Here is a 132,738-nt window from a genome sequence, read left to right as displayed (position 1 = left end):
TTCCACTTAAGCGAAACAACAGCCCCACATCTGGTTGAGCTCTTAGTTCCTGGGAACAGAATCCCGGGAATCGTGGTTCAGTCCCGCCAGGGGGAGCGACCCAATGGGGCTTATTGACTTGAATCGATAGGGGTAGACAACATCGCGGCGCTTTTAGGATTAATAAATATACAACGCCTTTGGTGTGTGGAACATCTTTGATGCCCCCCCCACCTCCCCCCGAGTGTTCCCGAGGGCCACAGTGCAATAATACCTGCGCTCCCCACTTCCCTCCCCGTCTTCTGTCTGCAACAGCTGGAGCCCTCCCCCCCCCACTTACTGCTTTGGGGGGAAGGCAAATCACAGCTGGAGACTGTTGAGTCTGTGCGGTTGTTTCAATTAAATAGTGACCCAATGACAAGGTTCAAGGGACTCGGCACATGCCCAGGGGCACACTTGTTTGCATTTGACCCGATGGGTATTTTCTGTGTCCTAGGAAGTGCCTCCCCCCACTCCCCACTTAAGAAAGTGAGCCAGATATGTATTTTTTTTTCTTTCTTTCTCTCAGCTTGGATCTTGTCCTTCGCTGGCCCCCGATACAAATGAGCAACTCAGGAATATTGAAAGTTTCCAGCGCTTTCGTTACAGAATCGCGCCAGCAAAGCCCCCAGGGTTTCCCCTCCTCCCGCCCACCCTCCCTCGGCCATTCATGGAGACGAGAGATCCAGATCATTCCAAGACTTTTTATTAAATCCCCCGTTGACGCAAGACGTACAGTTGCAACTTTGCGTTGTCGCGACAGAAAGGTGGGACTAGGAGTGACCTGGGAGGGTGCTAAAAGACCGCTGAGTTTCACTTCCCAAGCCACCAGCCACAGCCACGGGGCAAGGGAAGGTAGGGGAGGGCCGTGTCTCTCTGGTGGGGGGGGGTCCCTTAGTCCAATCTTCCGGGTCTTGGAAAGACGGTCCCTCCCGGTCTCCGCTGCCATTGTTCGTACTGTTGAGGGGGGCTTCTTGATCAAAAATGGAGGGGGAATGCACCACGGTGGCCACGCTCGGACCTCGCCAGTAGGGCTAATTCATACTGCTGGATACAAGGCTGCTTGCTGCACAAAGAGAAGTAGAAATAAAACAGAAGAGCCTCTTTAGAATAAGGCAGCAAAAGCCGGCTCCCAGGTGTTGTTTTTTTTGGGGGGGGGTTGGTTTTTTTTTTCTTCCCACGATCTCCACCCTACTCGGGGCAAAACGCGGCAGACGGGCTTGCAGTGAGGAACTGGAGAGGGCAGCTCTGATGAAATGAGTCGTTTTAGTTGAGCGTTAAGCGGTTTGTTGTTGTTAGCTGCGAAGTCGTGTCCGATCCATCGCGACCCCATGGACGACGTTCCTCCAGGCCTTCCTGTCCTCTACCATCTTCTGGAGTCCCTTTAAGCTCACGCCTACGGCTTCAGTGACTCCATCCAGCCACCTCATTCTCTGTCGTCCCCTTCTTCTCTTGCCCTCAACCTTTCCCAGGCTTTCCCAGCCTCTTCTCCAGTGAGTCCTTCCTTCTCATGAGGTGGCCGAAGTATTTGAGTTTTAGCATCAGGATCTGGCCTTCTGAAGAAGCGGTTTATTTAATCCAATAGGGAGTGAAAGCGACGGAATGCCGGGTCAGATCAGCTGCCGAATAAAGTGCACTGTGGCCTCTGGATTTATTTTGTGTTCTGTTATCTAGACAGCCTCAGGACTGCAATCTTAAAGGGTTTTTTTTTTTTTGCCTATTTGGATGGCGGTTCCATATTTAATACCTCCCGTGGAAAGAGCCCCACTCTTAAAAGGCATGCATTTCTGGAGCCGGGATGCCCTGGCGGCCGAGAAGACTTAAGAACCACCCCCCACTACCACCACTACAAGGCTTCCTCTGATTATGTTGCTGTTATAGAAGCACAGATGGTACAAGCATCACAGCACAGACTGCACCACAACACAAAGAGGGCCATCACGCCATACTACAGCAGCGCGGCTCGCTTGTTGTGAAGAGAGAGGCACAGATTTTGGCGGAGGGGGGCAGAGGGGAGGGCGCTAAGTCTCCCCGAGTTTCTCGGCTGGAAATCCGAACTTGCCAGAGTGTGTGTGTGTGTGTGAGATGCACAGCCACTCGTTCGTCTTCACCGCACAAGCTGGCGAGACCGTGGAAGCCTGTGTGGTGCTGGCTCTGGGGAAGGGGTCCATACCTGTCCCTCTTCTGCACCCTTCTCTTGACACTGGAGCAAAACACACAGACACACACAGCGTACACACACACACACACACGTGTTGTGCTTTGGGCCACTCTCGGTGGACTGACCTGGGGTGGGAGAAGTGTCGGGACTCACCGTCCTCAGCAGGACTTCCTGGTTATCAGCCAGAGCCTGCTTAGCCAAGTAACGTTCCCTTTTGATCTTGACTTGCAGGGACTCGGGGATGTCCGGCACCAGCCAGTCAATCAGGCGCAAGCAGGAGAAGACGACGTGCTGGAAAGAGAAAGAGGGAGAGAGAAGACACCCCCCCCCAATCCCAGGATCATCAGCCCTTATGACCACCTGGCCAGGTAAGCCAGCCCCACGCTCTCTTTTGGAAATGAAACTTTGACGGAAAGAGAAGGGCTGCCCCAAATCCCGATATCGGGGTCTTTTCGATTTCCAAGTCAGCTCCCCGGGTAGAGAAATCTTAGCAACTGTGTTCTTTCGCAAAAGAGCGGACAATCAGTATTTGCCCAGATTGACAGGAGGGTCTGACATTGGAACACGACCTTGCCTTGGCAAATGGTGGCTGAGATCCACCAAATTTCACCTCTACTTGGATAAAAACAATAACAACAACAACAACAGAGGGTTCTCAGAGATATTATTCAACCGAATAAATCCTGGTAAATAAAGGGGATAGTTTTCAGTTGCAGGAGGAGGGCATTCTGAGAGAAACGAACCTGGGCTGGAACTTTAGGCCAAACCCCGGTTATACGCTGAGAAACCTCAGGTGTTACATCGGGAACGGTCATGAGAATTCCCGTTCAACTAAATAAGCAGGATCGAAATCTACCTTAAACAGATCGTTGTACTCCATTCATGCCTTTTTATTTTTAAGCGGGCAGAAGGTTTGAGCCAAGGGATACGCTGATGCGATCCTTGGAAAATGAGGTGCTCTAAGTAATACCAAATGGTGAACATCACCGAAGAATTAACTTTTGGAAAGGCCTGCATTCCTTTGACCTAAGCTGGGCCTTGCTTGCTCCCAGTAGGCCACGGCTGCTGAGTGCCACGCGGTAGTTCTCTACTCAGACTCCGTCCATAAAAATGTCTGGCTCTCACCTCAAAGGCGATGATGAAGCCCAGGCGAATGGCCAGGAGCTTCCAGTAGAACAGGGTGTAGCTCCCGTGAGCATCGCGGAAGGCTTTGTACCTGTGGAGGGGCCACCATGGCAGATGAGCATCAAGGGGTGGGGGCAAGGCCTAGCCACGATCGCTGGCGACGGAGGCCCTCCGCTCACCTGCACATGGTATGGTTGCCGTGCACGTAAGCGGGTGGGGAGTAAGCCAGGGTGAAGTTCACGTAGCCACGGAGATGGCTGTCATACTCATATTGGTAGAGGATTCGTGGCAGGAAGTCCGAGGTGAAGGCAATGAGAAAGGCCTGGGGATATAAACAGGCAGGAGTGGCTGTCATTGGGAAGGGGGGGGCTTTCTGCTGTTTCACTCATAGCCCCAGAGAAGGTACGGACACCCACCCACCCCACATTCCCCCAGCAAAGGGATCTCGGAAGCTGCCGGTCGGTGGGGAAACAGCTTGAGGCTCTCTGCCGCTTCGTCTCGACTCACGTTGACCACGACGGAGATTTGCGCCAAGACCTCGAGGAGGAAGAACCATACGCCGATGTCCTGGGCCCGCTCAGCCACGGGTCGGCGGTACTCGCAGACAAATTTCTGGGCGTCCAGACGGATCTCGACCCAGTTATTGAGCAGGGCGAAGAGTGGGGCCAGTGGGAAAGCCGCCACAAAAATGGTGATGAAGCCAAACTGGAGCACTAAAAGAAAGAAGAGGCCACGTTCGCTGTCACTCTTTTGCAGAACCCCGAGCAATCCCCGGGGCGACGGGAGGAACAAGGCTCGTGGTCTGCAAGACTGACCCGATGATCCTTTGGGGGGCTGGGGGGGTGCTCTACCTTTCTTACCTCTGCATGTCATACTAGGCCGTTTGGGTGACCAAACGTTCAGGGTGAGGAAGAACTGGAAAGGATTCAGTTATCCGAAAAGATACGAAGTCTTAACGAAAGCGGAACATCCAATATAATTGGACTCCCTTTCCTGGAAACCTATCTTTTGGACGTGGGGAGGCTGGACAAGTCTGCTGCCCACCACTTCGTTAGCGTAGCTCTCGATCTCTGGAGAGCCACTTGTAGAAAGGATCTCCAAGTCTCACTGGATCAAGGGATGGCCTGAATCTAAACCCCGGGCTCCTTTTGCTCCTCTGTGTCCCAAAGGAGCTGACTCCTCTTCTCCCCGTCTGCTCACCCATCTCCAGGTACTCCTCAAAGAGGCCTTCACATTCAATCAGTTCATAGTCTTCCTCCCACCGCTTGGGCTCCTGGCAGATCTGACCCCCTCGCACCTTGGCCAGCTTCCTTTTCTGGTGCCAAGCCTTCAGCTTGCTGCAAGGAAAGAAACGGGACGCTTGGGTCCGGCTGTCCCCTCCGCTCGGGAAATGCCACTCAATTTACTGGCGCTCCTTTGACCAACCCCCACCCCCGGTTTCTCTGCCCTGTCCCAAGAAGGCAACTCACGGGACGAAGAACTCCTGGACGTTGCTGACCATCTGCTTCCCAACCATGATGACGAACAGCTGCTGGGCCAATTCAATGAGACACCCGCCAGGACCGCACTGCAGGAGGAGAGGTGTGTGTGTGTGTGTGTGGGGGAAACACGCCTGCACCTGCGGCATTTGCAAGTCACCTCTGTACAGCGGGGACAGCCGTGACGGGAGCCTCGGCGGTGGCGGTGCAGCAAAAGAGAATGCATAGGCGTGGCGTGGCTCGGCCCAATTCTTTGAGGAGTGGCTGTCGGTGCCTGGCGCGCGCAAGGACCCCGCTGCTGCCGCCTTATACTTACATCTTCGTTCCTCATGCCGAGAAGCTGTCCGTATTGACTAGGGTAGCCCACAAACCTGCTGGGAAAAAGGGGAAGGCGTTGAAAAGAATGGAAAGTCAGGTCCAGCTCGGAGGATAGGAAACCCGAGTCCTTGCCCGTAGGTGTGTGTTTTGCGTTAGGAGCCCAACTCTGGACCAGCGCAGGCTTTCGATGGGGAGAGAGTCACGATTTGGCTAATCAGGTGGGAGGCGAACGGGGGTCTCTGTCCAAGAGGAAGGCCCCAGCTGAACTCAGAGGCTCCTGGAGTCTGGCTTGGCCCCCTCTCGCGTTGTGTGAGAAGGGCTAGAAGATTGCGCGCGGACCTCCACCCCTTCCCGCCCCCAAGCGGAAACCTTTTCGCTGCGTCCCGTACCTGCCTTTGAAGAAAGCCACGTAGAAAGGAGACGAGTAGAAGTTCACAAACTGGAAGATGAAGACTTTGAAGGTGAAGGCGTCCTCGTGCTGCGTTTGAGTCCGGTGCATTTCTGCAAGGAGAAGCAGAGCGGGGTGGGTGGGGTTGGGGTGAAGGAGGCCAAGCCGGATCGAGAATAGACGCCAACGGAATCGGCCGGAGTTCTGATCGGTCTCTTTTCCAGCGACGGGAAGGCCCCCTCCCGATAACCAGCGGGAAAAGTTCCAATTCTGAGAAAGGCTGGTTTTGCTTTGTTTTCCACCCCTCTTCCCCACAATTTCCCAAATGACCTGGAAAGGAGGTTTTGAGTTTCTTTTAAAAAGGCGCGACGTCCTGGCCTCGTTGGCTACCTTCGGCAGAACGATGGGAGTCTCCCACTCACCCCATCTGGTAAGTTTCTCGGCCAAGGAGGTGTAGACCTGGCTCATGAGAAGGATGAGCACCAAGTTCACCATGGAGCTGCTGATGTTCGCAATGTTGCTTGCCTGCAGGAAGAGAGGGGAAGAGGCCCCATTTTGCCCCATTTTCTCTTCTCTCAACACTCTCCTCCCACCGGGGGTGTGTGTGCGCGTTTTGCCCTAGCCTTTTGAACTTTCGGGGTACCCCGGCTAGCATGGCAATAAAGATGCGTAAAAACAAACAGCTGAAGGCTTTCAAGGTAATATTTACACAGAAAGTAATTTCAGACCACCGTAACTTAGGTGTGTTGAGGACCACCAACGGCAAGGGCAGAAGGCAGGTGAAAGCTTCGCTTTCTACTACTGCTATGGTTGTCTTATGAGCCGTGTATTAGATCTGGGGTCTTCAAACCTGACCTTTTTACGACTCGTGGTCTTCAACTCCCAGAATTACTCAGCCTGAAGTCCACAAGTCCTAAAAGGGCCAAGTCTGAAGACCCCGGATCTAAGCCTGTGGTTTCATCAAAATGGCCAACTGAGGAATTCTGGGAGTTGAAGTCCACAAGTCCTAAAAGGGCCAAGCTTGAAGACCCCGGATCTAAGCCTGTGGTTTCATCAAAATGGCCAACTGAGGAATTCTGGGAGTTGAAGTCCACAAGTCCTAAAAGGGCCAAGTCTGAAGACCCCGGATCTAAGCCTGTGGTTTCATCAAAATGGCCAACTGAGGAATTCTGGGAGTTGAAATCCACAAGTCCTAAAAGGGCCAGGTTTGAAGACCCCTGGTCTGGATCTAAGCCTGTGGTTTCATCAAAATGGCCGACTGAGGAATTCTGGGAGTTGAAGTCCACAAGTCCTAAAAGGGCCAAGCTTGAAGACCCCGGATCTAAGCCTGTGGTTTCATCAAAATGGCCGACTGAGGAATTCTGGGAGTTGAAGTCCACAAGTCCTAAAAGGGCCAAGTCTGAAGACCCCGGATCTAAGCCTGTGGTTTCATCAAAATGGCCAACTGAGGAATTCTGGGAGTTGAAATCCACAAGTCCTAAAAGGGCCAGGTTTGAAGACCCCTGGTCTGGATCCAAGCCTGCGGGTTCATCAAAATGGCCGACTGAGGAATTCTGGGAGTTCAAGTCCTAAAAGGGCCAAGTTTGAAGACCCCTGGATTAGAGTGCTAGCGAACTGGACTGTGGACCATTTCAAACTCAGCTCTGTCTCCCCCGATGCTTTTTCTCTGTGCCGACAGAAAGAGGAACTGCCCACAGTTCTGTTCTCCGTGAAACCCTAGTTCTGGAGAAAGGGTATGGAATATCTCTGGGGAGGCCCAAAGGAATCTTGAGGGAGGAGGAGGAGGTCCAAGCAGGGCCAGCAGCGCAGCCCTCACCTGCGTCATCAGAACCCTGTTTCCAGTGTGGTACATTGCAGTGCTGACAATCCCACGATACATGATCACCGACACCAAGAAGATCATCACCACGCAGAGCTGAGGAGGAACCAAGAGACGAGAGAGAGGAGCAACAGGGCTTCAGGATGGGGATCTCTTTCTCTCCTCCCCCCCCTCTCCCCATGGCAATAGCCCCTCACCATGATGACAATAGCCATGGACCCGGTCAGGATTCGTGATAGCCGGTCACGCTCAGGGAAAGAGGGCTCCTTCAGGCCCGTGATGGGGTTCTGTTCCAGGCAAGGGGCCATAGCAGCAAACTCTGGGCGAGGACGCTCCTAGGGTCAGGCAAGAGAAAGTGGGAGAGGAAAGGGGTAAAAAAAAAATAAGGGTGGGAACGAACGAGGAAGTGACCTTGTTGAACTCAATGGGAGGTTTGGTGTTGGTTTGTATTTTGTGCCCGGCAAGTGCCTGGAAGGTTGCCTGCCGTTTTCTTGGCAAGATTTCGGAGGTGGCTTGCCCTTGCCTGCTTCTTCAGGCTGAGAGAGAGAGAGAGAGAGAGCGACTGGTCCAAGATTGCCAGTCGCGCCTAGGGCAGGACTAGAACTCCCGGTCTCGTAACGTGGTGCCTTAAGCACTACATCATACAGGCTCTCTCAGCGGGAGTTATTGCCCGTTAGGCGAGGGTGGTGACTTCCGCCTGGTCTTAACTAGGAGCTGATTTGTGATCGGTATCCCTCCCCGGCGTTATTCTGCTCTTCTACCGGCGTTATCGGTGACAGAATTGGATGCCTTTCGGCAAGGCCATGGTTCAGCTGGGCAGAATTACAGCTTCGTTGGTTGAGTCAACCTCTTACTGTCTTCGGTTAAACTGGCCCGGCAATGCCCGCTGGCCACCCAACGATGAAAGGCGAAACGTAATTCGTATGAATCGTCGCCTCGGTCTTGTGTTCGGTGTGACGGGTTCCATGTGGCAGAGCAGGAGAAGGAAAGAACAACGGCCGGCTGGCTTGGCCTCTCCGGTGGGCAGAGCGAGCGGGAAAGGGGTGGGGGGGAAGAACGCTTGCCTCCTCCTCTTGGAAGTCCATGCAGTCCCAGTGGTGGGCCAGAGTGGCGTTCCTCCGTTTCCAATACTCCAGGAACGTCACAGCCCAGAAGGACATGAAAATGCTGAAGAAAACCGTCCCCGGATGGTCAAAGAGGTACCCAAGCTGTGGAGAGGGAGAAACAGAATTGGGGGAAGGAAAAAAAACCTGGAGGATTGGCGAGCGGCTGAGGGACGAGCAGATTTGACCTGGGAGGATCCATTCTGCTTTTCACCGCAATCTCAGGATTCGCCCCAAAGCGTCTAATTTTAGGGGCTTGGGATCCTTTGGAAGGGGGTTTGCCTCCTTGTTGCAGTGGTTCCCTGTGGGATACCGAGCAAATGAACGAGGAATGGGGAGAAGAAAACAAGAAAGAAAGAAAAACGCCACCCCAAGCTGCTGATATAGCTGGGTAATTGTTCCCATTTTATACACACGGAGCAGCCGGATCGCCTGTGCCCTCTGGCATCTGCACCGAGGTGGGACTTAAAGTGGCTTCCGTGTGTCCGTCTCAGGAACCAGTGGATCTCAGATCTTCTCCCTTGCTCTCCTTAAGGAAAATCTCTCCCCCACACACACACACACCCAAATCGGTGAGGCGGCAAGGAAGCCATGCTCCCCCTCAGCTATGCCCCCTCCCCGGAAGGTAAGGGAATTCCCCCCTTGCCTTTGCCATGGGGCAGATCTCGGAGAGGTTCCAGTTGCCGCAAGTGTCACACAGAGGGCACATGAGGAATTCTCCCCCACTCTTGCAGACCTCTTTCCTGGAAAGGGGGGGGGAAGAGAAGAGGAGGAAACCTTTGGAGCCTCGTTCCCCCCTCTCAACTTAAAGGGGCCTGCCTAGTTCAGGATTCTGCTCTCAAGGGGATCTCTCCAGGAGGACTCTTAGCAGATGCTCTGGTGCTCAGAGGTAGACTGCCCTTCAAGCTGGAGGCTGCGTAATGGTAGATTGGGCCACGTCACTTAGAAAGTGCAGGAAGAGTTTTGCATTGGGCCCAGATCTTTCTTCTACCGGTTAAGTGTGCCCTGCTCCAACCTCGTGCCGTGCACAGGGGCAGGCTTCAGGCACAGGCCCTACGTCCTCTAGGAAGAGCCTCGCAAACAGCGATTTTCCATGAACAAAACGGTGCTCGATACATTTGGTAAACAAGTGCTCATTTTGGACAAGGAAGTAAACAACTTGCAGGAGAAAGATGTGACTCTCCCATGTCCACTCCTGGCAGCCTCGCTTTCCTTCCCCGCCCACCCAGTCTCACCGGCGTCCTTCCACACTCACGCTGGCAAGTTCCTGTCCAGGGCGAAGAAGCCAGCGAGGAACACAAAGCTGCCAGTGGCTGCGGCTGGGATCAGCCAGGCTGTGTAGAAGCCTGCAAATAAGAGAAGAGAAGAAGGTCATGAAGAGTTCCCCCCCCCCACTTTTCCCCACCTAGAGAAGGTAATCATGCTGCACAGGTTCTGGCCAGGCTGAAAACGCTTGGGGAAGAATCGATTCGCACATATGTTTAATTTGCTTTTGGGTGAAACCGCTTCAGGCGTGTCTCGCCGTAGACTAAACCATAATTTTAAGGATGAGCTGAGATCGCACAATGCCACGACGTGGCCCGCATAGTACGCTGAGCTTGTCGATCAGAAGGTTGGCAGTTTGGCGGGTCGAATCCCGAGTGCCGCGTAGCAGAGGGAGCGCCTGTTACTCGTCCCAGCTTCTGCCAACCTAGCAGTTCGAAAGCACGTAAAAATGCAAGTAGAAAAATAGGGACCGCTCTGGTGGGAAGGTAACAGCGTTCCATGCACCTTTGGCGTCTAGTCATGCCGGCCACATGACCACGGAGACGTCCTCGGACAAGCGCTGGCTCTTCGGCTTTGAAACGGAGATGAGCACCGGCCCCTAGAGTTGGAAATGACTAGCACGCATGTGCGGGGGAACCTTTACCTTTACCTAAAGTTAAAATGCATCGTGTGCCAATGAAATGCCAGTTGTGCTCTTGTACCCGACCTCGCTAAGGGTCCGTGCAACATACTCTGGGGTCTTAAAGCAGGGGTCTTCCAACATGGCCCTTTGATGACTTGTGGACTTCCAACTCCCAGAATTCACATGCCTGGCTGAGGAATTCTGGGAGCTGACGTCCACAAGTCATCAAAGGGCCAAGTTGGAAGACCCCTGCCTTAAAGGCAAGTTGTTCCCAGAGTTTGCTCAAAACCTGATCCATGTTTTATGCTCTGGAAGGGGAGGGGGGAGGTTTTACATTGGGCAAGGGAAGCAAGACTTCCCCCAGTCCTATGGATGTGTCTCACCTAGCCAGGCGAAGTAGATGGCCACCTTCTCTCCAAAGTACTCCCGGATGTGGTCAAGTGGTTGATACTTGTACCAGCAGGCCCAGCGGGCCCAAAAACGGTACAGGATCTGCCGTGGGTTCAGCTCTTCGCTCAGCACCTCAAAGTCCGGGAGCTCATAGGGGCCCTAGAGAGAGAGAGAGAGATTGAGGGGATACCCATCGTCCACAAGGCAAGGAGGTCAAATTCCCAAAGAGAGCTTGGCAGGGCTTTTAAAATGCTGGATCCGGAATACGAAACCCAGTAAAAAGACAGATGCCAAACAACTTCTCCCTAAAAAAAAAAAAGAACCAAATTTTGCCCGACGTTGGAAAAATGAAAACTTACCAGCTGAAGGAGTGCTAATTTAGAAAACTCTACAGAGTGTGCAGAAATGGATAGATTGGCTTTAAAGATTAAAGAGAAAGAAGACTCGGGGTACTTTAGAACAAGGGGATAGCCTCTATCAGTGGCTAGAAAAAACGAGTTGGAGAGAAAGGCAACAGAGATATATTTTGGAATGGAGAAGATGGATCGATTATATTCAGAATAAATATGGGACTAGAAAGTTTCATTTAGTACATGAATAAGTATTAGTATTATATGATGTGTTACTAATTAGGTTATTTAGTTATGTTAAGAGGAGTTAAAGTGCGATAGAATTTATTGTGTCTTTTTTTAGTTGGTTAGCATATTTTAGCTTAAGTTGGTTAAAGTTTATAACCCTGGGAAGCTCTGGGAAGTCAGGGTGGGGGGGAGGGGGAGGGAGGGAGTTTATGTTTTTAAAAATGTGTTTTAAAACTTTTCAATAAAAAAAGAAAAAAGAAAAATGAGTTGGAGAGAAAGGCGTGTGATCTGTAATTTTGACTATATATTAGCAAGAAGGAGGCTATTGAGTGATGCATTAACATAGAGTTTATGATAATGAACTAAATCTATTATTGTTTGTTAAACATATGAACCCAGACGTTAGGCTGTTTGCTAAATATTGAAAATGTTATTTGGAAAAATCCTAATCCTAACCCTGACCCCACCTTATTCCTAACCCTATAATATATATATATATATATATATATATATATATATATATATATATATATATATATATATATATATATATATATATATATATATATATATATATATATATATATATATATAAAAGGCAGGAAGGAGAGCCCTTCCTTGACCAATAACTGCGCTGGGGCCAAAGAGGCAGGACTTCTGGGTCGAGATGGAGCCGGCCCTTCTGGGCTCGACCTCTCTGTTTTACTGCTCTGCTGCCCGCCGGGAAGCCTCCGTGACACACTTACCTCGTGCAGTGGGAAAGCAGCAGAATAGACCCCTTCGTTCAGCAGACGGTCGATGCCTATTTCAGCGTGCTTCCGTTTCCCGTAAATCGTCCGTGCCAAGATTTCATACACCTGCAGGCGGTATTAACTGGTCATGCACCGGGACACAGAAAGCCAGAACAAGAACTGCACACGCACGCACGTGCACACACGCAGACGCGCGCGCACACAGAGGAAAGCGGGGTGGCTGTGGCAGTGTTTGGCCACCTCCGAAGAAAGCGTGCCAAGGTTGGCCTCATCTGCTTTTCCCCTAAGAGGGCTTACGATGCGATGCCTTTGCGTATTGGTGAAGTAGGAGTCGCGCAAATCGCTGCCCAGGAACCTGGAAAAGAGAGCGGCAGATTGAAGCCGACACCCAACATAAAATGTCCTTCAAAGGCCAAAGGGGCTTGGTGTAGGGGGGTGCAAGACACCGGCTTTGACGGAACCTGAGCTCTCTCCAGCAATCCTTCCCTCCTCATTTCGGGCGAAGGAAAACCCTAATGAAGGGAACGATCAACCTTCCCATTCGCCATCCAGGCACGCTTGCTCTCACTCACCTGTCGAGCTTGGACTTGCGGAAGGCACAGGTGAAGTAGTCCACAGGCTTGTTCGGCACCCTCTGATCCATGAGGTTGGGGATGCGCAGCTTCCGAAGCAGGTTGTCGGAACTATTTCTGTCTGGGTTGGGGTGAGCCTGGGAAACGAAGAGCAGGTCAGGAGGTCCCACGTGTCGGGACAGGGAGGAAGCCGAGCTCCTGTACCGCACTCCGAAACACCACACAAAAAAGAGCCCAGGACTTACTTGGAGAGGCGCTCGCATGCACAGCTCCTCGGCGTAATACACCAGCACCTCCCAGGGCGTGCTCAGCTTCAGGTAGTGGATGCTCTTGTGTTTGCTCTGGGTCTCCTCCTGTAAAAGCAACCCACTGGGTTGGGGGGGGGGCGGGTCGCGAAGAGAAGGAGGGTGCGGGGGACACCCCAAGCAAGAATTCCAGGAGCCCCAATTGCAACCCAGCACTTTTCTGCACGATGATGAGAGTGGACCTCTGCCAAGCACTTGGGTCAGTTTCACTTCAGTGCGAAGGAACGTCAGGACTGAGATGATATTTCTGCCAAATACCAACGGTGTCTAGACAGTCTCTGATGCCAGCGTGGCACTTCCCGTATTACTGCCACCCAGGGCGGCGGGGGTGGGGCGCCTTTCCAAGCCCAGAGACCTTTGCTGCAGAGACCGCACCTTCTCCATCAAGAGGCCGGCGTTCCGCAGATTTTTGAAGAATTTCCGCTTCCACCTCTCGTGCCGCCCGTAGCGTTGGTCCCAGCCACCTCTTGCACCTACTGCCGCCCCCGCCTCGCCCTGACGGTGCGGCTGTTTGCCACGTCTCCTCTTGGTATTGGGACAGGCTTTCTCCTCCCAAACCAGCACGAAGTCTGCAAGCCAACCGGACGGGCATTTTTGAACCTTTGTCCAAAAAAGCTTCCACGACGGGCTACGTTATTATCAAACGGAACCGCGAGCGTTCTGACTTCTCACGGGGCGATTTGCCACGCGTTTTTCCCAAGTGCCTGCCCCTTTGCCCCGGGGCAGTTTATCTCGGGCATTTGCAAAAGAGCTGCTGGGAAGGGGTCCCGTTTCATCAAGGATTTCTGCTTTGGCCAAATCATCCGGGTGAACTCGGGAACAAAAAAAAAAAACATACCCCACATTCCCTCTGCTGGACTCTCGCGTGCTTGCGCTGAGGAAGGGTTCATTCGGGACAGCGTCCGAGGTCTCTCCCACCCCACCCCCAGATCTGTCCATTTATGCCACCAAGTAGAAATACTCACCGATCTTCGTTTTGCCATCTCTGAAGTAATTTCCTCTGGGGCTTTTGGAAGGATCATAACCATCTCTGCCATCAATATAGACCGTATCGTCCTCTTCCGCATCCTGCCAATAAGAAGGTTGAGTGAGACCAGATGGGTATAGACAGAGGAGTTTGGGATGCCTCAGGGGCCAGCTGATGCTCTGGGTTGGAAAACATGACCGCCAGGCTGGAGAGTACCCCTGTCCCACATTAGAGGCTGTATTTTAAGAGATCTTAGCAGCGTGGACCACAATTTTGGTGCGTGTCTCCCCTCTCTTTGTCTGCTTGCTTATGAACCCAGTGCTGCGCCAGAGGCTCCTGTTTTGGGGTGATTGGTTGTGCCCACCCATCGCAAAGCCTGGTCTGGCATCACAGAATGCATCGCCATGGCAAGGAGGCAGTTACCAAGCCCTCCCTTTTCTCTACACGGCCTCCACAGAGACTCGGCACCTCAATCATTTCAGGGTCCTGAATGCCATCGCACGCTTGCCGTCCTACAGCTCTTGCCCTCTCAACTCCCCGTGCTCCTGGGGAATTGGGATCTGCCCCTTGTCCTCTTGTGGGAACTTTTCACGGGTCGCCTCCTGAGGGAGGGCTCACCCGAGCATGCACAGAGTGCTTTCGCCCGCCGACGCCACCGTGACCAGATCCCACAGCCATCCCTGAGCAAAACGATCCTGGCAAGACGGAAAGTCTTTTTTTTTTTTTTTTTAACAACAAAGGCCCAGTCGGATCCCATCATTTCTCTTCGAAATTCGCTCTGCCCGTCTACTTACGAAGCTACTGGCGGAGGTCCCGTTTCGAACGGCTCCGGCATCGCTGAAGTGGGGCCCGGAGGAGCCCTGGGACACGCTGAGCAGGAGGCTGGCATCGGGCGGACTCAGAGCAGACGCTTTCTTGCGGATCATGGTCTTTTGGCAAGAGAAGGAAGCTCCGAGACTGGCTTTCTTTTTCCCCCCCCGTCAGCTCTTGGCCATGCGTGGAGGGGGAGGCCAGGTGAGGAGCCCAACCAGGGAAGGTGCTGTTGTTGCAGTTGGGGGGGCTCTTCCACCCTGCTCTCAGCTCATCCCTGGGACCTGCTGTGGAGGTGCCTGTCCAGCATCTTCTGAGGGGGGAGCAAAGCGGTGGCGTTGTTGTCCGTGTACCAACAACAGTCCCCTTCCTTGGTGAAGGGGGGCAGCTGTGAGGCTCCCTCCTACCCGCCCGCCTGCCTTCCAGGGCAGGTCCCCGTGATGCCGCCTGCCTGCGTAGCTATGGAAATCAGCTTGCTTCCCAGCTTTTTTCCCAGGCTGGCTCTGCGGGGCTGGAGGAGGAGGAGGAGGAGGAGGAGGGAGGGGCTGCACAGCAGCAGCGGGCCGGAAGCCATCGCCAAGAAATTGGCCAGCCAGTTTCTCTGCCCAGGACACAGAATGCACTTCTGCTCTTCAGCAGTCAGAGGGACATTATGTGGCAACGCGCACGGCGAGCTTTCCTCCCCTTTGGATGTAAATGAGGTTGTTTGGTGGGCTGCTGAAGAGGAGAGGAGACTTGAAAACCAAACCCCGGATTCTCGCCTTTTTTCAGCCAAACGACTTCCCTTTAGACTTTTCCTCTTTGGGGGTTTGCGTGTGTGCGCGTGCGCCTATCCATTATTGTCCCGCTGGAGCATCATCGCAAGACGCACAGAATCCAGCCGTGAATCACTGCCAATAACTGCTTTGGCCTGACGCTTAGCTTCCACAGGACATTGGCACCTAGTTGAGGAGGAAGGGAGGCTGCACAAAAGGTTTGCTCTCAAATAGGGCTTGGGTAAGGAAGGGAAAAAAACAAACGCCCGGTTCTTAAGCGTTTCGCCAATCCTGAACCTCCTGCGAAACCCATCCGGGAGAACCTCAAGAGGATATTCTGTTCTGTTGTCTTTTTTTTTTTGCTTGTGCAAAGCCTCACCAGACGGCTCCGAAGATGGGCCGATAACCAGGAGGAGGACTGCAGCCTGCAATCCAGAAGCCCTGCTCTCAAATATTAACACCGCTGCTTTGAGAAGCAGGCCCGGCAGGCAAGTTGCTTTGCTTGCCGAGGCAGGAAGGCCGAGAAGCCCCCATCCATTTCAGATGCATCAGCCTCGCGCGAAGGGAAACCTGGCAGAGCGAAGGCTGTGACGGTGCTGCGCCGTTCTGGCTTGAAGGGAAGCGACTCCTTCCTGACCAGGCCTGGGGGCTCCGACTGTCTCTCTCTCTCTCCCGACTGCAAAGATGTGCATCTGGCACGCCGGGCTACGTTTTGGCCAGAGACCCAATTGGAATCGCCGCACCAAGAACAGTGCTTGCATTGCTGAGAGAAGAGCAGGTGGCTTTGGTCAGACTCAAGTGTCCCCCACCCTTGTCACCACGCCTGTGGCCCAAGAGTGAGCTGCAGGGACTTAAGAGTGCCTAAACATCAGGCCGAGCCTTAAGCAAACGCTTTTTTTAAAAAAAAACAAATTTATTCCACTTTCTTCCTGAACAGCGGAGCCTGCACTGAGAGGTCAGCAACAAACAGAACAGCAAGAGGGCAATCAGTAAGAAACCCAAGGTTCATGTGATTGTGCCACAAGCGAGTGCAAACATAATCAACCCTGTTGCAGAGGAAGACTACGTGGTTCCTACACAGGTAGTCCTCAGCTTAAAACCACAATTTATGTTGCTAACTGAAACATTTGCCCAGTGAGTTTCGCCCCCATTTTGCAACCTTTCTCGCTATAGTTGTCCAGCGAGCCACTTTTGCAACTGTTCAGTGGGTAACACGGCTCTTTTAAGCGAATTTGGCTTCCTCCACCGATTTGGCTTGTCGGAACGTGGGAAAAAGGGGATCCACGACTCCAGGACACTGCCAACCGTCGTAAACGCGAACCAGTTGCAAAGCGTCCGAATTTGGATCGTGCGACCAATGGGATGCTGCGACGGTTGGGGGTGTGAAAAATGGTCCAGAGTCATCTTTTTTTTTCAGCGACGTAACTTTGAGCAGTCGCTAAATGACCCGCTGTGTCTGTATACGTGCACATTTAGAGAGATGTACAGTGTCTAAATTCAAAATATTTATTAACCCCCTTGCATGAAGACAGTGGGAAAAAGGGATCAAATGCGGACAGCAAAAAGGTGCGTTGAATGTTGACTTGCTTATGACAACCTCCGGAAAAGAGGTGGAAGTTTTTCGGGGGCATTGTGGCCAGAGAGAATTCAGAGCTGAAAAGCCTCCCTTTTTTCCCCCAAGCAGATCGGACCCAATTCTGCTCTTGCCTGGCAAGAGAATCCAGCACGAATCCTGCAAAAACTCTTGGGAGCCTCACCACCCCACCCCCGTATTGTCCTTTCTGCCTCCTTTTGTGCACTTTTACCACTGAGGGAAGCCAGAATTCAGCCCAAGGGGTTTCCCTGCCAGCAGATGCAAAGATTGGGGTTTTACAGGCCGTTCAGAGAATGAGGATTTCACGGAGCCAGCGCTTCCGGGATGGCAGGGCTCGGCCCTCGGGGGACCAAGCCGGCAGCCACCTGGTCCTGCCTCCAGAGGTGCTCAGCGAGCCTGTTCAAGAGATGGGCCACCTCAGCCAGGCCAGCGTATCCGTCCGAGTGCCGCTCGCCGACACTCTTGGTCCGCAAGATCGGCAAACCCCAGGTGTGGGAGAAAGCCGCCAGGTCCGATTCCGTCACATCCGTGTGGGCAAACTGGTCGAACCTGGAGACATTTGGGTCAAGGAAGCTGAACGGCCAAGCACTAAGGAAGGAACAGTCCAAGCCGAACTCGGCCTAAGCCGATTCTTCGGCTCGGGATTGGGCTACGGGAACTACGGGTGTTCCGCCCGTTTTGGGCCTTGCAACGATTGCCAAGTGTTTTAACCTAGCGTGTTTGGAAGGGCTATTTCCGTTACTTTGCAAGATCCCTTCGATCGAGGAGAGGCTGCAGGAAGAAGAAAAAGACGGGCACTGTGAAAAAGCGTCACGTTTCTGGGGGGAAAAAAGGAACAAATCTTCAAAAAGAGGCAGAAGGATACTTGGTGCCCACCACCATCCGGACCACATCCTTGGTCCCGTCTGTCACGCGAGAGATTTGCTGAGGGAGGTCGAGGAAGGAGGCGCGATCCGTGAAGGAAAACAAGAAGAGGACGGCGTCCGCTTTCTCTCGGCAGGCCTGCAGGGAAGGGAAGAAAATAATGGGAGGGCTCCCAACTCGGAAAGGGAACAGGTGTGTCCGTGTGGCCTTGTCACACACACACACACGCACCCATCCATCCCTATCCTTCCAAGAATGCTGCTGGGCCCCGAAGCTCCCCCCCCCTCCCAGCCACCTCTCCGCGGACCGACTCACGGGTAAAATGTGGTCAAACTTCCTCAGCAATGCTTCGCCGCAGTCCCAGAAGGAGAATCTGAAGAAGAGCACCCGGTTGCTCTCGCGCAGTTTGCCTGGCCAATAGACCAGGCTGGTCTGGATCCCTGGGAAAGAGCCGTTTTAGCTGGAGCTGGCCGGGGGGGATGTGACTCCCAGGAAAGCCCCCCCCCCGCCTCCTGAGAGGGTCCGGGGCTGCCACCTCGCAGAAGGAAGGGTCCCCCACTCTCTGCCCAGCCCGGGGGTGTGTGTGTGTGTGTTCCTGTGAGATGGTCTCACGAGGTCGATGGATCGTTAAGGTGCTTCCAAGTGAAAAGGCATCATGCAGAGATGCAATCATATGAAGCTTTATTTAACGATAGATTAGATAAGAAAGCTAGCATAGCATAACTGGAACAGAAGCAGAAGCAGAAGCAGAAGCAGAAACAGAACAAAGAGCAGCCCCTCGTGCAGAGGTATTTATGGGGGGTCTCGGCCCCTCCCTAACCATAAAACTCTCTCGCCAATGGGGGCTGCAGGGGTCGGGGACCCCTGACTCATCAGTGGGAGCAAAGAAGCCTCTTTGCTCCCATCTGATGACCTTTTTGGGGAACTGCCAATGGCTGGCACAAAACATCTAACACAGCGTTTCCCAACCTTAGGAACTTGAAGATGCGTGGACTTCAACTCCCAGAATTCCCCAGCCAGCATAGCTGGCTGGGGAATTCTGGGAGTTGAAGTCCACGCATCTTCAAGTTCCTAAGGTTGGGGAACGCTGATCTAACAGGTCCTCAGCTTGGCCCCTTTAAGACTGGTGGACTTCAACTCCCAGAATTCCTGGCTGAGGAATTCTGGGAGTTGAAGTCCACCAGTCTTAAAGGGGCCGAGGCTGAAGACCCCTGCTTTAGGCCAGTGGCCCCCCAACCTTTTGGGTACCAGGCATCGCTTCCACGGGGGAGAAGTTTTTCCGCGGACCCCACGGGTTGGGGACCCCTCCCCTTTGCTTTTTTGGGGGTGGGGGGCGAGGAGGGGGAAGCGGGGGGGGGGGTCACCTGTGGTCTCGTGATGCATCGGGGGCGGCTCCAGCCCGGCCAGCTTGGCCACCAGCGCCGTCTTCCCCACGCCGCTCTTGCCGGAGACGAAGACCTTGTAGGCGGCTACGTCGGCGGCCGCGGAGGGAGCCAGCACCGGCCTCTCGATCAGCCCTGCCCAGGCAGGAGGAGCCCCTTCAGAAGACCGGCCGGCCGGGCTCCCTCCACCCCGAGCCCAGGCTGAGCTGCCCGACCGAGCGACCTCACCGAAAGTCCGGCGCTGGCTCCGGCGCAGCAGCGACCCCATGTACGCTCTGCCTTCCTCCGTGCCGGCCCAGTCCCCGTCGTCCAGCACGGAGCCCGGCCGGACCGTCGTCGCCATCCCCTTCCCCCGATCCAGACGCGCTTCTGCCCCGGGTGGGCGGAGAGGCGGTGCTAGGACCCAGCGCGGACGCTTCCTTTCTCCCGGCGCATGCCCGGATCGGCCGCTGGCTTCTTCCGCCAGGCCGGCGCGGCCCCGCCCCCTTCCCCGGCATTCCCGGAAGTATCCGAGGGAGCCCGGGCTGGCTTGGAGGGGGGTCAGCTTCCCCCGGCGCCCTCCTTGGGCGGGGCTGGGCTGTCCTGCCAGGAGTGCGCAGCGGCCAACTTTTTATTATTATTATTATTATTATTATTATTATTATTATTATTATTATTATTATTATTATTAATAATAATAATAATAATAATATTAAACTATTATTATTATTACATGGTGGCTCAGTGGGTTAGGAGCTGAGCTTGTCGATCAGAAGGTCGGCAGTTTGGCGGGTCGAATCCTGAGTGCCGCGTAACAGAGTGAGCGCCTGTTACGCGTCCCAGCTTCTGCCAACCTAGCAGTTCAAAAGCACGTAAAAAGTGCAAGTAGAAAAATAGGGACCGCTCTGGTGGGAAGGTAACAGCGTTCCGTGCGCCTTTGGCATCTAGTCATGCCGGCCACGTGACCATGGAGACGTCCTCGGACAAGCGCTGGCTCTTCGGCTTTGAAACGGAGATGAGCACCGGCCCCTAGAGTCGGACACAACTAGCACGCATGTGCAGGGGAACCTTTACCTTATTATTATTATTAATTATTATTATTATTAATTATTATTCCCATTTATATCCCGCCCTTCTTCGAAGACTCAGGGCGGCTTACAATCTAAGAAGCACAAATCAAATGTGCTTAGCAACAGCCTTCAACCTTGGTTAGCTTTGCCAGAGGGTCTTCAAACTCAGCCCTTTTATGACTCATGGACTTAAATTCCCAGCATTCCTCAGCCAGGCACACTGGTTGAGGAATTCTGGGAGCTGAAGTCCATGAGTCATAAAAGGGCCGAGTTTGAAGACCCCTGGCTTTGCTGTGGCTTAACTGAGCCTGCAAATTCAGAAACATGGATCAAACATTTTGAGTGAACAAGCCCTCGTGCGGCTTTCGAAATTATTTATTTATTTTATTTATTTATTTTAATCCCATTTATATCCCGCGCTTCTCCGAAGACTCAGGGCGGCTTGCAATCTAAGAAGCACAAATCAAATGTGCTTAGCAACAGCCTTCAACCTTGGTTAGCTTTGCTGTGGCTTAAGTGAGCCTGCAAATTCAGAAACATGGATTAAACATTTTGAGCGAACAAGCCCTCGCACGGCTTTTGAAATTATTTATTTATTTATTTATTTTAATCCCATTTATATCCTGCCCTTCTCCGAAGAGTCAGGGCGGCTTACAATCTAAGAAGCACAAATCAATGTGTGTGTGTGTGTGTGTGTGTATGGGGGGGGGACTTTCAGTGTCCTGCCAAACTGCTCCTACAAGGGCCTCAAAATAGCCCTGCAATCTTGGCAGCCGCCTGGGAAGCTTCCAAGTGAAGCCTTCTCTTTGCTGGGAGGAAAAAAAAAAAGGGTGGCTGCCAGGAGCTCACCCTCTCTCACCCCCACCTTGCTGTTCGTCATGAGGCATTCCCCCCACCCCACTCGACTGACCGGAAGCAAAAACCGAGAAATGGGCAGATATATGCCCCCCCCCTTTGTCTGAAATTGCAGGAACTCGCTGAAGCCTTGGCCCTTTCAAGTGGGATGCGTTGGGCGCTGCCAATCAAGCCAGGGGTCTGCCCAACAGCCTGGCCTCACCCGGCTGGCTTCTTTCGCAGAGTGGGTCAGGTAGCTGATAGCAAATGTGTGCAGCTGTTGCACCCCCCCCCCCAAATCCTCATTTGGGGCTGTCAACTAACCCAAAGCAACGCGAGCCCTCCTGGGTCTCTAACCTACGTGTGACTCTCCATCCTGTAAAGCAGACATGTCAAACACAAGGCCCGGGGCCCGGATCCGGCCCGCGAAGTGGTTTCATGTGGCCCGCGAAGCCACCCTGGCAACAGTGAGGGAACGGCCCCCGCTGCCTTGGCCCTGGGCCAGAGACCCTCCTCCTGCCAGAGACCCTCAGATCTGTCCCACTCCTGCCCAGGCCCCCATAGGCACCCTTGCCATACCCACCCAGCCCCCTGAGGGCAACCGCAATGCTGACGCGACCCTCCATGAAATTGAGTTTGACACCCCTGCTGTAAAGGAAGCCTTGGCTGGTAGGCTGCTCTGAGCGAGAGAAGACGCAGACCCCCAGGGTGTGGGGAGCTCCTGGCGGCTTCTGCTTCTCCTGGAGATCCCCTTCAAAAACCCAACTCCCACCCCAAGGGCTAGAAGGACGCGAGGGCAGGGGGCGGCCATCCCTAAACCAGGACTGGCTTTTGGACTCTTTTATTTCAAACCTCTTGACTAGCTGCGGTGTCCCTTCCCTTTGGAACTTGCCGCTTGCCCACTGGCATCGTAACTGACCAAGGGCCTGGCCTCTTGTCCCCGGACTGCTTCGGCACACAAGGGCGGCCACTGTGACTGCCCGCCTGCCCTCAGCTCAGAGGGCACCCAGCTACGGGCAGGTCCTGCTTGGACAGGAGGTGCCTTTGAGCCCGGCATGTTTTGCAACTGCCTTTCTCTTGCTAGCAAAGGGGTTTTGGTCCTCGCGCTTGCGCTGGGAATTGGAGGAGCCTCGGTGCCATTTGCTTAGATCTCTTTATTAGTGGGTGTAATGCCACATTCGCAACCTGCTCGACAGCGTGCCCAAGGCAGGGCTGACTGGTTGAGGGGAGCCTCCAGGCCAGGGCGGCGGAAGAAGGGGGAGGCCCGCAGCTGCATTATCTCTTTGCCCGCACAAAGTACAAGGCATTTGTTTTGGGGTAGTACTTGACATTCTGCTTCTTGTCCATCAAGCCGCCAAAGATGATCACCTCCCCCCGTCCCTGGACCACCGTGTGCAGGCTGGTCTCGGGGGGTCCCACCACGGAGCTGCCATGGAACACCTTCCACTGGACTCGCCCACGCCCCTTGACCTCCTTGATGTCCAGCACATACATCTGCATGGGCTTGCAGTTCACACTCTGGTAGAGAGGCTTGCCTACGTTCAGGGACTGAGGCGGATGATGGCCCAAGCGGCGAGCAATGGGTGGTAAGGCATGCCCGTCTCCCTGGGCAGAGCTGGGTCGAGGGGCGGCAGGAACGGCTGCTTCGGCAGGGTTGGCGCTGCTCTGGCTGCCCGGGGATCCCGGCGAGGACACCCTGGGCGGGCTTCTGACCGCCAAAGTGGGCAGGGCCTTTGAAGAGAGAGAATGGACTGCCTCCAGGCTCCGCCGCAGCGCACTAGGAGAGACCCCTCCCAGCAAGGAGCTGGAGACGTGAGGCGGGGTGTGAATGCCGTTGGTCTGATCCGGGGGATTCCTGAGGCCTATCGTGCCAACCGTCCTGCTTTCTGCACCCTCCGGCTGGCAAACCAGAGGAGGGGGTTTGGCCTCCCAGTTCAGGTCTACGGCTGCCAGTTGCAGGTCCTTTTGATCGGGGAGGGAGCCCCATCGTGGTGCCAAGGAAAGGCCCGCCTTCAGATTGTAGCCTTCGGCGACGGAAGCCGTGCTGGGCGAGAGCAGCTGGAGAGGGCTGTCGGGAGAGGCCCCGCCCACGGTGGCGGTAGTGCCGGGAGACAAGGCCTCGCCGCCATTCAGCACCGGTGAACTGTCGTCTCTGGCTGGCGACAGGCTTCCTTCCCGCGACCCACCGGGCGTCTGCCTCTGCCCCCGGGGCCTCAGGGTGCCCCAGCGGCCGTTCACGCAGGGAGCCTCGTCTGCAGTCCGAACGGGAGACTGAGAGCGGCATTCGCGTGTCTCGGGAAGCAGGGCGGGGGGCGTGGCGCTGATGGGAGAAGGGCGAGAGTTCAAGCTCGGGCTGAGCGGCGCCCTCCCGCTGGGGGCTTGGCTGAAGACGACCACGCACTGCCCCACCTGGAAGAGAAGAAGCAACTAGCCCCAGATGGATCCAGGACCCGTTCTGCAGAGCAGCCTCCCCAGAAACTCCTGCTATAAGAGGCAAGGTAGGGGCAGAGAAGAGGATCCCTCTGGGCCTTTGGCCCGCAAGAAAGCGCCACGCCGCTCAGTGAGATATCTGAACCCCCATCAGAGCTGCCCTCACCCCACTTTCTGGCTTATTACGAGGTGCTAAGGATGCCCTTCCCTCCCGTTCACCTTGCACGCCGGGTGGCACCACAGCTCGGGAGCTCCGTGGTCCTCGTTCTCCACCTTCAGGGGCTGCCAGGCCCAGGGACGGTCGGATCTCATGTGCAGCAGCCAGGCGTCCTTGAAGAGCTGCAAATCGGGCGAAAGCTCAAACACCCGCGGGATGGGACACACAGACACACACGCACACCCCGCCTGGCTTTCCTCTGCAGTTTTTTTTCTCTCGAGAACAGACTTTCCAGTCCTGAAAGGTTTTGTCACCTGTCCGGCACGCTCCATCTTTCCTCCTCCTAGGGAAGATGCGCACCTGGCGGTTTTCTGCTTCATCTCTCCGAGGAGGAGGAGGAGGAGGAGACCTCGGCTAGGGAGCAACTCGGACCTGGTGGGCTGGAGGACGCTAGCAAGCTGCGCGTCGCCCCATCTGTCGGCCGGAGCCTTTTCAAAGGGACACCAAAAGTCTTGGAAGAGCAGAAAGAGAGGGTCAATGGCCAGCTAACAAGCCTAGCTTGGTCTACTCACCGCGTTGGGACCCCCGCAGCCCCCAAGAACCAGAATGGTTTCATCGTCTATGACAATCTATGACACAAAAAAGGGAAAGAAAAGTCAAAAGACGTCGCCCCCAGAGCCCCAAGGCAGCGAGGCCATCCGCCGATGGAGTGGAGCGTGGGGTTACCCCCATCCCACCCCCATCGGCAAGCTGAGCTTAATCTCCAAAATCTACGGAGGGAAGCTGCTCCCTCTTCTGGGCCAACGCCATTTCCAGTGGGAATGGGAGATGGTCTGCCAGTCCCTGCTCCCACTGGGACCTTCTTGGTTCTGGGCAGGCCTGTCTCCGGGTGTAACTTTGCGCCCAATGGTCCCAGTTTCTATCCCCCGGCCAGGAAGGGCTGTGCCAGCACCGTCTGCTTGTCTTCCTCGGACTGGAAAGGCAAAGGCTTCCGGTGGGAGTTGGAAGACTTTCCGTTTCCTTGGGAGGAAAAGCGGGACGGAAAAGCCGCCCGCCCGGTTTCCGGCGAGAGCTGCCGGCACGTTACCTGGGACTGGCCTCCTCGCGGGTGAGGCCCAGGCCCGGAGAGGTTCGGCTTGGACCAGGTCCAGTGCTCCAGATCGAGGACCCAGACGTCGCTGCTCCTGCAGAGAAGAGCGAGACGGGAGGAAGTCGGCCGGCTTTTCGGGGAGCCTCCAACTTCGGAAGAAGAGCAGCGTCGGGAGACTTACATCTGCCGCGACCCCAGGGAGCCGCCAAAGACGATCATCCGGTCCTGGATCACGCAGGAGGAGTGGCCAGCCATGGGAGGAGGGCCGTGGGTGGTCACCACGCAGTTCCACCTGGAGGAGGAAGAGGAGGGTGGCGCTCAACAGGGAGGCCCGTGTGTGTGTGCGCTCACCCAGCTCTTGGCTCGGCAACAACCGGAGGCTGAGAAACGGCTCGACGGTCTTACCAATTTTTGGAAGGCGAGTAGGTGTGTATTTCGTCAAAGAATCTCTCCGGCTGATGCAGGGGGTAAGGGCTGGGCCGCGTCCAGCCGCCAAACAGCACCAGCAGGTCCTTATAGACGACCAGGGTTGCTCCGGCTTTCGGCGACGGGTAGGAACCTGCAACAGGAGAGTTGGGTTTGTTGTTGTTGGGGTTTGTTTGTTTGTTTTTGTTTTTTGGTAGGCAACGTCGCCAAAGGGATTCCGGACGCTCACCGGGTGCGAGTGCAGCTTCCTCCCTCACGAGTCACACACTGACTTGGAACAAACCGTCTTGTTCAAAACTATCTGAAAGGGCGACGGCTCTTTGCCACGATCCAGCGTTTGTCTCCAAAGGAGACACTTCATTGGGAGGCAGGGGTCCAATTCTGACCGGGAGGCAAACAGACCCCTCTCCCTTCTCTGGCCCTGCCTTTGACAGGGGTGACCGGCTTTCCTTGTAGGCGGTCAAAACAGACCGCAGCCTTGCTCAGCCTTCACAGCTATTGGCTTCCCGAGCGTGGCACACCCTGGCGTTTGCCAAAGAGCTTTAAATGAGGGCAGGGGCACTTAAAATGAGAAGAGCCGTGAGCGACAGAGGCAGAAGCCACTTCAGAGACCCTGATTTTTGGGGTGGGTGGGTGATATTGTGATGCCCAGGGCTGAGCAGACCCTCTGGGCCTGCTTTTGTTCAAACCAACCAACCAACCAACAAAAGCTGGGCTGGAGGGATTCGGCCATCATGTCCCTGAAGAGGTGGATGTTGTCCCCAGCCTGAAACCTCAAAGCCCCCCCCTCCTTTTTTCCTCCCCCCCCCTCTTCTCCAAAGGCAGAGCTGGCCAAAACCAGTGTTGGCTTGCGCTTAGGGAAGGAGACACGCCTTGGGGCCAGGATTTTCCCGAGCGCCTTAATTTTTAAACGTAAGCCACCCGAGCACGGCGAGCAAGAACGTAGTTTGTATTAACCTGCCAAGTCAACGGCTCGGGATTTGAATAGGCAAAAAAGAAAGAAAGAAAGAAAAAAAAAAGAGAGAGGCTTTTGTTTACAACAAAGGGCTGCCCCTCGCGGTGTGAACCCAAGGATGGTGAGAACCTGCCGGTTTCCCACACTCTTTCTGGCTGGTGGGTGCAGCTAGCAGAGACATGTCTGATCAGCTTGATCAAATACCTGTCCCGGCAACGCCCCGGAGCGAGTCCTCGGCCCTGGAGGAGACGGTGAGAACAGAGGCCGCCCCGCCCCTCCTGGAGGGGGAAGCAGGAGATGCCGCGTCCTAACCAGGCTCATCCATCCGGAGGGATGTCCCCAAGGAGGTGGGGAGGGGTGGGGTGGTTGTTCTTCCCTTTCCACCTGGCGTTTGTTTGCAAGGAGACCCCCTTCTTTTTTCCCTTGCACTGTCTCAGCTCGGCTCCCAACAGCGAGAGGGATGTGAAGGAGAGCAGGGAACGGGCAGCCAAAAGGCCCCCTGTGGACGGTATCAAAGGAGGCTGAGGCTTCACAGAGGCCCCGGAGTCAAGCCCGCTTCCACCTGGCTCGCAGGTGTCAGCTTTCTCCCAGCGTAAAGGCAGCCAGGGGTGCCTTGGCTGCTCTGCGGAGGGCAACAGCCCAGGGTGGTGTGTGTGTGTGTGTGTGTGTGACCTCCCCACAGCTCTTTTTTTTCTCTCCTGGGGAAGCTGCTGCAACCCCTGGGACCCCTTCCCCCAGCCACGCCCCTCACCTGAGGCCAGGGGCCGGATCCATTCCTTGCTGTTCAGGTCGAGTCGCCAGAGGTCGTTAAAAGCTGCGTTGCAACTGCTCTGGGTGCAACCCCCAAAGACGTACATGGACTGGTTGGCGTCGTAGTAACAAGCACCTAGAAAGCAGCAGAGCAAAAGCGAGCCGGCTTTAGAGCTTCTTCGGCCAACCCCCCCCCCCCACACACACACGCAAGGGAAAGCCACAATTTCTCTCTCCTTGAAAACCCGCAATGCGTGAGCTACTCCGGTGATTCTTTTCGTGTATTATTTAATGCTTCCCCCCCGCCGCTCCCCTTTGTGTCCTGAACACCATCCGTCCACCCCATCCTGCAGGATCAGCGGGGTTGGTTACGAGCAGTGGTTAGAATGCAGCGTTGTAGGCTAAACTCTGCCCACTGCCAGCAGTTCGATCCTGACCGGCTCAAGGTTGAATTCAGACTTCCATCCTTCCGAGGTCGGTAAAATGAGGATCCAGATGGTTGGGGGGATGCAATGGGCTGACTCTGTAAAACCGCTCAAGAGAGGGCTGTAACCTTGGCAACAACTCCCAGAATTCTGGGACTTGAAGTCCATAGGTCTTCAAGTTGCCATGGTTGGGGACCTCTGCTGTAAAGGCAGATTTTATGGTTGGCTCAACCGACCCCAACCCGTTGTGATCGTCTGGTTTGAAAAAAAAAAAGCCTGTTTCCTTTACACAGCTACCCAATCTTAGCATTCTGCTCACCAGGTCTCAGCTGGAAGAATTCGGGAGAGGTACAAACAACCTGGAATTAAGGAGAAACTTCCTAACAGTGAGGACAATTAACCAGTGGAACCACCTGCCTCCAGAAGCGGTGAACGCTCCAACACTGGAAGTTTTTAAGAAGAGACTGGACAGCCACTTGTCTGAAATGGTATAGGGTCTCCTGCTTGAGCAGAGGGTCAGACTAGATGACCTCCAAGGTACCTTCCATTATTATTATTATTATTATTATTATTATTATTATTATTATTATTATTATTATTATTATTATTAAAATGAAAAAACGGCTTTCTTCCTCTACGGCCTGAGCTGGCCCTTCCTCTTTCCCCTAGGACCAGTGTCCAAGCAGGGAGAAATTTCTTGCTGTAAGAAGCAGCTTCTAGAACCTTCCGCCTCCCAGCTAAGCGAGAGGCCTCGTCTCTCTCCTCAGCTGCAGCAGCCTCCACTCAGCCTGTGGTGCCCCATCCAGCCTCTCTGGGCAAAGTAAGAGCATGGGGCTTCCTCCTGTGTGTGTGTGTGTGTGTGTGTGTCGGGCCCCGAGCGTGGCGTCGTGGGTCAGTTGGTACTTACTGTGCGAAAAGCGCTGGGTGATGGGGGTCCCAGGATAGGGATAGGTGCGGCTCTCCCACTGAATGTTCCCTTCTTGGACCGACTTGATGAAGCCGTGGTAACACTGGTGGGCGACACCTGTGAGGAGGAGGGAGAGCAGCGAGAAAGAGGGACTGGAAACAAGCGGGCTGACCGGTCAGCGGATCCCGTTGGCTTCTGGCCAGCAAAGGGGCAAAGGCCGAGGCCAACACACCCCAAGGCTAGCAGAAGCCGGCAGCTCACGGGAAGTCCTCAAACTCTCCGAGGGAAACCCAAGAGCTGCCGAGTCTGCTTTGCTTTGAACGCAGGAGGCCTCACACCAATCGGATGGGCTTGGAGGGGAGCTGAGGTCTAAATGGTCCTTCTTCATCTCTCCTCCTTCTCCTCCTCCTCGGAGAGATCAGAGTGGACGCCAAGCAAGCAGGCGCCCAGTCGTGTGGCAGGGAGAAAGCGACTGGCCCAGTCCTCCCCCCCCACGCGCCTTCTCCTTCCAGCGGTTTGTTAAAAGTGCTGAAAGCAATTGACCCACGACATGGCGGCGCTCTTAAGGACAAGACAGCTCCTGCTTCCAAGAAAACCAAACCAGACATTGGAGGAAAGCAACCAGCCAGGCCGAAGGGAGGATGCTTAAATCCTACAGGGGAAGACAGCAAAGGCAGCCCCTGTCCAATGTTGCCACTTGTCTGAAATGGTATAGGGTCTCCTGCTTGAGCAGAGGGTCAGACTAGATGACCTCCAAGGTACCTTCCCTTATTATTATTATTATTATTATTATTATGATCTGCCTTCCTGCTGGTCAGAAGGGGATCTGGGGACAGGCAGTCAAAAATACGAACCAGCTGCCGAGCGTCTCAGTTTTGGATCACCTGATCGTGGGGATGCCGCAAAAGTAACTCTGGAAAAACGGTCCCAGGTCCACCCTTTTTATTTTTAGCGCCGTCGTAACTTTGAACCGTCACTCAACGAACTGTGGCAAGTCAAGGACGGACTGTACTTTCCGGAGTCGCTGAGAAGGGCTTAGCCTGTCTGCGGCCCAGTTCCCATCGCTGCCCCATTTTTTATTTTTATTTTTTGCTGAACCATCACAATCTTTCTCCCAACCTGTTCGGGCTAGAAACGCACGCAGGAACGCACCCTAACCCCCCCCGTACCTTTGATGAGTCGGTACCACTGCTTGCAAACGAGGGCGGCCGTCTTGTGCTCCTGATACGGGGAGAGGAAGGACAGTATATACTCCAGCACTTCTTCCGGCAGCTCCTGCATGGACCGGTGAGGCCGAGTCCCTCTCTCCTCCTCCTCCTCCTCCTCCGGACGAGCAGTACACACTCCATCCTCCGGATCCATGGTCCCCTCGGCCACGGTCTCCTCGGAATCCACAGCCATGAAGCTGTCATCGTCGCTCTCTGAGTTAGCCATGGCGTTCCAGTCCCCTGCTTCAAAAATGGGGGAAAAGTTACAGGTTACAGGCCGGTTTTGTGGCAGAGAGACCTTTTTCTTAAGCAGCCCACGCCAATAAGTTTAGCGGCAGCGGGAAAGCCTAGGAAATGGATTTGGGAGGCAGCCGCCTGCCGGCGCGCTTGTTCGTTTTCTTGCGGGGGTGCGTGAGAAAGGGGGGGACCCCCGCCTGCACTCTGCTCAGAACCCGCCTCGCACCCACTCCAATGCACCGGAGCATCTGGGCAACGAGGGGCCAACTGGGGTGGGGGTTGCTCTGCGGACACTCGGCCCTCCTGCCGATCCCGTCAGGTTCTTCCAGCCTAAGCCCGTCATTCCCTCGAGATGAGGTGGTACGAGTCCGGCCTTGCTCACCCCCCACTTTATGCAGTCAGCTCAAAGTCTATGGAGATTCTTTGAAGACGTTTTGCTTCTCATCCAAGGAGCTTCCTCGGTTCTGACCGGATGGTGGGGAGTGGAATGCAGACTGCTGGCATACAAAGATCAGCCCTTCCATCTGGTCAGAGCCAGAGAAACGTCTTGGATGAGAAGTGAAATGTCTTCAAAGAAAAACCAGAAAGTCTTGCCAATAATCCTTCCCACCTTTCCCCCCCACCCACCCACTTCCTTTGGGGAAATAAAAGAGGAATGCTGTTTGTAAGCCTTTCTCGCCAGCTTACAGCTGTTTACTAATTACATCCTCCAAGACTGCTCGCGGATCACGGAAAAGATCAAAGGGGCAACAGGGCCACCCACCTCCCCCAACCCCACCAGGATCAAGGTGTCAACCTGTTTCCGTCTTGTCACAAGGAAGATGTCAGTCACCACCTCTACACACACACAAACACACACACACACACACACACACACACACAGAGTCTCCTGAGAATCTTCCCAGACGTTGTGCAAGCGAATCGCCACTTTGCACAAGGCCGACTGCTCGTCCAAAGAAATATGGAAAGCTGCCCACTCTCCCTCGGAGACGGCTTAGGAACCTCTGGCGTGGTTTCTGAAGGGAAGAGCGGAGAAGCAACCCAACAGATTCTCCCTTAGCTACAAGTGGAGTTGGGAGAGAGGAGGGCTACCTCACACGGAAGCCTGGCTGTTTTCTTGGCTTCTAAGCAGAACCTTTTTTTTTTTTTTTAAGCTTCCAAGTGTGTGAATCCGATCTTTGGCTTCCCACCCAGCGGGCTCTGCACACAGGGATGTCCTGGCCCTTCCTTAATGGGGGGGGGCACTTCTTGTGCCCGTTCTGTGCCTGCAGTGAGTGTCATTCATGCTCCTCCGCCTGCAGGAAGTAGGGGCTATAAATGCAACTCGTTTGAAGCTCAATAGGAAGGGGGAGCGCGCAAAGCGGCCCGCGTTTCATGAAAGGAGACCAAAGCGGAGGCAGTTGTCCGGCCGTCTCCCAAAGGAGCTTCCATAGCTCCGTATGTGATGGAGAGACCCCCCTTTTCTTTCAAGACTCGGGGTCAGGAAACATCGGGCATCAGAGCCCAGGCCTCAAGAGAGAAGAGGAATGGAGGTCCCGTAATTGCCAGGCTGAGCCAGTGTTTCCAAGAGCTTAACTGGGAAGGAAGATGGAAGTCCTGAAAACTTTCTGTTGCAAGGTGACCGAAGCAAAGACAGGTATGGAGCAGGGGCTCCTCGGCTTTGGCAACTTTTTAAGACTTGTAGACTTTTCAGCTGCCTGCTGCCTGTCTTGTCTATTCTCCAAAGCGCCCGAAGGCCGGACAAGAAGCAACGGACGGAAACGAATCGAGGAGAGAAGCAACCCGGAACTAAGGAGAAACTTCCTGACAGTTAGAACAATTAACCAGTGGAACAACCTGCCACCAGAAGCGGCGGTCGCTCCCATCACTGGAGTCCCAAAGGTGCCTTTTCCAGGGGCAACTGGACTAAAGAAGCTTCTTGGGCTGTGAAGCCAAACGTCTTCAAAAGTCCCTTTTGAAAAAACACCTTTGGGACAACCATGACCGGGATGACGGAGAATCCCCGTAGACATCCACCGCTGGAGGCTTTTACAATAAGATAACTAACCTTTATTGTCATTTTGTTTCTTTACTGCGGGCACAACGGCGGCCACCCAAAATGAAATTGAGCTGCCTGCTCTCAAAAGTGAAACACACACACACACGAGACACGCCTAAAACACGCTATATACCACATACGCACAGACCCACCGCACCCCGACATTATTATTATTATTATTATTTATTTGATTTGTGTACCGCCCTTCTCCCTAAGGACTCAGTGACATATACGTTAAGAAAGGCCTAGCCAACGCTGTCCGTGTTGAATATATAACGGGAGGAGGAGGAGGAGGAAGAAGAGAGCGGACAGCCGTGTGTCTGAAAGGGGCTCTAGGCCGGCTCTTGCTGCTTGAGCAGGGGGCTGGACTAGAAGACCTCTGAGGTCCCCCCTCCCCGGCTCTATTCCGATTGATTCAGCTCCGTCTGGAGAGACCCAACCAGCGGGGAAACGCCCCGGCGGAGCCCCCCAACCCCTTTTTCCCCACTCCCCTCGCCGTTTCCTCGACGGAGCAAAGCGCCACCGTCCCAAACGGGGGCCGCTGGGGACGGGCGATCGCCCGCTTCCCTCGAGCCTCTCTCTCTCTCTCTCTCTCTCTCTCGGCGGGCTTGCACAGCCGCTCCCGGGGCCCCTGGAAGCCCGATCCGGACGGCAACGGCGGGCCGAAGGAGAAAGGCCGTCCCGGGCCTAGCAAGACCCCGCAGCCTCTCCGGGCGGCGGAGCAGGGCACGTGGGGTCCTCCGGCCTTCCAGGCTCCCCCGAGGCGGCCCGGGGTGCGGAAGGAGCCTCCCAGCCCGCCGACCCCCCCCCCCTCACCTGGGATCCTCCCGGCCGCTTCACAGCGCTTCCTGCCCCTTGGGCGGGCGCCCGCAAGCCCCGCGGCCGGCTTCGCGCCGAGCTTGGCCCTTCCCGGCCGCCGTGGCCGCCGCCATCTTGCCGCCGTCCCAACCGGGGAGAGAAGAGAGGAGCGGCCCCCGGGCCAGGCGCATGCGCGCGCCGCGCCTGGGAGGAGCCGAGGCGAGTTGTGGCCCTTTCCTCGCGGGAGCGGGGGGAGGGAAGCGCATGCGCGCCACCCCGAGAAGGTCGAAGCGGGGATGGGTGGGGAGGAAACGCCATGACAGGCGTGGCGGAAGGACGGTCTGGGCTACCAGGGTGGGCGTGGAGAGAGTTTGCCTGTCACGGATTCCTGCTTCGGTTTGCGGGCTAGGGGACTGCCCCCCTCAAGGCCGCACGTACCCAGTTTGGAGGGGAGGGGGGGGCGAAAATCCCGCTTCCCTCCCCCGCGAATTAATACTTGGGACCGCCGTCCCGCCCCCCCCCCCCGCTAGACGCCGCGCAAAGTGGTGCCGTCCTGCTTGCCGGGAAGGCAGGCGCGCATGCGTAAAGCCTTCCAAGGGCGTGTCCCGACGAGCTCTGCCCAGGTGGGGGGGCGGGCGAGGCGTAGACACGTCGCTCGGGCCCGGCAGAGGGCGCTCGCTTAGGCCAAGCGCTGCCGGGGAAAAGAAGTCCGGCGCAGGCGCGTCGGCGCGCGCTGACGCCGAAGGCGGCTCCGGCCGGCCGCTCTCGCCCAGGAGGAGAGGACGCTGGGCGGCCGCGCGCATGCGCGGTGGGCGGGCGGGCTGGCGGCGGAGGGGCATTACAATGGAAGATGAGGAGGTCGCGGAGAGTTGGGAGGAGGCGGCCGACAGCGGGGTGAGTCCCGGAGCGCCGCCGAGCCCGAGCTGGGCGCCGAGAGGAGACGGGCCGCCCTCGGGCGGGAGGGCGACGCCGGGACAGTGGCGGCCGGGCCTCGCCGGGGCTCTTAGGCCTCTTAAAGGGGCCGTGCCCCCTTTTCCCCCAACACGTGGTCTGCGCGCCCCCCACCGCCGCCCAGGGTCTCTCCGGGCGGGCCGGTTGGCGGCGGCTCCCGCCTTCCCGGCCCGGAGAAGCCCGGCCGGCTTAGGCGAGGAAGGGCAGCGCCCTGGGCCGGCTCCTGCATCCCGATCCGATCTGGATCCGTTTCCCCAGGGTGGCCGCCGCCGCCGGGCTGAGCCTCCGTGCCCCAGCAGATCTCCTCCGTGGCAGGCTCCGCGGGTTGGGCCAGGAGGGTCGCCTCTCCGCCGCCTTCGGAGCCGGGGAGGCCAGGCGTTGGGCGGCCGCCATCGAGCCCCAAGGGTCAGGTTGTCAAGGGAGACGCTTCTTTCGGGGAGTTGTGCCCCGTTTTACGACCTCCCTTGCCTCTTCTTGCCGAAGGGGATCCCTGCAGTTCTTGAATTAGGAGCAGGGATCCGGCTTCCCCCCTCTCTGACTTGGCTGCTTGGAAGGCTTCCAAGGGGGATGCCGTGACCCTGGGACGCTGCAGCCGTCGTAAATATGAGCCAGGTGTCAATCGTCCGAATGGATACCGCTGATGTGACTGTTGGGATGTTGCAATGGCGATGGGCAAGGGGGTCTTCCACCTGGGCCCTTTGATGACTTGTGGACTTCGACTCCCAGAATTCCTCGGTCCACAAGTCATCAAAGGGCCAAGGTGGAAGACCCTTGCTCGTAAGTGTGAAAAATGCTCATAAGTCGCTTTTTTCCCCCTGGTGCCCATGTAACTTTAAAGGTTCGCTAAGTGAACTGACGTAAGTCGAGGACTGCCTGTAAGGTTAAAAGGGGTAACTCCCCGAGAAGCCTTCATTCTGTTCTTTGCCGGTTTCCTCTGCTCTCCCCTTTGGGATTCCTCGCTCTGCGCCCTTTGCAAGCGATATGCCCGAGAAGATCCTTCTCCTGTTGTCTGGCATGACTTGGGCCGTTGTTTCATTCTTCCGGGACTGCAGAGCAGGGAAGCTTAGGAAGTGTCTGCCAGAAGCCCAAAGGCAGGTCGAGTGGGGCACACCCACCCCAGCCCATATTCCTACAACCCCCTATCTTTTAGGGAGGCAGAGAGTTCCTGCCTGCCACTTCCAATCTTTGCCCAGGATGACCCTTTGAGTGAAGGGAGGACTACGAAGGGCAGAGATGTCTCTAGCATAGGGTCTGACGTGAACTGAGGCTTGTGTGAGCGGGCTCATGCCTCAACGCACGCCGTCATTCACACTTCTGGAACCTCAACATCCACATTTGACCGTCGCTTCCCGTCCTCTGCGTCCCTTCCCTCTCGGCTAACGGGTTGGCGCCGGGTTTGTTCCCCACAACCCTCTGCTCTCACCTGGCCTTTTCCTTCCTCGCCCAAATATTCTCACTGAATTTCGCCATGCCCTTCTGCGTTTTTAGCGATTATATTTGTCGCGTTTATATACCGCCTCCATCCCGCAGAGTGAGTCTGGGGAGAGGCTACTTCTACCGGCTGCAGGTAATTTAATGGCCGGGGGGGGAGGGAGGCAGGGCGCCACTGACAATGGCGGTGTTCGGAGAGGTGAGCCAACCTGAGCCGAGAGCCCAACTCGGCCAGCAGCCCACGTAAAACGAACTATTTGGGCAAATGAAAATCTCCCGAGGATTTGGACACGTTTTGAGTTGAAGGAAACTCATTCCGCTAAGTGAGCTCGCCTTCGCTTTCAAAGATTAACTCGCCCTCCAGACTTTGGACTACAAAGCAAATGCAGCGACACCTCAGTGGGGAAGTTGTTCACGTGAAGGCCTTTCTCACTGCAAAACCAGCCGCTGCCGCCAGAAGGACGGCTCAAACGTGCTGGCACCCAGGCCAGGCCTCCCCTTCCATCAAGGAAGGACCACTGGAGCGACCATTTCCTAGACAGCCCCCAAGACAGCCCCAGGAAGTGCCTGTCTGGGAGGCCACCGCCCCTTCAGACGCTGTCCTGGCAGAGGGGGGAATTTAGCCGACTGGCCAGGCCGTTGGGCCGCCTTTAGCGGCCTTGGCTTGCTTGGAATGAGAGGAATGGTCTCCGAAGTCTCGGGGAGAAAAACAGATCCCCCTCTTTCTGGTTGCTGATCTTTAATGGTGACACACACACACACCCGACACACACACACACCCCTTCCCCCCCACCCCAGCTTTTCCAGTGGGAATGACCAGTCTTTCACTCTGCTCATGATGGTAAGCGTGTCAGACCAAGTTATCCAAGGCGCCGCTAGCCTGGCTCTCGGCTGCTGATCTGGACGACCTGCAAAGCGGGCGTCTAATTTTATCTTGCTGTTTGCTCAAATGCGAAGCGTCAGCAGCTGCAGCTGCCAGTGGATCTGATGTCTGGCATGAGCCCATTTTGATTCTGGTCTGGGGATAACATTCGCCCTGGGCTCCCTTCCCAGGCCTTGGCTTTCTTCCTCTGAAAAGCAAAGGGTTGAGAAGGCTTCTCTCCCTCTCTCCTTCCCTCTCTCTCTGTCTCTTTCTCCCCCTTTCTCTCTCCCTCTCTCCCTCCCTCCCTCTCTCCCTCTCTCTTTCTCTGTCTCTTTCTCCCCCCTCTTTCTCTCTCTCTCTCCCTCTCTCTCTTCCTCTCTCCTTCCCTCTCTCTCTGTCTCTCCCCCTTTCTCTCTCCCTCCCTCTCTCCCTCTCTCTTTCTCTTTCTCTGTCTCTTTCTCCCCCCTCTTTCTCTCTCTCTCTCCCTCTCTCTTCCTCTCTCCTTCCCTCTCTCTCTGTCTCTTTCTCCCCCTTTCTCTCTCTTTCTCTCCCTCCCTCCCTTTCTCGCTTTCTCCTTCCCTCTCTCTCTCTTTCTCCCTTTCTCTCTCTCTCTTTCTCCTTCTTTCTCTCTCTCTCTCCCTCTCTCTTCCTCTCTCCTTCCCTCTCTCTCTGTCTCTTTCTCCCCCTTTCTCTCTCTTTCTCTCCCTCCCTCCCTTTCTCGCTTTCTCCTTCCCTCTCTCTCTCTTTCTCCCCCTTTCTCTCTCTCTCTTTCTCCTTTCTCTCTCTCTCTCTCTCTCTCCTCTTTCTCCTGGCCTGCTCTGTTTCGTGGGGTCTCTTGATACTTCAGTTAGTAACCAACGGTGAAATGTGGCATTGTCTTGTCCGGGAAAGGAGGGCCAGGCTTATCCCTGGGTACTACAAGGTGCCTGACCCCAGAGGATGGGGGGGGGCAGAGCAAACAGATGGAACTTGACCAGCTGACTTTGCCTTGCAGGAAATAGACAGGCGACTGGAAAAGAAACTGAAAATCAGCCAAAAGGAAAGGTAAGAGCCATTTTTTTAATAATCATCCAGCAGCGTTCTTGCTGGGCTGGGGAAAAAGCGGGCGGCGTTCCGAGTTTTGGTTTTCAAAGGTTCTGTCTAAAGATGAACCCGGAGGCCTGGCTGTACCGATTCGGTCAGAGAATCAAGGGCACAAGCTTGCCCTTTTTTGCCTTTGCCTTTCGGCGAATAGGCAGAGGACCGGATGAGGGTTGTTTGGGCCGACACAACGGCACCGAAGAAATAAAATTGTGTCCCCTCTTCTTTCTCAGCAGCCGGAAATCCAAGTCCCCACCCAAAGTGCCGATCGTCATTCAGGACGACAGTCTTCCTTCGGGCCCGCCCCCGCAAATCCGGATCTTAAAGCGGCCCACCAGCAACGGGGTGCTGACCAACCCCAACTCTAGCAGCCGGCCTGCCTTCCCGGTGAAGTCCCTGGCCCAGAGGGAGGCCGAATACGCCGAGGCTAGGAAGCGGATTCTGGGCAGTGCCAGTCCCGAAGAGGAGCAAGAAAAACCCATCCTTGACAGGTGAGGGTGCCCTGGCAGCCAGTTCTCTGTGCCACTCCCCCGGCGGAGGGCACCCCCCCCCCTTTGCCTCTTTTCTGCCTGAGGCCGAGATCCTGTCCGTGCCCAGGAGACACGGATGTAGGGCCTGCCAGCTCAGGCTTTTGTCTCCTTGGGTTCAGCTGGGGGGGGGGAGGGGTGGGGGGGGAAAGAGTAGCATGTTCAGAAAGGCACTCTGAGGGCGTCAGGTCAGTCTGAGGGGGGGGTACAGCTCTGGGATGGGTTGGCCCAAAGGAGGATCTCCCACAAGCTGGATCACCTGTCCTCTTCCTGTTAGTCCAGGGGTGTCAAACTCAATTTCATTGAGGGTCGCATAAAATGAGGACCCAGATTGTTGGGGGCAATTAAGCTGACTTTGTAATAATGCCGCTTGGGGGTTGTGTGAAAGCCCTAATAAGCAGGCATAGACATAGAATGAAGGCTACTGCTAAGCTTGTAAGCCGCCCTGAGTCTTCGGAGAAGGGCGGGATATAAATGGAATTAAAATAAATAAAATAAAATATTACGGTTGCCCTCAGGGGACCGAGTGGGTGTGGCCTGGGTGGGTGTGGCCTACTGGGTGGGCGTGGCTAGAGTGGGTGTGACCTGGGTGGGCGTGGCCAGCTCTACATTGTTGGCATCAAGGGTGCCTATGGGGGCTTGGGCAAGAGTGGGACAGATCTGAGGGTCTCTGGCAGAAGGAGGGTCTCTGGGCCAGGGCCAAGGCAGTGGGGGCCGTTCCCTCACTGTGTCCAGGATGGCTTCGTGGGCCACATGAAACCACTTCGCGGGCCGGATCTGGCCCCCGGGCCTTGTGTTTGACATGTCTGTGTTAGTCTCTCCTTCCGACTGCCGGGGGTGGGTGGGTGGGTGGAAGGCGGCTTTTAGCTGGACTGAGTGTTCTTCCCCTCCTCCCTCAGGCCCACAAGGATCTCCCAGCCGGAAGAGTCCAGGCAGCCCAGTAATGTGATCAGGCAGCCGCTGGGCCCCGACGGATCGCAGGGCTTCAAGCAACGCAGATAGGCTTGGCTGGCTGACCGGCCAGTATGAAAGCAGGGCGCTCCCCCTCCTCAGCAGACCAATGGACCTGAGCCGGAGGGGCGGGACTTGCCCGAAGCGCCCCCTTGGCTCTTTGCCTCTTGTGACCCTCAGCCCAGGCACTGGGACTCCTGTGGCGCCTCCCCGTAGTCTCGACATGCCCAGGGGGGTGCACCGAGGGAGGAGCAGGCAGCGGGGCAGGCTTCTCTTCCAGGGGGCCGGGTTGCCACAACTTGCTGCCCGCTGAAGCGAGCCCCCTCCCTTCCACCCCCCACACCCCGCAAAGGAATGACTTCTCCCGTTGGCTCCCTCTGGGATTAGAAGCAGGAGTGGGGGACGGGGAGGGCCCTGCTTCTCGACATGTGCATGTTGGTGCGTGTTACGCTTGGAGCGAGGTGGTGCAAACGGGGGCGAGTGGGCGGCAGGCGTACGCACAAAAGGTTTGATCGTTTGCTTTGGGGGGGGGGAACGGGATGGCCCTGGAGCCTCGCGTGTGGGAAGAAGAAGAAGAAGAAAAAAAGGGGGGGGCGTTAGCTGTGTAACTTGTTTATCCGAGAAACGGTAGTTTGCTAGTGTTCTGAAAGGAGTGGGGGGAGTTGGGAGAAAGCGGCGGCGGTGGGGGCGGGGCGCCCTCTGTGCCTCTTCCTGCTTGCTGCCGCTTTGGAGTGGACGGACGGAGGGCGCTCCGGCCCGTCTTTGCACCAGGCCACTTCGTGAGCCGGCAGGGGCCCCGGCGTCTCTGCCTCCGTGGGACAAGCTGGGGCCCCTCCGCTGCCTTGGGGGCAGGAGGGATCGCCTTGCCCTCCCAGTCTTCACCAGCATTCCCTTCGCCTCCTGGGCGCTGCTTCCAGAAAAAAGGTGGGGGATCCCTGCTTTTTGGCCACTAGGACTCTTGAGCTAGGAATAGAGTAGTTCCTCTCGCCCCCATCTTGTCCTGCTGGCTTCTTGGGAGGACAACGGGTGGCGGGCCAAGCGTTGCTTGCGCTGGCCATGGACGTCAGGCCATCCCGGGGGGTGGGGGGCCGGGCGGTGAGTCGTGAGGCCCGTTTGTTCTTGATCAGTCTGCTATTTTGGAAGGCAAAGAAGTGTGAGTGGGGGGAAGCAAGGTTCGGACGTCAGAAAGTGCAGGAGATCAGATTCCCTCCCCTCAAAATGGGACGGGTCAGAAGCGGCTCAGAATAACGGGCCCGATGGCGCAGAAGCGTTTTTCGAGATGGCCCAGGAGAAGGGGTTGGCGGTGACGGAGGGCGACTTCGTGGCTTGCGGACCCCAAAGCAATACTCTTAGCTTTTTCCCAGGTGGTCAGGCGAAAGACACTGGAGGGGGCTGGTTAAGGAGACCTGCCAAGTGTCAGACCAGCTGGGGCTTTGCTCACTAGCAGCCATATTGAGGGAGGGGGGTCCTCCCTCCCTCCCACACCACTTCCAGGTGCCAGGGCTAGCTGGCTTCACTGTGTTTTCCCAAGTCTGCCTTTCGGTTTTGCTGCTCTGGTTTTGGAAGGACAGAGAGGGACACCTCCGTGGTCGGTCCAGGGAATCCCCACACACTTCAAATCCTCTCCTCTCCTGCTGGAAGGGACGGTTGGCAGTGGGCCGTTGCAGGAACGTGTAAGTGTCTCTGTCTGTGTGTGTGTGTGCGTGTGGGGAGGGTGTGTGCTGGAAGGGTGTCTCTCTGTACATCCACACAGGACGCGTACCAAAATACTGCAAAAGAAATAAAACTGGTCAAAAAGAGTAATAATAGAAATAAAGCTACCTGTGTACTAAAAGGGCGGAAAGCCTGGCTGGCCCGCGAGTGTCTTCTCCTGCCTTTGCACTCCTGCCTCCCCCATTTGCTCTTCCGGCTTGGCCTTTTACCCCGATTTTTTTTTTGCTCGAAACGGCCACTGCCGGGGGTGGGTGGGTGGGGTGCCTGCTTCTCCCCTTCTTCCCTTGGAACCGGCCTCCTTTGGGGGGGCGGTTCTCGCCCTCCGTTGCCCCAGCCTTGGGATGTTAGACGGAAAGAGCCCCTTTTCCCGCGGCAGAAGGACAAGGCGAGCGCCGGCCTTTCCCAGCGGCTGTTCCTGCTGACCCAGGATTTGGCCTATGGCAGGGGGTCTTCGAATGTGGCCCTTCGAGGACTTGTGGACTTCAACTCCCAGAATTCCTCAGCCAGGCATGCCCGGCTGAGGAATTCTGGGAGTTGAAGTCCACAAGTCCTCGAAGGGCCAACTTGACAGACCTTTCGGCTCCCCAGGCTGCATCCCTGGAGGGGGGGGACCCAAAGACGCCCCCGGTGACCTAATCGGGAGGGGGGTGGAAAGCGGAAGGAGTGGGAGGGGGTTGGCATGCAGGAACCGGCGCTAAAGCCCCTCGGGTAGCTGCTCTGCCAGTCAAGACCTTGCACGGGCTGCCCCTACGCGGGCGACAGATTTATACGCTGCATTTTAAATAAAACGCGTTAACTTTTTTCAAGCTGTTGCTCCTGCTTATTGGCCCGGGCGTCGCTGCAACCCGGGGGTGGGGGGGGGGGGCGGAGGGTTTCCCACGCCGACCCGCCAGGGGCCGCTAGAGTCGCTTTAAGACGATAAAGGCGCTCTAGGCGGTAACTGGCCTTTTCAGGCCAGGCGGCGCTCTAGCCCGCCTCGGGCTTCCGGTTTCTCCCGCGGGCAGGAAGTAACGATGCGAGAAAAAAAAGCTCCTGCGCATGCCCGGAAGCGCCCAGCTTTCCGGGAGGGCCAAGATGGCGGAAGGCGAAGACTACGAGTCCGTCTTGTGCGTCAAGCCGGAGGTCCACGTCTACCGGGTGCCTCCGCGCGCTTCCAACCGCGGCTACCGGTGAGTCTCCCCGGCAGCGGCGGAGGCCGAGCGTCGCTTTGCCCTGCTGGGCGCCACTCCCGTCATCCCCGGGCTGAGCTAACCGGCGAACAGAGCCGCTACCGGGTGCTGAGCATGCGCAGAGAGACCTGCTGCTGCCCCCGGATAGCGGGGAGTGGGGGGGGGGCGACTCGGCGGCGCTGGCGGGCCTGGCTTTACTTGGCTTTTCCTCCCGCCTTTAGTGCCGCCGAGTGGCAGCTGGACCAGCCGTCCTGGAGCGGCCGAATGCGCATCACAGCCCGGGGCAGCGTGGCCTTCATTAAGCTGGAGGACAAGACCTCGGGTAAGGGGCCGACGGAGCCTCCCGGGGAGGAGGAGAGGGGCTGCGGTTCTCTCCGAGGAGCCCTTGCAGAGCCAGCTGCCTACCTGGCCCTCCTGTCTCCCCCTCCCAGGAGAGCTTTTCGCCCAGGCCTCGGTGGACCAGTTTCCTAGCATTGCCGTGGAAAGTGTGACGGACTCGAGCCGCTACTTTGTGATCCGGGTGGAAGATGGGAATGGTACGGAGGGGATGGTTTGGGTCCTGCCCTCTTGCGGGAGGGGGGGCTGGGGGCAGGATATCCTGTCTTTGTGTTTTTAATTTTTATCGGGAAAATTGTCGGTGGCATCCAAGCTCTGTCCTTGGTGCTGATGGTGGAGACTTGCCCGCTTGCTGGGGAAAAGGGCAGACGCAATTCTAAGCGAACCTCGCGTGACGCTCTTTAACACTTTGTTTCCTTCCTTAAGTTGCGTGCAAGGCTGTGGGCCATCCGCTTCCCCTTTCCTCTATTTTGTCAGGCTGCTCCCCAACCTGGGCTCTTCTCCGAATGTTCTTGGTTCTCCAGTCCAAGCTTCCGCTTGGCTCTCCTTTCTCAAAGCCTCGTTTGAGATGTCAGATCTACTTAACTATCCACCGTAACCCTCTTGTTAACCGGCTACCTGGGCCCCTGCGTGGCTACGGCCCATCCTAGCAGATACGAACTGTGAGAATGGAGGTTGAACTCTCGGCATCCCGTCCTAGTGGGTTTGTGGCTTCTTGGCAGGTCACCAGCCTACGTGGAGAAGGGTGGCTCTGCGGCAATCTGGTGTGCGTGACTCGCCTTCCCGAGGTCTTTCTTTCAGGCTTCCCGCTGGGCTGACCCACAGCCAGTGACCTTCCACCACCTTCCTAAGCCTAATTTCCATTGCAGGGCGCCGTGCATTCATCGGAATTGGCTTTGTTGACCGAGGTGATGCTTTTGACTTCAATGTGGCCCTGCAAGATCATTTCAAGTGAGCACCCTTTCCTTGGTGCCAGGACCCTGCTGGAGGCTCTTTTCCCAGGAAGGGAAAGCGGGGCGGAGCGGTCTAGCCGTGACTAATCACCGCTGATCCTTCTTGACGTGCACCCGCCACTCAAAACCTGATGAAAATATGGCATCTGGGAACAATATGAGCAACCTTTATTTATATTGTGTATTACACTGATTCGCTGTCCATCTTGCTATCATGCAGCTCTGGGAGATTTGAAACCTGATCAAACAATGTAAAAGATCCAAGACAGTGAGAGAAAATATACATACATACATACAAACACACAAAGGGGAAATAGCTAAGGTACCAGGGACATGTACAATAGAATGGAGGCTTCTAATTACAGGGGTTGCCTGGCTGAGGAATTCTGGGAGTTGAAGTCCACAAGTCATAAAAGGGCCAAGTTTGAAGACCCCTGTTCTAATACAAGATGGCTCCCTTCCTGGCCAACCTGCAACCTTGGCAAAATGGCTCCATTTTAACAGCCTTGCCAGACATTGTTTGCAGGAGCGCAGGAGAAGGCTGTTCTAGAGGGATGGAGGAAACTAGAAATTTCCCCAGTTCTCGTCCTTGCCCTCAGGTGTTCCAGAAACATCTCAAGAGCCACATCTGGGCCAAATGGGCAAACAGGATCTAAAGCGCCAGTGGGGGGAGGGGTACAGATTCCATCACTGGTGGTTTCTCACCCTTCGTTTTCTGCTCTAGAGGAAAATGCAGATTTGGAAAGCCACCTTTGCTACATGGATTTTTAACAGGAATAGAAACGTCTTGTCCTAAGTAACTGGCCTCTCCAAGGGGGAAGACTTCCTTTACCACTTCTGCCCGCATCCTTTCCTCCTCTCCACCAGGAAATGCTTTTCTTTCTGTGTCTGTGTCTCTCTCTGCAGATGGGTCAAGCAACAGGTGGAGTTAGCCAAAGAAGCCCAAAACCCAACCCAGGCCCCCAAACTTGACCTGGGCTTCAAGGAAGGACAGACGATCAAACTCAGCATTGCGGTGAGGAAGGACTTGGGTGTTGTTGAAGCAAGACAGTTATAAGGCAGTGGCCCTTTGGTCAGCTCATCGGGTGGTTTCTGCCATGTTGGGAGTCAGGGGGAAGGGAAGCGGGCCGAGGACTGGATCCCTGATCCCAAGGCTGGAGGATGTTTGGGGAAGAAATGAGGGCGAATCCTCCCTCTTCGGGTTAACGTCTGTCCTCAAGGGGGAAGCTTCCAAGTGTGCAATGAAAGTTCCTTGGTCTTCCTACAGAATATGAAAAAAAAGGATGGCGCCCCGGGAAATAGGCCGCGCACTGGTGACTTCACAGGACTCCTTCTCCCCCCCCCTCCAGGGGGAAAGACCCCTGTCCTGCCCACACTTGGAGATCAGCTTCCCTTTCCTCTTCCGGGAACCTCGGCAGATGCAGTCCAAACAGGTCGGTGTAACTCTTTCAAGGGAGAAGGGATTCTTCTGCTTTAAGAGCACTTGAGCTGGTAGTTGGGATGAGCTGGGGCCTTCCACACCCACCCTGAGGACCACAGGCCTCATTTTTGCTCCTCCTCTAGCAGTCCCTTAGCAGGTGTATGCGTTATACAAAGGTCCTTTTAAGGAAACGGACTTCCCTTGCTAGCTCAGACAAAAGGGCTTTCTGCGAGGGATGCCTGGAAATGGGAAAGGCAACGCTAACCTCCTCTTCTTCTTCCTCACGCTTTGTGTGCCAGCAGAGGTTGGTGGGTCTCAGCCCTCACAGCCGCCAAGTTCTACAAGAGAAGCTCCTGCAGACATTTGGGGAGATTTCACCAAAGCTTCTGGGTGAGGAGATGTCCCTTTTGTCACGTTTCGGGAGGCGAAGGCCTGCTCCCCCGCATTACCCAGCACATTCTCTCTCTTCCAATAGGAAGCAAATGTGTTGTCTTCCATACCATGGAGAATTGTCTTGAAGTCCTGTACCATAACAATTTAGCATTTCTGTCCTGGTTTTGGTTTTTTTTTGGTAATATAGCCTAGATCAGGGGGGTCTTCAAACTTGGCCCTTTGATGACTTGTGGAGTTCAACTCCCAGAATTCCTTAGCCAGCAGAAGTTGCAAAGCTTTGCCTCCCAAAACGAACCTCCAGGTGTGGCTTCTGGTTCCAGCAGGTGCCGGGCAAAGTCTGCCACTCAAGGGCCGTGTCTGTCTTTGTCTTCTCTTAGGTCCGGCTCTCAATCTCAGCAGAACTCGGGCTGGGTCCAGTTCTGAAGCCGAGGTGGAAGCCCTGAGCCCCGAGGAGGGGCTCTTTGGTAGCCCAGAGACCGGGAGATGGGCCGTGCCCCGCTGGCTCTCCAACAGATCCTCCGCCTGGATGGGTTTGACTTTGTCTTCGGACCTTGTGGCAAAGCAAAGGAGGGCTCCTTGCAAATCATCTCGCTCTCTCGCTCTCTCTCTTCCACCAGCACTGGGACTTTTGCAGAGGTGTGTTTGTGTTGTTGTGTGCGCAGGGAGCTGCAGTGGTTCAAAGGCCACCCTGCTGCTTGTGAAGCGGAGATTTCGCCGCCTGATCTTCTGCCTCTCTTCCTTCCCAAGAGAAGCAATGTACTTTGGGGGGGGGCTGTGCCGACTCCTCCAGGGATTAGAGACCACCAACAATGTTGTGTTATAGGGACCAGAGCACAAAGTGATAGAACAGGGGTCTTCACACTCGGCTCTTTGATGACTTGTGGACTTCAACTCCCAGAATTCCTCGGAGTTGAAGTCCAGAAGTCATCAAAGGGCCGAGTTTGAAGATCCCCGCTGCCTTAGAAAGTGGCCCGGGGACGCCTCGCCTTCCCGCCGGCTGCCTCCGCGGGGCGTTTTTCTCTTCCCGGACCTCCTGTGGTTGGGTCCGACGCGCGTCTTTCTCTTCCCCGCTCCGTATCCGAAATAAAAACCATGTTTTTCCGCCACTCGGGTCTCGCAGTTCCTTGATTGACAGCCGGGGCGGTGGGTGGGTGGGTGGCGGGCAGCGCGGTTGAGCCGGAATGGCCTCGGGCGGCCGCCGTAGTCCAGCGCGCTCGCGTCCCTTCAGCACGCCCCGCCTCCTCCAACGGCGCCATAGCAACCGGCGGTGTCAGGGGAGGGAGGGGGGTGGAAAAAGGCCCTTCAGGCGGCGTCGGCGGCTTTCGCGCCTTTTTCCTCCGGCTCTGAGGCAGCCGCGGGGAAGGGCTTCGAGCCGCCCGGCAAAGCTCCCGCGGAGGCGTAACTCCCCGGACTCGGCTTCCCGGCAGTTTGAAGAAAGCGGGTGAACCTTCGGCGGGAGGCCCTCCCGCGACCGAGGGAGAGGAGCCGGAGCGCAAGGGACGCCGGGAGTTGTAGTGCTCGGGTGGCGCGCGCGCCCGTGTCTGTGTCTCCCCTCAGCCGGCCCGGGCGAGATGTCGTCGTCTCTGCTCTCCGTGCAGGAGGAGAACCGCCTCCTCCAGCAGGAGCTGTCCCGCGTGGAGGACCTGCTGGCCCAGAGCCGAGCCGAGCGCGATGAGCTGGCCATCAAATACAACGCCCTCAGCGAGAGGGTAGGGAGGGGGGCATAGGGGCAGGGGGGGAGACTCGGGGGTGAGGGGGAGGGGTTTCTCTCGCCACCCCCCCCCCCCACACCCCCTTCCTGGCCTGGAGGGTCCCTTGTATCAAATAACACAAGTAACACATCTGTATTGTGCACCACACACGCGCACACAAATATGCGTAGTGTTTCTATGTGTGTGTGTGTGTGTGTGTGTGTATATATACCAGGGGTAGGCAACCTCGGCTCTTTTCTGGCTCCTGGACTTCAACTCCCAGAATTCCTCAGTCAGCTGACTGAGGAATTCTGGGAGTTGAAGTCCTTGAGTCAGAAAAGAGCCGAGGTTGCCTACCCCTAGTACATACGGATATACACACTCACCTGCACGTGTAGGTATGCATACGTGAATAAGATAGAGTAGAATAGGGTATATAGAGTAGGCTACAATAAGAGTAGGAATAACAGCAGGAATAGAATAGGAATAGTAATACAATGGTAATAGAGTAGAGTAGGAATAGAATAGGAATAGAATAGAGTAGGAATAGTAATACTGATAGTAATGGAATAGTAATAGAATTAGAATAGAATAACAGGAGGAATAAAGAACGGAATAGAATAGTAATAAAACAGAGTAGGAATATTAATACTGATAGTAATGGAATAGCAATAGGATAGAATTAGAATAGAGTAACAGGAGGAATAAAGAACGGAATAGAATAGTAATAAAACAGAGTAGGAATATTAATACTGATAGTAATGGAATAGCAATAGTATAGAATTAGAATAGAGTAACAGGAGGAATAAAGAGTGTAATACAATAGAATAGAATAGAAAATGAATGGAATGGAGTGGAATTCAGAATTTAGAATAGAATAGAATAGAATAGAATAGAATAGAATAGAATAGAATAGAATAGAATAGAATAGAATAGAATAGAATAGAATATGAATGGAATGGAGTGGAATTCAGAATAGAATAGAATAGAATAGAATACATGGGATAGAATAGAATTGTGGGATGGAACAAGAATGAAAAGGGAATGGGAATTGATGCAACCGGTTCAGGCTTGTGCTTTGCCTCAGCTGGAGGATGCGTTGCGTCTGGAGACGGGAGAGCGAAACGGCCTGGAGAACAAGAGCCTGGCCAAGCAGAACATCGAGCTGCGCCGGCGGCTGGAGGAGGACCAGGGCTCCTACAAGCGCAAGCTGCAGGCCTACCAGGAGGGACAGCAGCGGCAGGCGCAGCTGGTGCAGAAGCTGCAAGCTAAGGTGGGTTGGACAACCGCCGGAAAAGCCTCCCGCGCGCCTCCACCTGCGCCAGGCTCATTGATAGTGGGGGTGTCACAGTAGCTCTTTTGATTGGCAGGCGCTTCCCTGCCTCTGGGCTGGACCAGGGCTCTGGATTCCAGTTCACCCGAGTCAGAGTAAAGTTTCAGTGGCCTGCAAAAAAATTTCCTCCTCTCAGGAATTTTTAAGTCTTCGTTTAGTCTCCTGGTAGGTGATACTTAGAAAGGCCTTATTTCTGGAGGAATTCTCCCACTGCAATCCCTCAGGTTCCTTCAGGTTTCTATTATGCCCTTCTGCCAGGGTGAAGGTAACGCTGGCATTGCCAAGACCGAGCTAGCTTCTCCTTCAAGAAGATCTTCAAGGTCATGGCCTGCTCTTCTCTCTGCGAAAAAGGATGGCACTCTTGGACCAAGAACTGCGGTTGTATCTGCTCGGCACACTTTTCTTTCCCTTCCCTTCTAGATTTTGCAGTATAAGAAAAAGTGTGGGGAACAAGAGCAACAGCTGCTGGAGAAATCCACAGAGCTGGAGCATCAGCAGCTTGCGGTGAGGGGCGTTTTTCTTCTGTGTAGCAGGCCAGGGCAAGCCCACTGGGCCTGGGAGGGGGGGAGGGCTGCTTAAGTTGCCCCGTTTTTGCAGCTGGCGCCAGCTGCCCAGTGCACAGAACTCCACGTGGACTTCGGGGCTGTGTGTAAATTTTGGAGGCAGTCCATCTCTCTGTCAGGATAATTTTTTTCACAATGTTGGAAGTCCTCCGCTCCTCGCTACCTTCCTTGGCCCACTTTCTCTGCCTTGGGGCTGGTTAACCTTGTAGGCCAACGGCACCGAGCTCTCACGGCAAAGACAAGTCTTTTGGAAGCAGCAGTGTGAACGGAGGGCCCAAGGATGGTTGCAAACCGATTTCCATGTCTTGAGCTTGAACCTGACCGAGATTTAAAGCTTTCCCAAAGGACCCTGGGACCTCCCAAGTCTCGGCCGTGCAGTGGCCGCCCAGAACGGAAGGAAAACCTCCATCCTCTTGGGCTCTGTGGCATCAAAAAGCCACTTTCCCCCAGGAATTGGGATCTCAGGGTGAGGGGAACTTTTTCCAACCTAATATGCCATCTGGTCACGGACTTTGTGGCCGGGCTTTAAGCCGATGTTCCAAAAAAAGTGGCTCCCTTCAGCTTGGAAGAACCTCAGCTGAACCCTGGCAAGTATGTCGGGACCTCATTCTTCCTTTTGCTCTCTGCCACCCGAATCCCTCAGGGCCATTTAGACGTTGCCACAGAGTTGCATCTGTGTCCCGACGAAGATCATAGCAACCACCTGGAAAACGCCCTGATCCGTTTAGAAGAAGAGCAGCAAAGGTGAGGCTGAAGAGAAGCCACGGATGCCCCCTTCTCCATCTGACCCCCCCCGGCCTGTGCCCGCTTTGTCTCAGACTGCCTCCAGCAGCCCCAGAAGTGGGGCGAACTTTTCCTCGTCCCGCTGGGCTTTGGCGACGACGCCCTTTCCTCTCTCGATGCCAGGAGTGCCAGTTTGGCCCAGGTCAATGCCATGCTGAGGGAACAGCTGGAGCAAGCCAACGTGGCCAACCAGGCCCTCAGCGAGGACATCCGAAAGCTGACGATGGACTGGACGAAAGCCCGAGAGGAGCTACAGCAGCGAGAGGCCGAGTGGAGGCGAGAGGAAGAGGTTTGGGGCAGGAAGTGTGTGTGTGTGTGTGTGTGTGTGTGTGTGTAGGAGAATTCATTCCAGATTGAACAAGATGGGCAACAGCTCGACCAAGTTGGGGATGCACCCAAGAGGTTCGTGTTGTTGGGGACTGAGGCAGAAGTCGGAGTCCCTACAGAAGTCAGTAGCAGCTGTCCTCTTCCTCCTCCCTCTCTCTCTCTCTCTCTCTCTCTCTCTCTCTCTCTCTCTCTCTCTCTCTCTCATCAGTCGTTCAACGATTATTTCAGCAGTGAGCACAGCCGGCTGCTCACCCTCTGGCGTCAAGTGGTCAGCCTCAGGAGGCACTTCAGCGAAATGAAGAGCATGGCGGAAAGGTTAGTGTTGGGATTAAAGGGTGGTCCGCAGCTGCGAGTTTTAAACTGGAATCAGCCAAGCGAGAGACCCTTCAGGAATCGAGGGTTCCGCAGGGCATCTGACTTCCCCAAACAAGCAAATTCAGGCGTGTTCAGTCTCCGTTTGCCCCTAAGAGACTTTTGTGCCACTTCTGGGCTGCACTGCACTGGCGTGCCTGTTTCGGCACGAGATTTCTTCCACTCTTGTTCTCCCCGTGCCACTGAGAAGGCCAGGCGGTTCTGCTGTGATTCCTCGCCAGCCAGTGGACCCGGCAGCTGAGTCTGAGGACTAGGAGGAGGGGCCTGGAGTGAGATCAGAGTCAGAGGAAGGCTCTGAGGAGCTCCAAGACTTACAGTCGGACGAGGAGCCTGGCCCCTCTACTCGCGCTCAGGCTGAGACACAGCTGTGCTGGGAGCCTGAGTTGGACAGTGATGAAGCACAGCTGGGAGTTAACCAGGATGCACGAAAGCGCCGGCAAGAAAAGAGAGTAGGGCAGAGGAATGCAATGGGGCGGCTCCAGAGGGAAAGGAGAAGGCATTAGGAAGCCATGCCTGGGCTGAATAATAAAAGGGGAGGTATGGGAGGTGCTGGTTGCTGAAGGCAACCGTTCGTGTTGAGGATCGAGTTTCTGCGGACTGTGTTTGTTTGCCTTGGACATTGACTCAGGTCAATGGGGTTGGTTTTTTCTTGCGGTTCCTGCCTGTTTCTTGGAAGAGGGGTTTCTCCTTGCGAGCATAACAAGGACTCATGTAGGCTGGGAAAGAACAGGTTCGGCTTCGTTCCCTGCTCCCCAAGTTCCGCTTTTCTGGCGCTTGCCTGGATCACAAAGCACCGTGAGCGACGGACGGGCCCAAGAGCGGTAGCCTCACGCTCGCTCCTGCGCCTGCCTCCAGGGGGCGCTTTTAACAGGAGCCCTTCTTCTGTCTCTGCCATGCAAAGGTTCCGCTTCCTCCTGTAGGGACCTCTCGGAGCTGAAGAGCGAGCTGTCCCAGACGAGCCGCGCAGTGCAGGCCACCTGCCTGAACCTCAGCGGCCGCCTTCACCTGTCGGAGAGCAGCGCCAGTGCAGCGGTGGAGAAGCAGGTGCTGCTGACAGCTCAGCTGGAGGACAAGGTCAGGGACGTGATCCAGCTGCAGGTCCGGTGTGACACAGAGAAGGTGGAGCTGAGCACCAGGTGGGCTGGGTGGAGGGGAGGAGGAGAGAGAGGGAGGATATGCTCTGAAATTGGTTCTGGTCTTTGGAGTTGGGGAGGGCCTGGTCCTGGTTTTGCAGCCGCTGCCGCAAGGCTGATGTGGGGCCTTTCTTCCGGCCTCAGGCTCAGTGAAGCCCTCTCAAGCCTGGAGCGCCTGAAAGGGCAAAACCTGGAGAAGGGCAGGACGATTGAAGGCTTGACCCACAAGCTGGAGACTTTGGTGAGAAGGGGAAACAGAGGGGCTGGCCCTGGGGGAGGACTCTGTGAGAAACGGACCCCAGCTGAGGGAAGGCCGTTTGGGACACGGGGAGGGAGAGGAGAGCCACACTGGGAACATTCGGGCAGGGCTGCCTCCCCAACTGTCCTTACTGCTGCAGGAAGCCTCCCGGGCGCAGGAGCAGGCTGGCGAGATGGAAGCCCTGAGGAGGGAAGCTGAGAAGCTGCGCCAGGCCCTGCGGGAGATTTCCCAGGTACCACCTTCCAGGCACAACCCCCCCCCCCAAGTTCTTGGAAATGGCTCACACCTGGTCTCTGCACGGGGCAGGCAAGTGAGGTGCTTTTCTGCATTCCAACGGGGGGGGGGTTCCTCTGGCCCACCCTTCAGGTAGCCATCCTGGATGCCGAAGGCGCCGGTCAACTCCCGCCACCCGACTCGCACGCTGATGTTTCGCCCAGCAACGGCAACGGCTTGCGGGCTTTGTCCTCTCCTCTGCGGGGGTCCTCGCCTCGACGCAGCCTCTCCCCTGTCTTTGTCACCTCCACCCTGGCTGCGGTGCAGTCTGCCTTGCAGAAACGCCAGCTGCAGCTGCAGGTGAGGGAGGGGCGGTCTACAAAAAAGGGGCCATTTTAAAGGAAGCTTTCGTTTTTGTGGCATGGGGAACGTGCGTGTGCCTAGCGGCGTTCAGTGTTTTTGTGCCGCGAGCCGGCCAGTGTCACTTCGAAACGAGATGGGTGGCAAAATAAATGCGGGATGTGGCCTGAGGCTGGGAGAGCTGAGGGGGGGGGGCTGCTCTCCTGGGAAGGCCCCCTCCTCCTGCCACAGAGTTTCTCTGGGTGGGCAGAAGACCAGGTTGGTTTTGGGTGGGGGGGTGGGACGGCAAGACCGTTCTTCTGGATCTCACACACACATTTCCCTCCCCCCGTTTCTGTTGTAATTTCTGACTCTTCCGCTTCCCCGAGACTTAATCTCTTTTCGGGGCAACCTCCAGCCGTGGGGATCAGAAAGCTTTTAAAAAAGAAACATACACAGGAAGAAGATGAATCCCAGCCTGGTGCTATTCTCCAGCCCCCCCTGGGACTGCACGGGTAGCTGCTTTCCTGCAGTTTTCCGCGTTGGCTGGAGTCTGCTTTCCCTGGCGTTGGGCGTGCACACGGGTGGGTGGGGGTGGGAGGGAACCCTTCCTCCCGGTCTGCCCCGACCCGTGACTTAGTTGATCATTGCACCCAGGAACTCCGGGGGAAACAGGAGGCCGCTCAAGAGCTGGCGTCTTCCCTGAAGAGGCAGCTGGCCGAGAATAACCACGAGCGGCAATCCCTGGAGCAGACAGTCTTGCAGCTACAGAGTGAGGTGGAGAGTCTGGCTCGGGCCAGGGAGGAGGCAGGCCGGGATGCCAGCCACTTCCGGTCAGCGGTAGAGTTGCTGGGCAGGTAAGAGGAGAAGCCTGGCGTCCTCGAACCGCGCTTTCCAAATTGCCCAATGGTTTGGCAGGAGGCCCGCTCTGTCTTTCTGGGTGAGCTGTGGGGAGCCTCGTTCGGGGCCGGCCTACGCGCTCGCCATTTGTTGCTTCGTCAGGCAAAGCAGAGGAATATGGACTGGGAAAATGGTCCCAAATTAACCCAGAATGCTACAGTTTGCCCTCAAGTGGGTCTAAGTTAAACTATGTTGCTTTCTTACTTTGGTAGCTAATTTCCTGTGAAGCCCATGTGGCACCCACTTCCCTAAATGCCTACTTGGGGCTGCAGCGGTTTCTGAGGCCGTAAAAGCCCCCCATGGGCTCTCTGCGATGCCCGTCGAGCAAAGGCGTCGGCAAGCGGCTCAGAAACAGGGCTGCTGGCCTTCCTCGGCTTTTGAGAGGCCTCAGGAAGGGCAGAGCCGCCTCTGGCTTTCTTCCCTGCTGCACCCCACAAGGCTGTGGTTGTCTCACCCCCTTCTCCCTCCCCCTCGCCCCCCATCAGCGAGAAGCTGTCCTTGGAGAAGAGCCTCCGGGCTGCGGAGCAGGAACTGGAAGAGGTGCGTCAAGAGAAGGAGAAACTGCAGCTCACCGGCAGCGACCTCCAGCGCCAGCGCGTCGCCTTGGAGGAGGAGAAAGAGGACCTGCTGAAAGACCGGGAGCACGCCTGGAAGGAAGTGGAACAGAGGTAGGGGGGGGCTGAGTTGGAGGGCCCCTGCCCAGCCACAGACAGAGAGGCCTTGTTCAGGGCTCAGCCCACTCCCCGGCTAAGCCGGTGGTGGGACACTGGGCAGGAGACCCTGGTTTGGGCAGGAGAAGCCCCGAAGGCCGGGGGACTCTGCCCTTCCCTCCTCTGGGCTTGTCTGCTTCTGGCATTCCGAGCCGGCTGCGTTCAGCCGGGGCCCCCTTTGGTCCTCCCCTCTTTGCCCTGCCAACAGCCAGAAGCAGCTGGAGCACCTAGAGGCCACCAAGTCCAGTCTGAAGAACGAGCTGGTGCTGACGAAGGAAGCCCTCAGCCAGGCCACCCTGGAGAAGGAGGTGTTGGAAGAGGAGAAGGCCAAAGCAGCCGAAGCTCTAGCCAAGGCAAGGCGCCCGCCGGAGGTTCAAGCCAGGGAGGGGGCAGCTGATGCCTTTGGGCCCACCTTGGCTGGAGCAAAGGGATGGCGTGCCAGCAGCCCCGGCCTCGAGCCCATGGAGCCCTTTGTGCTGACGCTGGTCGCGGCCTCCCCCCGCTTTGGAAAGGCTCCCATTGCCACCCTGGTGTTCTTTCTCTCCCCCCCCCCCCCCCAGAACGAGGGAAGCCGGGCTGAGCTGGAAGTCGCACTGAACCGGCTGAAGGCCGAGGAGGCCTCCACCCGCGATTCCCTCGCCAAAATGAGCGCCCTCAACGAAGGGCTGGCCCAAGACAAAACGGAGCTGAACCAGATTCTCATCCAGGTTAGGGCTGTGTGAGGGCTGGGTGGGTCTGGCCGGGGGTAAAGGGGATTGCCCTGTGTCCGCAGCGGCTGGCTGAGCGATGCCCGAGTCTCCCTCGCCTGTTTTGCCTGCGCGCCTGCAAGCGCAGAAGCCGGCACTCGGAGCCTGCAGCCTTTTGCCCTCCCGGCGGATTGTCCCCCGCACCTCAGTGGCCTAAAGGGGAACGGGGCAGATGGAGGAGCGGGGATGGGAAGAGGCAGCTGCATCCTAGTCAGCCTCTTTCCCTGGAAAAATGCCTCGGGCGGGAGGAGGAGCAGCAGCATCCCTGCCCTCCCTGACGGCGGCCTTGGGCACCTCCCTTGGGCAGCTGGAGGAGGAGAAGGCTTGTCTGCTGAGCAAGAAGCAGGAGGCGGAGCTGGAGAAGGCCTGCATCCAGGACGACCTGGCCCGCTTGGTGCAGGAGAAGCTGGAGCTGGACTCGGAGCGCCGAGGCCTGGGCCATTCCCTGCAGGCGGTGGAGCAGAGCCAGGAGGCCCTGGAGCAGGAGCTGCTGGCCCTGCAGGAGGAGAAAGGGCGGCTGCAGCAGCAGCTGGAGCAGGTAGAAGGCGGCTGCAGGGATCCCAGGTCCAGGGCCCTCCTGTTCAGAGCAGAACCCTGCTCCCCTCCACCCTTCTGGGTTGCCCTGCAGGCAGGACGTGGGTTCCTGGGGAAGCTTTGCACAGGTCCAGCAGGCGCTCTGTGCAGGATCCAAGCTGCTTTAAGGGAATCCTTAGCTTGGGGTCTTCAAACTTGGCCCTTTGATGACTTGCGGGCTTCAACTCCCAGGATTCCTCAGCCAGGCACACGTGCCTGGCTGAGGAATCCTGGGAGTTGAAGTCCGCAAGTCATCAAAGGGCCAAGTTTGAAGACCCCTGCCTTAGCTGGACCCGAGTCTCTCTGCGCTGAACAGCCCTCGCCTTCCCTCATTCCGTTCTCCGACCCCAGTTGCCCACGATCCACCGGGGGTGGTGTTGTTTCGCACGGGTGGGGAACTGACTTGGCTGAGCCTTTGCCAACGGCTCGGCGGCCTTTTCTCGCCCCGTCCTCAGTCGTCCCGCCAGAGGCACGCAGCCGGCAAGGAGCTGGGCCAGGCGTGCCAAGAGCTGGAACGCCAGAAGGAGTCGGCGCTCCGGCTGGCCCAGGAGAAGGAGGCGCTGATGAAGGAGACGGCCGGGCTGAGGGTGCAGGTGGCCGCCTTGGAGCGGGAGAACCACGGCCTGGCGGAGGAGCTCGCTGGCCTCAGGTGGGTGAGGCCGAGAGGCGCTCTCCGAGGGACGCCAGCATGCTTGCAACCCCACGGTGGCCTGGCAGCTCCGGTGCTCAGACTTGACTGAAGAGCCGGTCCCGTTCTTCTTTCTGCTTAAGGGTGACGGTTGCCAGAATTGGGTCTTTTGGGGAGGGCGGGGGGGGTCTTCCTCCAGCCACGCGGTAGCCGAAGCCTTTTTCTGTGCCGGGGAAGCAGACGGCCCTGGGCTCGGCGTGCATCACTGCCCTCATTCTCTGGTCCCGGGTGACTAGCGGCCCAACAAGTGCTGGTGGAGGCAGGTGAACCCTCCAGCCACAGCGGAAGGCCTGACTGCAAAGAGGATGAGGCTTAGCCTAAATCCCCCTCCACCCCCCCAAAAAAACACCCCCACTCCCCAGCCTGACCAGGGCGATCCTTCTCTTTGGCCAGGTCTGGAAAGGACTGCCTGGAGGCCTCTCTCTTTGAGAGCCAGCAGAGGCTGACACACCTGGACGCCCGGAGGGAGCAGCTGGAAGTGGGCAACCAGAGCTTGATGCTGGCCAAAGAGGCCTTGCAAGGTACCGGGAGACGGAGGGGGAGGCAGCACTTTCCTTCGGACCCTTGCTGGGGAGAGGCATGGTGGGCCCTGAACTTTTGTCTACCTTCAGCCCAGGGGAGGGAGCTGTGCCCAGGGACGGCTTGCCTGCCCCCCAGTTGCGCTGGGTACCAGGACCTCCCCTTCTCCTTTGCACGTAATTGGTGGCCCTCGGTCCTTGAGCGGAGGAAAAGCAGGGCAGCCCTCCTTCGCAGAAACCCCCCCCCAAATGCTTATCTATCTTACCTTGCTCTTGCCCCTCCCCACCCCCCAAAAGCGGAGCTTGCCAACCTATACAAACAGATGGAGACGGAGGTGAGCCGCCTGGAGAGAGACAAGCAGCTGGTGGCCCAGAACCGGGCCCTGGCGGAGCAGGAGGCCCAGGCTGCCCGGAGGAACATGCAAGCTACCCAGGCGGAGGTTGAGCGACTCCAGCGGGAAAAGGTAGGGTGGAATCCGGGCCTCGGGCTGGGGCGGAAGGCTGCCGGAGCGCCCAGCAGGAACACACCATCTTGCGACAGTGGCCTCCATAATTCACCCATTGGCTTTTTTTGTGTGTGGGGGGGGATGCTGGCCCTGCAGCCTCACGTGGGGAGAAACTGTGGCAGAGGCCAGGAGTCCCTGGCCAGTTTCGGGACAGAGCAGGTGATGCCTCTGATCTCTCTCCCTCTCCTCTCTCTCCTCTCTTTCTCTCTCTTTCTCTTGTCTCTCCTCTCTCCTTCTCTCTCTCTTCCTCTCTCTCTCTCTCTGTCCTCTCTCTTTCTCCTCTCTCTTCTCTCTGTCCTCTCTCCTCTCTCTGTCCTCTCTTCTCCTCTCTTCTCTCTCTTTCTCTCCCCTCTCCCTCTCCTCCCTTTCTCCTTTCTCTTTCTCTTTTCCTCTCTCTCTTCTCTGTCCTCTATTTCTCTTGTCTCCTCTCCTCTCTCTCTCTCCTTTCTCTCTCCTCTCTTCTCTCTCTTTCTCTCCCCTCTCCCTCTCCTCCCTTTCTCCTTTCTCTTTCTCTTTTCCTCTCTCTCTTCTCTGTCCTCTATTTCTCTTGTCTCCTCTCCTCTCTCTCTCTCCTTTCTCTCTCCTCTCTTCTCTCTCTTTCTCTCCCCTCTCCCTCTCCTCCCTTTCTCCTTTCTCTTTCTCTTTTCCTCTCTCTCTTCTCTGTCCTCTCTTTCTCCTGTCTCCTCTCCTCTCTCTCTCTCTCTCTCTCTCTCTCTCTCTCTCTCTGCACGGTCTGGGCAGGAGGCACTGCGGCAGGAGCAGGAGGCCGAACGGGGGCAGCTGAGACACCAAGAGAGGAGCGGGAGGAGCTGCTGGCCCAGCACGAGGCCGAGAAGGAGGAGCTGAGCGCGGAGGTGTCGGCTCTGCAGCGGGAGCGGGACGAGGGCCTCCTGCTGGCGGAGAGCGAGAAGCAGCAGGTGAGGAGGGGAGCCCCTCGGGCAGAGCGGGGGGGGGCCCTGGGGTAAGGGAGGTCGCCGAAGGGAAGATTTTCTGGGGAACGGAGATAATCCCTTCGTGCGGGGAGGAAGAGGGGAGAAATGCCAATCCTTCTCCCCCTTCACCTCGTGCTTTGCAGCAAGCAGTGACATAAATGAGGCTCCCAGCTTGCATAAAGGGGTCTGAATCTGCCCGATTATGAGCATCGCTGGCCGCTGGTCCTCCGCCGTTGGGAGGTGCGGTGGTGGTGAGCTGCTGACCCGTTCCTGCTCCCTCCCCAGGCACTCTCTGTGAAAGACTCGGAGAAGGCCGTCCTCCTGGAGAAGCTCCTGGCCACCCAGCAGAGCTTGGCCACCCTCAACCTGGACCTAGAAAGGCAGAAGCACGAGAGCCGCAGCCGCCAGGAGCAGGACCGGGTAGGGGGACTGGCGGGCCCTGGGGCATTTCCCCAGGATGGGGCAGAGCCCTTCTCTGCCAGCGGATGAACTTTTGTGACCAATGGCAGGCCCTCCCTCCCTCCCTCCCTCCCACCCTCCCACCCTCCCACCCTCTCATTGATCCCCTCCCTCCCTTCCTTCCCTCCTTTCCATTGATCCTCCCTTCCTTCCTTCCTTCCTTCCTTCCTTCCTTCCTTCCTTCCTTCCTTCCTTCCTTCCTTCCTTCCTTCCTTCCCCAACTGGTTTATTGAATTAGGAACGGCCTGCCTGCATGCCTCATGAACCAGATTAACAGAAGGTGGGTTTGTCCACGGGCGGGGGGGGGGTGTTTCTGCACGGCCTCTTCTGTCTTGCACTGGTTCTTTGTGTGTGTGGGGGGGCTGGTTTCTGGGCAGGCACGGAGCAGCCAATGGACTTTTCCACGTTTAACCAGAGCACCGTCAGCGCGTTGAATGCAGAGCTGCGAAATCTGCGTTCTCGCTTGGAAGAGGCCATCACAGGGCACAAGCGAGAGGCCAAGGGCCTGCAGGAGCAGGCCAGGGACCTGGCGAAGCAGCGGGAGTCTGCCGTCTGCGAGGTGAGGGGCCACAGCCAGCGGGCACTCTGAGCACCGCAGAGGGAAGGAGGGTTCTTTCTTACATGCTCAGCTGCAGCAGACCTTTGACGAGAGCCCGGCCTGCGGAGGTCGCATGCCGCAGAAACGAAAGAGACTCCCCCTCTCTAGGTGGAGGAGCTAAAGACGCGGCTACAGCTGCTGGAGGAGGCCCGGGAAGCGATCCGCCGAGAACTGGGGGAGGCCCATCGCAAGGTGCGCGAGGCCCAGGAGGCCCGTGACCTCCACCGTAAGGAGGCGGCAGAGCTGCGCCGTGGCCTGAGCGATGAGGGCAAGGAGAAGGAGGCCTTCCAGAGGTCCAACACGGAGCTGCGGCTTGCCCTGAAGCGGGCTGAGAGCGAGCGCATCAGGTGGGGCCTGAGCTGAGTCCCTCGGCCGCACTTTGCGTTCTCTTCTGCCATCGCGCCAGCCGCACATCCTGCCACGAGCAGACCGGTGCTAAAAGCGGCGTCGCGGCGTTTGGACCGGAGACTTCTTCCCACGCCTCCAAAACCTCCAGCGGTTCCACAGCACCCCAACCTAGTCTGGAGGCCCTCAGCCTCTTTGGAACAGGAGGGGCTCGTGGATTTTCCCACTGAAGACGGTTCCCCCTTTTGTTTTTGTTAACCTCTTTCCAGTTTGAAGCGCGCAACCGAGGAGAAGGAGCAGAAAATTTCAGTCTTGGAGGAGGCCCAAGCGGCTGCCGGCAAGGAGGCCACGGATATGCGCAGCAGCCTCCAGGAGGTGGAGCAGTCGCGGCTGGAGGCCCGCAGGGAGCTGCAGGAGCTGCGGAGACAGGTATGGACGCAGACAGGAGGAGCCTGGTTAGGCAGGGCCCGTAAGGCAGGGGTCTTCAAACTCGGTGCGTGCCTGGCTGAGGAATTCTGGGAGTTGAAGTCCACAAGTCATCGAAGGGCCAAGTTTGAAGACCCCTGCCGTAAGGGTTGGGTCTCTCTGGCAGGGAGGGAGGGGGATTTTCCCACGGCTACACCTCTGTGGGCGTTTTTTTCCTTCTCTCATCCCTGGAACGCTGCTGCCGCTCCTCCTCGCTTCTCTTTTGCCTTCCTTTCCATCGGTGTGTGTGTGTGTGTGTGTGTGTGTGTGTGTGTGTATGTGTGTGTGGTTGATAGGCTTTGTCCAGGCTGTGGCAAGCAAGCCCTCCCACTTTGCCTCCTATAAAACGCCTTTGGTGGACTCGCTTTCCTTCCTTCCTTCCTTCCCTGCCCCTTCCCCCCCCATCCCACCCCCCCATGCAAGCATTTTGGCCTTCTGTCTCTTCTCAGGTCAAGATGCTCGACGGCGAAAACAGCAAGAAGAGCAAAGAGGTAGCCGAGCTCCAGGCGCGGGTGGCCCTTGACGAACAGCGGGAGGAGGAGACCCGGCGGGAATCCTTTGGCCTCAAGCAGAAAATTGTGGAGAGCGAGGCTGGCCGAGAGTCAGCCCGGAAAGAGGTGAGGCCGGCTCTGAGTTCGGTTCCTGCCGGACGAAAGCTTCCCCCCCCCCCCCGAAGAGGGCTTCTCTTCCTCCGGCCCAGCCTTGCCAAGAGAGGTCTCGCGGCCCCGCGGTCCTTACGACGTTCCCCCTGCTGGATTCAGCCAGCCAGGCGGAAGCTCGGGGTTCGCTGCCTTTCCCCGTTGCCTCCGTGCCCAAAGGCTTCTTCTCCTTTCAGCTCCACAACCTGCAACGGAAACTCCTGGACCTGGAGCAGGAGTCGCGCCTGAGGGAGAAGGGGCTGCTGGCGAGCCTGGAGGAGGCCCGGGTGACTGAGAAGAAGCTGCTGGACGAGGCCCGCAACCTGGAGATCAAGCTGGAGAAGGCCCAGGCGGAAGGGGCCGAGCTGGGCCTGCGTCTGAGCGCGGCCGAGGGGCGTGCCCAGGGCTTGGAAGTGGAGCTGTCCCGCCTGGAGGGGCTGAAGCGAGAGGCGGAGTACAAGCTGGGCAGACTCCACTCGGCCCTCCGGCGGACCCTGGGGGTCGGCCGCAGGGGCCGTGGCCCTGTGGCGAGGGCCAGCGGCGGCTCCCCGAAGATACTCTTCTCTCCTCCCAGAGGTAGCGTCGCTTGGGCGCCTGCTTTAAGGTCTCCATCGGGCTCTGACGCTGGGCAGGCCACAGCCGTGTCCTCTTCCCTCTCTGCAGGAACCTCTACCGTTGAGGAGGCCGAGGGCAGCCCAGCCTCGTTGGCCAGTAGCCCGCTCTCCCTCCCGCTCTCGCCGGAGCGCCCCCCGTCTCCCAGCCAAGCCGGGCAACTGGGGGCAGATATCAACCCGGAAGTGGTTCAGAACGTGCTGCGAGACTTCCTGGAAGAGCTGAGGGAGGCACAGCAAGAGCGGGTACGAGGAGAGCGAGTCGCACTTCGGGCGGCTACTGCAGCAGATGTCCCCCTCTCCCACCCACCCCCAAAAAGGAACCCCCTTGGGTGCATTTTCTTCTGTCTTTCGGGATCCAGGACGAAGCCCGTTCCCAGCTGGGGGCCCTGAAGTGTCAGCTGGCCGAGACGGAGGCCCAGCGCGACCTGGCCAGCGTCCGCGTGCAGCAGCTGCAGAAGCAGTTGGCCGCCTGCGAGGAAGGTAACTTCCTCCTCTCTTCCCAGGAAATATAAGGGAGCTGGGGGGGGGCGAACGCTTCCTTTTTACGCTTTGCTTGTTCGCGGGAGACGGCATTTCTCGCTGGACGCTTCCGGAAAGGAGATGAGAACAAGCAGAGCCTTTTGAGACAGCACCGTGTGCCCCCCCCCCCGGCTACAGCATCCAGCGCCCACGTCAGAACGATGCTGCTCAGTGGGACAACTCCTCGGAGGGGTTCCTCCTTTGGGCCCTTCGGGAATGGGGGCTGGGCCCACTGGTCACCGGAGCTGCCCGCCTGCCCCCCCCCAGAAAGTGGGAGACACTTCCGGAGAGCCCTTCCCTCCCTGAGCACATGTGCTACTCCATCTGCAGAGAGGCGCAGTCTGGATGGGAAACTGACCGGGGCCCAGACGGCTTTGATGCTTCAGGAGGAGACCCTGCACTGGAGTGAGCGGGAGCGGAAGGCCCAGGCAGAGAAGCTGGCCGAGCTGGAGCACGATCTGCAGGCGGCCACAAGCGAGCGGAGGGCCACACAGGTGAGCGGGGGGGTGGGGCAGGTTCCTCCGTCCTTCTCCCCATCATCTGAGCAAAAGGTGGAGGCTGCTCCCATCCGGCTTCCTCTGCTGAGTCCCAGGAGGCCTTCCCCATCCCAGCTCGCTCTCCTGAACTCCCAAGATCAAGAGCCAGCCCACCGCGCCATTTGCTGAGCCGAGGGGTGGCGGCAGAGCCGGCTGCGTTCCCCCCCCCCCCCCAGAGCTCCCCGTTGTCCCAGCTGAGCCATCTCCGGATCAGCTCAGCCTGCCCCGGCCGGGTAGCCGGAAACATTTGGCGATCGCCCCTTTCCACCCTCCGGCTTGCTCCAGGAGAAACTCGGCAAGATGAAGGCCAACGAGGCCAAGCTGGAGGTGGAGAAACGACGGCTGAGGGACGCCTTGGGCAGTTCGGAGAGCCGCGGCACCAAGCTGGAGCTCCTGCGGCGGTCGCTGGAAGGGGAACTGCAGCGGGCCAAGGTGGTGCTAAGCGACCGCGAGGCTGAGCTCCAGCTTCTTCAGGAGCGCGTCACCCTCACGCAGAGGCAGGTGAGCTTCCGGGCGATCACAGGGGCCTCGGCATGACCGCCCCGGGCCCAACCCTACCCCCTTTGGCTGCCAGTCAGCCCCACTTGGCCTTCTTCCTGCCACACCAGGTGACGGAGAGCGAGACGAGAGCCGGGGCGCTGCAGCACTCCTTGGACCAACTCAAGCTCTCGCTGGCCAAGGCTGCCGACTCCGAGAGCTGCCTGAAGGAGAAGGTGCAGGGGCTGACGGCCACCCTGTCCGAGAGCCAGACCAGCAGCGCCTCGGCTCAGGAGAAGCTGCTGCAGCTGCAGAAGGCCCTGGTGGCTGGGGCGCACGAGCAGAGAGTCTTGCAGGTGGGTGCGTTTTGGGCACCGCTGCCGGCGCCCTCCTTCGTCAACGGTGGCCCTTCGCTTTGCCGAGAGAGAGATGGGCCCACGTCTTTCCTCCTGTGTCCCTCCAGGAGCGACTGGACGCGGCCCGCCAGGCCCTCTTAGAAGCAAAGAAGCAGAACGGGGCCTTTTCGGAGCGCCTCCAAGCCCTGAAGGGGCAGCGGGCCGAGCTGGAGCTGCAGAAGGAGGAGCTGGAGGGGTTGGGGAGACAGCAGGAAGAGGCGAGTGGCTTGACCCCCGCAGAGGTGCTCTGGTTTTGCTCTCCAGAAGAAAGGAGACCTGCGAGGCCGGCGTTTGAGGTCCGGGTGGCCCGAGAGTCTTCCCGGGCGTTCCTCAAGAGGGGGTTTTGCTCCCGGGGTCAGGAGGGGCCAGTCGTGCCTGGAAACTCGTCCTCACGTGCCCTCTTCCCCCTTTCCCTCCCCCCGCCCCACCCCGCCTGCAGCTGCTGCGCCAACGCCAGGAGGGGGAGGCGGTTGCCCTGCGGAAGCTCCAGAAGGCGCAAGAGGACCGGCGCCTGCTCCAGGAGCGCCTGGCCAGTCTGCAGAAAGCCCTGGCGCAGCTGGAGAGCGAGAAGCGGGAGGCCGAGCGCCTGTCCTTGCGCCTGGAGAAGGAGAAGAGCGCCCTGCGGAGGACTCTGGACAAGGTCGGGTGGGGGGTGGGGGGGAACCAAGAGCAGGTTCCCAGAGGGGAGGGGGCTCAGCTCACAAGCCGCACGTTAGCCGAGTGTTTTTTTCCCTCTAAATCCTCTCCCGCCGGTTGTGCGAGTCGCGGGTGGCGGCGGGGCGGTGTGTGTGTGTGTGTGTGTGTGTGTGTGTCCCTTTGTGCAGCCACTGATGTGTTTTGGGCTTGGCAGGTGGAGCGGGAGAAGCTGAAGACTCACGAGGACGCGGTGCGTCTGTCGGTGGAGAAGGGGCGCCTGGATCGCTCCCTGACGGGCGCAGAGCTAGAGCTGGTGGGAGCCCAACAGCAGATCCGGCAGCTGGAGGTAAGGGTGATCCCGGGCCCCGGCGGGTGGCCTGCCCCACGGATACCTCCTCCCTCCCTCCAGCTGGGGAAGGAAGGAAGGAGAGCGTGTCTCGGCCCCCGCCAGCTCCTTGGGTGGCAATGGGGCCCTCCACTCCCCGGCCTCTTGGAGGAAAACCCGGCTCCCTGGAGGTTGGTGCTGGCCGAGCGGAAGGGAGAGGTTGGAGAGTGAGGGAGCCAGATGGACATTAACCGTGACGTTCCCTCGGCCGGGTTAGGCGCAGGTGGCAGAGCTGGAACAGGTCCGGGGGAAGAAGCCTCTTGGCCCAGCAGCTGCCCCACAGCGGCAGGAGGGTGAACGCCGGAGCGATCCCCACCGTCACGGAGGCAGAGGGCTGGAAGAGCAGGTGAGGCCCCCTCCCTCCGGGAGACTCTGGCCCGGCTGCGGTGCTGCTTCCGCACCCCCTTGCCTGGACACTGAAGGGGCCTTTCTCCCCCCCCCCACCACCACAGATCTCGATTCTGAAGGAGCAGCGGCAGCAAGAGAGCCAGAAAGGGCAGCCTCATGGCCCGTTTTCCCCTCTTTTTTCCGGACACTGAACCGGGACGGCAGACGCGCGGAAGGAGCCGAGCCTCCACGTCTCTTAAAAGAGGGCCACCGCGGCAAGAGCGGGCCTAGATTCACAAGGTAGCGCAGACCGCAGCTTATTCCTTTCAAGAAGGCACGGGTCCTACGAAGACGTTTCGTTAACTTCTCGGATCCCAGCTGGATCAGAAGGAGCGTCCACACCCCACCCCACCCCGCACCCCACAAAGGTGACCCAAACGAAGCTGTAGGGGGACGCGAGTGGCCCCGGGGCCAGAGAATGGAGTCCTTTCAGCAGGTGCTAGCCTGCTCTCTGGCTGGGGAGGGAGACCCCCCCCTCCCCCTTCCATTGGCTGGAGCAGCGTTTATGTCCCGGGATGGGCCAAAAGGGCATTGGGGCTCCTTAACCGAGGTTTTATTTTTATTTTTTAAAATCTAACCGTAGATCCTAGTTTTATTTTTATTTTTTAAAATCTAACCATAGATCCTAATCAGGTCTTTATTTTGTCTCCGTTTGGACTCTTTTACGGAGCACCCAATCAGGGAAAGTAGGAAGACATTTTTATACCTGCGGAACCGTCGGTTTTGCAGGCTTTGCTCCCGGTCCTCGTAATAGTTTACAACGAACTTTTTTTTTTAATGAAAGACTTGAGCGTTTCCCACACACACACACACACACACACACACACACACACCCTCCACCCCCACTTCTATTTCAGAAGGGTGGTGAAAATGCAAGGAAGAGGGGCTTCTGTAGCGCCATTCTCTTCTGTCAGAAAAAAAACAAACAAACTTACAAATGGAACCGTAACACGTTTGGTCTGTTATACGTTTTTTTAATCGTTTTGTAGAAAGAAAAAAAAGGTGGGTGAGGGGGGAGAATGGTTCGTACAAAAAAAATATATAGGTTGCAATGACGAGACGGCGAACCCACCCAGTTAGCTGCGCGACGGTCGGCACGCCGGAGGGACGACGGCGGGTCCCCGCTGAGACACACACCAAGGTGTGCCGGGAATGAGCAGCCCTGCAGGTGTGTCACTGCTGTGGTGGGGGAGGGGGCCAAGGAGGGCCGCTGTTCCTCTGGGTGCGGGCCGGCGGCGCCGTCCGTGGTCCAGAAGCGCCTCCCCCCGCTGCCACGACCCCTCCCCCGCTCAGCAGCCGCCACAACTCCGAGCACAAGAGGAGGCCATAGTTTGGCAAAGGCCGCTGGTCGCCATGATGCCGCACTTGGAGAATCTGTCACGACAGAGGTCGGCTGGGGGGGCGCGGGGGGCAGGAGGAGAGCCACCATCAGGAGCAGAATCCCCACATCTCCTAACACGCCACCACCCACCCACCCACCCACCCAGGTTTTAGGCAAAGCTGTCCCAAGTGCTGCTGGGTAGGGGGTGTCCCAAAACAGCCTTTCCAGCCAGCGGCTGCCTCTGTAACCTTTGCGGCCGGAGGACACGCAAACACACACACACACACCACCTTTGTACGTACCTCTTAGGAGTTCTTCGTGAGCACAGACCGTACGGACGCAGATCTCCTTATTGATCACGTAAACCCTGCGGAGACTGAACGTGGGGAAGGCCAGAGAAGGTCTCCCTTTGCACACTTCACCGCCACCACCACGACCCACCGGGGAAGGAAGCCTGGGAGCTGCGTTAAAGCAGACGCCAACCCACAACCACAACCACACCCCACCGACACGCCCGCGTCGGCAGGCAGCCTTCCTTCCCCTCCCGCCTGTAAAGCTTTCCGCGGGATCGGCTGCAGGCCGACTGCAAGCACACCAGCTCCCTCGCAAGTTGGCTCAGGAGCCTAGCCTGCCCCGGGGGAGAAAGGTTGTGTGTGTGTGTGTGTGTGTGTGTGTGTGTGTGTGTGTGTGTGTGTCTGGTTTGGTCCCAATCCCATTGCAGCCACTCACCTGTAGAAGCAGATCTCATTCAGACACTGCTTGCAAGGCTTGTAAATGGAATACAGCCTGGTGCAGGGATACTGCTCCTCCTGGCAGTCTGGAGACCAAGAACAAGACGGGTGTGTGTGTGTGTGTGTGAAGCTACATTGAGTCCCAAGAGCCTTCAGCTTGCTTTGCGCCCCCCTCCCCTCCCCTCCCCAGCCACAGAGATCCCCCTCTCGGTGACACAGGAGGCATCCTGGGGGTGGGGGCCTTGAGACCAACTTGTCTGTTGCAGACCTCCAGAGGAGGGACTGATTTCAGAGCCGGCGACCTCTTACCAAGGGGCCCCGGTTCGGTGGGCTCCGTCTCAGAAATGTCTAGGGGGAAGAAAGAAAAAAAAAGGCCCACACGGGAGCAAGGTGTGAGTAACTGTCAGCCCTGGGAACGTTGAGGGGGTGGCAGTGCAGGAAGACACAAGGCAGGGAGGGTCTCTCTTCTGATGCCTCCCCCCCCCTCCCCACGTGCTGCTCACCTGGGGTCGGGGCAGGGATGACCTCTTGCTGGTTCTGCTGCTGGGATTGGAAGTGCTCCTCCGGAGTTTGGGGCGAGAGGTCTGCAGTGTAGAGGATGGGGGTGTGGGGGTGCTTGCTTTAGACCAGCCCTTCGTGACAAGAGGGTCCCCAAATCCCCGGGGCTGTGGCTCGCTACCGATCCGCGGCTTATTCAAGCCCGTGCCGCGCGCAGCTGGCGGGCCAGGGCTCGCCTGCGCTTGCACACAAAGCTCGTCTGTGCGCTTGCTCCCCCTGCACAAAGCGCCCCTCTACTACTCACAATGGCACTATCCCCCCAGTTTCCCCCCCCACCCTGCCCCTCTCCCCCACCCCCGGCCAGGCTGCCGAGCCAGAAAGATTGGGGGAACCGCTGCTTTACAAGGCAGGGTCGGCCCTCACCGTTCCCAGCGTAATCGTAGTAGTCTTGGCTCTCTGAAAAAGAAGGGAAGAAGGCCAAAGTGATTCGAGCTCCCGGAAGGGAGAGCGGGGTGTGTGTGTGTGTGTGTGTGTGTGTGTGTATCTTTGTGTGTGTGTGTGGTTCCACCCTCCGAGCAGGATCCGGGACGGTCCTGGACCCTGGCTGGTACTCACCAATTTCGTAAGGGGCATAGGGGGGCTCGGGGTAGGCGGGGTCATCGAGGTCATACTGCCCCTGGGCCAGAAGCGCTGCTGCGAAGGGAGAGGAGAGGGGGAAACTGAGGCCAGATGCTCCAGGGGTGGTGGCCCCGCATCTGCCCAGGCGTGGCCCTTCCCGGCGCTCTCGACTGGGGAGAGCCACTGCAGTGGGGCACCTTTTCACGCTTCTTGACCCGGGTCTGTGTCGGGGGGGGTTGTTAAGTGACCCAGACAGAAAGCCAGCCGTCCCATTCTGTGGGACCCTCACCCTGGGTCTGCGGGGAGCCCTTTTGCCCCTTCCTTCCCCCAGCATTTGGGAAAGAGGAGACCTAGTGTTTCATTGCGCGTGGCACCGTCTCCTGGGCACATCCATCCGGTCGTGGGATTTGGGTGGGGCAGGGGGGGCGGAGGCCCTGGGTCCCTTTGGGTAAGAGGGGGCAGGAGGAGGGGGTGGCGATGGAGGCCCAGCTTGGCCCTTACCTGGCAGGCGGAGGAGGAAGAGGAGGGCCAGGAGAGTCCTCATGCTAGTCTGGTGGGGTTGGGGGGCGGGGTAGCTGAATCGGAGCCGAGCTGAAAGACAAACGGGGGACGCTGCTCGTTAGTTCTGCCTTCCAAATCTCGTTTGGGTCGGAAGGCAGAAACGACCACCCCCGCCCGCCCCCTTTGAATAGCCTTCAACACAGAAGCAAACTTGGTGCGGGTCGCCAAGCTTTCGCTGCTAGTTGGGAGGCGGGCGGGCCTCCAAAAGTCAAAATTGCCCGGAGGATAGACCCCCCCCCCGTAAGGAGCCCAGTCTCCAGCACACAAGCCAGATGCTTCCGGCAAGGATGCTGGGGACTCTTTCCCCACCTTCACGGGTGTCTTGTCATGGGTGTCTGTCATCCCCCCACGGCCGACCCAGACTTCTCGGTCTGTCCAAGGAGGGGTGAGCTTCCAGAGATCAAAGCATCCTTACACACACACACACACACACACCTGCTGGGCTTTCTGCCTGCCCAGCCCTGCGGGAGGTGGCGAGGGAAGGTGGGCGGAGAAGCCTTGCCCTTGGCCAGCAGCTTTGGCCCAAGCCTCTCCGGACCATAACTCGCTTCTCACTGCAGAGTTTTTTTTTTGAAGAGAGTGATCCTGGATCGGGTCCTGCTCAGGGCTTGAGGAAAAGTTCCCGGGGGGCTTTTGCCCGCTCTTCTCTCCAGCTCCCCAGGAGAAAAGGCAGATCCCGCCTGATGAGCGAGCTTTCAGGGTTGAGAAAGCAGCCCGGAGAAGTCCAGGTTAACTCAGCTTCCCTGCCAGACCTGGTAAGCGTGGGAGGGGGCCTGGGCAGAGGCCGGGGGGGGGGGGTGGGCTGCCCCCCAAGACCCCCTCCAGAACTAACTTGAGCTCCCCTTTGCCTGAGCTGCCCTTGGCTTCTTTTCCTGTGCTGGGCAGCGGAGGTGCGAGGAGGAGGCCGATGAGTGGGTGGGAGAGGAAGGGGCTCGGAAGCTTTGGAGAAACCAGATGCTCCCGCCGGGCACATCTGGGAGCAATCAGCCAGCTCCCGCAAAGCCAAGAACGGCCCCCGGCCCCGGCAGCCCCTCCGCAATTCCCCCTCCCCTTCCCACCCTCCCCCACCCCCCACCCCCACCCCTTTGCACAAGTAGGAGAACAAAAGAGAGCCCTCCTTTCTCTCTCCCCCCCCCCCCGTCAAATTCGTGGGTGCGAAGCAAAGCCCCTTTAAAATAAGAGTGGGAAGGGGGCTTTCAAATAAAATAAAATAAAATAAAAGAAGTCACTTCCTAAGAAAAGTAAGCCACAGACCAGACCCTCAGGAAATGTGGGGGGTGGGGGGCTTTCTGCCAAGCCAACTTAAGTTTTGCCAGGCGAGGGAAAGCTCTACCTTTTGTCTCTTTTTTTTTTTGGGGGGGGGAGAATTTTGGCCTGGGATTGAGAACAGGGGTGGGGGTGGGGTGGCAGGAGGAGAGGGGGGAGGGGCGTTGGCTTTGGCACTCCTGTTGCTAAAGTTTCCTTTGAAAGGTAGGTAGCGGGTTGCATTGCCTGGGAGAGGGCATTCCCCAAAGAAGCCCCCTTTGCCAGTCCTGATTGTGAAGCTGACCCCCGATTGTGAAGCTGACCCACGGGCCCGTGGCGGCCCCCCTCCCCCCCCACAGCCACTTACCAGCCCGGTGGTCTTTCTCCCTCTCCGGCTGACTTTGCTCTCCTCCCTTGCTTGGGTCTTAACTTTCCAAAGGGGCTGCAGGAGCCAGGCTTCCACCCCGGCAAGCCACGCTCCTGGGTCCTAATGCCGACTCCTTCTCTCAAGGCGGCAGGGCTGAACTTTCTTCCCCAGGGGGAAGCTGCTCCCTTCAAGGGGACACTGGTGCACGGGTGTCATAAGTTCATCGGGGGGGGGGGTGTTATTTCAAATATCCACGGTGGAGGAGGGACTGGCCAGCGCCTTCTGTGAGGGTGGCGGCAGCCCTTGGGCAGAAGCTGATCCCCAAAGCCTCAAGGCCTAGAGGCAGTCTACCATCATCTGAGATAGACACAAAGGATGCCATCCTATCTCCTTGAGATAGGAGCGTCCTGTTAGAAGTGGCGTGGGCTTTTCGGTGGCTTGCCCTGCGGGGGAGGGTTCAAGCAAACTGCTGCTTCTTTCTCTGCCCAGTTTCTCCACCGCTACCGGCAATGCTGCCGCGGGGTGCCGGAGAACTACCCGTCGTCGGCTTCTGCTACGGGCCTGCTCTGCCGACGGGCCTTTCCAAGCCATTCCTCCACTGTTCCCCCTCTTAGGGCAGAGAGCAGCTCCGAAGAGGCCCGCAGCGGCTTTTTCAGGATCCCTTGGGGAACTGCCTGGGCTGGAAAACTGCCTGCCTGCCTGCCTGCCAGATCCGGGTCAGCCCTTTCCTCACGTGCCTCTTGGCCAGGCTTTGCCATGCCACCTTTTAAAGCCATGTTCCGCCTGTAGTTGGCACTTAATTTTCCTGGGTTTGTCCCAGACCCTCTTCGTGCAAAGCTACTCGTTTATTACATTATTGCTTCTGTGATCATTAAATGTTCCGTAGTAAGCCCTTTTGAATGTCCGACCATGGTTGCTAATATTAAGAACCTGGCATATATATACACATATACATATTATACACATGCGCGCGCGCCACGTGCAGATGAAAATCTTAACCTAAGCAAGATAGACCGAATGGCTCAGCTCTTTCTGGTCCTCTCTTGCGCAGGCTCCAGTTATTTCAGTTAGGGAGGTCGTGGAGCAGGTGCAAAAGTGGCCATCCAGAATGGGTGCCCGTCCCGTGGGAAGCTGGTGAAGAATCCTTAACAACTAGAAATGGTAGCCAGAGGGAAACCCAGGCAGAGAAGAGCAGGTCTCTTTGTGGTGGAAAGAAGACCTCCACTCGGTCCGTGGAATGGAGCCAATTCTCAGACTGGCCAGGGAGCAGCCCTTGGAGACAGCCTCCATCTTTCTTCAGCCTGAAGTTCTGACGGGGGAGACAAGCTGCACGTGCTGAAATTCCCCGAAGGTCCAAAGGTCATTGGGCAAAGGGAACAAACATCACGTCGTTCTCGCCTTTGACGAAGGGATCTCTCAGCCGGCTTTCTTTTAGCCAGCATGTGGTACACAACGGCTGCTACAGGCTTATCCCTTGAGGAGGAGGGAACTCAAGGAAGACACAACCCCCCCCCAGAGTGGCCCAAAATCTTGGGACTGCCAGGGGCTTCGACCGAGAGGCTGGCGGAAATGGCTCCTTTGCGGCACAGCAATTCCGCCGTCAGTTGTCTGGCTTGGAGAGAAATGCGAGTTCAAGAGGTTTTCTTTCTCCGATATCCTTAGAGGCTGAGAAACGCCACGGGGGAGAGGAGTCTCGGAGTTGCCTTTGTCAGTCGACCGAGGATCCCGGTGGATCGGGAAAGCTGCTGGGAGGAAGGGACTAGATCCCCAAAGGGACCGCAAGCAGAGACCCGACACAGAGATGGTCGCCGCCCAATGTCATCTCGTGGCTGGGGAGGTGGGGGCGGTGGGGGCAAAGAGAGGCACGTGGAGAGGGGGCCACGAGCTCTTCTCCTGGCTGAGCTCCCACTGCAGCTGCTTGTACAGCTTTTTGGATGCCTTCTTGCGTCGCAGCTTCCGAAAGCCATCCAGCAGGCCATGGTCCAGGCCCACCTGTGGAGGAAGCAGAGCAGGAAAGGGGTGATGCACGGATCCGACTGCCAGTACCGCGTCTGGCAACAGCGGCAGCCCGCCGCTCCAAGGAAGCCCGCCACCGCTGGCTTTCCTCCCCGGATGCTCAGCCGCTCAACAGTCCCCATTTCCTAAACCAAGCCTAGCCTAGCCTGGCCTGGCCCAGCCCCAGAAAAAAAGAAGGGTCTCGGCTTGGCTTTTGCCGAAGACTGCAATGAAGCGCTCCCGCTGCCTTGGACCACGTCTTAAAAAGTCTTGCTTCCCCAGCTCCGTTGCTCCTTTGTTACCTCCAGTACGAAAGCCACGAAGAAGTGGAGCGCGACCATCCCCAGCAAGATGACTTTGAAGCTCAGGTCACCGGGGCTCTTCAGACGCAGGAGCTTTTGCAGGAAGGCCAGCGGAAAGACGGTCAGCCAGATCATGAAGCCGGTGAGCAAGAGCAAGGCAATCAGAAACGGCACTGGGGAGAAAGAGACAGCCGAGACGAGGCTTTTGGCGCAGGGCCAGCAGGCAGAAGATGGGCTGCCCGAGAAAAAAACAACGGTCTGACTCGTCCCGGGCCTCCTCTTGACACAGCTGCCGTGGCAGAAGCACTTACCGTTGGTATAAAGCGGCTTGCGGAAAGGCCGGCCTTTGGACACCACCACCGCCAAGATGAGATACTGGAAGCCGGAGGTGCAGAAGACCACCGTGTTCTCGTAATTTGGGAGGTTGGCGGGGGCGGACAGCGTGCTGTTCAGAGGGGTGAACCTGAGCGGGAAAGTAGGCAGGTGGCTGAATCTGGGCTGGCGGTGACCTTGCCTGTCCCCACCCGACCTCAGAGGCCAGAAGAAGGGCCGACCCACAGCAGGCTGAGCTAGCGATGGAGCTAGCTGGGCTTCTTCCTCTTCCCCTCGCTCACCACTGCTGGGAGACGGTGATGAAGTAGACGATCACCAGGACAGCGACGATGAGAGCCATCTGGAGGCAAAGGCTGCCCAGGACGGTGAGGCTGATCAGAGCTCCTTGCGGGCGCCGGAGGCCCAAGTCCTCAGCCGGCTCCGTCTTGCCCATGAGAGCGACCATCGTGGTGGTGATGATGAGATCAGTGAACAGGAACTGCCCGTCGCTCAGGTTGGTGTTGATCTAGACAAGGGGGAGGGAGGGAGGGAGGGAAGAAATGGAGAGATGCAATGGCCCACCTTGCTGTGGAGGGCCGAGCCTCTGCGTCTCCGGTGCCGGGGCAGCCCGGCTCGTTGGCTGGTGTCCCCTCCCTCACCCTTGGGGCTGTCCCAAGAAACAGAGGCCTCCTCCGGTCTCGGGTCATCCCAGCCAGGTGGCCCTTCAGATCTTTGTCAGGGGTTCCAGTCAAGGTTCCTCCACTTCTAGCACATCAGGTGAAAGGTCTGTGTTTTCCTTCCGTCTTTTGAACGTGGCTATTTCTGTCCCCATTTAGAAGCTGCTACTTTAGGCCCCAAGTTATTTCTGATTTCTCTGCATGCATTTTTGTTCTACCCGGGTCGGGCTTTGTCGTTTTTTTTTTTGTTTGTTTTTTGATATGGAGTTCCCGGACCTGATTTGCCATCCCTTGGGCAAATCCGACCACGTGGGCGCTCAGCTTTCTAGACCTCACCGCTCAGGACCTTCCCCCTTGGACTCGGAAGAGGGTCCGTGAGCCGAAAGGGCCGGGAGGGAAAAGGCCGTCTTACCGTGTACAGCAGGAGCACGGAAACGAATTGCGTGAGGCTGTAGAAGGCCATGTATTTGAAGAGGCCGAAGGAGGTGACCAGAGAACATCTTCCTTCCCTAAAGAAGAGAGAGAGAGAACGGTCGCTCACCCTTCTGGCAGAGAAGGGATTGGGGTGAAAGAGCTCAAGGGGGAAAAAATGCTTTGCTCAGAAACGTCGTCTCGGGCAAGAAAGAACTCTTTCTTTGCGAACTGGTGTGTCTTTCGCTGAATGTCCCCAAGAAGCGACTCGACCCTGGACACTGCCCAGAGGCCTAGGGCAAAATTGGAGGGTGAGGCGGGGGTTGGGGGGGGGGACTGACAGCTGCAAGAAGAGCCGCGGGCTTCATTTCACCTAGGATCAAAACGGTTGAGAAACACCACCCCAAGCTCTCTGGGAATGGAAACCTGGACCGGTATGACCGAGGGAGAAGGATTCCCTTCTTCCTAATTCTGGGAGGTGGCCCAGAGGGAAACGTTAAGCCTGGATCCCTGACAGAGAGGACTCCCACTTGCTTAGCCGGGAAGGTGGTCAGTGCAGCTTACGGCAAAGGGGCAGGATTTGAATTTCTCCCTTCCAAAGAGGCCAGCAAGACACACACACACACACACACACACACACACACACACACACACACACAGACGTACCCTGGCCTCCAGGAAGAGCAGAACCTGGATGGGAGAAAGGGGGGCCATCAATTCTGCTCCTGGCCGTCCATGCCACCTACCTAATGGTGATGGGGACGCACTTGATGTTGGCCATCTGGGAAGTGAATGGTGCCGCCGCCGAGGCATCGGCTTCAGAGAGTGAGATGCCCACATCGGCTGCCTTCAGAGCCCCACAGTCGTTGGCCCCATCGCCGCACATCGCCACGCAGTAGCTGCGGGCAAGACAGGCAGTCGTTCCCTAAAATGGAAGACCCGATTCCCACCCACCTTGCTTTTTTTTTTCTTCCCCCCAAAAAGGGTGGTGGTGGGGGGAGAGCCGGTCTTTAGTAGTCTTAGTATCTTTCAGCTGCAACTTCTGCTGCTTTTCCTTTCTCTCCAAATGCTGGCTACTCTCGATCTCGCAGGCCGGATCCTCCCTCCCGACCTCTGAAGCTCCCAGGCTTTAGGTTTGCAAGAGGGAGGGGCTGTTCGGGACCAGATCCTTCCCTTGCTTCCACACCCCCTTTTTTTTGCTCTCTCCACCCGGCAGAGGGATGTGGGGAAATCTTGCCTCCAGCTGCCCCCCCCCACAATACTTACTTCAGCTGTTGCAAATGCTCGACCAAGCGAGTTTTCTGATCAGGTAACATCTGTGCGAAAATGGTAGTTTGGACTAATATCTGCAAAGGACAGCAAGGGTGTGTGAGCGGTGCCTTTGCTTTTCTGGAAATGGGGAACAACTCGGGACAATTGGGAGTCGTGGTTGTTGCCGCTGAGAAAGAGGAGCTGTGAGATAGAGAGGCTGGCTCTGCTTAGGTGCCCAGCGGAGGCACAGCGCAACTGTCCCCATCCGCCCAATGGCGTAAGGCAGGCTGGTCAGGAGAACCCCTGGCAGAAGGCCAGGAACAGGTGCATCCCGCTAAAAGGGACGGCTGGTCTGAGGAAACCACGGGCACAGGTGAACCAGCTCATCTCCCTCTTGGGGGTTACCTTGGGCAGGAGGGCTGGAAAGCACTCGCAAAGGACCGCAAAGGACTTCCCATTCAAGGCAAAGGAGGACGGCTGCTGTTCCTGCAAGTCGCCGTCTTGCTGGTGCGCGCCCTGCAACAGTCGGATTTTTCATCCGTGCTTGGCATCCCACGTCAGCAGGAGCCTGATTTTGGTAAGGCTTTCTCTTCGCCTGCCCTCCCTCCCTCCCTCGTGTTGCACTGACTGGACAATCTCCCCTTTCTGTCTGAAAGGAAACACTAGCTGGGGCTGGCCGACGGTCAATTCAAATGACCAGGCTTGCAAGGGAGAGACTGTTGTTCAACCATCCCACTCAGTCAGCTAGCAAAGAGAGACTCCTGGCCATTTGGTTTTTGCCAAGAGTATACTTTACTGAAGCCAGGAGTATGCTTTATACACCCCTCCCATCCGGCCATCCCTCCTGTTCTCTGTAAATGTCCGATTAGGTGCTTGTATATTGTTTAGGAAACAGGTTCTCAGTTCCCAGTTCTGCGTATTGTTACTTGACCTTTTGCTGGCTGTAGCTCCTCACACGGATCAGTTGGGCTTCCGTTCCCTCCCCCCCGTTTCTTCCTTAAAAGCCCCATCTTTCCCTCTCCCGCTCCTGCCTTTGCTAATGTCAGGCTGTCACCTCTTGAAGCTTGGGTAGGAGAGGTGCAACTAGGACAACCTGACTTTTCCCCCCTCCCGCCAAGACAATCATGGTCACGGAGGGTTCAGCCAGGAAGAGTTCTGACCTTGAGCTGCTCCGAAGTGACATCCGAAGTAGTGAAGGTGAGGGCAGCTAGCTTGCCGTGGCTGGGAGGCGCGGCGTTCACGAACACCACCCGCTCCTGCGCCTCCAACATTTGGCAGCTCCTCGCCACGTTCACTGCAGTGAGCATGTTGTCCCCTGGTGGCAAAAGGGAGATCTGAGCCCAGCCACCCGTCTCTGCTAGAAGCCGCCGACGTTCCTCCCCGCCACTCTCTCCCAGTCTTCCCAGCCCCTTCCCCCATTTTTTTTTCACCGGTGACCATGACGGTTTGGATCCCCGCACTGCGCAGCACACGGATGACAGGTGCCGTCTCGGGCTTGAGGACGTTCTTGAGGACCAGGAGCCCAAGGAAGATCATGTCCGCCTCCACCCGGTCTCTGCCCAAGGAGGAAGCTTCCGTCAGCAGGCCTTGCCGGGACCCAGAGGATCGTTGAGAGACTTCCCTGCCTTGTGCCAAAATCCAGCCCAAAGCCTGTCTGCCCAGCCTCTGCCTGGGTGCACCCTTCGTCAATCGATTGCAAAGTTTTTCCTCGGATTAAGCTAGCTCATGTTCTGCTTGCAGTGAACGCCCCTTCGCCGTCCTTTTCACGTTTTCCCAGGTGTCCCACATCCCACCTTTGCATTTTCTCTCTCCCGTCTCACCCCCGTGGAGAACTTGACCTTTCTCCCCGTTCGTCGGTGAATTTTCTCTAGCAAAAACCTGGTTGGATTCTGCTGCCGTTTCCCAACCCATCCAGGGGAGTCGTGGACGCAGTACGCGTCCCCTCTTATCAACTTTTCATCGTGTAATAACGTTAACGAGGGCGCCTCGGTACGTTTTGGCCAGGAACTAACAAGGAGCAATCGATGTGGCTTCCCGTGCCATCCCACGCTCAGTGACCTCGGACATTAAACGGCTATCGGCATTTTGAATGTGTTGCTGAAGTCAAGAGTGCTTTATCTGAGTATTCTCACAGTCTCCAAAGAGTGGAAATAACGAGTCTGCCAGGAGAAGCCTGGAAGACAGGCTGGTAGGAAAGAAGCGCAAGGACCTGTATGTCCACCACCCACCTGGTCACCTCCTGGGCTTCTTCAAAGGTCCCCACGGCCACCGAGGGCTTATATGCGAGCCCCAGCACACGGAACCCGCTGCTTGTGAACTGGTGCAGCTGCTGGGAAAAATCCTGCGGGACTGCAAGGCAAGAGGGGAGAGCGGCCTTTAGAATAGGAAGACACTTACAAAGCATGAGAAAGACCCTCCCCCTGCCCTCCCCTCATATGCCGGATCCCTCGCCCTCTGAGGGAAAGTGATGCCGAGCCTCCCAGGGACTCTGTAGCCAAACATCCAATGTCAGAACAAGACAAACCGTACGGTGGCGAGGGCTAAGTGGGGAGCAAGCTGGGGGCAAGGGCAGAGACCTGATTCACTCTTGCAGAGGCTGGCCACCGTCTCCGGAGCTCCTTTCATGAAAGCCTCCACGGGGCTGTTGCCAGGAGCCTTCCCCAGAACACACATCCTTCGCAGAGCGGATGAAAACGGGAAACGGCGGAGGACGGCCACGGGGACGAGGGGCTTCTGCGGAGAAGAGGCCACAGCTTGAGCCCCCGAAAGCAGCCAGGGTGGCTTCCTCTGCCAGGCCACAGCTGAAGCGGGCGAGAGGAAGTGGGTTTTCCCTTCGTTGCACAGGGTGCCGTCTGCATTGCGCTCAGCCGCCGCCGAGGAAGGCTGCGAATCAGTCCCTCTCCCCTGCCGCGAGGAAGGATAGAGCCTCACCGTGCTGGGGAGCTGCTCTCTCAGCAGCGGAGGAGTCATGACCAGCAAAGCGTGGGTCCCAAAATCCTGGTCTACGCAGGCCTCCACCTCTGGCCCTTTGGTTTCCACCAGAGACTGCAAGAAGCCAAGAGGGGGCTGTGAAGAGCAGCGGCTCTACCCATTGAAGGGGTTACCCCTTAAGCAGAGCCCAGTTTAAACCTCAGCCATGGGGAAAAGGGCTTAGCTTGGCAAAGATGACCAGAAAAGACAAGTAAAACTGTGGGTCACTGGGTCTTTAGTTGCATATGATGCTAGTTTTGGGATTCTGGGGGACTCTGGTTCTTCTCCCTTCTGGAAAGGGAACCACCCTCTCCCCTTTCCACCCATTTCTGACCATGTAGAAGGACGTGGCCAAAGAGAACCCTGGAAATGGCATCCGTGTTCCCTAAAACAGAAGCAGGTTCCTGTCTCACCCATCCAGTAGACTCCAACATCCGGAGATCCACCGGGTCACCTATGGGCAGATCTCCAAGCAGAGAGAGGGTGTGGCAGGTGGCCAGGCAGCGAAGCAGCGGCCCGTCAGCCAGGCAGCGAAGGTCATGAACGATGGGGAGGAAAGAGCTGCTGGCCTGGGGGACGACCCCCCAGATGTCCATGCCGTCAGCGGTAAGGGTCCCTGTCTGGGAGGAAACTCCAACCGAGTAAGAGTTGGCTAAGATCGTTGGATGGGCAGCCCAGGACCCCAGCACTCTTCCCGGGGTCTCACCTTGTCGAAGCAAACTAGCCGCACCTTCCCACAGAGGCTAATGCGTTGCGGACTGACGCAGAAAATGCCCTGGCGTTTCAGCCGACTTTGAGCGTACATGGTGCCCATGGTCATCGCAGCCGGCAAGGCTGGGGGAACCACCACTGTCACGATGTCCAGAGCACGGATGACGATCAGCCACTGGGAAACCTCATGAGAAAACAGACGAGCACAAGGGCTTCCCAACTAACCAGAAGGCCAACGGAACGAGATTACGTGAAGATCCTTGGCGACATTCAGCGGCAAAGCTTCCAGATGGGGAAGGTCAGCTGGCTCCAATCTCTTTGAGCCGGCCTCGCAGCCAGACCTGCTGCCATCCAAGGCTGTCTCCATGCGCCCCCCCCCCCGAAGCAGAGACCCGATGAGTGGCTGGCCAAAGAGGCCACCAGTTGGAGGCATTTTGTCACCCTGCATGTTCCAGGGCAGAGAAACCTAGGAGTAGTTCTCAGCTGGAGACCTGGGGGGCGGAGGAGGTGGTGAGAGAGACTCTGAGCCCCCGGGCGCTTACCTGGTTCCTCCTTAAGATGATGATGCTGTAGACGGTTCCAGCAACGGCTGGAGGAAAGAGAAATAAAAGTCTTGGGACCCTGGCAAACAAGGCTGAGCGAGTATCAGAGGAGTCCGCAGAAACCCACAAGGGGAGAGCGGCACTCTTGGGAGAGGCCTTGCAGAAGGAGTTGAGCCAAAGAGCTTCCAATCGGAGATGGACCCACAGGTAGGATATATTGCACACAGGTGGCCAGAGGTGGCAGGGCCCAGCTGAGCTCCTCAACTGCGTAGAGGCAGGAGATGTTTGGGGGCCACATGGGATCTGCTATGGACCAAGGATGGTTTCTATTCCAGCTCCTGCTGATTCAACAAGGCCACCCCAGCGGAACGAATCAACCAAAAATGTCCAAGGGCCAGCAAAGCGCCCAACGTGCTGCTGGGGAAGGAGATAACGGCAGCTTTCTGCTGTTCCCAAGTACCGTCTGTAATGATCCCTGTCCAAAACAGGCTCCACTTGCACATCCCTGAACTTTTTGGCTCAAAGCAGGGATAGCGGTTAAGCACCCTCAGCCGGTCCTGACTCGGGATGGAAGCACTTTGAATCCACGGCAGATGGTCTCTTTCCCCGTGACCAAAACTTTCACCCTACAAGCGACAGTCGGTACCTTTTCCACTTTGGGTTGTCGCGTGTGAACTTACCCAGGATTGCAAGGAAGGTGACAAATTTCCAAGCATCGTTATGGAACCTGAGCTTCAACGGCTTGGAGTGAAGGATGGAGCTGATGAGATCCCCTTTGGCTGTGTAGAAGCCTGGAGGAAGAAGAGGGAGGGAGGCAGCAAGGCTGGCGTGAGACCAGGGAGATGCTGCAAGAGACCGGACAGCCTCCACACTGGATGGGGAGAGAAGCAGCATCCCGAAATGGCCTCACCGGTGTGGGTCACAACTGCCAGGATATCAGCGTCTCCGTAGGACCGCGCCTGGATGACTTGTGTCCCACAGAACAGGGTGTGTCGTTTGTGATCTTCGCGGGAATAGGTGGCACTGGCTTCTTCCGGGCCTTTAGGCAAAGGGGTCTTCAGGACCGGCGTGCTCTCCCCTGGGAAAAAAAAAGACGGCTTGGTGGGGAGCGTCAAGAAAAACTTGAAAGCAGCCAAGTCACTTGAAAGCAGCCAGGTCAGGCTGCCGTTGAAGTCTGCGCAAGCAGGAACATGCCGAGCATTTGATGGGGGTCCAGGCAGGCAGGTGCCGATGGGGGCTTTAAAATGAGCGAGCAGCCTAGGCTTGCCCATGTTCCCCCGGCTGGCTCACCAGTCAGAAGGCTTTCGTTGACCACACACTCGCCGTTGAGCAGCGCGGCGTCGCAGGGAACCAGCATCCCCTCGGGGGAGACCACGAGGACGTCTCCTGGCACGAGATCCACAGAACTCACCACCACTCTCTCTGGTAGCCAAGAAAGGAAGGAGCTCAGAACGTGCCCCATCCCCCTACCCTTCCAAACTGGAAGACCCTTCCAACCTGGAAGACCAGGCCCTCCTTGGCCACGGAAAGGCGTCTCCCTTCTCCAGCTTTTCCTGGCAGGGAGGAAGTTGGCTTCTTGAGGGCAGTGGAGTCTTGACTGCCCTGTTTGGGTTCCATAATCTAGAGGGAGCAGGTGCTTAAAAAGGGTGCCCGAGTTCCTAGCTGTGGCTGCATGTGGCTGTCAGCAGCAAGAGACACCCCGCCCCCCCAGAAGGAACTGACAAAGATTGCATGCAGCCAAGGTGCAAGAGAGAAGCCCAGTCTAGCAGAAAGATGTCATGACGTGCAGAACGAGGGAAACTGCTCTGGTGGGTGACCCAGTTGAGGAGGAGAGTCCGTCCGTGAGTCCAGCCTTCAGGCTGGAGCTGCTCTCAAGATCCACCGGGGTGCTGCCCGAGAGGTCACCACGCGTCTGCTCACCTCCAGAAGGTCGGCAAATCTGCACGCTGGTCACCACCTTGGCCATGTTGTGGAGAGTCCTGTTTTGCTGAAGGAAGCCAGGCCTTGTGTCAACGCAGCCCCCCAAGGGCAAAGCAGTAGCGCCTCTGGGGCACCGCCAGCCCCTCGTTCCCGCCGCCGCACTGGGCTTCAGGGGGCAGGGGTGGATGCACAGGTTAAGCGGGGAGGAGGAAGTCGTGGCCATGGCCCACCTTTTTGGTGACGTAGAGAGAGAGTCCGATCGAGACGGTGGAAATGATAAAGATGCAGACTGCGTATGAGTAATATTCTTCACAGATCCATAAAGTGATGCTGAACACTTGGAAGATGTAGAACAAATTCAGGATCTGCAAAGGAGAACAAGGGCCCGCTTAGCGCTTCTTTGGTACTTCCGCCTTCACTGATTGGGTCTCTGCAGAGACAACTCCCCCCCCCCAGCCAATGAGCTCCCAGGGGGCCTATGATTCAGAAGAGGAGAATCTGGGAAGCCCCCTCCCTCCCTGCCTTGAAGGATATGCAGAGGGGCTTCAGAGTGACAGAACCCCTTCCGAAGGGACCAGAAAAGCACTTATATGCCGTTTCACGGTGCTTTACAGCCCTCTCTAAGCGGTTTAGATTCAGCCTCTTTGCCCCCCAACAATCTGACTCCTCATTTTACCGACCTCGGAAAGATGGAAGGCCGAGTCAAACCTTGAGCCGGTCAAGACCGAACCGCTGGCAGTCGGCAGGGTTTAGCCTACAATGCTGCCTCCTAACTTGCTCTTGCGCCCAAAGAGTTCTCAGGCGCCCCTTTTATTCTTCATCTTCCCTCTTTGCAGCTTCTTAATTTAACTGACGTGGACCGAGCAGATTTGCTGAGAGTCAGGTGGCGCACACGTTTAATCCCTTAGTATTGTTCCTGTTCTCCCTGTTTCAGAGGCAGACGGAGGCAGGAGCCGCTCTGCACTGTTCAGGCCAAGGAGAAGAGCCCTTCCTTGCTCGCTCGCTCGTGTTGATGAAGACGGGCCAGGCTGCTGCTGGCTCCACCGCAGGCAGAACTGGAACTCACCTCATCCATCAGCAACCGGAAGTAGGACTTCACCGGCACGTCAATCAGGTTTGGGCCGTAAATCATCTTTCTGTCAAAAGACGGGGCAGGGTACAAGGGGCGCACAGTTTTAGGAAAGCTGTCGTCATCCTAAAGGCCCACTTCAGCTAGTCAGGGACTTCAGGAATCCGAGTGTAGAAAAGGCAGACACCCCATTGGCCTCCCACTAAAAAGAGTTCATTGTGGAACTAAGAGCTGTTGCTTCTCTGTCTCGTAAAATACGGGTGGGCGTGGGCACAATTCTGTATTTATTTTTGTCATATTTACGCAGCGTACATCGGAGGGGGGGTGTTGGCCCTTTGAGGGCCGCGTGCAGCAAAATTTCCTTTCAACGTATGCCGATGAGTGTACATTCAAAGGGACGGCAAAGTTGTTATTCTATTTGATTCTCTGGCGGAGGAGAATTTGCTAGTCCACAGCCAGCTCTGACGGAGCACGGTGTGAAGAGTTGGCTGGCTTGGCTTCCCTATAACGCTTCCCTGAGGCAGGGAAGGAGACCCCGCCAGCCCCCTCCAAGCCCGTTCCCCATAGGGCCGCCATCAGGAGGGGACTGCTGGATTTTGTGCACCTTGACTGTTTTAGTGAGGCCCGGCATGGCGCTCCTTTTAAACTGGGTAGCAAGCAAAAAGGGAATGAGGGGAGGTGGTCTTGCAAGATCTGTTTTTTTATTCCCAAACAATTCCCTGCTCCCCCTCCCTCCTCAAATTGGGATACTGCAGGGAAAGGGAGGGACATGCCTGGCGGACTGCTCCTGGACGCTCAGACCACGGCAGGACCGGTGGAGGTCGGAACACGTCCAGTCTTCATTCAACGTGCTGCAAAACAGAGGAAGAAAAGGGGTGGGTTGCCTGTCTCCCGGGATGGGTCAAAATCTGAAGGCCCAGAGGCCGGTTAGGTTAGCCAGGACTGTCCAGCTCCACCGCTACAGCCCAGGGGAGCGTTCTGCAGAGGGGCGTTCTGGCGTGAAGGGCCCCTTTTGGCCATGGGAGAGGACTTCACCTGGCCTTGCAGTAGGCCTTTCGCCTTTCCACCCAGAGGTAGCGCACACCTTCGAAGGAGTAATAGCGAAGGATGTTTTTCTGAAGAGGAGAAGAGACAGGGGCGGGTTATCGGCACCTGCAAGGTGGCAGCGGCATCCTCTGACTAGCCTGTTCGTGCCATGGCGGGGATGGCATCCATGCCACGAGAGGGCTGGGCGACGTGCCCCTTTGCAGTGAGGCCTAGTCAGGGGACCCCCGTGGGTGAGCCGCCCAGAACGGACAGCAGGGACATCCGTCCCAGGGTGCTGACCTCTTCTTTCTGGTGCAGCCATATTGTGTCCCGGCTTTTTGTCTGGTCATCTGAAATGCCCACGGCGATAGCGCTTCTCCCCTCGTCTGTGCCGGATTCCGGGCTTCCCAGGAAGAGAGAGAGAGAGGAGAAGACGTTTCGGGAATCAGGACGGTGGCCCCCTGTCCTTGAAGAGGAGGCTCCAGAGCTGGTGAGGGAGGTCAGGAGCAAGCGCCAGGGGTGGGGGACTTGCTAGGGCTTGCGTCCCCATCCTTCCTCTTACCTGCGCGGTCAGCCTCCTTCTTGACGGAAGACACCTCTCTCTCCCAGCCGACTCAGGATGCAGCCACTGACGTTCCCCCAGGCCCCCCCCCAACACCTTTTGCCAATCACCGCTTACCTGCCATCCTCTATCTGCTCTGTTTGGACCCTGGATGCGAAACACCGTCCCAGCTGATCCTGAAAGAAGAGGGCAGGCACAGCTGATGGGGCAGAAGAGCCAGTGGCTTTGGGCAGAGGAGGAGATGGGTCTGCCGGGGCTACCCGGCTGCCCACTGCAGTGCCCTAGCCAGCTGGGGCCCTCCTGCCGCGGCACTTACTTGGATGAGCACCCAGTCCGCCTGGTGCAAGGGGCAGGCCGTGCATTTGGCGTAGATTTCCAGGTGCGGCTTCCAGTGGAAGATGGCCAGGGGCAGCCCCAGCGTGAGCACGGAGACCGAGTGGCAGACCAGCGTCTTCCATGTTTTTCTCTGGTAACCCTTCACTTCCTGGGGAAGGAAGAAGCGCCATTGGGAGGAGAAGCCGGACAGGAGTTCCCTCGCCCGCGGCCTCCCCTTAAAGGACAGGCCCCGCGGTTGGACTAATCCTGAACGTAAAGAGAACGGAGGACTTTGGCCACCTCGCTACGGGAGAGCGCAAGGGCGCTTCCTGGTAAGACCTCCACGCCCAGCCATCGTGACCTGAGGTTTTATCCCTCCTGGATTCCTTAAACCTCCAGAGTACAAGAGACTTAAAGAGGAGAGCAAATAGATCTCATTTCCTCATGAGCCAACGTTCCCTTCATTCACCACCCCCAGGTCCTCCCTTTCGGCAAAGCAGAGGAGTGTCGGCAGAAGCATTGAAAGACCGGCCTTAGCTGCCCCTCCCGCTTTGGAAAATCCCTCTTCCAGCTCCTGGTACTGACTACCCAATGCAGCACTGACCTTCCCCCCCCCCACCTTGCATCCCCCTCCCTCTGGAAACTCCCTTCTTACTGGAGAGGATTTACACGGGCTCTGCTCCAGAGAACGGTAATTCAGCTGCTGCTCTGCCAACAGGCCGTTATTACCTAACGAAGGAGAAGAAGGAAAAATCTCACCCGCGGGCAAGAGCGAGCTCTTTGCGGGAAACTGGGACTTCGGATGGGAGAGTCCTGCCTAAAACACCTCTGCTTCCTCAGGGTTGGTTGAACTTCAGCTCCGAGGGAGCAAAGCGGGCCTCAACGGCCGAGGGAGAAGGCCAACGGGTTTGAAAGCAACGAGCTACAGAGGAGCTTCCTTGCGTCAGTCGCAAGCGCAAGGGGGGGTACAGAAGAGTTCATTTCCCCTTCAGCTTTCGGGGGGCCGGGATCCAGCCCTGCTTTCCCACCGCCGGGCTGTTCCCGTGGGGCGCCTCGTCTGTGCCTGGGCTCATGTGAGGAAGCGCCATCTCGCGGTCTGGGCACAGAGCTGTCTATGTCAGGGGTCCCCAATCCCTGGGCCATGGATCAGCACCGGTCTGCAGCGTGCCGGCAAGCGGTCCGCACAAACAAGCAAAACTCCGTCCTTGGGATGCAGGCGGCATTCAAAACCACGCCCCCTCTGGTCCACGGAAAAAACGTTTCGACGTGGCACCGGTCCCCGGTGCTCAAAAGGTTGGGGACCTCTGGGCTATATGTTGTCATGTTTAAAGGGCCAGGTGAGCTGAAGCTGCCAGGTGGAAGATAATTTCAAGTGTATTTGGAAGAACAGTCGCAGAGGGGACAAGAGGCAATAATAGAGGAGGAGGAGGAAGATGAAGGAAGGGAGAGAGGGACCCAGAGTGCTCCCCAAATCAAACAGGGGCATATTTTCATGCCCAAGAGAAAGGAAGAGTGTTCTCCAACCCATCAAATTACCATTTGAGGGCTGGCTGGATCATGGGACTGATCCTGCATCTTGCAGGAGACGGAGAGAGGGGGCTGCCTTGAACACCGAGCAGCCACTGGATTTTGGCTCCCCCTCCCCTTCTCTCTTGAAGCCCTTCCGCCTCTTTACCCGGCAAGATCCTGGCGTGCTCGGCAGCCTCCATTGGACCCTCCAGTTTTTCCAAACATCCTCAGGTGAATTCGGATCTCGTAGCCGCCATGGATAGCGGCCGGGATGGGAGTGGCCGGTGGTCACGTTGACTCAGCAGCCCTCTCTTGAGCCTGCGCCCTGCAGTGGAGCCTGTGTCAGGGGCGTGAGGGAGAGGGAAAACGAGAGCAGGGAGCTGCAGGATGATAATAGTAATAATAATAATTAATAATAATAATAACAACAACAACAATAATAATATGATGATGATGCTGGCAGCAACCCATGTCAACCATTATTGCCAGTCAGTTTGAGTGTTCAGTTGACCGAGTTTCATGTTTTATGAATAAAAGTTTGATATAATAGTAGTAGTACTAGTAAAGTTGGAAGGGACCTTGGAGGTCATCTAGTCCAACCCCCTGCCGGGAGAGGAGGGCAAGGCTTTGGCTGGATTACCATGGGGGGCATCCTGTGGCTGAGACCCTGCCCCCAATGGGAAAAGCCTTGGTGGAGCAGTGGGCTAATGCCTCCTTAAGTAACACCAGCTGCCTGCAGTTAGTGCAGGTTCGAGTCCCACCAGGCTCAAGGTTGACTCAGCCTTCCATCCTTCCCAGGTAGGTAAAATGAGGACCCAGATTGTTGGGGGCAATTAAGCTGACTTTGTAATAATGCCACCTGGGGGGGAGGTGAAAGCCCTAATAAGCAGGCATATACATAGAATGAAGGCTACTGCTAAGCACATTGTGCTTTAGATTGTAAGCCGCCCTGGCTCTTTGAGCTATCTGGTCTGGACTGAGGGGTTTAATGTTTTTAAATTGTGATTTAATTTTTGTGGCCAGACTTAATTTAATTTATTTTAATTTTATATTGGATTGTTTTTAAATTTTGCCTTGTAAACCGCCCTGAGTCCTTTGGGAATAGGGCGGTATATAAACCAGATAGATAGATAGATAGATAGGGAGAGAGAGAGAGAGAGAGAAATAAAGTTGGCTACTGCTAAGTTTGTAAGCCGCCCTGAGTCTTCGGAGAAGGGCGGGATATAAATGGAATTAAAATTTTAAAAAAAAAAGAGGGGAAGGGGATCTTGGAGGTCATCTAGTCCAACCCCCTGCCGGGAGAGGAGGGCAAGGCTTTGGCTGGATCACCACGGAGGGGGGGGCATCCTGTGGCTGAGACCCTCCCCCCCCCAATGGGAAAAGCCTTGGTGGAGCAGTGGGGATAAACATTTAATTAAATAAATAAAATCAATCCCGTCCACACAGGTAGAGCAGCATTTGGGGCACACGAAGGCAAAGTTCTCTCGGAGAAGGGTGGGACTCTTGGGACTGATCCAGTGTTTTGGGGGGGGGAAGGTGGCAAGCTGGCACGGTGCCTCCAGCCAAAGAAGGGGGGACGGGGGGTGGGTCACCCTGGGGCCAGAGCACCTGCTTCCTTTGGGTCACCCCCTGCCCGAACAACCCCCATCCCACCCCTCTTTGTCCCTGCCAAGAAGCCTCTTCCTCACCTGCTTTGCCTACCTTCCGACGACACCCAGGACGCCCGCAGGGCTACGTGGCACTTCGCACCCAAGAGCCCGGCCCGGCGGAGGGTACAGGGCGACCCAAGGCGGCAAGGCTGCCTTCGCCAACCCGGGGATTTCTCCGGAGGGGGGGAAAAAAGAAGGGGAGCCGGTCGCAGCCCCCTCCCGTCCCCCAGAGGCGACCCCCGGCCTGGGCTGCGCGTCCCCCTTCTCCCCCAGCAGCAGCAGCCGCTCTCCGTCCGCCGACCGCGGCTCCAGCAGGTGGACAGCTCCGCTCGCTCGCCCGGGTCTGCCGGCCGAGTGGAGGCGAGCCCGGGAGCCCCTGCAGCAGCTGATCCTTGAAGGGGGCGGGGCTGGCGCTCGCGGAGGCTGCCGGGAGACGTAGTCCTAGCTCAGCCGATTTAAACCCCCCCCCCCAGGACTCGCCTCGCCGGGCTTGCGTTGTCCCCGCAGGAGTCCCGCGTCCCGCTGGTGGGAGTTTTACGCTTCTCTTTCCCTTTAAGGCTGGAGAGCCCGTTCGCCTAGCCAGGGGTCTTCAAACTTGGCCCTTTTATGACTTGTGGACTTCAACTCCCAGAATTCCTCAGCCAGCTTTGCTGGCTGAGGAATTCTGGGAGTTGAAGTCCACAAGTCATAAAAGGGCCAAGTTTGAAGACCCCTGGTCTAAGCCTTGGGGTGTCCTGCCTGAGCGGGGGGGGGGGTCGGTCTAGATGACCTCCGAGGTCCCTCCCGACTCCCTAAAGACATACCTTGTCCAACAGGCCCAACCTGGACCGAAGACGGGCGCTGGGGGTGGGTGGGGTGGGGTTTAATATTGTTTTCATTTTTGATTGGTTTTAGTAATTAGCTAGGGGGGGCTTTGTAATTTAATTCTTTTTTAATATTTGTATCGGGTTTTTTAATAGTTGTTTTATTGTTGCGAGCCGCCCCGAGTCCTTCAGGAGATAGAGCGGCATATAAGTCCGATAGATAGATAGATAGATAGATAGATAGATAGATAGATAGATAGATAGATAGATAGATAGATAGATAGATAGATAGATAGATAGATAATCGGATTTATATGCTGCTCTATCTCCCAAAGGACTCGGGGCGGCTCACAACAATAAAACAACTACAAAAAAACGATACAAATATTAAAAAAAAGAATTAGATAGATAGATAGATAGATAGATAGGTAGATAGATAGATAGATAATTCTAGTCTATTCTACATTCTCTTCTCTTCTGCTCTCTTCTATTCGTCATTCCTCCTATTATTCTCTTCTCTTCTGCATTCTCTTCTCTTCTCTTTATTTTATTCTCTTCTAATTTTTATTCTAATTCCAAGGCAAATGGTGTCCCAAATCAGAAAACAACCAAGCCGGTATCCTGCGTGGCTCCAGCGCCCTCGTTTAACTTTTGCAACCACGAGTGGTCCTTATCAACACAGGGGAAACGGCTCTGTTGAATTAATGCCATCCTAATGCCCTAAGCAACTCCCAATTTGCTGGCTGGCTTGTGTCGTTGCGACTTTTGCTCCCTCGTTCTTGCAAAGGACTACTAGAGCTTCCCTCGTTTGAACGCCTCTTCCCCTCTGGATGGGGGGGGGGGAAATGCCTCTCTTTACTTGTGTGCCTAAATAAAGAGATGTTAAATCTACCTTTCCAGATTTGGGCCAGGCGTGCTTTTACGCCAACATTTATGGCTTATCCGCTGCGCGTCCCAGAACGTTTTGCTGAAGAAATGCAGGCTGTTTGTGAACTGAAGGGAGGGCCCAGCCCAAGGCAAAGGGCTCGTCTTAGACACACACACACACACACACACACACACACACACACACACACACACACCTCCCACCACTCGGGGTCTCCTGAGCTCTGTGCAGAGGAGCATTTGAAAGAGCAGCCTGAACCGAAGACAGAGAGAGAAGGTAGAAAACTGCTTTTTTTTTTAATTATTTGTCTTTACAGATTTCACTGTACACATCCACACAAGCAAAGCGGAGTCTACAACCCCACTGAAAAACCCAGCTAGAAGTTAAAGGCCCTCCAGCGGGAAGGTAAGCCGTGCACACGAGGTGGGCTGGCCTAAGCGTGGGCCGCCTTCTCTTTGTACGTGGCCATCATCTTCTTGATTTCGGCGATCGCTTTCCCGGGATTCAGGCCCTGGGGAAGAAAAGCCACGGGGGAAGGGAAGGGCTGTGTTAACTGGCTCAGCTCGCCCTCATCCCAGCCGGCTGGGGAAAACCTGGTCCCAGCACCCACCTTGGGGCAGGTCTGAGTGCAATTCATGATGGTGTGGCAGCGGTAAAGGGAGAAGGGGTCTTCAAGCTGGGCCAAGCGCTCCTCCGTGTAATCGTCCCGGGAGTCGATCATCCAGCGGTAGGCCTGAGGGAGCAGCCACTCGTGGGAAGAACTGCTTTTCCTCCCCCCACCCCCTGCTCCCTAGAGCAGAGGCCCACCTCCCATTCCAGCACCGGCCGAGACAGCGGCCAGCCAAAGGGCAGGCGGAGAGCCGTCTCCCTGGGGGCCCCGTTACCTGCATGAGCACGGCTGGGCCGAGGTACTTGTCCGCGTTCCACCAGTAACTGGGACAGCTGGTGCTGCAGCAGGCGCAAAGGATGCACTCGTACAGCCCATCCTGGGGGAGCCAAAGAGAGGCCCCGTGAGGCAGAAGGTGGCCAAGAGAAGGCGGAGGGTCCCTTGGCCTCTCTTTCCCTGCTGGAGGGAAAGCAGAGCCCCCTCCCCTCACACCCTGCTTTTCGTTATGCAGCCCCTGTCGTGGTTCGGACGGAAGCGTTTCAGGGGGGACCAAGAGGCACTTCGAAAGCCAGCGCTCTCAAAAAAAAACCCCCAAAACAGCAGCGGCTGTCAGCTAAGAGAGGCAGGAAAGAAACAAGCAATGACCAGCTTATCCCGATCTTCTATGGACTGGAAATACTGCTCTTTTCCCTCCTTCGATTCGTCCTTCTTCTTCAGGTAAGGATGGATAGCTTTGTATTGGGCGTAGAAGTTGCTCAGGTCCTGAAAGGAGGGGGAACACACACAGGGCGGGTTTACACGTCGCCACCAAGCTCTGATTGAAGGGAAACGTTTTTTGGAAATAATAGCAAGAGCACTTAGACTTATATACCGCTTCAGACTGCTTCACAGCCCTCTCAAGCTGTTTATAGAGTCAAGACTATGGCCCCCCCTCCCCCTAACAATCCGGCTCCTCATTTTACCGACCTGGGAAGGATGGAAGGCTGAGTCAAGCTTGAACCGGTCAGAATCAAACTGCTGGCCGTCGGCAGAATTAGCCTGCAATCCTGTATTCTAACCACTGCGCCACCACGGCTCTTATGAATAAGCCACGATTGATGATTCACGTAAAAGGTAGCTTACGAGTACAGCAGCTCATACATGCCACGCTAAGCCCAAACCACTCAACCCGTTCAGGCCGAACAAGATGAGTGACAGCGGGTATAATTGTGTAGTAGATGGCGAAGATGGCCAGGCACAAAACACAACACCCACACCTTTCTGCCAGTGCCCTTCTCCCAGCTCCAGGCCCCACCCCAGATCTAGAATCCATTGGGGGGGGGGGGAAACGGGACCCAACCACAGAATTCCCTGGACTTACAGGCACGAGGTCTTTCACCACATACATGTGAGGGAGAGGATAGATCTTGGTGACCTTGTTGAGATTGGTGTCGATCCTCTTGGTACAAGCCAGAGTATTCTCTCCGTTTATGTTCATGGCGCACGAGCCACAAATGCCTGCAGGGACAAAGACGGAGCTTTCCAAAGATGAAAAGCAGGATTTTGGGGGGAGGGCGACAGCCTCCTCCTCCTCCTCCTCCGTATTGCACGGAGCGTCTGCCCTCCGGAGCCGGACAGCAAAGGAGGGCAAGCCTCACCTTCTCGGCAGGACCTGCGGAAAGTCAGGGTGGAATCCATTTCGTTCTTGATCTTGATCAGGGCATCCAGGACCATGGGGCCACACCTGGAACGAGAGCCCGCCAGCTGCTAGAAAGAGGAGGGGGGGCCCGCCAGCCCTCCTTTTCTCTTCTTGCCCCTGGACGGGATCTCTTGACTCTCCTACCCTCCGGTAGGAGATACAGGAATATAGCCAGCCGTACCAACAGGCTGAAAAATAGCTTTTATCCGTGGGCTGTTAGGCTTTTGAATGGGACACAATCTTATGCAGAATTGACTTGGGAGGCCGGTGTGTGGTGTAGTTGATTCACATGGTGTGGTGGGGTGGAGGGTTTGTTGTCACTGTGTGTTGGGGGGAGGGAGCACGGGGGGGGGAGGCTCAGCTAATCTCAATGTACACATGTTGTACTTTGACAATAAAAAGTTTATTATTAGAGGGTCGCTTGGCTGAGTTTGCAGATTTGCTAACCTACCCCGTTGCGGCTGCCCGGGCGTTGGGGAGCCAGGAGGGCCCAGCCTGCCCTGCCCTGCCCTGCCCTGGTTGGGGAAAAGGGCCACTCACTTCTTCAGGTCCAGCTCGTACGTCTGCATGCGGGGCTTCTCTCCCTGGTTATCCGGGTTCCAGCGGTACACGGCGAACCTCTTCGGGCAGGCGGACGCCTCCCCGGCCGGCGCCGCTGCTGCTGCTGCTGCTCCGGCGTGAGCTCGGCGGCGGATCTGCAAGCCGGAGAGGGGAGCCAGGCGGTGCCGCTCATTGAGGACTAGAAGCGTGAGAAGCTCAGCCCGCACCGAGAGAGCGTTCAGCGCACGCGCGCACCCCCCCCCCCCCCGCAAACCGCCACCCTTCGTCCCTCGCTCACCTGAAGCAGCGCCGCGCCGCTTCTTCCCCTCGCCGCCACCCAGCCAGCCGTCGCCATCAGCGCCATCCCGGCGTCCTTCCGGCGTCCTTCCGGGGACTGGGACGGGAGCACCGGAAGCGGAGGGCGCCTGTTTCCTGTTCTCCTTCGCGTCCGGCGTCCCCCACTTCCGGTTCAGGTCCCTTCCCAAAATGGCCGAACCTCGCTTCCTGTCCCGTCGCGAAAGCGTTCCCCCCTCCGCTTCCGGTCCAACCCTGAGCCTTTTTTTTCTTTCCTCCCCACCCACAAAATGGCCGAGGCTTAATTTTCTCGACTCGGCTTCAGTTGGCTGGCTGAGGAATTCTGGGAGTTGAAGTCCACAAGTCACAAAAGGGCCAAGTTTGAAGACCCCCTGAGTTAAAGTGCCTCTCTTCGTGGCGCTCCGTCCGTCCTCCAGCGCTCTGTCCGTCTGGCTTCTGTTTTTGCTTCAGCCTTTCATCTCATCTCCCCCCTCCCCGCTTGTTTGCTTCCGCCTTTGCTGCTCTTCTTCCGTTTCTGTCTTCTATCCCGAAGGTGTCTTTTTTTTTGGTCCCCCACGAGGCAACTGGGCTCCCTTTGTTTCTTTCTTTGAAGACGTTTCCCTCCTTCCATCCAAGAAGCTTCCCCGGTTCTGACCGGGCGGTGGGGGAAAGGAAGGATTTATACTCCTTGCAGACAGCCGGTCATTTGCCTTCTTTTTTTAGGGAGCCGTTGAGGCCACTTGGGAGGTTGGCCTGTGTCCTCAGGGCCACCTGAGGGGTGCAAATGGGTGCAGAGCCTTCTGGGAACCGCTGAAAGGACCGGTGTTGTAGACTGGATTTAGGGCTGTTTTCAGTTTTGACCTGGGTGGCCTCTTTGACCCCTCTTTCAAACCAGCCGTCCTCTCTGTCCAAAATGTCAAAAAAGGTTTTTTGTTTAATTCCTAGGTGGGTTCCACTTCTATTAGACTTAAGAAAATGACAGAACGGTGGGAAAGGCTGGACGAAAGATCAAAAAGTAGGCTCTGTGAAATAATTATAATGCTTTTTTCCCCCATCCCCTGTAGGAGGGGAGTGGCAAAGGCAGATAATCAATAATCTAGGATAGACTCCTCCAGATATTATAAAAGAAACAGGCTTATTGGATTTAATCCATCGGCTTGTGTGACAAGGGATTGGCTTTCATAACACCCAGGAAAAAATACCTACTAGAAGCTGTTCATTAAAAGAGGATCCCTTTGATTTTTGGGGTGGCCAAGAACATGAAGATTAAAAAACCTCACCCCAACTCACTAATAATGATGATGATGATGTTGTTGGAAGGGACCTTGAAGGTCATCAAAGAAAGTCACAGCATCCAGCTGACATTCACTCGTCTCAAAAAGCTCATCCAATCTGCTTTGAACCCTGATTATTGTGCTCTTTCTGAATCCTTCCCTTTTTCTTGCAGTCTCCCTACCTTGAATTGCATTTATCAAGTTTAGGATGACTGTGTGAAGGTCAAACCCCAGAATTCAAAGTTATCAGCAAACTTGCTGAGAATTCTGAGAGTTAAAAGTTCCCGCACCTAAAGGATGGCCAAGTTGTGGGAAACATTGACAAAACAAGTAGGGTGAGAAAGAATCAGATGGAGTATTTGTGTTCTGAGAAAGTTTCACAGGAGCCTTAAATGGGGCAGAAGGGGGCCTAGTGAAAGCTGCCCCTCAAAGAAAGTGCTGGAGATGGGCAGGTGGGGTCAGGGGGGTCAAGGAGAAGCAGAACTGAGGGACAGAGCCAATGGAGGCATCCCCTAGAATTGCAGTATTCATCTCCTGTTGAGAAGACTGTGTTGGGAGGAACTGCCCCATTTTGGACTCTTCCAGCTGGGATTTCTGGAATCGGTACTCAAAGAACAAATGGAACCAGAAGCCAGCTACCGGAAGGAGAGGTGTAATCACGGAGATTAAAGTCGAGTGACAATTCAGCACCAATCCCCGGCTAGCTAGGAAGAGTGGTCTCCAAGCGTGAGTTTTTATACCTTTTCTTGGCTTTCAAAACTTGTCATTTCTGATTCGTGTTTTCAAAACTCTTCGTTTCTGATTTGTGGAGCAGTGTCTATGGATGGGCTAATTTCTTTATTCGATCTTGCTCAGAAAAAGGTTAATCCTTCAGGAAAGGATCTGGTGTGTTTCTATGTGTTTTATTGTTATTGTTATTGTTATGTATTTGTCCGAGGACGTCTCCATGGTCACGTAAGGCGCACGGAACACTGTTACCTTCCCACCGGAGCGGTCCCTATTTTTCTACTTGCATTTTGTCGCGCTTTTGAACTGCTAGGTTGGCAGAAGCTGGGACGAGTAACAGGCGCTCCACTCTGTTATGCGGCACTCGGGATTCGACCTGCCAAACTGCCGACCTTCTGATCGACAAGCTCAGCGTCCTAACCCACTGAGCCACCGCGTCCCTAGGAGACAGCATAGGAAGTATCAGTTGTGAATACATGTAGACAGTCCCGCTGCCTTTGGGCACTTGCAGAGTCCTGGATGCTGGGTCATGAAAGGACAGCAAGGAAAACACTCCGGGTCCTAACCCACCCGGGAACTTACTATGTCTTTAGGGAAACCCCCCACAAAAGGAAACGTTTCTAGCTACTTCTGCTTTCTCACTTCTTATCCACAGTGTAAGAGACGCTGAGTGGCTCAGTGGGTTAGGACGCTGAGCTTGTCGATCAGATCATTGTATCTTTTGCTTGTTCACCCTCCATTTTCAAATTTAATAGAAAGTTTTACAGTTTCTTAATCAGGTTTTCATCAGACGTCAACAATATCTGATCCAACATTCTTTCCTTTATGAAAGCCATATATATATATATATTTTGCATCTTTATCACATCTCGACTGCATTTGCGATCGAGGCCACTATGATAATTCAATCCCCTGGCTTAAAAGCTCTTGTTTAGATTTTAGTTTCCAAAATGTCCTTCTGTGTTCAGGTTTTTTTTTCTTTTCATATTGCACTAGGTTCGTGTGAACAAACCCTTCCCATCGTCGAAAGCCACACCTGGGGTTTTCAATTAGATTTTAGCTTTTAAACTTTTCCCACCCAAAAAGCAGTGAATTTTCTTACAGTGTGTTTTTGAAGGATAGGCAGGGGAGGAGATCAGATAATAAGATAAGAATCTTTATTGTGACTTTTTTTACTGCTCTCAAAAGTGAAACATATGCATAACACCTGAAACAAACTATATACAAGATATGTACAGACCCACCCACCCCTACATATATACATAAGAATAAAATACTTGAATATCTTAAATATATACAACGGGGAGGGGACGAGGGCAAGGGGAAGAGGGAGGAGGGGAGGGGGCGATGCCAGAGGAGCCAGCTGTAGCGCTCTCAGAGGTTTGAATCCATTTTGGGTCTCTTGTTCTCCATCCTCAGGATCTTTTCCAAGTTCTTTATGCAGCACTCAAGCCACTTTTCCAGAGGTGCTGGAGGATCTTCTGTGAACGAGAGGCCCTTTAGGAAGTCCTGGAGCCAGTCTAGGATCTCCCCCACAGGTCCCGCGTCGGACTGCCGCTTCAGCTGCTGGATCGATCTTTCCAAGGACATCTGCCTCTGCAGCCCTTGCATGCCTCGGATTGAGGCCTCCAGCCAGGCCCGGGTCCCTAGCTGGGGGGCTTCGGCTGCTTCCTCCTCCAGGCTGTCCTTAGAAATTTCAAGCCAGGTGACAAAAAGCGGCTTGCCGCCTGGGTGTGCTTCTTGCAGCTGGCATAGGAAGCACTGCCTCAGCCATTTCTCAATGGCCGGCCTGGGCTCCTCCGAAAGGGCGAAGGCGTTTAGGTACATCCGAAGGGGCTTCAGAATATTCTCCGGAGATGTTTCGCCGCAGCCTTCCTTCAGGGTCCCTATTGCCCTTTCAAGCCATCCCTTCCTGGGGCCGCCTGGACTCTTAGCGTCAGCTGGCTCGACCTTGGCAAGGCCCGCTATGGAAGCCTGCAGCCAGTCCTCCACCGTCAGGGCCGATGCTTCCGGCCCTTCTGCCCGCAGGTGGGTGATGGAGACCTCCAGCCAAGCTCTCACGTCCTCCCTGGCGGCTTCTGGGCATCCCCTGTGGATGTTGATGAGGGATGCCAGCAGCCATTCGGCCAGGGAGTGTCTGGATGCCTCCGAAGGATCTCCGTCCCGGCCTTCCAGAGATCCCCGGAGCCATCCCAGGACGTTTTGGCTGGCTTCTCCGGAGGACTTATCCTTGACCCGCTCCAACGACGCTTCCAGCCATTCCCCCTTCAGCTGGTATTGGAGGAACGACGGCTTCCTGGGTTGGCGGGTCTCGTCTCTGCCAACGTTTTTTCCCCCCGCTGACTCTGGCGCAGGCTGGACTCCGGCCTTCATGGACTTACACAAGTCCAGCCTCATTTGTTTCTCTCTAGAAGAACCAGAAAGTTAGAGGTGAATCCCAACCAACAAGCAAGACACTCTTCGGTTAGCCGCAGCGGCCACAGCTTTGAGGTCAGGAAACTCTCCCTCTGAAAGTATACAAATGCCCAAGCTTCTCACCTGCTCAGTTGTTGCCTGAACTCGGCGAGGAGGGCCGCTCTGCCATCTATCAAGTCCAGGTTCTTGTTCCTGACCTTCTCTATTTTACACCTGAGCTGTTCGTGCTCCGTTACCATGGTGGCGATGACGGCTGCCTTCCTGCAAATTTTAAGGCCAGAGAGAAATTAGCCGCCTGATTTTTTTTTACTTCGATCACCCAGCATAATCAATTTCTTTTTTTTACACTGCTTTTGCTTTTCTCTTGTAAACATCTACGTATGCGTACACCCACCCCCACCCGTGTACCAAACGTGCAGACAGAATGCTAGATAGGTATAGATAGATATCGATAGATGAAAAAAAGTCAGATTTCTTTTATTCTGGGCGTCATTTCTAATCTGGCCTCAGGGCTCTAGTAAACGAATCTGAATTGGAAAGAAGGAGTCAAGATAAGCCATCCAAATATTTCCCACCTCTCCAGTTGTCCCTTTAACTCCAGGTTTTCGCTGAGGAGCTCCTGGTTCTCCCCAGCTCGTTGAAGATCTCTGCAGCGGAGGTCTTTGTTCTCCTCCTGCAGCTTCAGGAGACTTTCTTCTAGATGTTTAATTCTGTAAAATGTGAAGACAAGAGTGAAATTAGCCCCCTAAGGTTTTTACCCGAATCATCAAACTGGTTTAAAATTAAAAGTAACTAAAAATGCTTGGCCCTTGGGTTTGTTTTACCCAGCCTTACTTTTTAATTAATTTAGTTTTGCCATTCCTGTTGCCACAGCTAGCCAGCTCTTCTCCCGGGAACCAGTGCAGGAATGACACATTTCATTCCCTGGCTACTTGAGAAATGCACAGTAAAATGGACACATCCGTAGATCTTATCTATCTCTCCCCTGCGTTCTCAAGGGATTTGTTTCTCTTCTTCAGTCTTAAGGTCAACAACGCTGGAGTGTGATTATTTCAGTACAGGTTAATTAGTGAATGTTTACTTTCAGTATTTAGCATTGCACAATCCATTAGTGCCGCAAAGGAATCTTCAGATCTTAAACACGTTTTCCCCACTTTTTTCTCTTACACACCAGAACAGGCACAAACCAAATTCCCAAAGCTTCTAGCGGGGACAGAAGGGCGGAGAAGGCCGAACTGGTGAGAACAAAGGGGGAGGCCCAGAACTGAGGCCAATGAACAGCAGAGATAAAACCAAGGATCTCACTTGCTGCGTTTCTCCTCCAGCTCTCTGCAGAGTTCTTGATTTTGCTGCACAAGCTGGGTGTGTTCTGCCAGGAGCACCTCATTTGCTGAAAACCTGGCCTTGCTGTAAATATGCAGAGCAGAGAGAAATTAGCCCCTTCGTTGTTGTTTTTTTTAACTTGAACCATCAAACTTTTTCTTCAATGGGAAAAGATTAAAAAAAAAACACCTTTACGTTTGCGTGTGCGTAAATTCAGTGTTGCTATTACAACACTGTACAACAGTCGGAAACCCCTCCTTGCAGGAGACAAGGCTTTAACCATTAATTGGGGCTTTTAGAAATAATGCTCGGTAAAAGTGACAAATCTGTACAATTTCATGGACTTTCTACTTAAATATTAAGCTTAGCCTCGCTATGCTTATAAGAGTTGGGTTACTTAAGTAATTTTTTTTTATTAAGCTTAGCCTCGCTATGCTTATAAGATTTGGGTGACTTAAGTAATGTTTTTTTTATTAAGCTTAGCCTCGCTATGCTTGTAAGATTTGGGTGACTTAAGTAATGTTGTTTTTTTATTAAGCTTAGCCTCGCTATGCTTATAAGAGTTGGGTGACTTAAGTAATGTTTTTTTTTTACTTCAGCGTTTAGCAAAGAACCCCTATTAAAATGCCAGGCTTTGGAAATGTAAAAATAATCAGACCAAGTTAAATCACCTCAGAATGCTTTCCTCCTTTAATATAACGTATAAGATGTACGAGTCAAGTGGAAAAGGAAATTGAAATCTTTGAAGGGGGAAAATGAATTTTTTTTAAAAAAAATGGAATGATTTGGCTGTATAAGTGTTCACAGCCTCTTAGAAAGAGGGATCTGGCTGTCTTCAGAATTGGTCGATCACATTGAAAGGGATGTTAAAAACCAACTAAGGGGCCTCTGCTCAAGCCTCTGAAAAGTTCAAGCTGTTCAGTGGGGGTTTTCTGACGTTTATTCAGTTGCCTCTTACAGCAAAAGCCTTGGCCTCCACATCTTGCAAAGCACCAAAATCGCCACGTTCCCAAGCGCAAGCACGGTGGTGGCAGCCTCTGGCTTTTCTTCAACTGGAACTGGGGCTCTAGCCAAGGTGGAGGGAATTACGAGCAGTTCCAAGTAGCGGTCAATTTCCAAGTATCAGTCAATTTCGGCACAAAGTAGCAGTCAATTTCCAAGTATTGGGTTCAATTTTGGCACAAAACCTTCAGGCTTCTGCTAAAATGCTGACGACGAAGGGGAATTTCCCCTTCCAGTGCCGCAAGGTCCCAAACCATGCCTCCAGATCAACACCACAATGGCTTCACTAGAAGACGACCAAAGTTTTGGCATGGCCCAGGCAGATCCGGGAGCTGAATCCAAGTGGAAATCTGGGGAGTGGGGGGGGGAGAGACAGGAAGAGGGCTTTGCACAGAACTCCCCCCCCAAAAAAATCTGACAATTTTGGACTGCTTTTGCAAGGAAGAATGGTCAAAAATGCCCAAGGCCAGGTGTGCCATGCTGACAGGCTCTTAAATGCCACAAGACTGGATGCTATCCTAAAATCCAAAAGTGCTTCGACAAGGAATTCGTTTGAAGGTGGCATCTTTATGCGGCCATGTTACCGTAAGTTTTGTATTGTCATTTTCCCTCCTAAAAGCTTTCGTGATTTTTTCCGATTGAATTGTATATTAAAAGGGGTGTGTGTGTGGGGTGGGGGGGAAATGAAGTGATTTATCTTGGCCTGGCCTTCTTTGCATGTCTTCTCCTCCATGGCCAGTTTGCATTGTACGAAATGCTAAACTCTCTTGAACTTCAGTGCTAATCTTCATTTGACATATTTTTTATCCAATGCCCAGCCCCATTGTCAGCGTAGACTTACGCCGCGCTCTCGGCCCTGGCGCTGCTCAGCCTTCCCGATGTTGCAGAGGTCTGGAAAAGTCAAAATACACAGCAGGTGAGGAATATACTCAAATATCAGCTCATTCCTTCTCCACTGCCCCTACACTCACATCGGGCTTCTTCACCTCTTATTATGACATGAAAATCTTTCAGGCTATATATATATATAAAAACTTTCCCGATTAAAAGAAAAATGGTTTTTTCTTTTATCCACCAAGAGTGGAACGTGTTCCTTCTAAAATCTCACCAGCCCTGCATGAAACCCCCCCCCCTGTGTTCCTTGGTGATGGACACTCAAAACCTTCCTCAGAAGATTTAGATTGCTTACCTGAGGGGGATGATGGGTGCTAGACGGCTGACGCCCTAGCTGTATTGGAGGCAGGGACACCTGGACCTCCGGTGCCACTGGGGGGAAAAATGACACTTCTTTAAAACGACTAACTTAACTGACTGCAATTAAAGACACCTAATTTTTATAACGGCTTCATGAACGGCTGGTCGGTGAGAGCACTGAACAGCCTGCTGTTTTGTGGCATTTTATTTAGTCCTCTCCATAAAGCTATTCACACCCTAAATACTTCTTGTTTTCCATTACAGCCCCTTTCCCCCCCTCCCAGAACACAGAAGTAGAGGGGAGAAACGTTATCCCTGGCAAGTTTGCAATATTAAGATGCACCAGTTTGGACTTGCAGACTGGACTAATTATTAAATGAAACGTCCATTTTTTTAAAAAAAAAATTGAACCATGCCTAACGAACAATATAAAGCACACTGCGTTTGGTTTGAAATATAAATTATCACAGGCTTTGCCCTGCTTTCTTCTTGTGATAACTCAGGAGCGTAAACATCTGACAGTGGTTTGTTAAAAGAACTGTGGTTTAATATACAATGTGAAACCGACATCCATGGAGCATGCAGAATACAGTTATAGTCAGTTATATTTAAACAGAGTCAGTTATATTTAAACAGTTCAAACGATTCCAACTGCCATTCTCTTAAAGGGATAATACCCACCCGCCCACCCTCACAATACCCTGCTCTCTCATATATCACTTCTGGCCATCAGCTACTAAATTATAATTACCTCGACACGCTAGTATATACAAGCATATAAATAGCATACGTCCATGATGGCTAGGCAATCAAGATGCAATAAAAAGTCAATAAAGAGGTGGGGATTGCACTCATACATTTATTTATCATACATCTAGAATACTGCCGTCTCGTGGTCCACCGCTATTGAAATAAACTATTAAAATCTACCCAAATTTCTCATAATTTTCTCTCCCGCCCCTTGATGATTTTTTTTTCATTTTTTGAGCATCCAAAAGAGGCCTCGTTAACCCACTTCTCAACTGTTTTATTATCCAGGCTGGAGCAATTGCTGTTCTACTATTTTGCCTCCTAAAGTGAAGCATTCAAATCTCTTTCTTTTTTTATTTATTTTATCTTACCACGACAGGAGGGCTTCATCTTCATCCTGTAGATGAAATTCCCTGCCATCCTGTCAGAAGACTTGGGTCTAAGTGCCTTTACCCCGCTGCGACTCACTGGGAATGACCCAGTAGAAGCCAGTCCATAAAAGGACACCTCTTATGACATGTGCTATGATGTCATAATCTTTGATCCAGCTGTGGATAGATGCTAGGTGTGCATTGTACAGCAACTGTGGACTCTTCAGTTGCAAGCTGAAACGAGAGATCCTGAGAGGTCTCTCTCAGGCAAAGTCTGTTGAATAAAAAGAAAAAATGTGTGTGTGGGGGGTGAAAGACGTAGGGAAGCCCCTCCACCCTCCCCCAGGCCCCCCACAGAATGTTCTTGAAGTGCTAAATGTCTTGGGGAGGGGGGTAAGAAAGAAGAGGGGAGTTGGAAGAAGGGAGGGAGCGAGGGAAGGAGGAAAAGGAGGAGAAAACAAATGGAAGGGATGCTCAACTGGCTCCCTATCTGAAAATCGTGAAGACTGCATTAGTTTCTTGCAGGCACTAGAGGTGACCTTTGAATATCTCTCTCTCCAAGGTTAAAGGGATCAAGTGGATCACCCAGCTCCCGATCCACCACCTCCCCTCCCTCTCTTCTCTATCCTGGATCCTCTCTAGCCCACCCCTTTCTTAGAACTGGCTGGCTTCCCTTAGCTTCCTTTGAGGTGTATTTGCCAGGCCGAAGGGGCACCTGGCAAGGAGAGATGCTGTCCAGGATACAATTGAAGGAAAGATCAGATGCCAAAGTCTTTTTGGTCCAGAGGTGGACAACCTTTGCGAGGTGCACAATACCCCTCACGTGTCATAATTTTTCCTTTCTGCTAAAGGAATAGATATATAGAGGCACTTAGCAGCTTTTGCAAAAGGTTTGATTTTCCCCACCCAGGTCAGTTACAGGCTGTCCTCGACTTACGGCCGCCTGTTTTAATAACGCTTCAAAGTTACAGCGGCCTTGGATAAAGCAACTTACAACCTGTACTCGCACTTACGACCTGTGGTCCCGTGATCACAAGTTGGGCTCTTGGTAACCAGCTCACACTATGACTGGTCCAGCATTCTGCAGTCACCTGATCACAATCTCTGACCCCTTTTTTGCCAATTTCGGGAAAGCCGGAGTTGCTTAATCACAGCCTGATTCACTTCATGATTCACCAAAAAAAACCCAACAATCCCTAACTAACCCACTTCCGGCTTCTCCTATCCAAGCCACGTGGCTGCAGAGGCCTGTTTTTGGTCACCGTTTTACATAATTACCCTTTCTGAATTAATTCATTTTTGAGAACACTAGCTAAACAAACGTTCATACCTGGGGGAATTACCTGTCTATAGCCATTGTTGTTAAAATTAATAAGTCCCTTTCATTTTGGAAACATGTTGCTGCATTTAAATGTGGAGGCCTTGTTGAAGAGCCACTGATAGACTCGGTGGCTCCCTTTTTTTTTTCAGGCGCAGTGGAAAGGTTTTTTTAAAAAATAAAATAAACTCCTAGGGTTTTCTCCTCCGATCAGCCGGGCGAGGCAGTGACATGCCAAACCTGCCTGTGCGGGCGCAGAGGCAGAGGAGAGCGCATTGAGATTGGCTCTTAGAGCATCTTCAAAGCCTGGTATTTTCTCTCCCTTCCGTTTATGCCAAGGGTAGCCTAGTTAAATTTCATTCTGACGTGGTCTTGTTTCTTGAGCTGACCTCCCATTTTGCGAACAATCTCTTCTCTTCTCCAAGGTCAATCTTATGTTGGTCTGTTGCCATTTCTCTTTCAAATGGCTGGCATTTTATACTTGATTGGGTATATCCTTGGGTGTAACCTTAAAAAAAACTATTGGATTTTTTGGCTTGTTTAAAACAATATTTTTATTAGTTCAATAAAACATGCAAACATAATTATTGTGTTGTTGCAATGTTTAATTTTGTTCACAAAGTCACTTCTTGAGACGGGAGCCATAGAATTTGAATTAATACATAATAAATAAAAAGGTAAGGAAAGAAAAAGATACCTACACATACTTAAAGGATTTAGATTAAAAAGAAAAAAAAAGATTTTAAAACTATTATGAGACGGGAAGTCTGGTAGTTCCTTCTCTTTCTATACTCCTCCCTTTTTCCTCCATCCATTCAACAGATTATTAGTTAAATAGTTTTATACTTTGAACATTTCTGTTTGCATCATTTTTTATTATTATACACAGTGTTCAAGTCTGTCCAGATCCTCCTGTATCTTAAGCCTATCTTCTGGAGAGTTGGCTTGATGTCGTTTGCAAATTTGATGAGTTCCCCATCTACCCCTTTGTCCAAATCATTTTTGGGCCCAGTGAAGTTTGGGGTGTCATTTTACATGAGGCAAAATTGGTGAGGAAGAAGCCGCAATGACCCAAACCACCCCCACCCCCCTTTCAGCATCGGCCTACCTCCGACTAGCACTCGGTCGGAGCAACAGGAGGGTGCATGCGGTGCAGAGATCCCCAAAGCCACTTCCCATCGCACAGTGCACCCTGATGCAGGGAAACAAACCAGCTACGCACAAAGGGCCAGGAGTTGTGCGTGCAATCTTGTGGGAAAAGGCGGAAGAGGAAATCCAGTTGGTTTTGCAGCCCTGGGCTGCTCCTGCTGAAGCCCTGCCTTCAGTCTGCATCTGTTCACCCCAACAGTTTGGCCGCCTATCGAGTGCAGGAATGAATCCGAAAAGGAGATAAAGGGATCTGCGGGCTCAGATAACCCAAAATGCATCTTGAATGCTGGGACTGTGTTTGTTCTAGGGCTGTGGTTGAGTAAAGATCCCAAATTTCTGCTCCATACAAGAGCATTGTGGTAACCTTAGCCTTATAAACCTTAATTAATGGGGCTAGGGACCCTGGGTAACTACGGTTCTTTAGTTTGAGCAGTAAATTCAAACAGGCTTTTGCTCTAAATGTACTCTGTTGATGATGACAGACCAAGATCCAGTCTTGGAAAAAGTTACACCCAATTATACAAAGGTGTTAACCTGTTCAATTGGTTCACCATCTAACTGCCACTTATGTCTCTGATGGTGCCTTCCAAACACCATTGTTTTTGATTTAGATTTGCTAATGATTATGGAGTAATCTTGGCAATGAGCTGATTCTTCTTAATAGCCTACATAAATCGTGCTTGTGAGTATGATAATAAAATAAAAATAAATAAAATCATATCAGCATAAAGCAAGCAATATTCATTAATATTAGGCTATTTAATTCTGCGCCTTTGTTTCAGCAAAATAGCTGTCTGTCACCCTATTAATATTTAATAATAAGGCGTTAAGAAAAAAGATGGAGAACAATAATCTTAAAATCCAATTTAAAAAGTTTTTCTTTTTAGCGGCCGCAATACCCGGTTTGACCACAGGAGGGCACGCTTTTCCTTCCCATCGCATTAGTATTGATGCCCCCATAGGCCTTTTGCCTAGGATGGGACACCGAGAAGCGAAGTCCGAAAGCGCAGAGCGTCCGCTGAAGCGTCAGCAATCTAGACTTCTCCGAAAGGGCCGACCCGCTTCCGTCGGCCTTCTGCGCATGTCCGCTATCTAGTTCCTCACGTGTATTCTCCCAGACACCTCCTCGGCCCGGCGAACTTCCTGTCCGTAGATATACGCCGTCCCCTAAGAATTTTGAACTACGACCTTTCCATCATAACTGTCTTCCGGTTTCTTCTTTTTGATCGTTCCCCTAACTTCCTTTCACAGAGGCCTCTCTGGCCACGACCTTTTCGATGGCCTCAAGGCGGTTATCGCTAAGGGACGGATAACTGTGCCCTCGTGTGGTCCAAGCCGGTGTAGCACCCAACAAAAGAAAAACATTTTAAATGGCGTTTAAAGATTATTATTCTTTATTAATAAAACCTTATTAATATTAGGGCATCTTATCCTGCGCATGTGTCGCCACTAGCCGCCCTATTAATATTAATAAGGTGCTAATAATAAAGATAAAGATTAATAACTTTAAAATGCGGTGGCCGCAATACCCGGTTTGGCCACAGGATGGCAGGGTTCTCCTCCCCATAGCATTAACATTGGGGCGGTCGTAGGCCTTTTGCCTAGGAAAGGGACACCGAGAAGCGAAGCAACAAAGCGCAGAGCGTCCAATTTCACAAAGACCTTCTCCATATGGCGGACTTCCTGTCCGAACAAATACGCCGTCCGTCAGGGCGTTTAAAAAAAGGAAGACCTTTCCATCATGGCCGACGTCCGGTCCTTTACTCTTACTAATCCTCCAACTTCCTTTCACAGAGACCTCTCTGGGCACGGCGGACTTTGGGCCCGATCAACAAGTTAGAGTCCGTAGATTTAAAACTCTATTTAAAAGGTTTATTTCTCTCGGCGGCCGCAATTCCCGGTTTGACCACAGGATGGCATTTTTCCGTGCCATAGCATTAACATTGGAGCCGTCATAGGCCTCAATGCGGCCATCGCTAAGGGACCGAAAACAGTGCCCTCCTGTGGTCCAAGCCGGTGTAGCAGCCAGCAAAAGAAAAACCTTTTAAATGGCGTTTTAAAGTTATTATTCCTCATTAATAAAAACTTATTAATATTAGGGCATCTTATCCTGCGCCCGTGTCGCCACCCTTCGCTCTAGTAATATTAATAAGGCGCTAATAATAAAGATAGAGAATAATAAGATTAAAATACGGCGGCCGCAATTCTCAGTTTGGCCACAGGATGGCAGATTTCCCGTCCCATAGCATTAACATTGAGGCGGTCGTAGACCTTTTGCCAAGGACCGGGACACCGAGAAGCGAAGCGCCAAAGCGCAGAGCGTCCCCTTTCACAGAGACCTTCTCGATATGGCCGACTTCCTGTCCGATAAAATTGGCCATCCCCCAGTTTATTTCGAATGGACACTCCTATAATGGCCGACTTCCTGTCCGTCCGTTTTAGTCTTCCCTGCCAACTTCCTTTCGCAACGACCTTCTCGCCATGGCGGACTTCCTGTCAGTCCGCTACGCTACGGTGGTCCGCCAGTGCATTCGACGAAGTCCTTCCCAGTATGGCCGTCATCAGCTTCCTGTCCATTGGCAGCACGCTTCCCTGCTTTTTCCCGTCCTCTTTTCCGCTCTATGATACCGCGCTGCGCGTCCACCGGCAAGGCCGCAAGAAGGAAAAAGGGAAGCCTGGCAGAGCCGCAGGTAACCCGAGTTATTCCAGAAGAAACCCGGGTTTGTCTATTACCTCGTTAGCGGGGGATCCCCCCGTCCCCCCCTCCCGCCACCCTGGCCCTCATTTGGTCCTCTCCCCTCAGCTGACCGCCCGCCCTGCTATTTCTTTAAGGAGATTGCACGTATGTACGTTTGTATTTAATAATAACTGCAACAACCACAACAATAATCATGTTAGAAGGGACCTTGGAGGTCATCTAGTCCAACCCCCTGTCCAGTCTCTTCTTAAGAACTTCCAGTGTTGGAGCATTCACAACTTCTGGAGGCAGGTGGTTCCACTGGTTAATTGTCCTCACTGTTAGGAAGTTTCTCCTTAGTTCTAGGTTGCTTCTTGTCCTGCCTTTGGGCACTTTGGAGAATAGCTTGACTCCCTCTTCTTTGGGGCAGCCCCTGAGATATTGGAAGTCTGCTATCATGTCACCCTTACTCCTTCTTTTCATTAAACTAGACATACCCAATTCCAGCAATCGTTTCTTGTATGTTTTAGCCTCCAGTCCCCCGATCATCTTTGTTGCTCTTCTCTGTACTCTTTCTAGAGTCTCAACATCCTTTTTACATCGTGGTGACCAAAACTGGATGCAGTATTCCAAGTGTGGCCTTACCAAGGCATCAACACTTCACGTGATCTTGATTCTATCCCTCTGTTAACGCAGCCTACCACTGAAATTCACCATTGAATTTCATTTGGTTAGATAGCGCCCAGTGTTCAAGTCTATCTAGATGCTCCTGTATCTTAAGCCTGTCTTCTGGAGTGTTGGCTATTACTGCCAGGTTAGTGTCGTCTGCAAATTTGATGAGTTCCCAATCTATCGCCTCGTCCAAATCGTTGATGAAGATGTTGAAGAGCACTGGGGCATGTAGATGCGGTTCCATTGAGGACCATACGCTGAGTATGGCCGATAGGCCAGCTACAAATCCATCTGGTGGTGATGCTGTCTAACCCACATTTTTCTACCTTATCGAGTAGTAGGTTGTGATCTACTTTATCAAATACTTTGCTGAAGTCCAAGTAAATTATATCCGCAGCATTCCTCTGGTCCACTAATTTTGTCACTTGGTCAAAGAACACAATAAGATTTGTCTGGCATGATCTGTTTTTGATAAAACCCATGTTGGCTTTTAGTAATGACTTTGTTAGCATCTAGGTGTTTATGTTTGATGTTTCTAAAAGATATTCCTTAGAGATGTCTATATATTAATATACATTGAATATTAAATATCTAATTGAAATAAATTGTGTATACTTCATTAAGAAACAATAAATATAAATTGATATAAAAATAAATATAATTTATTTTGAAAATATATATAACATATCGGTGCCTTATAAGTTTATCATTGAAAGTATGGATAAAACAGGGGAGACGAGAGTAGTTGGAACTCACGGAATTTATTAATTTGTTTTCCGTCCGTTTAACTTTGTAGAAATTTGTCCAAAGGCGGTGCATGCTCAGTTCAGCCCACCTAGCCCAGTTTAGGAGGAGTGGGGCTGCAGCGTAAGGGGGCTTCTCCCTGCCTATCTGCTTGTCAACGGAGGCAACGCCCGAGGCTGGGTGAGAGTTTTGGAGTTGCAGGGCCATCAGGTATAGCCAGGATGGGGGGGGGGAGATTTCCAAGTCACGGCAACCAGAGGTGGGCCCTACAGTCCTAAAGACACTTTGTTGGGTCTCTCCTGAAGCATGGCCACCGCTGTTCAAGGTGGCTTTGCCAGCCCCCAAAGGACAGCCTCGTCGATTCTTGGGCCTCACACCCTATTCGGTGGCTACCCCGTAAATCAAGAGTAGGTCTTCCAGGAGGGATCCGACAGTCTGCATCCATTCACCCCAACAGTTTGGCTGCCTATCGAGTGCAGGAATAAATCCTACAAAGGAGAAAGAGATCTGCGGGATTTGATGCTAAACAAAGTGGCTGTTTTTTGGCAGTTGTCTCTAGGGAAGGAAACTGCAATTTTCAACAAATATAACATAAACCCAAATAACTTGAATAAAACCTATGTATATCCCTGCTCGTAAGAGGCCACAGCGTCTGCGGCCCAGATGTCTCGTCTTTAGGGTCAGGGCAAGGCCAGGGCAATAGGCCTGCAAATTTAGCCAATATGGAATTATAATTACAGCCTAATACAACCGAGGGGATTCTAAGAGGCACAAAACACCTCCGCACAATTTCCGCAAGCAACTTGAACAGCCACAACCCAGTGGAAGAGCTTTGGAATATTCTACGGCACTTTGCCTATTGCGGGTGAGTTTACAGACTTAATATACAGTTGTGATTGATTTGTGAAGGAATCCAGTATGTTCCTTGCCGTCTTTCCGTCCCAACTCTTCTCCAAGCAGCCAAACACCTTGTCCTTTTCTAGCGATATAGGAAGGTAGGTCACCTTTTGTGGCAAGCAGTCCTAGAGTGAGAGTCCTGAGGTTAAAGAAGGAATAGCAGCCACAAAAGGAAATAAAACCTTTTAATATGATATTAAGATTATTCTTCTGTATCTATTGAAGCTATTGAATGCTATTTAAGGGTCAGAAAACCGTGCCATCCTGTGGGTCCACGCAGGTACGGCAGCCACCAAAAGAAAAATCTCTTCAATGGCATTTTAAGATCATTATTCTTTATTAATAAAACCTTATTAATACTAGGCCATTTAATTCTGCGCCTGTGTCTCAGCAAAATGGCCATCTGTCACCCTATTAATAATAATGCGTTAATATTAACGAAATAATATTTAAAAATAAGGCGTTAAGAATAAAGGTGGAGAATAATAACCTTAAAATCCTAGTTTCTTTCTTTTTGGCGGCCGCAATATCAGGTTTGACCACAGGAGGGCACGCTTTTCCGTCCCATCGCATTAGTATTGATGCCCCCATAGGCTTTTTGCCTAGGATGGAACATCGAGAAGGGAAGCACGAAAGCGCAGAGCGTCCGTTGAAGCGTCGCCATTCTAGGCTTCTCCGAAAGGAGCGAGCCGCTTCCGTCGGACTTCTGCGCATGTCCGCTGTCTCGTTCCTCACGTGTAATCTCTGAGAGACCTTCACGGCCCGGCGAACTTCCTGTCCGTAGATATTGTAGGCCGTCGCCCAAGAATTTTGAACTAGGACCTTTCCAACATGGCTCTCTTCCGGTCCTTTCTCTTTGATCGTTCCCCTAACTTCCTTCCACAGAGGCCTCTCTGGGCACGACCTTTTCGATGGCCTCAATACGGCTATGGCTAAGGGACGGAAAACAGTGCCCTCCTGTGGTCCAGGCCGGCGTAGCAATCAACAAAAGAAAAACCTTTTAAATGGCGTTTTAAGATTATTATTCTTCATTAATAAAACCTTATTAATATTAGGGCATCTTATTCTGCGCCTGTGTCGCCACTCGTCGCCATATTAATATTAATAAGGCGCTAATAATAAAAATAAAGAATAATAAGCTTAAAATGCGGCTGCCGCAATTCCCGCTTTGGCCACAGGATGGCACTTTCCCGTGCCATAGCATTAACATTGGAGCCGTCATAGGCCTCAATGCTACTATGGCTAAGGGACGGAAAACAGTGCCCTCCAGTGGTCCAGGCCGGTGTAGCAATCAACAAAAGAAAAACCTTTTAAATGGCGTTTTAAGATTATTATTCTTCATTAATAAAACCTTATTAATATTAGGGCATCTTATTCTGCGCCTGTGTCGCCACTAGCCGCCCTATTAATATTAATAAGGAGCTAATAATAAAGATAAAGAATAATAACTTTAAAATGCGGCGGCCGCAATACCCGGTTTGGCCACAGGATGGCAGGGTTCTCCTTCCCATAGCATTAACATTGGGGCGGTCGTAGGCCTTTTGCCTAGGAAAGGGACACCGAAGCGAAGCAACAAAGCGCAGAGCGTCCAATTTCACAAAGACCTTCTCCGTGTGGCGGACTTCCTGTCCGAACAAATACGCCGTCCGTCAAAGCCTTTAAAAAAAGAAGACCTTTCCATCATGGCCGACGTCCGGTCCTTTCCTCTTAGTCATCCTCCAACTTCCTTTCACAGAGACCTCTCTGGGCAAGGCGGACTTTGGGCCCGATCAACAAGTTAGAGTCCGTAGATTTAAAACTCTATTTAAAAGGTTTATTTCTCTCGGCGGCCGCAATTCCCGGTTTGACCACAGGATGGCATTTTTCCGTGCCATAGCATTAGCATTTGGGCCGTCATAGGCCTCAATGCCGCTATCGCTAAAGGAACGAAAACAGTGCCCTCCTGTGGTCCAAGCCGGTGTAGCAGCCAGCAAAAGAAAAACCTTTTAAATGGCGTTTAAAGTTTATTATTCCTCATTAATAAAACCTTATTAATATTAGGGCATCTTATCCTTCGCCCGTGTCGCCACCCGTCACCCTATTAATATTAATAAGGCGCTAATAATAAAGTTAGAGATTAATAAGCTTAAAATGCGGCGGCCGCAATACCCGCTTGCGCCACAGGATGGCAGGGTTCTCCTTCCCATAGCATTAACATTGGGGCGGTCTTAGGCTTATTGCCCAGGATCGGGACAGCGAGAAGCGAAGCACCAAAGCGCAGAGCGTCCCCTTCCTCGTGCATGACGCCCAAACATGCGTCTCGGGCACCGTTTCAGCAAGGCCTCTCTTTCCTTCCTTTTTAGGGGAGAAGAATAGCAAGGATTCGTTCTTTATTCATAGTGCGTCACGGGTTGGGCGTCGCTCTATCCCGCCCTCTGCGGAGCTCTATGGTAGCTCGTCTAAGTTTTCCCTTGCTGGCCTCCCGGAAGTGCCCCTCTCTTCCTCCCTCCTCAACCGGAAGTGAGCAGCCGTCCTCCAGTCGGGCCTGGTCTGGGCAGCCGTTTTGCAGCGTCGCCATGGCCGCAGTTGGGGAGCCGCGTCGGGGGGAGATGAAGCGCCGCCGCCGGGTGGAGAAGCTGCTCCCCGGACCCGAGCCCGGCAAAGGAGGTGAGGTCCGGCCGCCGGGAGGCCCTTTGTCACTGAGTGCCGGACTACCGGCCCCATGGTGCTGGTCCTCCTGAGCTGCCCTAGCAAGGCCGGGAAGGGAGGGGGGAATCTTTCCCTCTTCCTCGCTCCTCTCCGGCGGGGGAGGGTCGTTGGAGCCGAGCTAAAAGGGGTGAATCCCGCACCCGGGTCGGGCAGGTTGTGCGAATGCAGCCGGGCGGGGCTCCTGATAGGGGCAGCCGGACACGTGTAGCCGAAGCGGCTCCGGGCCCCAGCCTCCGCTTCGGTTTTGCTAGCTGGGCTTTCCATCAAACTCTCATACTAGGTAGATAACGTGGCCAACTGTTTCTGCTTGGAAACAGGCCAACCACGGTTGCTCCCTGGTTTGTTTATCAGCCGTGGTTTAGAGGTCCGCCCGGGCTTAAATCATGGCTTGTGTCCTTTCACCTTGGCACAGGCAGAGTTGCCGAGGGGGAAAGACGCTGGTTTGCTGTCCGTGTGCTAAGCCGTAGCATATAACAAGTCATATAACAAGTCATCCCAAATTAAATTTATCTAACGTTTAAAACAGACTTTTAGCTTTTTAAATTAGAGGAATGCTATAGAGATATTATATCTTCATTCTATTAAGGCTGTCTTGTAGATTGCCATAATAAGTTGTTAAGAGACAAGTTTGTCAGTTTACAGTTATATAGATTTGTGACTACTTAATGCACTATTCACAAAGTCCAGTGCTATGTATTGATTACAATATCAGATCTGGACCACAGTCATCATTGTAAAGAACCTGTCCTGTCATTCCATGATGAACTGTTTCTTTATATTGAGCCCCGTAGTTCAATCCAATTTAACTCTTTGGGTTTCTTTATTATTTTATTTCTAAAGTGGCCTTTAGCCAAAGTGCGCTAGCGAATGAAACCCAACAGAATGCAAAAACTAGGAAGCAGCCAGACAGTCTTCCAAAAATTAGAACGGTGCCCAGAGAAAGTGCAGCTTAAAACCCCGGGTAGCATTGTGGAGGAGACTTAACCCGGTTTATGAGGGAATCTCTTCCCCAAGTTTGCAAGAGCCTTAAGGCTGGGAAACCTGGCTTCCGGGCTTTTAGCTGGCCTGGCAAAGTGGGAGAAATCACATTTTTCAGTGCTGCTCTAAAAAAGAAAAGTCAGGTCCATGAACATAGTAACATAGCTGATGGAACAGGCTAGGTAGGATACAAGCTTTCCTTACGGTAAACAGATAGCTCTCAACATTTGTGATAGTTCTCAACATTTGTTGTGACACATTTGTTAAGGGAATTTTGACCCATTTTATAGCTGTTCTTGCCACAGTTCTTAAGTGAATCTGACTTCTTGGCCGTGCATTTTGCTTGTCAAAATCGAAACCACCCATTTTTTAATGCCTCTTGCTGCTGCTGTGTGCAGGTGCCTTATTTCCCCTTTTCTTGCTGTTTTTTCTCCAGGTAGCCAAGAGGGTGGGCCGGGTGTTGTAGATGGCCAGCTTCCCGGTGGATTTCCCACTCCAACCGCCCGGCCTGCGGCCCACGGATTGAAAATCGCCTCCCACGGAGCTTCGCCCACCCTCCACCGGAAGGCAGCTTTTGAAGTAATACCAAAGACGAAGCGATCCAGCGTCTGAACTCTACGTCATGTTTATTTTTTGCATGATACGGCACAGCCAGTCCTGTGGACTACCTTCTTCCTTTTTCTTTGACTTTCTGTTTCTATCTTTGGTGTGCATCGTGTTGCTTTTATTGCTTGTCCCCATCCTGCCCGTTCTAGGCATTTGCTCCTTAGAAGTCCATCAGCAGCAGATTACCTGCCCTGGCAGTTGTTAGGAAAAAGAAAGAAACAGGTAGGATATTGTACTTGGGGGAATCCCAGTGCTTCCCTTCTGGAAGTGTGTGTGTGTGTGTGTGTGTTAGATTGTCTTGCTGCCTTCTGAGGTTGCTGCCTTGCAGACGTTTCATTACCCAACTAGGTAACCTCATTACTGCATGGTTGACGTTACCTAATTGGATAACGAAACGTCTGCAAGAAAACCAAACTCGGAGAGCACCAGGGACTTGAGTTCAACCCTGAGCTACATTCTCTGTGTGTGCATGGCATACAACACAGAGCTATGCTCCATTTTAATTGGCTTTTGTGCACAAAGAATGCTGGGTTTTGCTTTGTTTTTTTTCAAAAAGGCAGGGCAGCCTGGGTGAGGATATGCAATTGCACATTTTCCCTGGTATCCACACCCAGGAGTTAATATGGAGCCCTTGCCAGCTTTCAACCGTGTGTCTGCCTGTGTTTCTGTGTGTGTGAGAGAGAGAGAGAGAGAGAGAGAGAGAGAGAGAGAGAGAGAGAGAGAGAGAGAGAGAGAGAGAGAGAGAGAGAGAGAGAGAGAGAGAGAGAGAGAGAGAGAGAGAGAGAGAGAGAGAGAGAGAGAGAGAGAGAGAGAGATTGTCCTGGTGCCCTCTGAGGTTGCTGCCTTGCAGACATTTCATTGCCCGATTAGGTAACCTCATTAGTGTATGGATGACGTTACCTAGTTCGGTAATGAAACGTCTGCAAGAAAACCAAATTCGGAAAGCACCAGGGACTTGAGTTCAACCCTGAGCTACATTCTCCTCTGTGTGTCTCTGTGTGTGCAGATACAACACAGAGATATGCTTTTGTGCACAAATAATGCAGGGTTTTGCTTTGGTTTTTTTCAAAAAGGCAGGGCAGCCTGCGTGAGGATAATATGGAATTGCACATTTTCCCTGGTATCCACACCCAGGTGTGTCTTGGTGCCCTCTGAGGTTGCTGCCTTGGAGATGTTTCATTACCCAACTAGGTAACCTCATTAGTTACCTGCAGCAAAGCCAAACTCGGAGAGCACCAGGAACTTCAGTTCAACCCTGAGCTACATTCTCGTGTATTCGTGTGCGCTCGCAACACACGTATGCTCCATTTTAATTGGCTTTTGTGCACAAAGAATGCAGGGTTTGATTTTTTTAAAAAGGCAGGGCAGCCTGGGTGAGGATATGGAATTGCACATTTTCCCTGGTATCCACACCCAGGAGTTAACATGGAGCCCTTACCAGCTTTCAGTGTGTCTGTGTGTGTGTGTGTGTGAATGAGTGATTGAGTGTGAAGGAGAGGGAGTGTGTGTATGTGTGTCTTGGTGCTCTCTGACGTTGCTGCCTTGCAGACGTTTCATTACCCAACTAGGTAACCTCATTAATGCATGGATGATGGTACCTAGTTGGGTAACGAATCGTCTGCAGCAAAGCCAAAATCGGAGAGCACCAGGGACTTGAGTTCAACCCTGAGCTACATTCTCTTCTGTGTCTGTGCGTGTGTGCGCATGCAACAGAGAGGTAAGCTCCATTTTAATTGGCTTTTGTGCACAAAGAATGCAGGTTTTTTTTTTAAAAAAGGCAAGGCAGCCTGGGTGAGGATACGGAATTGCACATTTTCCCTGGTATCCATACCCAGGAGTTAACATGGAGCCCTTGCCAGCTTTCAACCTGTGTGTGTGTGTGTGTGTGTGTGTGTGCGTGCTTGCCCATTTTGGTGGAAAAAAGAATGCAGGGGCCAAACTTTTAAAACACCCCTGCAGTCTTTTTCTCCCCTCCCCCCTCCCCTGGTGCATTTTGAACAGAAACCACACTTAAGCCAAGATAGCTCAGTGGGACCTTAGCTTCATGTCAAAGTATCCATCACTTTAAAATTAAGGCTTCCCAGCAAAGCAATTGAAATAACAATAAAAATGAAGAGTTCACTCAGTTTATAAAAACAGGTACGTGTCGGGGTGCGTCCTTCACAACTTAGATTCCTGGGGACAGGGAACATTAAAGTATTGGGGGGAGAGGGCGGTGGGTACACACAGCCCAGGTTACTTGGTCTGAGCCAGCTTAGACCAAAGCGGGTAAGTATGGGATGGTACCGGCTGTGGGAACCCCACCAGACGGCAAAGGACACGGAGAACAGGTAAGAACAGGTAAGTTTGGGGGTGGAGGGTACAGGTGCTGGGAAGGAGGAGGGGGGACAGGCAGGCCAGGGTCTTAGAGAGGCAGACTCAGCCCTCCAAACACCTGGCCTGCCTGCCCCCTCCCAATCTTCCCAGCACCTGCATTTCCCTCCCTCCTCTTGGCCCCCCCATCTTTGGCCCCAAGGGGTGCCCGAGGTAGGGAGGGGCAGGCCCTGGGTGCCCCCCCAGGCCTGCCAGGGTGGATGGCGCATCTTCCCAGGACTCCCCTCCTCTTCCCCTCCCTCCCTCCACCCCAGGAGGGCTGCTGGGGGCTAAGTGGAGGTGGGGAGAGCCCTGGAAGGAGGTTGGAGGCTGACGGGGTGGCTCCTTGCCAGGGCTCCTTGCCAACACCCCTTCCTCTCCCCTTCCCAACTCCCCTGGTGCCACGGGTGCAGGCACGGGCAAAGGAGGGAATGGGAGGCCCTGGGGTGAAGGGGGGGGGCATCGGCAGGCACAAACTCCTCCCTTTAAATGTTGGGGAGAGCCTGCCCATTCCTCCCCCCCCCCCCCGGGCCTCCCTTTCCCTCCTGAGTCTTTGCCACCCACGGGGTCCCTGCCAGATGGCACCAAGGGAGCTGGGAAGGGAAGAGATGGGGTGTTCGGCAAGGAGACCCCCCCCAGCCTCCAACCTCCTTCCAGGGCTCTCCCCACTTCCCCTTAGCCCCCAGCAGCCCTCCTGGGGTGCAGGGAGGGAGGGGAAGAGGAGGGGAGCCCTGGGAAGATGCCCTATCCACCCTGGCAAGCCTGGGGGGGGCACCTAGGGCCTGCCCCTCCCTACCTCGGACACCCCTTGAGGCCAAAGATGGGGAGGGGAACCAAGAGGAGGGAGGGAAATGGGGGGGGGAGGGTGGGCGGGGGGGGGGGGGGGAGGGTGGGCGGGGGGGGGGGGAGGGAAAGAAAGAGGCTGGATGCTGCACTTTTCACAATCTTTATTAGAGGTCAAGAAAACAAGAAGTACACCCCCCTTCTGGTTCCCCCCCCTCACACCCACACCCTCCCCACCCACCCCCCCCACCCCCCCAACCCACCCCCCCCTCCCCCCTCCCCCACCCCTTTGGCTTCAATCCTGGCCTAGAGGGGGCCTTGGGGGGGGAGAGGAGATCCTGGGAGGAGGGGGGAAGTTCCCCCCCTCCCAGGACCTCCCCTCCCCCCCCAAGGCCCCCCCTAGGCCAGGATTGAAGCCAAGGGCATTGGTGGGGGCTGAGGGAGGCGCAGGAGGGGGGCGCAGAGAGAGCAGCTTGCCAATGTCTTTGGCTTGAAGTGGGCAAAATGCCCCCCCAGAGCCAAGGACCTTGGCAGCCGCCCTCCGCTGACCTCTCAGCCTCCCCCAGCCCCCCCCAAGACCCTCGACTTCAACCGTGGCGCAAGAGGAGCTGGCAAGAGAGGCCCTGGGATGCCTGAGGCTGCCCTAGGGGGCTTGGACGCCCGACCTCCCCAGGGCCTCCTCGCCAGCCCCCCTTGGACCAGGGCTGGCCCCTGACCCTTTTTCCACCCCCCTCCAGCCTTCCAGGGCGTGACCCACCATGCACAGAGCTTGCGCCCTCTGTGCAGCCCTTCCTGCAAGTAGGCATGCACAAGTGTATTATTGAAATTAAGTGCCAAGAGGCCCCTATTTTGGACACATTGTGCATGTCTACTTACACCAAGGGAGGAACTGCAGACTTACCTCAAGACACACCTGTTTTCTGGCTCACCTGCGTAGTTGCTGGGGAGATTGGGGCGGGGTTGAGATTCTACAGCTTTTCTCAACTTTGACAAGTTTTAAGTTGGGTAGACTTTCAACTAAGGCTGAAGTCCACCCATCTTTAAGCCTGCCAAGGCTGAGACCTACTGGAGACCCCCAAGGCTTCAGTGCACCCATTTGGGGGGTGGGTGGGAATGGCATAAAGAACTTCAATTCCTGTACATTTGTAGCTGTGGGGATTTGCAATCTCACAGCTCAAAGGAACCAAAGTTCTGTGCATCCTAAATAAGTGGACCTTAGCCCCAAAACGTCTTTAAGCATGGAGAATGACACACCCCAACCCCAACATGGATGATCTTATTTCCCAGAATTATCCAGCTACATTGCCAAGCATTCTGGGGGTGGGGGGCTTAGCTCTATCAGAAATTCTATGTTGGACTTTAAAATTCCCAGAATACAGACATAAACTGGAGAAGTCTGGGTTCCACCCGTTTACCTTCCATCTGTTTGCCCTCCCATCTGGATGGGAAGTTAAGTTCATTCCCCGTAACTCTACACCCAAAGGTTGCAGAGTTCTGGGAATTGAAGGTTTCCCATTCAGATGCAGTGTTTCCTTGGTGTAAGAATTTTTAGCAGAATCCTATGGAAGCCCACCTAGAAGACCTGGGACTTCTACCTCCAAGATGAACTTCAATTCCCAGAATTCTCCAGTATGTATGCTGGAGAACCACCAGAGATTGAATGGCACCCACCTGGAATTGTAGGAACTAGGGTATCCTATGCCCTCTGTGATGGAAGACTCCCAAGTCCCAGAATTCTGAACCCAGAATTCAGAAGAATTGGAGACCCATCGTCTACAGGACATTGACCTGTCTCCTGGATTGGGGGACTGCAAGCTCCAGAATTCCTAACAGAATTAAGTTAGAGGCTCACCACTTACCTTTCATGGGATTTGTCTCCCAGATTGGCAGACTCCCCAAGTCCTAGAATTCAGAACTGGGACGCCCCACCAAGAGACAGCATGGAGCCATCTCCAAGATTAGCGAACTTCAGTTTCCAGAATTCTCCAGTCCATGTGCTGGAGACTGCTGGAGATTAAGTCGCAGGAGCTAAATTAATTCCAGGAGTTAAAACTCATCCCTTTGAAATTTCCATCTTTCAATGGGCACGCTTTAACTCCCAAAGTGTTTTAAAAGCTGCCTATTTCTGGGAACTGAAGTCCAGCCTTCCGAGAGCCGTTTGGCTTTCTGAAAGCAAGAGTTCAGTTCTTGACATACCTGGTGGGTTTACATGACCCTGGAGACAGCTGGAAACTAAGTTGCAGCCATCTGGTGTCCTTGGGAATTGGGGGGCGGGTGCGTGGGAAGGGGACCTCAATCCTTAAAACTTATCTAGCCTAGGATTGCTAAGATTTCCATCTTTCAATGGGCAAGCTTTAACTCCCAAAGTGTTTTAAAAGCTGCCTATTTCTAGGAACTGAAGTCCAGGCTTCCGAGAGCCGTTTGGCTTTCTGAAAGCAAGAGTTCAGTTCTTGACCTAGCTGGTGGGTTTACATGACCCTGGAGATCAGAGTCCAGTCCATGTGCTGGAGACAGCTGGAAACTAAGTCGCAGCCATCTGGTGTCCTTGGGAATTGGGGGGCGGGTGGGTGGGAAGGGGATCTCAATCCTTAAAACTTATCTAGCCTAGGATTGCTAAGATTTCTGGGAGCTAAAACTCATCCCTTTGAAATTTAGTCTTTAACCAAGGCAAAAGCTAACAGCCGTTATGCCTTCACCCTCCCATCCAGCTTAAAAAGCTAGAGCAGCCATGTTTTCAGATTTATGGGGACTTTGCATTTCAAGCATATCTCCGTAAACCACAAAACACGGTTCTTTAGCCAAGCTGAAGACATAAGACTCCTTCACCTAACTTGCAAATTACAGAGATATCCTGGCGAAGTTGGGGGAATCCCCTCCTGACCAATGCTATCTCCTTATCCTAGATCTGTTCTGTCAGGTGACCTCAAAAAACAAGTGTGTGGGTCTCAGTTCCTGGTGGGCACCACAGGTGGGGTGAAAAAGGTCGCAATGCAGTGGGTCACAATGCAGTGAAAGCTGCAGGGCAAAACGTTTCTCCATCGGGATCCAGCCGTTTTGCCTGCCGCAGTTTCAGTGCAAAGAGATCCAGGCGTTTGAAAGAAATCGACAACAGGCTGTTTTTACAAGCCGAGAACCAACGCAAACCTTCCCTTCCCATACAGAAATAAACATTGGGGGGAATTGGGGGGTGGTGGATTCAAAGCATGCACTGTGCTGTCCCGTCCAGCTCTTCCTGCTGGGTTTGGTCCAAAAAAGAGCCAAGTCTTTAAAAAAGAAAATGGTCTGTAAAAGTGTTCCGGCTGCAACTGCGGTGGGAAGTTGATCTTCATCCCTGCGTCTCCAGAAGAGGAAGGGGCAGCATTGAAGGCCGGCCTCTTTTTTCTTTTTTGAGATGGTTTTAAGGTTTTATTTTGAGATGGTTTTAAGAACCCACAATATTCTAAAGAGGCAGTTTTTGCAGCCACCGTGGCACAGGCTTTTTACAGCTCTCATGCCGGCTGACAAATTTTCTGGCCTGTCCCTCCAGTGCACAAATTCCGCTTCAGGGCCAGCTGGAACAATGCAGCCCCTTCCCCAACTGTGCCCCCCCTACCCTCCAGTCTGTCCATCCATCGGTCTCCATCGGAAAAATCCAAGTCTTCCACTGGGTCCTCTCCTCCTTGCGCCAGCTGTTGCAACTCTGCCCGAGACAGCGGTTTCCGACGACTCCTCCGTTGAGGCGCAGCCTTCTCGTCTCCTGGAGAAGGAAAGAAAGACTTGGTGTCAATCCAACCTCATTGGGGACAAGGAGGGGGGAAGAAAAGGCAGCTGGGTGCTAATTAATGTCTGGTGCTAATTAATGGATCGTCTGCAGAGCTCAGGAGGGGGCAAGATGGGAATGGTGAGGTGGGCAGAATATAAGGTTTAATAATAAATAGAGCAATAAATAAGCAGAGCACCAGGGTTTTTCTAATGGAGATGGGAGAATCAAGGAGAAGAAAATCTTTATTCCCCCCCTCCCCATTTTATTTGATGGGGGGAACAACCCTGTAAAGGGGGAGGCTTCCAAAACCCACATCCTAGCAATAAGGGGGGGAGGGAAGAAAGGGCTCCTCTCCAAATGAACAATGGCCCTTTTGTGACCAAATCCCAGAATTCCTGAGCCTGCCTTGGAAGGAAGGAAGGAAAAGGGAGAAAGACAAGGAAGAAAAAAAAGAATGGGAGAGAAAGAAAGAGAGAGGTATGGGCGACTTCCTTCCACCATTTTCAGTGACACTGTGATAAAGTCTAATTGGCATCAGAGAGCTAATTATCAGCAGTCAGGCGATTCCTGATGTTCACTTATAGTGAAAATAAATTAATTACCTCTCATTTTTCAGGCAACATGTGATGGTTCTTCTCTTCATCCGAATCATCAAAATGAAGCAAAGTCGTCTCATTTTCTCCCAGAAACTTGTACAATTCGGGATCTCCTTCCTTTAGTCGAGAGAGCTGATCTTTACGCTCAGATCTATGACCTTTATTTTCCTGCACAACAGAGAAGAGTTTAAGGAATTTAAGTTTATATGTCTACATATCCAGCCAGGAAGTATTTTTTAAAAAAAATGCTAATAAACCCTACAGATTTCAAAAGTGCTATATTGTGGCATCTGCTCACAAGAGAAACATTACGGGTTTTGTTTCCTAGAAAGTAGGAACAGAAGTCCTGATGGGCAGGTAGAGAGATTTCATAAATGCAAGAAAATCAATTAAAGGCAAAAGCCCAACAACAGACAACCTGGATTATTTTAGAATTTAGAATTTATCTATTTGTAAATTATTTATAAAGATTTATTATTAGGAGGCCTTGTTAGCCACTTGTTTCTCCTGAATTTTGAATCCCATTTAAATGCCAGAGCCACTGTGGTGACTAAACAAATAAAAATAAATGAAATAACTCAAAAGAGATTCGCACCCAGCACTCCAACATCTCCCCAAACTGAATTCACCAAAAGGGCTTCAAAATTCTCAGGTCCACAAATAACAACAACAGGTTTTAAAACGTGTCATTTCTGTATTTTTAACCCAGGGACTTTCAAAATTGAGCAGGACAAGGGGAAAATATAGAAAATGGCCATTTAGCCTTCCATTTTATCCAGTGGGACCAGGTGTCAGGTCTCTGAGGCTAAAAATGACATAAAAATCTTTCCGGTTTACCTGGAATTGTTCCCCAATGTTCCAAGTCTGCCAGCCTCCATTTTATATTTAAAAATTTCTATTTCTTTTTAAGACATTAAAATTCATTTGCCTCAGAAGCTGCTGCAAAGGTAACCTGCTCCCAACTGAGCAACACCTGTGGCCGTCAATCAAACTATCCAGGTGCTGCTCATTCCCTAACTGTCCCTCCCAAGTCAGCAGGTTAGGTAGGATGAGATAAGTTAGGTTGCTCTTCAAACTTGGCCCTTTTGACTTGTGGACTTCAACTCCCAGAATTCCTCAGCCAAGCGTGCCTGGCTGAGGAATTCTGGGAGTTGAAGTCCACAAGCCATGTTTGAAGACACCCCAGCTACATTTGATAACCTGGGTTTGGATTAATTAACGGGCAAAGGAAGCCTGTTCGCTCGCTGCGTTCCAGGCCACGCCGCGGGGCGTCCCCAGAGTCTGCGGCGCATTCGTTCACACGAGCACGCGATACACGCGTTGGGTCGGACACTTAGGTTTCCCACCTGGGGGACACGGCACCTGTTCCTGCACCCAACGAACGCACTGCCAGGCGTTGCAACGCAACGCTTCTTCCCCCCTGGGTTTGCAACAAGAGTCGGGGCAGAATGCGTGTAAACGCAAGGAGGAAACTAACCCAATTCCCCATTCTCACGAGTTTGCGGGGCTGCCCCCCCCGCCCAATCCCGGAAGGGCCCCTACCCACCCCACTTCTTGCAAGGACGCCCCCCTTGGCCCGGGACTCACCTCCTGCCCTTGGCTGGCCGGGCTTGCAAGCGCCGCGGAGCTTTGGGGGGCGGCGGTGGGAGCCATGCTGGCCGAGCTTCCCTCCGCAGCTGCGAGTGCAACGTGAGAACGAGCCCTTCTCTCCCACAATGCAACGGGGTAGCGTGAAAGGGGGAGGGGCCGAGCCGGATTGGCTGTGAGGTTCCCCGCCGTGATTGGAGGCGTTGCTCTCCGGCTGGAGCCCGAGGGTGGGACTAACAGAATAGCGGAGCTGGAAGGGACCTTGCGAGGTCGTCTAGTCCAACCCCCTGGCAAAAGCAGGAAACCTCTCTCATTTCAGACGAGTCCTTGTGCCCGTCCGCTCATCCCGGGGCGCGATATGCAATGGATGCACCCGTGGTTATTTTACACATAACAGCCACAAATGCACTACAAAGACCATCTATTTAGCACAGGGCATGAAACAGTGCCCTCCTGTGGTTATTTTGGACACAATGTACTGAAAGGGACTACAAAGCTCATACATAACAAAGGGCGTGCAAAGAGTGCGCTCCTGTGGTTATTTTGAGTATAACGACGTTTTGGGGACTTCAAAGACCATATGTAACACAGGGTATGAAAAGAGTCCCCTCTTTGTAGTCCCTTTGAGTCTACTGTGCCCAAAATAACCACAGGAGGGCACCCTTTTCACACCCTGTTACATATGGTCTTTGTAGTCCCCAAAACATCGTTCTACCCAAAATAACCACATGAGGGCACTCTTTGCACGCCCTTTGTTATGTATGGGCTTTGTAGTCCCTTTCAGTACACTGTGCCCAAAATAACCAAAGGAGGGCACCCTTTTCATACCCTGTGTTACATATGCTCTTTGTAGTCCCCAAAAGGTCATTCTACCCAAAACAACCACAGGAGGGCACTCTTTGCATGCCCTTTATTATATATGGGCTTTGTAGTCCCTTTCAGTACACTGTGCCCAAAATAACCACAGGAGGGCACCCTTTTCATACCCTGTGTTACACATGGTCTTTGTAGTCCCCAAAATGTTGTTATACCCAATATAACCACAGGGGGGCACTCTTTGGATGCCATTTGTAATATATGGTCTTTGCAGTCCCCTACAGGTTGCTATGACCAAAATAACCACAGGGTGGCAGTTTTTTCATACCCTGTGGTATATATGGTCTTTGTAGTCCCTTTGAGTCTACTGTGCCCAAAATAACCACAGGAGGGCACCCTTTTATACCGTGTTACATATGGTCTTTGTAGTCCCCAAAAGTCGTTATACCCAAAATAACCACAGGAGGGCACTCTTTGCATGCCCTTTGTTATGTATGGGCTTTGTAGTCCCTTTCAGTACACTGTGCCCAAAATAACCAAAGGAGGGCACCCTTTTCATACCCTGTGTTACATATGGCCTTTGTAGTCCCCAAAAGGTCGTTATACCCAAAATAACCCCAGGAGGGCACTCTTTGCATGCCCTTTGTTATATGTGGGCTTTGTAGTCCCTTTCAGTACACTGTGCCCAAAATAACCACCAGAGGGCACTGTTACATGCCCTGTGCTATAGATGGTCTTTGTAGGGCGTTTCAGGCAGTTATGTGTAAAATAACCACAAGGGTGCATCCTTTTCATACTCTATGCTTTATATGGTCCTTGTAGTCCCTTTCAGTCCAGTGTGCCCAAAATAACCTCGGTATCCCGATCCTAGGCAAAAGGCCTACGTCTTTTAAATGGCGTTTTAAGATTATTAATAAAACCATATTAATATGAGGCCACCTTATTCTGCGCCTTTGTTGCAGCGAAAGGGCCACTTATATTAATAAGGCGCTAATAATAAAAATAGAGAATAATAACCTTAAAATGCCATTAAAAAGGATCATTTCTCTCGGCGCCCGCAATGCTCGCTTTGACCACAGGATGGCAGTTTGCCGTCCCATAACATTAGCAGAGAGGCCACCGTAGGCCTTTTCTATGGCCTCATTGCCGCTACCGCTAAGGGACGGAAAACAGTGCCCTCGTGTGGTCCAGGCCGGTGTAGCCGCCAACAAAAGAAAAACCTTTTAGATGGCTTTTTAAGATTATAATTCTTTATTAATAAAGCCTTATATATATTAGGGCATGTTATTCTGCGCCTGTGTCGCCACCCGCCGCCCTATTAATACTAATAAGGCCCTAATAATAAAGATAGAGAATAATAACCTTAAAATTCCGCGGCCGCAATACCCTGTTTGGCCACAGGATGGCAGGGTTCCCCTTCCCATAGCGTTAACATTGGGGCCGTCGTATGCCTTTTGCCAAGGATCGGGACACCGAGAAGCAAAGCGACGAAGCGCAGAGCGTCCGCTTTCACAAAGACCTTTTCCATATGGCGGACTTCCTGTCCGGTCAAATAGGCCATCCCTGTTTATTTGAAATAGACACTCCTATAATGGCCGGCTTCCTGTCCGTCCTTCTTAATACTCCCTGCCTTAATACTCCTTTCGCATCGACCTTCTCGCCATGGCGGACTTACTGTCTGTACGCTACCGTCGTCAGCCACTGCCATCGACCTTCCCAGTATGGCCGTCATCAACTTCCTGTCCATTGCCAGCATATGATAACGTAGCGAGGTGAGGTGACAGAAAGTCCGCCATGGCGACAAGGTCACTGCGAAAGGAAGTTGGCAGGGAATACTAAGAAGAACGGACAGGAAGTCGGCCATAATAGGAGGATCGATTAAAAATAAACTAGGGGAGGGCCAATTTCTACGGACAGGAACTCCCGCATATCGATAAGGTCTCTGTGAAAATGGGACGCTCTGCGCTGTTTCTTCGCTTCTCGGTGTCCCAGGCAAAAAGCTTGCGACGGAAAAGCGTGCCCTCCTGTGGTTGAACCGGGTATTGCGGCCGCAAAAAAAAGGTTTTAAATAGGATTTTAAGGTTATTGTTCTCCATCTTTATTCTTAACGTCTTATTATTAAATATTAATGTTAATATTATGTTAATATTAACGCATTATTAATGGGGTGACAGTTGGCCAGTTTGCTAAGACAGGTGCAGAATTAACTGGCCTAGTAATTAATAAGGTTTTATTAATAAAGAATAATGCTTGCTTTATGCTGATGATATGATTTTATTACCAAACTCACAAGGAGGATTACATAGGCTATTATGAAGAATCAGCTCTTATTGCCAGGATAATTCCCTAATCATTAGCAAATCTAAATCAAAAATAATGGTGTTGCAAAGACACCATCAGAGACATCAGTGGCAATTAGATGGTGAAACACATTATTAAATATTGTTAATATTTTGTTAATATTAACGCATTATTAATATTAAAAGGTTGACAGATGGCCATTTTGCTGAGACACAGGTGCAGAATTAAAGGGCCTAGTATTAATAAGGTTTTATTAATAAAGAATAATGTTGGAATTAAGATTGCCGGGAGAAATATCAACAACCTAAGGTATGAAGATGATACCACTCTAACGGCAGAAAGTGAAGAGGAACTAAAGAGCCTCTTGTTGCGGGTGAAGAAGAAGGTGGAGGGCAAGAGAAGAAGGGGACGACAGAGAATGAGGTGGCTGGATGGAATCACTGAAGCAGCAGGTGTGAACCTAAATGGACTTCAGAAGATGGTAGAGAACAGGAAGGCCTGGAGGAACGTCATCCATAGGGTCGCGATGGATCGGACACGACTTCGCAACTAACCACAACAATGAAGAATAATTATCTTAAAATGCCATTTAAAAGATTGGCACAGTTTTCTGACCCTTAAATAGCATTCAATAGCTTCAACAGATACAGAATAATAATCTTAAAATCATATTAAAATGGTTTACTTCCTTTTGTGGCTGCTATTCCTTCTTTAACCGCGGGACTCACTCTCTCACTCTAAGACTGCTTGCCAGAAAAGATGGCCTCCCTTCCTGTATGGCTAGAAAAGGACAAGGTGTTTGGTTCCTTGGAGAAGAGTTGGGACAGAAAGACGGCATGTAAAGGAACATCCTGGACTCCTTCACAAATTAATCACAACTGTATATTATGTCTGTAAACTCAAGGGTTTTCTTTGGGTTTATGTTAAATGCGTTAAAATTGCAGTTTCCTTCCCAAGAGGCAACTGCCAAAAAACAGCTACTTTGTTTAGCATTTTTTATCCGAGCCTGCAGATGCCTTTATCTCCTTTTCGGATTCATTCCTGCACTCGATAGGCAGCCACACTGTTGGGGTGAACAGATGCACACTGAAGGCAGGGCTTCAGCAGTAACAGCCCAGGGCTGCAAAACCAATTGGATTTTCTCTTCCACCTTTTCCCACAAGATTGCACGCACAACTCCTGGCCCTTTGTGTGTAGCTGGATTGTTTTCCTGCATCAGGGTGCACTGTGCGAGGGGAAGCGGCTTTGGGGATCTCTGCACCGCATGCACCCTCCTGTTGCCCCGACCGAGTGCTAGTCGGAGGTAGGCCGATGCTGAACAGGGGGTGGGGTTGGGTTGGTTTGGGTTATTGCGGCTTCTTCCTCACCAATTTTGCCTCACTTAAATGACACCCCAAACTTTGCTGGGCCCAGCGCAACATCTTTATCAATGATTTGGATAAGGGGGTAGATGGGGAACTCATCAAATTTGCAGACAACACCAAGCTGGCAGGAATAGCCAATACTCCAAAAGATAGGCTTCAGGAGGATCTGGACAGACCTGAACATTGGGTGGTATCTAACAAAATGAAATTCAATGGTGAAAAAAGTAAGGTTGTAGATTTATTTTGCTCAATACTAGTGACTGTGAGAGGGATCTTGGAGTCTTAGTGGACAATGACTTAAATATGAGCCAGCAGTCTATGGCAGCTGCCAAAAAAAGCCAACACAGTGGTAGGCTGCATTAACAGAGGGATAGAATCAAGATCACGTAAAGTATTAATACCTTTTTACAATGCCTTGGTAAGGCCACAGTTGGAATACTGCATCCAGTTTTGGTCACGACGATGTAAAAAAGATGTTGAGACTCTAGAAAGAGTGCAGAGAAGAGCAACAAAGATGATTAGGGGACTGGAGGCTAAAACATACGAAGAACGGTTGCTGGAATTAGGTATGCCTAATGAGGGATGCGGTGGCTAATGAGGGATGCGGTGGCTCAGTGGGTTAGGACGCTGAGCTTGTCGATCAGAAGGTCGGCAGTTTGGTGGGTCGAATCCCGAGTGCCGCGTAACAGAGTGAGTGCCTGTTACTTGTCCCAGTTTCTGCCAAACTAGCAATTCGAAAGCACATAAAAATTCAAGTAGAAAAATAGGGACCGCTACGGTGGGAAGGGAACAGCGTTCTGTGCGCCTCTGGCGTCTAGTCATGCCGGCCACATGACCATGGAGACGTCCTCGGACAAGCGCTGGCTCTTCAGCTTTGAAATGGAGATGAGCACCGGCCCCTAGAGTCAGAAACGTGCAATAAAAAAAATTACCTTTACTTTAATGAAGAGAAGGATGAAGGGTGACATCACAGCTGTCTTCCAATATCTCAGGGGCTGCCCCAAAGAAGAGGGAGTCAAGCTGAAGGCAGGACAAGAAGCAACAGATGGAGACTAGTCAAGGAGAGAAGCAACCTGGAATTAAGAAGAAATTTCCTGAGAGTCAGAACAAAATACCTGTGGAACAACCTGCCTTCAGAAGTTGTGAATGCTCCAACACTGGAAGTTTTTAAGAAGAAACTGGACAACCATTTATTTGTCTGAAATGGTATAGGCCGGGTTTCCTGCCTGAGCAGGGGGTTGGACTAGATGACCTCCATGGTCCCTTCCAATTATTGTTATTATTATTAAATACAAACGTACATACGTGCAATCTCCTTAAAGAAATAGCAGGGCGGGCGGTCAGCTGAGGGGAGAGGACCAAATGAGGGCCAGGGTGGCGGGAGGGGGGACGGGGGGATCCCCCGCTAACGAGGTAATAGACAAACCCGGGTTTCTTCTGGAATGACTCGGGTTACCTGCGGCTCTGCCAGGCTTCTCTTTTGCCTTCTTGCGGCCTTGCCGGTAGACGCGCAGCCAGGTATCATAGAGCGGAAAAGAGGACGGGAAAAAGCAGGGAAGCGTGCTGCCAATGGACAGGAAGTTGATGACGGCCATACTGGGAAGGACTTCGTCGAATGCACTGGCGGACCACCGTAGCGTAGCTGACTGACAGGAAGTCCGCCATGGCGAGAAGGTCGTTGCGAAAGGAAGTTGGCAGGGAAGACTAAAATGGACGGACAGGAAGTCGGCCATTATAGGAGTGTCGATTCGAAATAAACTGGGGGATGGCCAATTTGAACGGACAGGAAGTTTGCCATATTGAGAAGGTCTCTGCGAAAGCGGACGCTCTGCGCTTTAGTGCTTCGCTTCTCGGTGTCCCAGTTCTTTGCAAAAGGCCTATGACGGCCACAATGTTAATGCTATGGGAGGGAAACCTGCCATCCTGTGGCCAAATCGGGTATTGCGGCCGCCGCATTTTAAGGTTATTATTCTTTAAATTTATTATTAGCGCCTTATTAATATTAATAGGGCGGCGGGTGGCGACGCAAGCGCCCGAAAAGATGCCCTAATATTAATAAGGTTTTATTAATAAAGAATAATAATCTTAAAACGCCATTTAAATGATTTTTCTTTCGTTGGCTGCTACAACGGCCTGGACCACAGGGGGGCACTGTTTTCCGTCACTCAGATATAGCGACATTAAGGCCATAGAAAAGGCCGTGCTTAGAGAGGTCTCTGTGAAAGGAAATTAGGGGAATAATGAAAAAGAAATGACCGGAAGTCCGCCTTGATGGAAAGGTCCTAGTTCAAACGTCCTGGGAGACCACCGATATCAACAGGCAGGAAGTCCGCCTGGCCGAGAAGGTCTTTCGGAGTTTACACGTGAGGAACGAGACGGGGAACATGCGCAGAAGGCCGACCGAAGCGACTCCTCCCTTTCGGAGAAGCGTAGAGTGGCGACGCTTCGGCGGACGGTCTGCGCTTTGTCGTTTCGCTTCTCGGTGTCCTGATCCTAGGCAAAAGGCCTACGACGGCCTTTTGGGACCGGAAACTGCCATCCTGTGGCCAAGCTGGGTATTACGTCCGCCGCATTTTAAGGTTATTATTTTCTATCTTTATTATTAGCGCCTTATTAATATTAATACGGCGGCGGGTGGCGACACAGGCGCAGGATAAGATGCCCTAATATTAATAAGGTTTTATTAATAAAGAATAATAATCTTAAAACGCCATTTAAAAGGTTTTTCTTTTGTTGACTGCTACACCGGCCTGGACCACACGAGGGCACTGTTTTCTGTCCCTTAGCGATAGCGGCATTGAGGCCTATGACGGCTCCAATGTTATTGCTATGGGACGGAAAACCGCCATCCTGTGGTCAAAGCGGGAATTGCAGCCGCCAAGAGAAATAATCCTTTTTAATGGCATTTTAAGGTTATTATTTTCTATCTTTATTAATAGCGGCTTATTAATATTAATATTAAGTGGTAGCCTAATATTAATAAGGTTTTATTAATAAAGCATAATAACCTCAAAAAGCCATTTAAAAGGCGTAGCCGTAGGCATTTTACCTAGGATCGGGATAGCGAGGTTATTTTGGGCACAGTGGACAGAAAGGGACTACAAAGACCATATAAAGCACAGGGTATGAAAAGGATGCACCCCTGTGGTTATCTTACACATAACAGTCACAAACGCACTACAAAGACCATCTATATAGCACAGGGCATGAAAAGAGTGCCCTCCTGTGGTTATTTTGGGCACAGTGGACTGAAAGGGACTACAAAGACCATATATAGCAAAGGGCATAAAACAATGCCCTCCTCTGGTTATTTTGGGCATAGTGACCTGAAGATGACTACAAAGACCATATAGCACAGGGCATGAAAAGAGTGCCCTTCTGTGGTTATTTTGGGTACAGTGGACTGAAAGGGACTACAAAGACGATATATAACAAAGAGCATGAAAACAGTGCCCTCCTGTGGTTATTTTGGGTGTAGCGACTTGCATGGGACTACAAAGACCATATATAACAAAGGGCATGCAAAGAGTACATTCCTCTGGTTATTTTGGGCAGAGGAGACTGAAAAGGACTACAAACAGGGCATTTTTTATGCCCTGGGCTATAGATGGTCTTTGTAGTTGCTTTCAATCCACTGTGCCCAAAATAACCACAGGAGGGCACGGTTTCATGCCCTGTGCCATAGATGGTCTTTGTAGTGCGTTTCAGGCTGTTATGTGTAAAATAACCACGGGTGCATCCATTCCATATCGTGCCCCGGGATGAGCGGACGGGCACAAGGACTCGTCTGAAATGAGAGAGGTTTCCTGCTTTTGCCAGGGGGTTGGACTAGACGACCTCGCAAGGTCCCTTCCAGCTCCGCTATTCTGTTAGTCCCACCCTCGGGCTCCAGCCGGAGAGCAACGCCTCCAATCACGGCGGGGAACCTCACAGCCAATCCGGCTCGGCCCCTCCCCCTTTCACGCTACCCCGTTGCATTGTGGGAGAGAAGGGCTCGTTCTCACGTTGCACTCGCAGCTGCGGAGGGAAGCTCGGCCAGCATGGCTCCCACCGCCGCCCCCCAAAGCTCCGCGGCGCTTGCAAGCCCGGCCAGCCAAGGGCAGGAGGTGAGTCCCGGGCCAAGGGGGGCGTCCTTGCAAGAAGTGGGGTGGGTAGGGGCCCTTCCGGGATTGGGCGGGGGGGGCAGCCCCGCAAACTCGTGAGAATGGGGAATTGGGTTAGTTTCCTCCTTGCGTTTACACGCATTCTGCCCCGACTCTTGTTGCAAACCCAGGGGGGAAGAAGCGTTGCGTTGTGTTGCAACGCCTGGCAGTGCGTTCGTTGGGTGCCGGCATGGAGGAACAGGTGCCATGTCCCCCAGGTGCCACCCAACGCGTGTATTGCGTGCTCGTGTGAACGAATGCGCTGCAGACTCTGGGGACGCCCCGCGGCGTGGCCTGGAACGCAGCGAGCGAACAGGCTTCCTTTGCCCGTTAATTAATCCAAACCCAGGTTATCAAATGTAGCTGGGGTGTCTTCAAACATGGCTTGTGGACTTCAACTCCCAGAATTCCTCAGCCAAGCCTGGCTGAGGAATTCTGGGAGTTGAAGTCCACAAGTCAAAAGGGCCAAGTTTAAAGAGCAACCTAACTTATCTCATCCGAACCTGCTGACTTGGGCGGGACAATTAGGGAATGAGCAACACCTGGATAGTTTGATTGACGGCCAGTTGGGAGCAGGTTACCTTTGCAGCAGCTTCTGAGGCAAATGAATTTTAATTTCTTAAAAATAAATAGAATTTTTTAAATATAAAATGGAGGCTGTTTAAAACCTGTTGTTGTAATTTGTGGACCTGAGAATTTTGAAGCCCTTTTGGTGAATTCAGTTTGGGGAGATGTTGGAGAGTCCTGGGTGCGAATCTCTTTTGAGTTATTTCATTTATTTTTATTTGTTTAGTCACCACAGTGGCTCTGGCAGTTAAATGGGATTCAAAATTCAGGAGAAGCAAGTGACAAGGCCTCCTAATAATAAATTGTTAGAAATAATTGATAAATAGATAAGTTATAAATTCTAAAACAATCCAGGATGTCTGTTGGGCTTTGGCCGTTAATTGGTTTTTATGCATTTATGAAATCTCTCTCTACTAGTAGGAATTCTGTTCCTACTTTCTAGGAAACAAAACCCATAATATAGCGCTTTTGAAATCTGTAGGGTTTATTAGCATTTTTTAAAAAAAAAATACTTCCTGGCTGGAAGATATATATAAACTTAAATTCCTTAAACTCTTCTCTGTTGTGCAGGAAAATAAAGAAAGGTCATGCATCTGAGCATAAAGATAAGCGCTCTCGACTAAAGGAAGGAGATCTGGAATTTTACAAGTTTCTGGAAGAAAATCACAAGACTTTGCTTAATTGTGATGACTCGGATGAAGAGAAGAACCATCACGTGTTGCCTGAAAAATGAGAGGTAATTAATTTATTTTCAATATGACTGAACATCAGGAATCGCCTGACTGCTGATAATTAGCTCTCTGATGCCAGTTAGACTTTATCACAGTGTCACTGAAAATGGTGGAGAACTGGAAGTCACTTCCTCTCTCCTCCTTTTTCTCTCCCCATTTTTCTCTCACGCTTTCTTTTTTCTTTCTGTCTTTCCCTTCCTTTCCCTTCCCTTGGCATGCTCAGGAATTCTGGGAGTTGAAGTCCACAGGTCATAAAACGGCCATCGTTCATATGGAGAGGAGACCTTCCCCCACACACACACCTTTATTTCTAGGACTTGGGTTTTGGAAGCCTCCCTCTTTACAGGGTTGTGCCCCCCCATCAAATAAAATGTGTGTGTGGGGGGGAAATAAAGATTTTATTCTCCTTGATCCTCCATCTCCTTTACAAAAACCCTGGTGCTTTGCTTATTTATTGCTCTATTTATTATTAAACCTTATATTCTGCCCACCTCACCATTCCCATCTTGCCCCCTCCTGAGCTCTGCAGACGATCCATTAATTAGCACCAGACATTAATTAGCACCCAGCTGCCTTTTCTTCCCCCCTCCTTGTCCCCAATGAGGTTGGATTGACACCAAGTCTTTCTTTCCTTCTCCAGGAGACGAGAAGGCTGCGACTCAACGGAGGATGGGAAACCGCTGTCTCGGGCAGAGTTGCAACAGCTGGCGCAAGGAGGAGAGGACCCGGTGGAAGACTTGGATTTTTCCGATGGAGACCGATGGATGGACAGACTGGAGGGTAGGGGGGGCACGGGTGGGGAAGGGGCTGCATTGTTCCAGCTGGCCCTGAAGCCGAATTTGTGCACTGGAGGCACAGGCCAGAAAATTTGTCAGCCGGCAGGGGAGCCGTAAAAAACCTCTGCCCCGGTGGCTGCAAAAACTGCCTCTTTAGAATAATGTGGGTTCTTAAAACCATCTCAAAACAGAAAAGAAAAAAGAGGCCAGCCTTCAATGCTGCCCCTTCCTCTTCTGGAGACGCAGAGATGAAGATCAACTTCCCACCGCAGTTGCAGCCGGAACACTTTTACGGATCATTTTTTATAAAGACTTGGCTCTTTTTTGGACCAAACCCAGCAGGAAGAGCTGGACGGGACAGCACAGTGCATGCTTTGAATCCACACACCCCCCAATTCCCCCCAATGTTTATTTCTGTATGGGAAGGGAAGGTTTGCGTTGGTTCTCGGCTTGTAAAAACAGCCTGTTGTCAATTTCTTTCAAACGCCTGGATCTCTTTGCACTGAAACTGCAGCGGGCAAAACGGCTGGATCCCGATGGAGAAACGTTTTGCCCTGCAGCTTTCACTGCATTGTGACCCACTGCATTGCGACCTTTTTCACCCCACCTGTGGTGCCCACCAGGAACTGAGACCCACACACTTGTTTTTTGACGTCACCTGACAGGTCAGTTCTAGGATAAGGAGTTAGCAAATCTTATGTCTTTAGCTTGGCTAAAGAACCATGTTTTGTGGTTTATGGAGATGCACTTGAAATGCAAGCCCTTTGTGGTACATTTGGTCCCCATAAATCTGAAAACATGGCTGCTCTAGCTTTTTAAACTGGATGGGAGGGCGAAGGCATAATGGCTATTAGGATTGTGTAGATTCGGGTTGTAGGACAAAGTTAAGGTGTCAGAAGAACTTGGATCAGGGTTTTTTAACCTTAACTTGAAGATGTGTGGACTTCAAATTCCAGAACTCTTGAGTGTTGAAACCCACACATCTTGCTAAGGGGGAGAAACTCTGATCTCTAGGGTCATGTAAACCCACCAGGTATGTCAAGAACTGAACTCTTGCTTTCGGAAAGCCAAACGGCTCTTGGAAGGCTGGACTTCAGTTCCCAGAAATCGGCAGCTTTTAAAACACTTTGGGAGTTAAAGCTTGCCCATTGAAAGATGGAAATTTCAAAGGGATGAGTTTTAGCTCCCGGAAATCTTAGCAATCCTAGGCTAGATAAGTTTTAAGGATTGAGGTCCCCTTCCCACCCACCCACCCCCCCAATTCCCAAGGACACCAGATGGCTGCGACTTAATTTCCAGCTGTCTCCAGCACATGGACTGGACTCTGATCTCCAGGGTCATGTAAACCCACCAGCTAGGTCAAGAACTGAACTCTTGCTTTCAGAAAGCCAAATGGCTCTTGGAAGGCTGGACTTCAGTTCTCAGAAATC

General features: G+C 53.8%; 10 protein-coding genes and 3 long non-coding RNA genes across 20 annotated transcripts in view; 4 read left to right on the top strand and 9 right to left on the bottom strand.

Annotated features, from left to right (window-relative positions):
- ARHGEF19 (Rho guanine nucleotide exchange factor 19) overlaps positions 1-967 on the bottom strand; it is a gene marked incomplete at its 5' end in the record, with an annotated part of 9,550 nt that extends 8,583 nt beyond the window's left edge. Inside the window, one exon of the mRNA XM_083375624.1 lies at positions 755-967. Within this exon, the coding sequence (XP_083231750.1) occupies positions 755-967 (213 nt within the window). The remainder of the gene's footprint in view (positions 1-754) is intronic.
- Positions 715-14,830, bottom strand: LOC310648166 (anoctamin-7-like). The gene is made up of 23 exons (XM_083375906.1): positions 14,657-14,830; positions 13,861-13,963; positions 13,271-13,464; positions 12,836-12,943; positions 12,591-12,727; positions 12,316-12,373; positions 12,013-12,123; positions 10,682-10,847; positions 9,666-9,756; positions 9,057-9,153; positions 8,372-8,515; positions 7,505-7,642; positions 7,305-7,403; positions 5,911-6,013; positions 5,490-5,601; positions 5,099-5,153; positions 4,774-4,871; positions 4,505-4,641; positions 3,812-4,017; positions 3,484-3,626; positions 3,305-3,395; positions 2,305-2,470; positions 715-1,084 (listed from the first exon to the last, which is right to left on the bottom strand). The coding sequence occupies exons 1-23, from the start codon at positions 14,786-14,788 to the stop codon at positions 1,053-1,055; spliced, it is 2,721 nt and encodes a 906-aa protein (XP_083232032.1). The 5' UTR covers positions 14,789-14,830; the 3' UTR covers positions 715-1,052.
- Positions 14,831-16,919: 2,089 nt separating this feature from the next.
- Positions 16,920-19,801, bottom strand: CPLANE2 (ciliogenesis and planar polarity effector complex subunit 2). Of its 2 annotated transcripts, XM_083375598.1 has the most exons (5): positions 19,496-19,801; positions 19,250-19,402; positions 18,201-18,325; positions 17,887-18,023; positions 16,920-17,570 (listed from the first exon to the last, which is right to left on the bottom strand). In XM_083375598.1, the coding sequence occupies exons 1-5, from the start codon at positions 19,608-19,610 to the stop codon at positions 17,324-17,326; spliced, it is 777 nt and encodes a 258-aa protein (XP_083231724.1). In that variant the 5' UTR covers positions 19,611-19,801; the 3' UTR covers positions 16,920-17,323. The 2 variants fall into 2 exon arrangements, with proteins under 2 accessions (XP_083231724.1, XP_083231723.1); XM_083375597.1 differs by having other exon boundaries at positions 17,887-18,325; positions 19,250-19,389; positions 19,531-19,615.
- Positions 19,802-22,289: 2,488 nt separating this feature from the next.
- On the bottom strand, positions 22,290-32,732 carry FBXO42 (F-box protein 42). Of its 2 annotated transcripts, none has more exons than XM_083375854.1 (10): positions 32,590-32,732; positions 29,460-29,741; positions 28,291-28,407; positions 26,960-27,094; positions 25,233-25,386; positions 25,009-25,119; positions 24,825-24,921; positions 24,310-24,366; positions 23,800-23,919; positions 22,290-23,559 (listed from the first exon to the last, which is right to left on the bottom strand). In XM_083375854.1, exons 2-10 carry the CDS (start codon positions 29,722-29,724, stop codon positions 22,426-22,428), a joined length of 2,190 nt encoding a protein of 729 aa, XP_083231980.1. In that variant the 5' UTR covers positions 29,725-29,741; positions 32,590-32,732; the 3' UTR covers positions 22,290-22,425. The 2 variants fall into 2 exon arrangements, with proteins under 2 accessions (XP_083231980.1, XP_083231979.1); XM_083375853.1 differs by having other exon boundaries at positions 29,460-29,738.
- A 529-nt stretch (positions 32,733-33,261) lies between these two features.
- SZRD1 (SUZ RNA binding domain containing 1) lies at positions 33,262-40,887 on the top strand. Of its 4 annotated transcripts, XR_014494008.1 has the most exons (5): positions 33,271-33,465; positions 36,810-36,859; positions 37,129-37,386; positions 38,322-40,543; positions 40,644-40,887. XR_014494008.1 is itself a non-coding variant. In XM_083375732.1 (4 exons), exons 1-4 carry the CDS (start codon positions 33,373-33,375, stop codon positions 38,422-38,424), a joined length of 501 nt encoding a protein of 166 aa, XP_083231858.1. In that variant the 5' UTR covers positions 33,262-33,372; the 3' UTR covers positions 38,425-40,887. The 4 variants fall into 4 exon arrangements, 3 of the variants coding, with proteins under 3 accessions (XP_083231858.1, XP_083231857.1, XP_083231859.1); XM_083375732.1 differs by having other exon boundaries at positions 33,262-33,465; positions 37,132-37,386; positions 38,322-40,887; XM_083375731.1 differs by having other exon boundaries at positions 38,322-40,887.
- Positions 40,888-40,989: 102 nt separating this feature from the next.
- Positions 40,990-45,463, top strand: NECAP2 (NECAP endocytosis associated 2). Its single transcript, XM_083375900.1, has 8 exons — positions 40,990-41,255; positions 41,477-41,577; positions 41,687-41,791; positions 42,461-42,542; positions 43,451-43,559; positions 43,812-43,977; positions 44,267-44,354; positions 44,735-45,463. Exons 1-8 carry the CDS (start codon positions 41,125-41,127, stop codon positions 44,778-44,780), a joined length of 828 nt encoding a protein of 275 aa, XP_083232026.1. The 5' UTR covers positions 40,990-41,124; the 3' UTR covers positions 44,781-45,463.
- Positions 45,464-45,646: 183 nt separating this feature from the next.
- On the top strand, positions 45,647-64,335 carry CROCC (ciliary rootlet coiled-coil, rootletin). The gene is given in 36 exon segments (XM_083375724.1): positions 45,647-46,066; positions 47,136-47,321; positions 47,802-47,885; positions 48,588-48,688; positions 48,851-49,016; positions 49,263-49,369; positions 50,347-50,562; positions 50,704-50,800; positions 50,958-51,050; positions 51,185-51,391; positions 52,028-52,227; positions 52,756-52,938; positions 53,189-53,333; positions 53,541-53,687; positions 54,034-54,264; positions 54,755-54,948; positions 55,381-55,508; positions 55,803-55,969; positions 56,753-56,798; positions 56,801-56,928; positions 57,229-57,363; positions 57,818-57,961; positions 58,109-58,347; positions 58,615-58,774; positions 59,260-59,427; positions 59,646-60,024; positions 60,112-60,305; positions 60,422-60,542; positions 60,912-61,075; positions 61,403-61,618; positions 61,726-61,950; positions 62,058-62,207; positions 62,429-62,629; positions 62,840-62,971; positions 63,228-63,356; positions 63,463-64,335. Coding segments are annotated over 36 exon segments (5,808 nt in total). The 5' UTR covers positions 45,647-45,928; the 3' UTR covers positions 63,550-64,335.
- A 213-nt stretch (positions 64,336-64,548) lies between these two features.
- On the bottom strand, positions 64,549-69,470 carry MFAP2 (microfibril associated protein 2). Its single transcript, XM_083375723.1, has 9 exons — positions 68,739-69,470; positions 67,067-67,156; positions 66,563-66,640; positions 66,371-66,403; positions 65,953-66,033; positions 65,759-65,797; positions 65,448-65,535; positions 65,021-65,094; positions 64,549-64,790 (listed from the first exon to the last, which is right to left on the bottom strand). Exons 2-9 carry the CDS (start codon positions 67,107-67,109, stop codon positions 64,687-64,689), a joined length of 540 nt encoding a protein of 179 aa, XP_083231849.1. The 5' UTR covers positions 67,110-67,156; positions 68,739-69,470; the 3' UTR covers positions 64,549-64,686.
- A 94-nt stretch (positions 69,471-69,564) lies between these two features.
- On the bottom strand, positions 69,565-84,770 carry ATP13A2 (ATPase cation transporting 13A2). Of its 3 annotated transcripts, none has more exons than XM_083375706.1 (29): positions 84,477-84,770; positions 83,457-83,530; positions 82,803-82,970; positions 82,604-82,662; positions 82,225-82,327; positions 81,934-82,013; positions 81,668-81,749; positions 80,896-80,961; positions 80,060-80,194; positions 79,830-79,896; positions 79,200-79,331; positions 78,820-78,987; positions 78,590-78,700; positions 77,910-77,956; positions 77,363-77,551; positions 77,070-77,276; positions 76,618-76,731; positions 76,263-76,419; positions 75,915-76,035; positions 75,117-75,241; positions 74,847-75,001; positions 74,092-74,202; positions 73,702-73,751; positions 73,182-73,334; positions 72,437-72,533; positions 71,650-71,873; positions 71,347-71,498; positions 71,036-71,208; positions 69,565-70,730 (listed from the first exon to the last, which is right to left on the bottom strand). In XM_083375706.1, the coding sequence occupies exons 1-29, from the start codon at positions 84,508-84,510 to the stop codon at positions 70,557-70,559; spliced, it is 3,528 nt and encodes a 1,175-aa protein (XP_083231832.1). In that variant the 5' UTR covers positions 84,511-84,770; the 3' UTR covers positions 69,565-70,556. The 3 variants fall into 3 exon arrangements, with proteins under 3 accessions (XP_083231832.1, XP_083231831.1, XP_083231833.1); XM_083375705.1 differs by having other exon boundaries at positions 73,702-73,781; positions 84,477-84,769; XM_083375707.1 differs by lacking the exon at positions 74,092-74,202 and having other exon boundaries at positions 73,702-73,781.
- Positions 84,771-87,920: 3,150 nt separating this feature from the next.
- Positions 87,921-90,896, bottom strand: SDHB (succinate dehydrogenase complex iron sulfur subunit B). Its single transcript, XM_083375918.1, has 8 exons — positions 90,772-90,896; positions 90,474-90,628; positions 89,893-89,978; positions 89,616-89,752; positions 88,901-89,017; positions 88,533-88,634; positions 88,259-88,381; positions 87,921-88,159 (listed from the first exon to the last, which is right to left on the bottom strand). Exons 1-8 carry the CDS (start codon positions 90,835-90,837, stop codon positions 88,082-88,084), a joined length of 864 nt encoding a protein of 287 aa, XP_083232044.1. The 5' UTR covers positions 90,838-90,896; the 3' UTR covers positions 87,921-88,081.
- Positions 90,897-115,127: 24,231 nt separating this feature from the next.
- LOC310648069 lies at positions 115,128-120,730 on the bottom strand. Its single transcript, XR_014494006.1, has 3 exons — positions 120,612-120,730; positions 119,031-119,192; positions 115,128-118,422 (listed from the first exon to the last, which is right to left on the bottom strand). It is a non-coding gene; the product is annotated as an uncharacterized lncRNA (long non-coding RNA).
- A 4,613-nt stretch (positions 120,731-125,343) lies between these two features.
- Positions 125,344-126,696, bottom strand: LOC310648070. Its single transcript, XR_014494007.1, has 3 exons — positions 126,549-126,696; positions 126,025-126,165; positions 125,344-125,576 (listed from the first exon to the last, which is right to left on the bottom strand). It is a non-coding gene; the product is annotated as an uncharacterized lncRNA (long non-coding RNA).
- Positions 126,697-129,079: 2,383 nt separating this feature from the next.
- LOC310648151 overlaps positions 129,080-132,738 on the top strand; it is a 5,601-nt gene continuing 1,942 nt past the window's right edge. Inside the window, exons 1-3 of the long non-coding RNA XR_014494024.1 lie at positions 129,080-129,198; positions 130,372-130,537; positions 131,173-132,738. The exon at positions 131,173-132,738 is cut by the window's right edge and continues 1,942 nt beyond it. This is a non-coding gene — a long non-coding RNA (uncharacterized lncRNA). The remainder of the gene's footprint in view (positions 129,199-130,371; positions 130,538-131,172) is intronic.

Source organism: Vipera ursinii (genome assembly GCF_947247035.1).
Source record: "Vipera ursinii genome assembly, chromosome: 17".
NCBI classification, from domain to species: Eukaryota; Metazoa; Chordata; class Lepidosauria; order Squamata; family Viperidae; genus Vipera; species Vipera ursinii.
This window is presented reverse-complemented; position numbering and strand designations above follow the sequence as displayed.

Bases quoted from the DNA above. Each gene is read 5' to 3' on its own strand.
- CPLANE2 (XM_083375597.1), bottom strand. From the start codon at position 19,610: ATGGCGACGACGGTCCGGCCGGGCTCCGTGCTGGACGACGGGGACTGG. The intron at 19,390-19,530 runs GTCGCTGCTGCG...GCTGATCGAGAG, and splicing joins GAAGGCAGAGCGTACATGGG to GCCGGTGCTGGCTCCCTCCG. The intron at 18,326-19,249 runs GTGACCCCCCCC...GCTCTTTCCCAG, and splicing joins GATGCATCACGAGACCACAG to GGATCCAGACCAGCCTGGTC.
- ATP13A2 (XM_083375705.1), bottom strand. From the start codon at position 84,510: ATGGAGGCTGCCGAGCACGCCAGGATCTTGCCGG. The intron at 76,732-77,069 runs GTGAGACAGGAA...GGCTTCTTGCAG, and splicing joins TGTTGGAGTCTACTGGATGG to TCTCTGGTGGAAACCAAAGG. The intron at 71,209-71,346 runs GTAAGTGCTTCT...CTTTCTCCCCAG, and splicing joins CAAGCCGCTTTATACCAACG to TGCCGTTTCTGATTGCCTTG.
- FBXO42 (XM_083375854.1), bottom strand. From the start codon at position 29,724: ATGGCTAACTCAGAGAGCGACGATGACAGCTTCATGGCTGTGGATTCC. The intron at 24,922-25,008 runs GTAAGTCTCCCG...TCTTCTCTGCAG, and splicing joins TCCCTGGGGTCGCGGCAGAT to GAGCAGCGACGTCTGGGTCC. The intron at 23,920-24,309 runs GTGAGTAGACCA...CCCGATTTGCAG, and splicing joins GCTGCGGGGGTCCCAACGCG to CTCTTCAAGGACGCCTGGCT.
- NECAP2 (XM_083375900.1), top strand. From the start codon at position 41,125: ATGCCCGGAAGCGCCCAGCTTTCCGGGAGGGCCAAGATGGCGGAAGGC. The intron at 42,543-43,450 runs GTGAGCACCCTT...CTCTCTCTGCAG, and splicing joins GCCCTGCAAGATCATTTCAA to ATGGGTCAAGCAACAGGTGG. The intron at 43,978-44,266 runs GTCGGTGTAACT...GTGTGCCAGCAG, and splicing joins GGCAGATGCAGTCCAAACAG to AGGTTGGTGGGTCTCAGCCC.
- SDHB (XM_083375918.1), bottom strand. From the start codon at position 90,837: ATGGCGCTGATGGCGACGGCTGGCTGGGTGGCGGCGAGGGGAAGAAGC. The intron at 89,753-89,892 runs GTGAGGCTTGCC...TTGTCCCTGCAG, and splicing joins CCGCAGGTCCTGCCGAGAAG to GCATTTGTGGCTCGTGCGCC. The intron at 89,018-89,615 runs GTAAGTCCAGGG...CCCTCCTTTCAG, and splicing joins TGGTGAAAGACCTCGTGCCT to GACCTGAGCAACTTCTACGC.
- LOC310648166 (XM_083375906.1), bottom strand. From the start codon at position 14,788: ATGATCCGCAAGAAAGCGTCTGCTCTGAGTCCGCCCGATGCCAGCCTC. The intron at 6,014-7,304 runs GTGAGGGCTGCG...CTCTTCCTGCAG, and splicing joins ACAGGGTTCTGATGACGCAG to GCAAGCAACATTGCGAACAT. The intron at 2,471-3,304 runs GTGAGAGCCAGA...TTCTCTTTCCAG, and splicing joins GCTTCATCATCGCCTTTGAG to CACGTCGTCTTCTCCTGCTT.
- SZRD1 (XM_083375731.1), top strand. From the start codon at position 33,373: ATGCGCGGTGGGCGGGCGGGCTGGCGGCGGAGGGGCATTACAATGGAA. The intron at 33,466-36,809 runs GTGAGTCCCGGA...TTTGCCTTGCAG, and splicing joins AGGAGGCGGCCGACAGCGGG to GAAATAGACAGGCGACTGGA. The intron at 37,387-38,321 runs GTGAGGGTGCCC...CTCCTCCCTCAG, and splicing joins GAAAAACCCATCCTTGACAG to GCCCACAAGGATCTCCCAGC.
- MFAP2 (XM_083375723.1), bottom strand. From the start codon at position 67,109: ATGAGGACTCTCCTGGCCCTCCTCTTCCTCCTCCGCCTGCCAG. The intron at 65,798-65,952 runs GTGAGCAGCACG...TCTTCCCCCTAG, and splicing joins CATCCCTGCCCCGACCCCAG to ACATTTCTGAGACGGAGCCC. The intron at 65,536-65,758 runs GTAAGAGGTCGC...CTTGGTCTCCAG, and splicing joins CACCGAACCGGGGCCCCTTG to ACTGCCAGGAGGAGCAGTAT.